This window comes from Hemitrygon akajei, chromosome 24, assembly GCF_048418815.1.
Source record: "Hemitrygon akajei chromosome 24, sHemAka1.3, whole genome shotgun sequence".
Lineage (NCBI taxonomy): Eukaryota > Metazoa > Chordata > Chondrichthyes > Myliobatiformes > Dasyatidae > Hemitrygon > Hemitrygon akajei.
The window spans coordinates 4,274,530-4,418,708 of NC_133147.1; the positions used below are offsets into that span (position 1 = coordinate 4,274,530).

Here is a 144,179-nt window from a genome sequence, read left to right on the forward strand (position 1 = left end):
CTTCATTAGGCGTTTCATTGAGTACAAGAGCTGTGACATCGTGTTGCAGCTGCAAGGAGCATCCGGAGTAGTGGGTGATGATATGATCACCGCCCTGCAGGAAGAACGGGATTAAGCTTGGAAGGGTGTATTGAAGATTCACGTACACGTTACTGTGACTGGAGGAAACTGGATAGGTTGGGATTTCCTCTCTGGAGCGAAGGAGGCTGTGGGACGATCTTGTAGATATTTCTAAAATCATGAGTATCATAAATATCTAAGATGGCTCGGCAGCGTCAATTCTCACTGGAGCGAAGGAGGCTGAGGCTTATAGAATCATGAAGGGCTTGGAAAAGGTGTATTGTCACAATCATTTACCCATAGTAAGGGAGACTCGGTTACGTAGAGGGGTGAAAGATTTAACGAACATAAGGGGAATTTTTTTTTCCACACAGAGGGAGTTGCGTATCGGCAGATGGCCGCCAGAGTAAGTGGTAGAAGCGGACAAAGAAGGTGGAAGACGTGGCGGGGGACGCTGTCTACCGGGTAGGTTTACTTCGTTTAAAGGACATTTATAATAGCGCATGTTTAGAGAAGGATATGAATAAAATGGGAATAGGCCACCATGCTGGGAAGGGAACTGGTTTGCTTGGACATGTGACATGCTGCCGCCTGTTTCCAAGCTGTATGTGGTTTAGTACGTTTTCTGTTTGACTGCGTAGACTTCACATGGGTGCGGTGGTTTTACCCCTAATCCCAAAGTGTTGTGTGAGGGCAAGGTGCAGAATCCAGGGACGCGCGCGGTTGATTGAAATCCAGTGGAATAAAATTGTGTAGCGTATTTGCGTGACTCGACTTGAATCCAGTCGACTGGTAATCAGAACAGATGCTTTTGGATGAAGGATCTGTTTCTGTACTGTATGAATCCATGAAATGCATTGCTACAGGGACTTAGTTGGTATATATAAGGCGAACGTTGACCGGCTTTTAGTTAGTTGGGGCAGCAACGGTTATAAGGAGAATGCAGTGGAATGAGGTTGAAAGAGAAAATAAAGCACACATTCTGGAATGATTCAGTAAACTCGATTGGCCGATTTCTGCTCCTATGTTTTATGGTCTTATGAAGTTCTGCAGAAAGAATATTGAAAAAATTACTGCTGCACGAAGTGTCGACCAGAACAGTGGAATAGAACATTGACTAGAACGTTGGCATTTTACATAAATGGGCACACATGACCTGACCTTGCCTTGTACAATTCATGAAGGCACATGGAGTTATTCGCATGTATTTTGACTTCTCCGTCAGCGACTCCCTCTTATCGTCAATCCATAAGACATAGGAACAGAATTAGGGCATTCAGCCTGTCGAGTCAGGTCCGATGTTCATTACTGGTTTATTTATGATCCTTCTCAATCTTATTCCCCTGCCGGCTCTCCCTGCTGTCAAGTTTCTCCAATTGCTTGGGCTTTTGCCAACAGTTCTGCTGTGTAGGACTGACCGTATCAAAATATTGAAGTAGTTTCCGGCTTTCTGCTGAGTAGCACTGGAAGTCCCCTAAGTATTACTGCCTTTTCCGTGGTGTATTTCAATAAGTAAATAATAAGTAAGTAAATAAATGCATAAGCAAGCAAGCAAATAAATGAATGAATAAATAAATAACACCAATTACTACATACAGATTGGATAATATATTGACATTTTAAACGTGACTTTGGTCTTTCCACCTGTCTCTTACTATGCTTCTTATCTCTCACCATTCTGTCTGCGCTCCTTTTGATCTCGCCCCCATTCACTCTGTTCCTTTTGCTACTTTTCCCGCCTTTCCTCCTCATCTTTTCACACGGCTCTCCACCATCTCCAGGCTCTCCTTCCTGTCTCCCCTTCTCCCTGCCCCGTTTCCGGCCTTTCTGACCACTCTCACTCATCCATTCTACTCACTTACGCTTCCCGTCCTCCCTTTCTCGCTTCTTTTCGCACTCTTTCCTGCTCATACTCGTAAGTGCTCCATGGGGGATTCGCACACCCCAATCCAATAAGCGCTGTCCCAATTTAACCTCTTACCTACACGAACAATAATTGGCACCGAACAGTTAAATCATCAACCCGCACACATCTGAGATGTGGCAGAAAACTGGAATACTCACATGGACCATTGGACACAGGAGATGAAATAAGCCATTCAGCACATCGAGTCTGCCGGAAATGCGATATTTTATATTCCTCTCAACCCTGTTGTCCTGTTTTATCCTTACAACCTTTACCGCCTTGACTAGATAACAAGATAAACTGCTATGGCATTACAGGAAAGATGCTGGCATGGGTGACAGGCAGGAAAGGTGCAGGCATGGGTGACAGGTTTTTCAAGTGGTGTTCCTCAGGGGTCAGTATTGGGTCCGCTGCTATTCACATTATTTGTCAATGATTTAGATAATGGAATAGATGGCTTGGCGACGAAGTCTGCGGATGATACGAAGACAGGTAAGTATTGCTAAGACAAATTGGAAGAAAGGGAAAAAGTGGCAGACGGAATACAGTGTTGGAAAATATATGAAAATGCATTTTGGTAAAATGAACAGTAGTGCGGACTATTACTGAATGGGGGAAAAGGTTCATGCATTAGAGGTGCGGCAGGACTTAAGAATCCTTGTGTAAGGCTCCGAGAAGGTTAATTTTCAGTTTAAATCTGTGGTAAAGAAGACAAATTCAATGCTGGCATTCATTTCAATGGGAATAGAATATAAAAGCAAAGAGATAACGCTGAGCGTTTATTAGACACTAGTCAGACCGCACTTGATGTATTGTCAACATTTTTGGGCCCCGTATCTTTGGCAGCTTTGGGCCTCTATTACTGGAATTTAAAAGAATGCGTGGGTATCCTATTGAAACCCCAGAATGTTGAAAGAACTAGATAGGGTGGATGTGGAGAGGATGTTTCCAGAGCATCAAAATTGATGTGTGTCCCTTTAGAAAAGAGGTAAGAAGGAATTTCTTTAGCTAGAGAATACTTAATCTGCGGAATGATCTGCCATAGACTACTGTGGAGGCCAAGTCCGTGCGTATATTTAAGGCGGAAGTTTATTGTTTCCTGATCGGTCAGGGTATCAAAGGATATGGCCAGATGACAGGTGTATGAGGTTAACTGGGATCTGGGATGAGCCATGATGGAATGGCGGAGCAGACTGGAAGGTCTGAATTGTCTAATTCTGCTACTATGACTTAGGATCTTATGGAACAATGAAAAACCTATAACTTGGCCTCCACTGCCGTCTGTGACAATGAATTTCACAGATTCACCACCCTCTGGCTAAAGAAACCCTCCATGTTCATCATCTTAAAGTGACGTCCAACAAGAGCTTTGCTGCAAAAGATTTACCGTATGTGCTATTGTGCCACCGTAAGTCGGTGTTCTTTTTGAATAGAGGTTTATATTTACACAGCTCGGCCAGAGCCGATTATTCCAAAGCTCAATGTTCAAAGCATATTTATTATCAACGTATGCATACTATATACATCCCATGAGATTCCTCTTACAGGCAGCCACAATGCAAGGAATCCCAATGGAAGCCATTAAAAAGACCGTCAGACACCCAATGTGCAGAAAACAATAAAAGTAAGCAAATAACACTCAGAAATGAAATTCACGGAAGTGAGTCCACAGCCACGAAGCCAGTCATCACGATAGCGGATCCAGGAGCCCGTTAGTCGCAGGCCATAACCACAGTTCAGCGGAGAGCCGAGTAAACCTCCCGAAGCAGCGGACTGAACAGCGGTCAGTCCTATAAATCCGGTCCCGGAACAGTGATCTTTTCACTGTGGCCCGGAGTTTAAATTTACCATACCTCGGGCCGTTTCGCGCTCTCGGACTTGGACACTGCCGGCTCGGTAAATGCTCAGGCTCGGGCCTCGCCTCTTCGAATCCGCACGTATTCGATCTTTGCAGTCTGTTCCGGCGTTTAAACCAGATAAATTACGTTTGGTTCTTCGATCTCAACCTACGCCTCTTTGTATCATACGCAAATTTTGCCACAAAGCCATCAATTCATTGACAAGCAATGTGAAAAACAGCTAACCTAATAGTGACCCCTGGAACACCAGTAGTCACTAGCCAACCAGAAAAGGCGCCTTTTATACCCACTCACTGTCTGCTACTTGACAGACATTCTTCTATCCATACCAGTATCTTTCCTGTAACGCCACAGGATTTTATCTTGTTAAGCAGCCTCATGTGTGGCACCTTATCAACTGCCTTCTGAAAATCCAAGTAAATGACATCCATTGCTTCTCCTTTGTCCACCCTGTTTGTAACTTCCTCGAAGAATACTAATAGATTTGTCAGGCAAGATTTCTCTTCACAGAAACCATGATTTGGCATATTTTTATCTCTTAGTACCGCAAACCTCATCCTTAATAATAAACTCCCACACTTTCCCAAACACTGAACAGAGACGAACTGGCCTATAATTTCTATTCTTTTGCCTTCTTCCCTTCGTAAAGCGTGGCGCGACGTTTGCAATCTTCCAGTCCTCAGGGACGATGCCAGAATCAAGTGATCCTTGAAATATGCTAATTAACACTTGCGTTATCTCTTCAGCAATCTCACCAAAGACTCTGGGATGTAGTCCTTCTGCTCTAGGTGACCTATCCACCTTAAGACCTTTGAATTTGACTGGTACGTTTTGATTTTTAATAGCAATGGCACTCACCCCTTTCCCCTGACACTCATGGACCTCTGGCACACTGCTAGTGTCTTCCACGGTGAAGACAGATGCTAAGTATTCATTAGGCTCCTCTGCCATTTCTTGTCCAAATAAGTAGATTAAATAGGCAAATATAATGTCAGGGACATGTATACAATATACATTCTGAAATTCTTTTTCTTATCAAAACATCCACGAAAACAGAGGAGTGTCCCAAAGAATTGGTCCAAAATCAACCCTCAACCCCTTTTGCTCTTTATATAACGGAAAACACTTTCGGTATCCAGCTTTATATTATTAGATGGATTACCCTCACATTTCATCTTTTCCTTTCTTATAGGTTTTTCAGTTGCCCTTGGTTGGACTTTAATAGCTTCCCAATTATCCACCTTCCCACTCACGTTTTCCCTTTCGTTGGCTTTCATGCAGTTCTGAACTTTGCTTGTCAGCTACGGTTACCTCCCCCGCCATATGAGAACAATTGCTTCTGTGCGACACATCTATCCTCCTGTCTCGTCATCTATTCCAAGAAACGTCAACCATTTGAGTTCTGTCGTCATCCCCGTCAGTATACTTCTCGAATCCACCACATGCCTCTGTATCTCCCTTTATTCTGTTGGCCAGAAGAAACTACAGTATGCAATTGATGGGTATGATGGATCAAAGACTGGGGAAACAGTCAAACCAGTTGCGATTGACTCTGAACTGATTCTTGTTCTTGGATAATCCAATCAGAGCAGTTGAATGTGAACACAAGAAGTTTCAGGTAATGACCTGCTAAACTTGAGACCATTCTCCGAGGAGTAGCTACTTGTAAAATGTCAGACGTACCAAGGAAACGATTTGTGTTCTCGTTACACTCTGTCTGGGTTGCCTAATTTAACTGGTTTAGAATACTCAGTGTTGAAAAACACAAATACACAAGGCTGGGGTGTTCAGAACCATGAAACAATGTTGGTTGTGGTCCTGTTCAATGACGAGTAAGAAGGTGACCCAGGTAGGTCAGGTAACCTTGAACCAATGCGATGGAGATCCACCAGTTCAATTGATGAGGAACACTATAAGAGTCAAGAGCTCTAAATACGCTGGGGCGATAGTTCTCTAGCAGCCAGAGATAAGGTGGACCCCACGGACACATGGAGACTGGAACTACGAGAAATGCCTGGCCAGGGTAATACCTTTTTTCTTCATTGACTGTTCACGGAGGATCAGTAGGGTGCACACAGGTAATTTGCTTGTGAACCCACGTGCTTTTTAGTTGAAACGATAAAAGTTATTTGTCGGTAAATACAGTTTTTCTGTGCCTCACTGATCATTATTACGAAGGGGGATTCTTATAAGAATTCGATTGCGGTAGTGATACATGTGACTCATGCTTCTCCCTCTCAAGTTGCAGTATGAATTCAATCTTATTATAATCGCTGTTTCCTAAGGCTTGCTCTACACTAATCTCCCCCAATAAGATCTGGGTTATTAAACAACACCAAATCGAAGATGACCTTTCCCCAGTAGGCTCAAGCACAAGCTGTTCTGCTCGAAAAAGCCATCTCGTAGCCATTCAGCAAATTCCCTCTCATGCAAGCTGACATCAAACTGATTTTCTCAATCCCCTTGCATAATTAAGTCCCCCATTACAATTGTATCATAATGGTCTTTTTGCCCTTGCAGCTTCTTAACTCCACTCACATAGTCAACTTTTTTTGACTCCATGTCAGCTCTTTTTAAAGATGTAATTTCATGCCTTACCAATAAAACCACTCCACTGCCCATACCTTCCTGCCTGTCCCTTCGGTACAAAGTATATCCTTTGATATTAAGCTCCCAACTTCTCGGGAGTGGCAGTTATCTGGCAGCTGGGATGCGGATTTGCTTCTTTTTCCATCCGCTATACAAGTTATGGTCGGCGCACTGGGATATTTAAAATGCACAAGACCGCATGCACTGGTTACGGAAGCTCACTATATAAATCCTGATCCGACCCAGGCATCAGGCTGCACAAACAGTGCAGCATTTCTGCGGAATGATCAGGTAAGAACGGAGAAGGGCAACTTGCAGAGACCTCTTTATTAAGTACACCTGTTCACCTACTCGTCAATGCGACTATCTAACCAAGTGGCAGCAACTCAGTGCATAAGAGAATACAAATGTGGTGAAGATGCTGAGTTGTTGTTCAGATCTAACACCAGAAGAGGGAAGTATTGTGACCTAACTGACTTTTATCGTGCAATGATTGTTCGTGCCAGACCTGTTGGCATGAATATCATAGAATCTGCTGATCCCCTAGGTCCCTTGAGTTTACAGAGAATGGTGCGAAAGAGACAAAGGATGAAAAGAACTCCAGAGAACGACAGTTCTGTGAGCGAATACGCCATGTTCATGAGAGAGACAATAAAACCATAAGACATATGAACAGTGTTAGGCCATTCAGCCCAATCAAGTCTGCTCTGCCATACATTATTGCTGATCCCGGATCTCATAAAACTACCTTCTCGCAATATCCTTTGATGGCTTGATCGATCAGTAAACGATCAGCTTCCTCCTTAAATATATACGCACGGATCTGGCCTCCATTGCAATCTGTGGTAGAGCATTCCACAGATTAACTACTTATAGTCCATCTGGTCCAGGTGACTTAACCACCTTAAGATCTTTGAGATTCCGTAACACTTTTTCCTTTGTAATAGCAATAACACTCAACCGTGCTCCCTGACACTCAAGGACATCTGGCACACTGCTAGTGTCTTCCACAGTGAAGGCAGATGTAAAATACCTATTAAGTTTATCTGCCATGCCTTTGCCCCCATTACTACCTGACCAGCATCGTTTTTCAATTGTCCAAAATTATCTCTCACCTCCCTTTAGACTTTATATAACTGAAAAAACGTCTGGTATCTCGCTTTATATCATTGGCTAGTTTGCCACATATTTCATCTTTACCCTTTTTACAGCTTTTTTATTTGTCTGTTGTTGGAATTTAAAAACTTCCCAATGATCCAACTTCGCACTCACTTTTGCTACCTTCTATGCCCTTTCCTTGGTCTTTATGCAGTCCTTAACTCTCCTTGTCAGCCACTGTTGCCTATATCTGTCATTTGAGAACAACTTCTTCTGTGGGATATATCTATACTGCGCCTTGTGAACAATTTTCAGAAACTTCAGCCATGTCCTCTGCCGTCATCCCCGTCACTATCCTCCTCCAATCCACCTGGGCAAACTCCTCTCATGCCTCTGTAATTTCCTTTATTCATTGCGATACAGAGACAAGTGACTCAAAGCCCCCCTCTCAAATTGCAGTATGAATTCAATCCTCCTAAGAATTTCTTTACAATAAGCTCCTTAATAGCTAAGTGGGTTATTACACAACACCGAATCTGAGATAGCCTTTCCTTCAGTAGTCTTAAACACAAGCTGCTCTAAGAAGCCATTTCGTAAGCATTCAACTAATTCCATCTCTTGCGATCCAACACCAATCTGATTTTCCTAATGCCCTTGCATAATGAAATCGCGAATTACAATTGTGTCTTTACCCTTATTACATGCCTCTTTCATCTCCCTTTGCAACATCCACCCCACATCTAGGCTACTAATTAGAGGCCTATATATGACGAAGGGTCACGGCCCGAAACGTCGACAGTACTTCTTCCTATAGATGCTGCATAGCCTACTGCGTTCCACCTGCATTTTGTGCGTGTTGCTTGAATTTCCAGTATCTGCAGATTTCATCGTGTTTATGATACTCATCATGGTTTATACCCTCGCTGTTTCTTAAATCCAGCCGCAAAGATTCAATATTCTCTGACGATATGTCACCTCTTTTTGAAGATGTCGTTTCATCTCTTATCAACAGAGCCACACCACCGCCTGTGACTTCCTGCCTGTCCTTTCGATACAAAGTATATCCTTTGATGTTAAGCTCTCAACGATGACCTTCTTTTAGCCACGACAATGTGATGCTCACAACGTCATACTTACCAATGATTAATCACGCCATGGGTTCGTCCATCTTAGTCGGAATGCTATGCCCATTTAAATACAACGCATTCAGTCTTGCATTCTTTGCCTTTCCGAATTTTGCCTCTGTTGTACAATTTAAATCTTTGTTTTATCTACATCTGTACAGAGTCTTTGCCTTTCCTTCTTTTCCCTCATATTACGTCCATTATCTACGTGTAAATCTGTTGGCTCATCCTTGCTCTATTATATATCTTTCGACCCCATTGCCATATTAGTTTAAACCACACCAACAGATCTTGTAAACGTGCCCGCAAGAATATTGATGCCCCTCGTATTCAGGTGCAACTTATCCCTTTTCTACAGGTACCGTCTATTCTAGATGAGGTTCCAATTATCCAGAAATCTGAATCCCTGCCCGCTGCTTCGTTTCTTCAGCCGTACGTTTATCTGCCACCTCATTATATTCCCATCCTCACTGTGGCGTGGCACAGGCAACAATCCTGAGATTACTACCCTTGAGGTCCTGCTTCTCAGCTTCCTTCCTCATTTCCTATATTCTTTTTTCAGGACCTCCCCCTTTTTCTACCTAGGTACCAATATGCACCACGTCTTCTGGCTGATCACCATCCCCTTTCAGGGTATTTGTGGACCGGTTCAGAAACATCGCGGACCCCGGCACCTGGGAGTAAAACTACCATCTGTGTTGCCTTTCCGCGTTCACAGAATCGCTTCTTTGCCCTCCGACTATAAAGCCTCCTACAATTGCTGCCATCCTCCTTAGTTCCCTACTCATTGAGCTATAGGGCCAGAGAGTGCCAGAAGCACAGTTGCTGTTGCTACCCCCAGGTAGCACCCTCAACGCACCCAATATGTTGTACTTATTTTTGAGGGGATGGCCACAGGGGTGCTCTCCACTATTTGTCGTTCTCCCTTGTGTAACCCCCTGGTAAGTCTCAGGCTCGCTCAGCTCGCTTCCGTCCAGGGGGAGCAGCCTTTGACCCCGCCAAACTGGGAAACAGCTTGCGTGGATGTTGTGTGATGTCCCCAACACACCAAATAACAGACAGTACACCATATGCGATTAAATGAGTTCACTTTATAGATCTTACTGGAACTATGTGCTTAATAGAGATACAATATAAAAGGAAAAGTAAAATGAGCCAAACTTATCAAAGTCCAAACCACTTCGTGCACAACCGTTGGAGCTCCATTAACGAAGTCTTCTGGCCACCATTCGATCCCCTCAGACCTCCTCGACTCGTAGCTCAGGACCACCAAAAGTGATCAACCAAGCACCCCCAGCACGCCTGTCTTCGTCTCCTTTCCTCGCCGAAAACCCTGGCCTCAGACCCCCGCTCGGGGTCCGTTCCGTCGCCCAGCTTACAGTATCGCGTCCTCTCTCTCTCACCCCCTCGCGCCGACTCCCCAAAAGTGGGCCAAAAATAGCATACAGACCCAGAAGAGAGAATAACATCTATCCCAATTGGTTAACAAATGAATACAGTTCTCGTTATCAGTAATTTAACCCAAACAAGCTGCAAGAGAAAGCACTGTCTCTCCAGTTATCATAACAAAGAAGCATTCCTACTTTTAACAAAACAAAGAAGCCATTTTGATTAACATACGCAGTAACATAAAGAAGAAACCCCTTACACTTGCATCGCTTGGCAGTCACCCATTTATCTGTCTCTTCTACCCCTGGGGTGACTACCTCCTTGTAGCTGCTGTCTTTCACTGCCCCACTTTCCCTTAAAGTTCAAAGGTCATCGGGCTGTACTTTCCGAACACGGTCTCTAAGATGTCGCAGCTCGATGCACCTGGTGCAGATGTGGCCATAGGGGAAAGTGGCAGTCTCCTGGAAATTCTGCACTTGACACCCAGAACAGAACACTGGCTCTGTAGATATACCTGCCTATACTCTCAAGATTTAAGTAGGAAATAAGGAATGAACTTAGCTTTCATTCGCCTTTTATCTCCGAGGCCCGGTTGAGCAAAAACCTTACTACTCTGCCTCAGACTACTCCGACGAGGTCAGATGAGAATGGCCAACCAGGTTCAAGTGATAAGAAGGGAAATAACCACGCGTTACGAGTGTGGAGTGCAGAAGAGCATCTCCGAAACACGACACTTCGAACCTTGAAGAGGATGAGCTGCAACAGCAGATGGTCAGAAACATGCACTCGGCCACTTTAGTAGGTACAGATGCTACCTAATTAAGGGGCCACTGAATATCTGTTTGTGGTGAGAGGGATGCCCGAAGTCTTCTTTTTGACGCAGATGGCCATGAGCATACGCACTGAGCGGAGATAGGAAAAGGATAAGGCCTGTACAATAATGGTTTTTATGAAGCTCTCCCGCAGCTTCACAAAGGGACGGTGCGTGAGGGTGATATGGGCCAATGAGGGGAAATTGGAGGCAGTGGAATTAGTTAGTGTTGAAGTATTTGACGTGTATTTCACCTCATCCGTACATCGATGTAGTACAAAGAAATAAAAACAATAACAGGATGCCGAATATCATGTCACACTTACGGTGCAGACAGAGAGACAAAGTACAAAGCCACGGTGAGATCAGGTTCTGAAGTCAGTTCATGTAATTGTACAAACGTGACTGAACATGAGAATGGGGAAGAAATATGATCTCAATGACTTTGACCGTGGAATATTTGTTGGTGTCAGACGGGGTGCTCAGTGTATCTCAGAAATTGATAATCTGTGATGTTTACGCACAACTGTGATGCAATACTAATAATGCTGTCGTGATGGGAGATTTTAATTTCCCCGATATTGATTGGCATCTCCCTAAAGCAAGGGGTTTAGATCGGGTGGAATTTGTTAGGTGTGTTCAGAAAGGTTTCCTGATGCAAAATGTCGATAAACCTACAAGAGCAGAAAGTCTCTCAGTGGGAGATCATTTTGGAGATAGTGATCACAATTTTATCTCCTGTACTATAACATTGGAGAGGGACAGGAACAGACCAGTTAGGAAAGCGTTTAATTGGAGTAAGGGAAAATATGAAACTGTCAGGAAGGAACTTGGAAGTATAAATTGGGAACAGATGTTCTCAGGGAAATGTACGGCAGAAATGTGCCAAATGTTCAGGGGATATTTGCGTGGCATTCTGCATAAGACAGGGAAAGGATAGTAGGGTACAGAAACCATAGTGTACAAAGGCTGTTGAAAATATAGTCAAGACGAAACAAAAAGCTTCCGAAAGTTTCAGAAAACTAGGTAATGATAGAGACTTAGAAAATTATAAGGCTGGAAGTAAGGAGATTAAGAATAAAATTAGGAGAGCCAGAAGGGGTCAAAAGAAGACCTTGGCGAGTAAGATTAAGGAAAACACCGAGGCATTCTTCAAGTATGTGAAGAGCAAGAAGATAAGACGTGAGAGAATAGGACCAGTCAAGTGTGACAGTGGAAGAGTGTGAATGGCCCAAGGGGAGATTGCGGAAGTACTTTGTTACGTACCCTTGTCCCGTGACTGGGGTTGAAGCAAAACTGGACTTGAGGTAATGGTCTTGTGATGGTGGAGTGACGTCATTTTCCCGCCCGTAGAGATCATGTGACAGGTTTTTTTTAACAGGGTATAAGAGGAGGACCCCTCCCTGTGAGGAGGGGCAGTTCGTGGCTGGATTTGCCATGTTGACTTCATGCCACTGCGTGATTTAATGTTATGAGGCAGTTTAGTTGAAAGATGAAGTTTTATCTAATGCCTAAAGTTTAAAAGGTCATTGCCAGCAGTTTCTTTACAATACTGCTAGTTGAGAATCAGTGGAGAGTGAAGATCGGAGTTCGGGAGTTAAAGATCGAGGAGAATCGATTTTCGATGGTGAAACGGGTTCGACCTTGTTTGATCCTTATTCGGAAGGATTTCGTTGACTATTCTCGTGTTAATCCCTGAGATTCCAGAAAGGATTGAGAATAGTGCGGTAAAGGAAAGGTCAGTGCCTTTAAGCCGTTTTGTTTCGTAAAATTCTTCGTGGGAAAAGTTCGACTTCGGGGACCGAAACAAAACGACGTGAAAGAGAATTTAAATCGTCTAAAAAAGTCTCTCCTTTTAAATGGACTGTGAGCATTTCGAACTTTTGGCAATACTACTTTAAAGAACTGTTCTTGCAATATCGCTTTAAGGACTGTAAGCTTCATTGCCTTAAGAAGCTGCCGCACAGCAGCTGATTTCCGGTTACGTTAGTGTTTTGTTTACTTTCGGGGGGGTTTGTTTCCTGTGTTTAATAAACATGTTATTTGTTATAAAAACCCCTGCCTAACTCATATATTTATTGTTGCCTGAATACGTAACAACTTAATGAACTCTTTGCTTAATATTCATTACGGAAAAGGACCTTGGCTATTGTAGGGATGACGTACAGCGGAATGAAAAGGCAAAGCATATAGACATTAAGAAAGAGGATGTGCAGGAGCTATTGGAAAGCATCAAGTTGGATAAATCAACGGGACCGGACGAGATATTCTCCAGGCTATTGTGGGAGGCGAACGAGGAGATTGCTGTGCCTCTGGCAATGATCTTCGCATCATCAATGGCGACGGGAGAGGTTACGAAGGATTGGAGGCTTGCAGATATTATTCACTTGTTCAAGAAAGGGAGTAGACATAGCCCAGGAAATTATAGACCAAGGAGTCTTACTTCAGTGGCTGGTAAGTGGATGGGGAAGATCCTGAGAGGCAGGATATATGAACATTTGAAGAGGCATAATATGATTATGAATAATCAACATGGGTCAGTCAAAGGCAGGTCGTGCCTGCTAAGCCTGATTGAATTTTATAAGGATGTGACTAAACACATTGCTGAAGGCAGAGCAGTAGATGTAGTGTATATAGATTTCAGCAAGGCATTTGACAAGGTACCTCATGCTAGTCTTCTTTAGGAAGTAAGGAGGCATGGGATACAAGGGGACTTTGCTTTTTGGATGCAGAATTGGCTTGCCCACAGAAGGGAAAGAGTGGTTGTAGACAGGTCATATTCTGCATGGAAGTTGGTGACCAGTGGTGTGCCTCAAGGATCTGTTCTGGGATCCCTTCGTGATTTTTATAAATGACCTGGATGAGGAAGTGCAGGCGTGGGTTAGTAAATTCGTTGATAAATCAAGGGTTGGGAGTTTTGCGGGTAGTGTGAAGGGCTGTCAGAGTTTACAGTGGGACATCGATAGGATACTCAACTGGGCTGAGTAGTGACAAATGGATAATAGTATTAATGTCTCTTGGCAGTGTGGAGGATCAGAGGGAGCTTGGGACAGTGAAAGCTGCTGCTCAGGTTGACTGTGTCGTTAAGAAGCCATAGGGTGCATTGGCCTTCATCAACCGTGGAATTGAGTTTAAGAGTCGAGAGGTAATGTTACAGCTAGATAGAACCCTGGTCATACCCGATGTGTTGTACTGTGCTCAGCTCTGGTCACCTCACTACAAGAAGGATGTGGAAACTATAGAAAAGGTGCAGAGGAAATGTACAAGAATGTTGACTGGATTGGGGAGCATGCCATGAGAATAGCTTGAGTGAACTTGGCCTTTTTTCTTTGGAGCGACGGAGGTTGAAAAGTGACTTGATGGAGGTGTATAAGATGAAATAAGATGAAAAACCAGAGGTTTGAAATGGCCAACAGTAGAGGGCACAGTTTTAAGGTGCTTGGAGGTACGTACAGAGGAGATGTAAGGGATTTTTTTTTTAACGCAGAGAGTCGTGAGTGCGCGGAATGGGCTGTCGGCGACGGTGGTGGAGGCGGATACAATAGGGTGTTTTAACAGACACCTGGATAGGTACATGGAACTTAGAAAAAATAGAGGACTATGGGTAACCCAAGGTAATTTCCAGAGTAAGCACATATTCGGCACGGTATTGTGGTCCGAAGGGCCTGTATTGTGCTGTAGGTTTTCTATGTTTCCATGTTTCTTACGCCATCTTGCAATTGGAGGGTATCGCAAAAATCGAGAGTGCGGTTCTATGGGTGAAATTATCTTATTAATTAGAGAGGTTAGAGGAGAATGGTCACACTGTTCCAAACTGACAAGAAGGCAAGTCAAAGAACCCTGCTATACAACAGAGGTGTGCAGAAGAGTATCCCTGAACCCATAACACATCGAACCTTGAACTGGATGGATCCCAGCAGCAGATTATGAAAAGGGGGTTTGTAATAAAGTGACCACTGAGTGTATTTTCAAGTCAAGATGGTGTGCGGCTAGGAGAGCAATTTCCAGCTGGTGCCGCTCCGATTGTTTTGCTGTCCTCATTCTTTTAGCTGGAAGGGGTGATGTGTCTGGAAGTTTCTACCTAAAGACTGTTGATGTAATGTGTCTTCCCGCTGGGAGTCGGTGGTGGAACGATAGAAGGGTGTGGCGTGTCTATAAATCCGGGTTATTTGGTCCTAGGTCCAATCTAGCCATCCCATTGTTTCATGAAATGCACAACATCAAGGTGTCTCCTGTTGCCTTAACACTGTCTATTCAGTGAAACCGTAATTGTCGCTGCTACGACGGAGTAAAATACTCCCACATGGGAAGAATGTCACATTCACATGCAAGGCCCCATTGAATATCCCAGGATGATAATATACCTGTACAACGATCCCGGGAGTTTGGACTATGACAGGAAGATGATTCCCGCCAGAAATGACACTAAAAGTTCAAAATCACCGTAAAGACACAGGGAACTAAATTTACTAATTGCAAGTATCCTGTGAATTCGTCACGTAAGCTCACAGCAACTCACAAGCCATAACAATGAGACGAGATTTCGATCTTTAGCCTTGGTTGTTATATCGTGAAAGATACACGGGACACTCCGGCAAATATAAATACATGGACTAGATATGCTTTGAAGTGCTCAGGTGAGGCAGATACTTTACATTGTCAAAGAGCCAGATTAATTTCTGATCTTGGGCGTTTTTCTTTTGATTACTTTCTGATCTTGGGCGTTGTTTTTGTGGCGTTCTCACGTTTTCTTTGTGATCGCTTGGAGTTTCCCCTTGTGCCCCAGTTTGCTCCCAATCACAAGAATTCACGGATGGTAGGTTAAGTGCAACTGTGCATTGCTTTAATTGACAGGGTGATTGGCAGCATCTTCGATAAAGTTAAGAATATGTGAAGAATTTGGATTAATTTAGGATGACTGCACAATAAATAGACGGTTAAATGTTAGTGCGGATAGGACCTGTTTCGGTGCTAATTGATTCCAATAAATAATGATTTGAAAATAAACTACCTTGCTGACCATCTTCCTTATGGTTTTGCAATTTGTTGCAATTGCGGTAGAATCCAATGACAATCGTGATTTCTGATCTTGGGCGTTGTTTTTGTGGCGTTCTCACGTTTTCTTTGTGATCGCTTGGAGTTTCCCCTTGTGCCCCAGTTTGCTCCCAATCACAAGAATGCACGGATGGTAGGTTAAGTTCATCCCAGTCATTTTTAAATATCAGTAAGATATCGTGCTATCGTTTTCTGCTTTTTCTCCATAATTGCCATATACAATTATGAACATCGTTTTCTGACCAAAACCATTTTACTAAGAAGGCAGGCGCAGCGTAACGTAAAGCACTATCGCATGAACAGTGTTACGATAATTAACTGGGTAAGTTTTCACTGATGTTCTCGGACATCAGTAATACACTGGGATGTCAAAGTTCAGCTTATTGTCATTGCACAGGTATAATGAAAGCTTACTTGCAGCAGGATCAGTTACGCAGTACAATCGATTTTGCAGGAATGAAACATATTGCTACAGAAAGAACACCACGAACATAAAAAAGAGAGGGAAGTAATTAAAATGATAATAAAGTTACTGGAATCTAGTGATTTGCATCGTGCCGGTTGGTTCAAGACGGAATGTTAGAAGGAAAGTAACTGCTTTCAACCTAGTAGTGTGGAGAGTTCAGGCTTTTGTACCTGTTGCTCGATGGTCGCAGTGAAAAGATGGCACTGACTGACGGTGGGGATTCTTGGTGATGCATACTGCCTTCTTGAGGCAGCGCCTCCTGTTATTACTATGCTCTATTCGCTTCAGGGAGCATGAGAAAGTAAAAAGTTCTACATGAACAATTGATATATAACTCCGGTATACACGAATATAGATTCTGCACTGAAGTGGATAGCCGATCTTCACAGCATCCGGCCGGGAGTCCGCTCAAATAAGCAACGTCCGAAGCCTTTCACTCTGCGGTTCATGCTCCACGTGTTTGAATGATTTGGGTGAGTGTTTCTCGCGGAAACGGCTCTGTGGTATGGGTCTACAGTCATTGACACATCGCTAGACTGAACTGACACGGGGACTGTGCGATTTTATGTTTAATATTCCGTGTGTTACTTGCTCAGTTAATGTTGTTCGCGCGATTTGTTCTTTTTTTGCGCTTTGGTGATTGATGCTTTTTTAAAATTATAAATGTGTTCCATGGTGTATACTTTGGGTGGTGGAGCGGAGATGCGGAGATGTGAGGTGCCCCTTTACCCCGCTATCCTACAAGTCACTCTGGGCAGGGTGTAATACATGTTACGCCTCCCCCGCGCAGAGTCAAGTGAAGCCGTGGGAGTATGTGGACGTGGGTCCGCATATCATACTACTGTATATCATAATTCCTGGTTATGCAACCACTGACGCCAAAAAGATACTCTCCGGAGAGTATTGAGAATATCTGAGATCACTGCCCCGAAGCAGGCAATAACACACTACTTCTTTAGAAAAGATTGCCAAGAACATTTATGGTCAAGAATAGACCATCATCGCCCAAGTCATAAGACAGGTGTACCTGTCTTTGTTTCACGGCCATCTGCGGGACGCCGAATCTCAGGGTTGTATTCTTGGATAATGTGTGGTGTTAAAACCACAAAAAATGTTGTTCCTCATTCTGTATTCCCTCTCATCGGTCACACAGACCAGTCTTTCTGAGAGACATTGTATATAATTGACCCCCAGTCCTTATTCTCTTTCCCTGGCTAAACAGACATATTCCACTAAATGATATTATATAGAATTACCCCTCTTCCCAGTTACACCGACCAGTCCCACTTACAGATATTATTCATGCTACAGTCTGTATCCTCTGTCCCTGTTTACACGGAACTGGCGCACTAATAGATAAAATGTAAGTTACTCCTGTTCAGTTTGCAATTACCTCTCCCTGGTTAAACAAACTTGACCCCCTTACAGATGTTATATATAATAGTCAATAAGTAATTTTCCATAGATAGACCGTTGAGCATATTCTGAATGTCTGAATCACGACATAGTATAGAATCTTCAATTTACAAGCTCGACAACTGCAGAAAGCTGGAGACTCAGCCAACGTCGTCACGGGCACAGCCCTCTTCCCAGAGGCGATCGTCTAAAGGGCATATCTCAACAAGGCAGCATTCATCATTAAATCCCCTCACAACCCGGGACATGCTTCCTTCTCATTACGATCGGCAGGGAGCAAATACAGGACCCTGAAGAACCACACTAAACTTTTCAGAAACAGTTTCCTTCCCTCCACCATCAGATTACTGAATGGTCCATGAACCCATGAAACTAACCTGACTATTCGTCTTTCGCGCTATCTACCTGTCTGTCTATCTATCTATTTATTTATCTGTAACTTATAGCTACCCTTACGTCCTCCACTTTACTACTGCCACATAGCAATGCATTTCATCACAGATCAGCGAGAACAAATATGATTCTGATTCAGTCTCTACCCTATCTCGCTGGTTGAATAGACCTGACCTAGTAACATATATTATATATATAATTGTTCCTCAATACACATTCCCTCTCTCTGGTTAAGCAGACCAATGGCACTGGTATATATTAGATATAAACCTCCGTACTTCCCACTTTGACTGCCTCTTTTGCGGTACTTTTTACTTTCGAGATCATTATCAGACTGGCTTCATCAATAGCCCACCACGTTCTCGCATCCGACGCTTCGTTATTCCATCACAAATTGACTGTGATAGGTCTGTCGACTTCTGGGGCTTTCCACTCTCGGAGCATTGTGTCTCTTATTATTAACAGACTTTTTCTTATTTGCAAAGATCGGCTGCCTTTCTTTTATCTCTTTCTTTGAATCAGTGAGACTCACGAGTCATAGAGTTATAATATAGAACAGGCCCTTCGGTCCAACTGCTCCTCTACAGCCAAATTGCTCTTCCCGCTTGGTTTATTTGTTTATGTTTGACCTATGACTAGCGGCCACTCCGGCCATCGGACGTTTGGAGAGGAGTGGACTTCAATCAATCCCGCTGTCCGAGGATAAACGGCAGGAGAGGTTCGCAGTAGGGAATAGAGCTTTGACAAGATAAACGCTCAATCAGCGTTTGGGATTGATTAGTAAGGGCCAGTTAAAGGAAGACAGAAGGAAACGCACAGGCCATCGTCGCAGCAGCCGTCGTTTGATTGGACCTAGTCAGAATGGTGATCGAAGCTTTAAATTTTTGAGGCTTCAGCGAGGTGAGGTTTGAGTGAGAGAAAGTAAAGGAAAGAAAACCTCAAAGATTTACCTTCTCTTCCTTATATCTGGTCAGCTAGGATATCAGAGATGTCAGACAGGATAGTGCAATGCTTTTCTTGCGGGATTTGGGAAGGCAGGGAGACCGCCAGTATCCCTGACAATTACAACTGAGAAAAATGTATACAGCAGCAGCTTCTGAGAAACAATTAGGGAGTTGGAGCTAAAACTAGATGAACTCTGAATCATTCGGGAGGCCGAAGGGTGACAGGACTTATAGAGAGGAAATCACACCCAAGGTGCAGGACGCAGGAATCTGGGTGACAGTCAGCAAGGGAAAAGGGGTTAAGGAGCCAGTGCAGAGTACCCCTATGGTCATGCTCCTCAACAATAGGTAAGTTACTTTGAATACTGTCGGGCGGAGGGGGAGGGTGGTACGGGGCGGGAGGTGGCAGGTGGGGAATAAACTAACACAGGAAAGTCACAATGGTTCTGTCTCTGGCACCGAGTCCGCCTCTGCGATCCACGAGGGAAGGGGAAGAACGCTGTGGTGTTATGGGATTCGTTTGTTAGGGAAACGAACAGGGGGTTCTGTGGGTGAGGGCGAGATTCGTAGATGGTCTATTGCCTCCCGGGTGCCAGGGTCCGGGCCATGGCAGATCGAGTCCTCAGCATTCTTAAATGGGACGGTGAACAACCAGAAGTCCTGGTTCATATTCGTATCAATGGCATGCGTAGGAACAGTGTCGAGTCCTGTATAGGAAGCTAGGTAACCTCCAGGATTGTGATCTCAGTATTGCTACTGATGTCACGTGGTAGTGAAGATTAAACTGGGAAAATTACGCAGTTTAATACCAGACTAAGGATTTAGTGTAGGAGGTTGGGCATAACATTTCTAGATCATTGGGCTATGTTCCAGGGAATGTGGGACCTTTACAGGAGGGACGGAGGTTAGCAAATCTTAACCGGAAGATTTGTTAACAGCACGGTGGGTTTTAAACAAATGTTGCAGGGAAATGGCACAATTGAGTCAGAACAGCGGAAAGGATTGAGCAGGCAGATGTTGTTAAAATCTCAGACCACGTTCAAAATCATAAGGTTGAGCATGGAGCGACTAAATCGAAAAAGGGTTAGCATGGGACCGAAGGTGTTGTATCTGAATGCGCACAGTATATGGAATTTGCAGCACAGATTGGCAGGTATGACGTTGTAGGCATCGCATCACAGCTGAAGAGCTTAATGTCCAAGGATTAAGCTTAAGTCCTGAAAGAGGTTGCGGAAGAGATAAAAGATGCACTGGTTATGATCTTTCAAGAATTACCTGATTCTCGCATGGTCCCGAAGGACTGGAATATTGCTAATGTCACTCTATTCTTTAAAAAGGGAGGGAGGCAAAAGAAAGAAAATTACGTGCCAGTTAGCCTAACCTCAGTGGTTGGGAAATTGTTGCAGTCAACCTAAGGATGAGGTTCCGAGGTACTTGGAGACTAATGATAGAATAAGTGAAAGTTAGCAAGGTTTCTGTCAAGGGAAATTTTGCCTGAAAAATCTATTAGAGTTCTTTGAGAAAGTAACAAACAGGTTGTACAAAGGAGAGGCAGTGGATGCCATTTACTTGGATTTTCAGAAGGCATTTGATGAAGTGTTGCACACTAGGCTGCTTAACAAGATAAAACGCTATGGCAATAGGCAGGAGACAGCAACCGGAAATATAAGGGGACTTGTCTGGTTGGCTGCCAGTGACTTGAGATATTCCGAAGGGCTCAGTATTGGGACAACAACACACACAAAATGCTGGTGCACCAGCATTGTTGTTTGAATTTCCAGCATCTGCAGATTTCCTCGTGTTTGCTCAGTATTGGGACCGCTGCTTTTCACGTTGTTTATCAATGACTCAGATACTGGAACTGATGACTTTGTGGCAAAGGTTGCGTATATACGAAGACAGTTGAAGGAATAGGTAGTGCTGAGGAAGCAATGCGATTGCAACAAGACTTAGAGAAATTGAAATAATGGACAATAAACGTGGCAGATGGAATACAATGCTGGAAAATGTATGGTAATGCATTTTGATAAAAGGAACAACAATGTGGACTATTATCTAAGTGGAGACGGCACAAAACTGAGAGGTGCATTTGGACTTAGGAAACCTCGGGCAGGACTTCAGAATGTTAGTTTACGGATTCAGTCTGTGGTAAAGAAGGAAAAATGCAACGTTGGCATTAATTTCAAGAGGAATAGAGTGGATATGGAGTCGATAGTTCCTATGGTGCGAGACTCTGACCAGAGGACACAGTCTCAGAATAGAGGGGCATCCTTTTAGAACGAAGATGAGGAGGAGAGCCTAAGAGTGGAAGATTAGTGGAAGTCTTTGCCACAGGCAGCTGTGTGTGCGAAATATTTATGTATATTAAAGGCAGATGTTGATAGACTGTTGATCAGTCAGGACATGAGTGGATGCGGGAAGAAGGCAAGAGATTGGGGCAGAGTGGAAAATTGGATTAAGCATCACCGCTTATTCTCCAGGGAATACTAATCCGTGGTGGCCTACCTCCAACGTAATTCTCGTCCAGGCAGACTCGTAAATCTCTTCTCCTGCCCCACCAGTTTGTTGATGCGTTTAATACTAGTTTAGTTAGTTCGGCCAAAATTTCCTGTACTATACCTTTGTTTGCTTTATGATAAACCAAACGTGGTCTCACCAAAAGTTGCAAGGCGACAATTTTTGCTGCCCCATCCTTGACCATCCCGTCTATGCTGTGTCGCCAGGTATGGGTGGTCCAAAGGGTCTATTCTTGTGCCGTACTGCTCTATTTCATGCATGGAGAGCTTTCTGTGAAAATTGGTTTTACACACACTATTACCGTGAGAGAAAGAAGCTCCCCTGCGACCCCCATTTGCTCGACTTGGGAACCATATTCAATTGTAATGTGAGAACTCACTTACAATAACGACCGCAAGGTGGCGCAGTCGTCAAAGTGGCTGTCACGTGGCTTCGGTGACACAGGGTTCAATCCGGACCTGTATATTCAATCCGAAACAAGTATACATGGAACCAGAAAGTAGTGAGTTTGTGTACATGGTTTAATTGTCCAGTCAGAAATCCGGTGGGGGAAAGGAAGAAGGCGTTCTTAAAACGATGAGCTCGTGTCTTCAGGCGTCTGTATCTCTTCCTGGGTAGTAGCAATGGGAAGAGGGCATGTCTTAGGTCATGATGCGGGTGCTTAGTGATAGATGCACCCTTTTTGAGGCATCACCTTTTGGCGTCAGTGTTGAGGAGGCTACTGCTCATAATGAAGCTGCCTGAATTTACAATTTTTCTGCAGCTTTTTCTAACCCCGTGCAGTGGTACCTTCACCAGACAGAGATACAATCAGTTAGATTGCGCTCCCTCTCCACAAAACATCTGTAGAAAAATTGCTGGAGTCATTACTGACAGGTCAAGTCTCTTCAAACTCTTCTTGAAGCGTAGCCGCTGTCCTGCCTTCTTCGCAATTGCATCACTAACTTGCGCTAAGGATAGAACCCTTAAACACGTGGGGCTATCCTCCAAAGATCAGCGGATAATCGTGGGTTGATCAGAATCTGCCTATCGCATAAGTGTGGGGGGAAATATTATGGTAACACAGGGAGAGTAAAAAGAGGTTAAGTGAAAGATGTATCAGCACGGACAGGGATGCAGCCGATATCCCTGCAGCGTTTGACGATCCTCTGTGGGACTGTACTTGGGAGCATTATGTAGAGCGCTTGTCACCCAGGAGGGATTCAAATAAACTTGGGAAGATGCAGGAAAGATTCAGTCCCGAAGAAGGTTCTCGGCAGGAAATGTGATCTGTTTCTTTATTTACAAAGACGTAGCCCGAGCAGCTGAGTTCCTTCAGCATTGTGTGTGTGTGTGTGTGTGTGTGTGTGTGTGTGTGTGTGTGTGTGTGTGTGTGTGTGTGTGTGTGTGTGTGTGTGTGTGTGTGTGTGTGTGTGTGTGTGTGTGTGTGTGTGTGTGTTGCTTCGAATTTCTGGAATCTGCAGGTATTCTCGTGTATATGATTCAGGAAAAAGTTTAGAGAAGCCCTTCAGCAAACCACCGTTGTAATTCTTAATGATTTGAGTTACTGTTTTTTCCTGTCAGCTTGACCTGTCTGATCATTCTGCTCTAACCGCTGTCATTAACAAATCATTTAAATTCACAAAACTGTGGCACACTGGAAATTTATTTTATATTTCTCCACACAGCAAAAACTGAATTCTGTTATCGGTATAGACCAACCCAGAACAATATAGGTCCTTTGGTCCACGATGCAGTTTCGACCTTTAAACCTACTCCAAGGTCTGTCTAATCCGTTCCTCACTCATAATCCTCTATTTACCTAAACCCTATATAATAGTCTTTATATATCCCCAACGTATCAGATTCTATCAGAACACTTGGCAGGCCTTTCCACGTATTTATCACTCTGCATAAAAAGGTGACCTCTGACATTCCGCTACAATTATATCCATTCAGATTAAATGTTGCTGCCCTGGGAGAAAGTCTTTGGCGATCCACTTGATCCAAGTCTCTTATCATCGTGTAGATCGCTAGGTCAACTCTTCATTCTTCTTCGTTCCAAAGAGAAAAGCCTGGTTTGCCCAACATCTCCACATAAGACATCTCCTCTCTAATCCAGGCAGTATCTCCGATGAATCTCCTCTGCACCCTCACTGAAGCATACCTATCCTTCCTAACATACGGCAACCAGCACCAAATTACTTTCCCCTTTTTACTCCCTTGAGGTATAAACTGTTCGTTATGAACTATTAAGAAGACAAGTAAAACGAAAGCTTTTCACGGCAATTTAGTACATAGAGTCATACGACCCAGAAGCAGGCTGTTCGGCCCAACTTGTCCATCCTGCCTGTGTTGCCCAGCGAGCTAGTTCGGCCTGCCTGCGTTTGGCCCATTGCCTTCTAAAACACTCCAATCAATGAACAACTACAAGATGAGCACAAGTTATCATGCAGATGTTGGAAATCCAGAACAACGTGCACAAAATGCCAGAGGGACCCAGCAGGACTGACAGCACCAATGGAAAAGAATGAACAGTCGGACCTTCGGCCGAGCCGCCTCTAACGACTCAGTAACTTAAAAAAAAGAACTAATATCTGAAGGGAGACGGGGGTATCAGTATTGCCATTATCTTTGTTTTCGGAAACATTATGTGCATTAAAATATATTTGATAAAGAGCACAAAACCGCTTACAATACTCAGAGTGACGCTCATCCCCTATAAGACCTCAGCATTACATCCTACGGAAGACGGAGGTGGAGTTAAGATGGCACTAATGGGCGACTCCCTCGCTTACATCTCCGGAGATAGCTCGAGTTCGATCATTAGTATCTTTACTTTCCCCTTTCAGGGTTCTTTTGAAGACCCTGACATGGAGTTACACCCTGACTTCGGCTCTTAGCGGGAATCAGACCCGTTCTCGGGGTTTCAGGACCAGTCGATGTTCGGCACGCCAAGGGTTAAGCCTGAGAGGCGGCCTAGTGTTCGGAAGCCTAAGATCTCTGGAAACGGGCGGACCGAGGGTCGGTGTCACGCAGGAGACTCGTGTGTCGTCGGTGAGGCCGGTAAATCTTTCGGCGTGGGCCCAAGATCTTCACGATCTTCGGGCACAGAGCTCGTAAAAAAGCGATGAAACGGGCCTTTTAACATTGTAAACCAGCGAGTTGTTGTTATGTTTCCCGCTGGCTGTATAAATGGAAGACACCTCCCTCTCCCTTATTAGGGAGAGAGAGAACCAGTGGGTTGCCGAATGCCGGATGAATTGCGAAAGTCTTTGGGGTAACTGGAAGTGTTTTTTTTTTCTGTCGCTTATTTCACGCTTGTGCTTGGTAGCGGATGTGCTTTTAGTTTTGCCGGTAGGGGGAGGGGAGATGATTGCTTCCCGCCGCTTACGCGCGGGGTGGGGCGGCTGGGGTGACTTTGGGGTTCTCACGTTTAACTGTCGTTCATTCTTTGGGGTACTTCTCTGTTTTTCATGGATGTTTTGGTAAAAAGCATTTCAGGATGTATATTGTATACATTTCTCTGACGTTAAATTGAACCTTTGAACCTTTGTTTTTATAGTCCAGCCTCTCGAAATGAGTTGTCACATTGCATTTGTCTTCCTCACCACCGACTCAACCTGCAAGTTAACTTTTAGAGAATCTTGTGCAATTCACAATTCCGTCATCAAATCATTGACATTACACGTGAAAAGAAGCTGTTCCTATACTGAACTCTGCAGAGCAATACTAGTCATCGGCAGCCAACCAGAAAAAGTCCACTTTATTCCCAATTTCTGCCTTCTGCCAATTAGCCAATGGTCTACGAATGCTAATATCTTTCTATAATACTATGGGCTCGGAACCTGCTGAGCTTGGCCCAAATATGGCACTTGTCAAAGGCCTTTTGAATATCCAAGTACACAAAATCCACCGATTCCCGTCTGTCGAGCCTGCTTGTTATTTCCTCAGAGAATTGAACAGTTTTGTCAGCCAAGATTTTCCCACAGAAAACTATGTTGAGTTTGACCTATTTTATTATGTGCCTTTAAGTACCCCGAAACCTCATCCTTCATAATAGAGTCCAACATCTTCCCAACTACTGAGGTGTGGATAACTGACCTATAATTGCTTTTCTTCTGTCACCTTCCCTTCATGAAGAGATGAGTGATATTTGCAACTTCCCAGTCCTTCGGAACCATGCCAGAATCTACTCATTCTTGAATGAGGATAACTAATATGCCCACAATCTCTTCAGCTACATCTTCCAGAACCCTCGAACGTAGTCCTTCTGGTCCAGGTGCCGTATCTACCTTTAGACCTTACAGCCTCCCAAGAACGTTCAACCTTGTAATAGTAACTGCACTCACTCCTGTCTCCGTACACTATCTAGCATCCGGCCTACTGCTAGTGTCTTCCACAGTGATGACCGATATAAAATATTTATTCTGTTCGTAAGCCATTTCCTTGCCATATTTTGTTACCTGTCCGAGGTAATCTCCAGCATTGCAAAATCTACTCTCACCTCTCTGTTACTCTTTATATATCAACAAAATTACATAGAAACATAGAAAGATGGAAAACATACAGCACAATACAGGCCCTTCGGCCCACAAAGATGTGCCGAACATGTCCCTACCTTGAGTTCCATGTAGACATCAAGGAGTATCTTAAAAGACCCCATCGTTTCCGCCTCCAAGCTCTCACCTCTCTCCGCTTACAAAAAAATCTTACCCCTGACATCTTCTCTGTACCTACTTCCAAGCACCTTAAAACTATGCCCTCTTCTGCTAACCATTTCAGTCCTGGGGAAAAGCCTCTTATTATCTTGTACGCCTCTATCAAGTCACTTCTCACCCTCCGTCGCTCCAAGGAGAGAAATCCGGGTTCACTCAACATATTCTCATAAGGCATGCTCCCCAATCCAGGCAACATCCTTGTAAATCTCCTCTGCACCCTTTCTATGGTTTCCACGTCTTTCCTGTAGTGAGGCGACCAAAACTGAGCACGGTACTCCACGTGGGATCTGACCAGGGTCCTATATAGCTGTAACAATACTTATCGGCTCTTAAATTCTGTCCCACGATTGATGAAGGCCAATGCACCGTATACCTTCTTAACCACAGAGTCAACCTGCATAGCAGCTTTGAGTGTGAAATTTTGTTGTACTTATTGATATTATTGACCAGCATTATATTTTATCTTTTTGCTCCTTAAGACTTTTTAAACTGTGTCTCTTGGTTTTAAAAACTTCCAAATCCCCCAAAATCCCACTAATATTTGCTCTATTGTATGTCCTGTCTTACTTTTATGCTGGCTTTGACTTTCTGTGTCAGTTACGGTTGTGGCATACTACCTTTAGAAAATTTCATCTCCTTTGGGATGTATCTATCGTGTTCAAGTAACCATTGAAAAAATCTGTTTGAAGTAAAGATTGAATCTGTTTCGCCGCTAACTGAATGCATTTCGAATAGAAGTTGCCTCAAGGTACCCCTTTCAATTTTCTTTCCACTCAACTTATGCCTTCTTGATTTTCTGAACTATTCATCAATCTCTACCCAAGATAGGCACATATACGTGGCGCGCATCAGTTAGCAAGGACACCTCCATCCAGACGGTGCTCTTCTCTCGCCGCTGCCGTCGAGAAAGAGGTGCAAAAGCCTTAGGGCCCACGCCACCAGGTTGAGGAACGGTTATCACCTTCCAACCATCACACTGATGAACAGGCCTGGATAACTTCACTCACCACCACTCTAAACTGTTTCCACACCAGTGGACTCACTCTCAAGGACTATACACTCATGCCTGTAAGAAAATGAATCTCAGGGTAGTTTATGGTGACATATACGTATTTTGATAATCAATTTACTTTGAAATTTTGAATCACTTGAGCACCTTTGAATAGCAGCTGGCAGAGAGATGCCCGAAGTCGGAAGAAACCACGTAGTCACAGTAAGAACATGCAATATCTACATAGACAGCATGTGGTGCCAGGATATATATGCTGGATAGTTATTCCCATGGTAGAAATCTCAAATACTCGAGGGCATACCTTTCTGGCGAGAAAGGAAAAATATCAAGGAGATTTAAAAAGAATTTGTTTATATATATATATATATATATATATATATATATATATATATATATATATATATATACGTACCCCTTAACTGGGTGTCTGACTAGCAGAGAAAGAAGAATCCGTTGGAGTCTGGTGGTACTATATTTAAAAGGTGTTTATTAATAAAAATAAGCAAAACCATATCAATAATGCAAATATACATATATCACAAGGTAGCAGTAATAAACCTAAAAGTGTAGGAATCATTATAATAAGCAATAATAAACAAGCTCTATCGATGTCTAGGGGTAAATGAATTGTCATAGAATATAAAGTTCAGTTCAGTTCATGAGTGCTAAGGTAGTTATGCTTGTTGAGTTGTAATCGTTGGAGAGAGAGAGAGAGAGAGAGAGAGAGAGAGGAGAGAGAGAGAGAGAGAGAGAGAGGAGAGAGGAGAGAGAGAGAGAGAGAGAGAGAGAGAGAGAGAGAGAGAGAGAGAGAGAGAGAGAGAGAGAGAGAGAGAGAGAAAGAGTGGGGGAGAGAGGGGGGAGAGAGAGAGAGGGGGGAGAGAGAGAGAGAGAGAGAGGGGGAGAAGGGAGAGAGAGAGGAGAGAGAGAGATGAGAGAGAGAGAGAGAGAGAGAGAGAGAGAGCGAGCGAGCGAGATGTAACAGCTACAGCAGCCAAAACCTTCCTTTGCTTTCTTAATCTGTCGTATCGTTGTGGTCATTCAGTTATGACCCCTCTGGTCTTCAGCCAGACCTTTCTTCTGTGGCGGACTGGTCACTCTGGCATGAGTGATCACACACACAAGTCCCCCACCGGCCCTGCTGTAACACTGTGAGCTTTACTGACCGAACTCCTGTTTCGGTCTCCGATGCCCCCACCTTTCTTGTGGGTTCCAGCACTCAATCAGTGTCCACTGGCGTGTCTGAAGCGTGTCTCTCCAGACCTGTCTTTTTATCCCTACTCAGCTATCCATCAATTCTGAATGACTGTGTCCATCAAATCATGGCACTCCTTCAGTCCACTGAGGAATGTTAATGAGAAACTATTGTCCTTGCAGCGAAACAGTAAATAATTCAAAAAGGAGTCACAATACAGTTATTCAGCAACCTCCCTCTCTCTCTTATCTATCGCAGATGTTCTTGCCTGTTTTTCGTCTCTCTTTCTCATGGTCAGCATAGCAACAGTAATAATTCGTGGTTCTCGGTGGGGGGGATGGTTAACTCTTCACCCCATTGTCCATCAGGTCTATTCATCACTCATAACACCCCCATCCTTCTGGGAATTTTCACCAGGGGGAAAATTAACTAATAAAGCACATGACTGAATTACAGAGTTTAACAAAATGCAGAAGTTGTCTTAACTACAAGAATAATACAGATACACGTTCAAATTAACATCTAGATAAACAATCAGCAATAACATTATCACTCCCCTTTACATGCTGTATTTTAATATCGAATTCCTGTAACAACAGACTCCAATTTAATACCCGCCTATTTTTTTTAATGTTAGCAAAAAAAAAAAAATACTAAAGGTGTTGTGTTCTTAGCTTAGGTGTATATTACAAAGTGTGAACCAAATCATGTGTGATTATAATATAGTACATTACAAAAGTTTGTGCCAATACTAATCTCTATTTTACTTTTAAACTTAATATTCAAACAGTCAATCTTTCATGGTGTTTTTTTTAACTTTCACATGCTTTGTCAAATTCCCTCAAAACCAGATCCTGTTATTCAAAGTGGCATTTGGTTAATCTTTGTCCCTTTTCGACTTAACTCTCACGTGGTTAGCTTGCTCACCAGTGTGGAATAGGCCTTCACAAACTCCTTTAATCTCCTTTCAATAGTTCGTGGTTCTCGCGGGGGGGGGGGGGGCGATAGTTAACTCTTTACCCCATTGTCCATCAGGTCTGTTCATCACTCATAACTATATATCACTCATATATATATATGAGAGCAAAGCGGTTAGGGAGCGATTTTAAAATTGCACATTGCCGCAGGAATGAAGGGGAACATATTTAGAAGTAAGGTTGGTATATGTATACAGTGTAATTTCTATGTGGCGGTGTTTCCCACATATTTATGGCTGATTTATTTTATTTTTATTTAGAAATGCAGCATTGTAACAAGCTCTTCCGGCCCAATTACACCCATGTGACATTTAGTCTACAGTTACGCACCTCTCTGGAATGAGGGTGAAAACCACAGCAGCCGGAAGCAAACCACGCAGTCACAGGGCAGACTCCTTACAGACAACTGTAGTAATGGAACTTGCGCTGCTGGTGCTGTAATGGCATTATGCTAATCGCTACGCTGCCGCTTCTTCTTCTCGCTGATAGAAATTGCAGATTTTGATGGTGTTATTTATCGATTCGTGAAGTCCGTTTTGAAGACAGCACAATCTATTGCTTCAGTATGGTGAGGGTATTGTTATGGTTCGTGTGCCTACGCAGCGGGCCGCATTACAAAGCTTCACATCACTCCCTTCTGGGCCCAATCTTTCTTCCTAATTGCAACATCTTGGTCAATTACTTTATTTGGCTCCGATGTTTTATTCTTGGTAAATTGCTTCCATCTCGTCTCCAGTCCATTATTTCCTTTGAAACATAGCATCCAAGGTTGTTCGACGGACTCAAGTTGTTCGTGCAAGCACATGGCATGAAAGCAAGAATTTTTCTTATTCCCTGTTTAATCAACAGAGGTTAAGGCTCTAAACATACGAGGAGTGAAAAGCGACGCCATTTGCTGCAATTCATGTCTATGGATGGGATGATATGGCATTGCTATTGGCTGCAGCTACGTCTACATGGCATGCTGATTTCACAGTCTGTAGCTGCTTTAAGGTATCAGCGAAATAATCCGTGGTCTTGAATTTTATTCGCCGTTTTCATGTATTTGAATCTTACCGTGGCGAGCAGTTCGAGCTGCTAACTCACGAGCCAGTGGCCCTGCCTTCTAAATTTTTGCATGCCAACTTTACGCATTCACCTTGTGATTACGTGGGAGTCCTTGGATTTCAGCTTTGTCCCTCATCTGAAAGAACAAGAACAAGAATGTACAAAAAATGCACCCAGAACTATTTACTCAGCCCTACCCCGTATTCAACATTGCCACAGCTGATCCTTTGCTCATCTTTTGTGGCCGTTTACGAACGCGCCCAATTCTCGATTTTATTGTTCTTTGCCTAAAATATCACGAATTATCTAACCTGCGCTCCCCTCGATTTACGGAGATGTTAATAAATAAGAGATCCGCGTCTCAGAAAACGGACAATAATTGCCAGGGCACAGAACGAGATACCTAAAATCGGCCTAACCCAATATTTCGAAGATACAGCAGTATTTTATGGAACAGATTATTCAGCCCACTATGCCTGTGCCGAATATGATACAAATGTAATCTGCACATCTATCTAAATGGCGTTTATATCCCTGAGTTCATGTGCCGCTCTAATTGTCTTCTACATGCTGCTATAGTATGTTCGTCTATAAGCTTTCCTGGCATTCCATTCCAGGCAACGTTATACACGCTGCGGAAAAACTGTGCCCAGTATGCCTCCTTTGAACTCCCGCTCCCTTCCCTAACACAAACTAATCTCTCCAAAATTTATCATTAGCACCTAGGGGGAACAGAATGATTAGGTGCAATGTTGATGCCTTTTATAATTTTATGGACAGGAATTGGTTGAACTTTCAGCCTCAAACATTCCAGTGAAAACGAACCAAGATTGTTGGGTACCGCTCAACGTAGACAGAATCGACAGCCGTTCCTTATCCTCACCTAATCTGCACTGTCCAGAGCTGGCAGAGCAGTGAAGACACGAAAACATGAAAATAATTGGATATCTGAACAAGAACGAGGAAGACAGGAGGTTACACAATCCCCATTAGACGGGTAGTCGCGACAAATATTGACTCAACATTCCAAATGATAGAGCGTTGCTTCATAACAAGCAGGAAAATTCACCCACTATAAGAGATGTTGAAATGAATATGGAGAAAAGTTTGACAGGGACGAGAACAGTGCAGAAACAGGCCCATTGACCCATCTAATCAGTGTCGAACCATTTAAACTGCATACTCCTAACGGCCCGCACTGGGACCATAGCCGACCATACTTTTACCATCCATTTACCTATCTAAACTTTTCCTAAAACTTGAAATCGAGCTCGCATGCACCACTTAATGCTGGCAGCTTGTTGCACATTCTCACAACCCTCTATGTCAAGAAGTTTCCCCTCAGGTTCACTTAAACTTTTCATCCTTCACCATTAACCTATGGCCTCTCGTTGTATTCCCTCCCATCCTCAGCGGAAAAAGCCTGCATGTATTTATCATACCTATACCCCTCATACTTCTGGATACCTGTATAATATCTCCTCTCAGTCTTCTACGTTCTGAGGAATACAGTTCTAAGCTATTCAATCCTTCCTTACACAACAGTTCCTCCACATCCGGCAATATGCTTGTAAAATTTCTCAGTAATCTCTCAACCTTTTTTATATCTTTCCTGTTCTTACGGGGCTAAAACTGTACATCATACTCCACATTAGACCTTACCAATGCCTTAGAAACTCAAACAAACATTCCACCTTTTTTACCCAGTACTTTGACTTATGAAGGCCAATGCCCCAAAAAGTTTCTTTACGACCCTATATTCCTCTCACGCCAGTTTCAACGAATTATGGACCTGGTTCTCATATTCATATTGTTCTACCGCACTGCTCTGTGCGCTGCAGTTCACTGTGTAAGGTCTATCCTGATTGGTCCTACCGACGTGCAACACGCAGTACTTGCCTGCATTAAATTCCATTTGGCATTTTTCAGCCCATATTTGCATCTGGTCCAGGTCTCGCGGCCTTCGACGCTGTCAACTACACCCCAAATTTTGGTGTCGTCCCCCGATTCGGTGATCCGGGCAACTACATTAAAATCCAGAGTGTTAATATAATGGCACAACCGACCCAGCACCCATCTCTGCGCCACTCCACTATTCAGAGACTTTCAGTCAGTGAGTCAACCATCTACTACCACTCTCTAGCTTCTTCCACAAAGCCTGTGTTCAATCCAATGTATTGCCTCATCTTGAATACCAAGCGACTGAACCTCTCCACCAACCTCCAATGCAGTACCATGTCAAATGCCTTGATGAGGTCCTTGTAGATAGATAGATAGTGCAGATAGATTAATCCCAAAGGAAATTGCCACAGATGTACCAATACTAGAAGAGAAGTAATAAAAAATAAAAAAATAAGTTACTACAAACAATCTAACTGGAAGGGGGTCTCCACTCCCCCGGCTACAGGTTGACTCATTATAGAGCCTAATGAAGGTAAGCACGATCCCATTTTGCGCTCTCTGGAGCAGCGCAGTTTTCTTAGTCCTTTACTAAAAGTGCTCCCCTGTACAGCTGAGGTGGCAGCAGAGGGTGAGAAACATTGCCCAGAACTGTCAAGATTTTTCGTAGGCTCCTTTGTTCTAACACAGTCTCCGGTCTGACTTCAATAACAGACCCAGCTTTTCGAATTAGTTTATTCAGCCTGTTGGCATCATCCGTCTTGATGCCATTTCCCCTGTGCACCACCGCATGGAAGATTGGACTGGCGACAACAGACTGGTAGAATATGTGAAGGGGAGGTCTGAATGCTCCAAAGGACCTTAGTCTCCTCAGCAAGTAGAAGCGACTCTGGCCCTCCTTGTACACAGTCTCTGTGTTAGCACACTCCTTCAGGGCCTTGGGGTTTACACCATCCGGTCCCAATGCTTTGTAGTGTCTGAGCTTTCCCAGAGCCCTTCTCACCTGCTGAGTAGTAAAACTGAGATGATGACTTGGGAGTTTTTGGAAGATGGAGCCTGGGGTAGGTGAAATTCAGGACGTTAATAGTTGGTATGTGGAAATGTGGACGGTAGCTGCAGGGCAAGGAGTAGATGTAGTCAGTGGTAGCCCTGTGTTGTTCATCCACGTATTGAACCGAGTGGGGAGGAGGGAGGAGGGGAAATGTTGGTGCAGAGGGCGCATTGGGGGCTTCGGCATCTGGACCGGTGTGCTGAGGGGTTGAGAACAGGACGGCAAAGGTCAAACCCATTGAACAGTTGATTTAGTTCATTTGCCCATTCAAGTCTGCATTCCGAGGCTGTACGCTAGACTGACCGAACCCAGTGATGTTTTTCATTCCTTTCCACACCTCCCGCGTGCTCTTCTGCCCAGCCATGTTGTCCATCTCTCTCTTGCATTCCTCTTTAGCCACTTTGATCTTCTCCTTTAGCTCCCCCTGCACGTTTCAAATCCTCCCTGTCTGTTGATCCAAAGACTCGCTTTTTGTGGTTGAGAAGAGCCTTTAGATCACTGGCGACCTATGGTTTGTTGTTAGGGAAGCAGTGAACATTTCTTAATGGTACTGGAGTGTCCACAGAGAAGCTGATGGAGCCAGTGATGGAAGCAAACACCTGCGCTGCCAGCTCGTTCCATACATTCACACCTTCACTTTCACCGTCTGAGTGATGAAGATTCCCCTCATGTTTCTCTTAAGCATTTCACATTTCATTCATAATTCATGACCTCTATTTGTATTCTCACCCAACCTCTTTGAAAAAAGACTGCTTGCATTTTCCCTATCTATATCCTCCATAATTTTGTAACATCATTATCATTATTGCGGTGTCGTACAATATAGGCGATCATGGATGACCATGATTTTCTGTGGTAATTCTTTCGACAGAACTGGTTTGCTTTTGCCTTCTTCTGGGAATTGTCTTGGCAAGACGGTTGACTCCATCCATTATTAATAAGCTTCAGAAATTGTTCGCCTGTTTGCAGGGGTTGCACAACCAGAAATTGTGAAATGCACCAGCTGCTCGTGCCACCGTGCACCCATTGCTTCAAGTGACCATCATCGAGTAGATAAGCAGGTGCTGCATCTTGCCCAATGGCGGCCTGCAATCTTGTGGAGGGAAGGAGCGTCTTCCATCTCCTTTGGTGGAAACGTATCTCCAATTTTGTATACCTCAATCAAATGTCGCCAGAGATTGAAATAGTTTTCGGTACTCTTGAAATCTTACTTATATCTTTCCTGTGGGTAGGTGACCAAAATTGCACACAGTACTGCAACTTAGGCATGTGTGAGAATGAGGTAGAGAGACATAAAAGGGTACCGAGTGAAGAGAATAAAGCAGGAAAGGGGAGAAAGCGTGTGAAAGACACTTAGACTTCGGATGTCAATATATCAACATTTCAAGAAGACAGATGCTGTTTGATTCGATGACCAAAAAGGGACGTGTGGTGTACGCTGCCTTCACGTTTGGAGGTCGAGAGGAAAAGCAGTGGCCGGGTTTAAGAATTACAATTCAATTCGTGAATCAGTCAAACCATTACTTCCAACTACACTCTGTTTCCCTTCTTAACTGGATCTGTTGACGTTCAATTTGAACATTGCTCAAGTTACCTCTTGAACATTACTCTGCTATGCAAATCATCGTCATGAAGGTCGAAATGGGGCCACGCATGAGTTCAACCTCTTCAGAGCGCACCGCTGTTTACTTTTTCAGGCCTCGTTTTGTGGTCAATAAACAGCACTATCACACAGGATTGATTAAAGTCCTTCACTTCCAGCACCGACGGTACAGTTATGTGTACTTTGGAAGCTGCATACGAACTTGGAAACTGTTCCCCCACTTACAATGAGAACTGTGCAACCACAATAGCTCATGCTTGATAATCACCAAGCGAATTTCCTCCTTTGCTCATCAACTTTCTCTGCCTTAAAAAATTCAAATATCCTTTTCTTCTCCCTTTGGGGAAACGAGGCCCATTGAAAGGAATCAGTGGAACAGGCAAGGGAATCCCAAGTGCAGACTATCTTGTGGGAAATTATGGTGGAAGGTGGGGTGAGTGGTAAACCTCTGCTTGGAGGCAGAACGTAGAATATATATATATGAGTTATGGATAGCTTAGAGGACTGTGAAAGCAAACAGCGTGGTATAGAATAGTTGCAAATATGGGCAGAGGGGGATACGGCAGTTGATATATTTATATATAGATACAGAGATAAACAGAGATATACAGATGCATCTATGTATACATGTATGTCTGTATGTATCTATCTATACACACACACACACACACACATTCACACACACACATACACATTCACACATGCGCGCGCACACACACACACACACATACACACACACATTCACACACACACACACACACATTCACACACACGCGCGCACACACACACACACACACACACACACACACACACACACACACACACACACACATATGCATAAGCGGCTTTTATTTCGGTTCCTATTGATATCAGTTCCTGCTTATCAGCATCCGGGCTCCTCCTGGAATTCACAAAGCACAGAAACGCCCACATGGAACAGCGCAGCTCTGTTTACATAGCGTCATTTTGAAACGGCCTCTGAAATCTGTTACTTAAGGGTTAGTAATTTTCAGCATTTCTTTTCTGTTATTATTTTGAAAGTAATTCAATCGTAGTTCTTTAATTGATACTGATACTAATTTATACAATTGTATGCGATCATTTCCGGATGACGAACTCTTTGTCAAAGTCGCTCGTTGCCCAAGGAAGGTGACAGTGCAGGTGAGTTCCTTATAGGCAGTATCCACTTGCAGTTAAATGCGTGAAGTGACCGACCTACAGAGTAAAGATAGATTTTGCCCAGAAAAATACCAAAAAAGTGTTGGGTTAATCCCACTGACAACCAGGTCGCGGCTGAATTCAATCATTTGAATATAACACGCCTTTCTGAGAAATTCAGCGCGAATAATCCATAAAACGAGTTACTAACAACAGAAACAGTATTTTGCAGTATTTTAAGATGACGTAGCCTTCATGAAAAAGTGTATTGCATAAATAGGGCTACTGCTGAAACATCGAAACGCTTTCTGCAATTGAATGAACACCTCCTTGCGTTGTTTATTAAAACATCTGTATTACCCTTGTAAAATGTACAAATTTAATATGCATTTTGCAGTGTCGAATATATCCGCATATGTGGGCATAACACATACTTTCCGCCGAATTCACTTTCAGTTATGCAAAGTATTGAATATGGTCACAAACTTAAGAGAATCTTCAGATGCTGAAAATCCAGAAGAACGCAAACACAAATTGATGGAGTAAGATCAAGCGGCAGCTATGGAAATGAATAGAGTCAACGTTTAGCTGAGAACTTTCTTCAGCACTGAAAATGAAGGAGGAAGATTCCAGAATAATAAAGGTGGGGGGAAGAGAATGAAGACTATCTAGAAGGTGACTGGCGAGGCTAGATAAAAAAGGTAAAGGGATAGAGAAGAAGGAATATGATAAGAGAGCAGAGTGGGCCATGGGAGAAATTGAAGAAGGAGGGATTCCAGGATGAGATGATAGGCTGGTGAGAGAAGAGGTAAGAGGACAGAGTCGGGAATAATGGAAGGTGGATGGGGGAGGAAAGAGTTACTGCAATGAGTAATCGATGTTCATGCAATCAGATCGGAGGCTACCTGGACAGTATATGAAGTGTTGATCCTCCACCCTAAGAGTGGCTTCATCTTGGCAAAAAGGCCATATGGACTGACATGTCAGAACAGGATTGGGGATAGGAATTAAAAAGTTAGTCATTGGGAAATTCCGCTTTTGGTGGATGGAGCGGAGGTGCTCGCCAAAGCAGTCCCACCATTAACGTCGGGTCTCACCAATATGCAGGAGACCGCATCGGGGACACCGGATGCAATAGACGACCCCAACCGATTAGCAGAAGAAGCGTTGTCTCACCTGGATAGACTGTTTGGGTCTCTGAATGTAAGTAAGAGAGAAACTGAATGGCAAGTGTAGCAGTTTTGTGGCTTGCAGGGATATCTGCCAGGGAGGTTCGTGGGAGGGACGAATTGACAAGGCTATCACGGTGGAATGGAGGATGCAAAGATGTATTTGGTGCTAGAATCCGGCTGAACATGGATAAAGTTGCGGAGAATGATGTGTTGGAATCCGAGCTCATGGAGTGGTAGGTAAGGACGAAAGGGTTTCTATCATTTTTAAGGCTGTTGGAAGATAGTGTGAGCGTTGATTTCTGGGAAATGGAAGCAATGATATGGTGGATCTAGCGGCTCATATTGACATTCATGTTCATATTGAACGATGACTTTTTTTTATTAATGTTCCTGTAGATTATGTCTCTGTGCTGTTTACGCGAAATAGCGGTTTATCATTTGGTTTTCTCGGGAGACCCAAAAGACGAACTGCCGAGTTAAAGCACAGCAGCTGGATTATCTACTGTGTGGGTGGTGTCGAAGGAATCGGAGGAGAATAAATGAGCAATTGCTTGGAAGACAATTTTTTCAGGTGTGTGTGTGTGTGTGTGTGTGTGTGTGTGTGTGTGTGTGTGTGTGTGTGTGTGTGTGTGTGTGTGTGTGTGTGTGTGTGTGTGTGTGTGTGTGTGTGTGTGTGTGTGTGTGTGTGTGTGTGTGTGTGTATTCTTAAGATGAAGGGAATTTTATGAGGCTCAGCCGAGAGATGTCCAAGCTGACTGTTATGTCATTATAGCATATCATATAGTAACAGTGGCAAGTCCTTTACTCCATAATGCATGCGACGAAAATGACGCGAGTTAAATCAGTTTCCCGTCTGTACATAATACATATTCCTCAGGTCTTTCTTTATTTGTGAGTCTATACTACAGACTCTACAACGTCTTCATGGTACCCGTATCCTTCACTCGCTCTTATATCCCATTTCAAGAATCTATCTCTATCTGTGTAAAATACTTGCTCCTCTTAACTCCTTTGCTCAATGGCACATCGCCTTTAAAATATCTCCTTCAGAACCTGATACTTGTACCTTGGGGAAAATATCTGTCCTTCTACCCTCTTATGTCTCTGATATTCTCATAAACTTCTATCAATTCTTCCTCCAGACATCACCATTCCAGAGTAAACAACCCACGCTTTTTCCAACCACTCCTCGTAGATCACACCTTCGAAGCAGGGCAGCATCCTGGTGAACCGCTTCTCACACCCGCCAACGTTTCGACATTCTTCTTGTAACAGGGCGACCAGAACTGAATGCAACATTGCAGTAGCACCTGCACTGAATTTGGCGGCAAGTTGCTATCCAGCTTGCCTTTATATAGATGCAGGGCCATACCTCAATTAACGCATGCTAGGAAGGTAAAGAAGGCGTACGGTAAGCTCGCCTTCATTAGACAATGCATTAAGCTGAACAGTCAGGAAGTTTGTAAAAATCTACCCAGGTCGTGGTTGCAAAATTGCATTTAGATCTGGTCACCTCATTAGAGGAAGTGTGGGCACGCTTTGGAGAGTGTGCAGAAGACATTCATCAGGATAGTGCCTGGATTAGAGGGCATGAACCATAAAGGTAAGTTAGACAATCTTGTGTTGTTTCTCCGGTGCGCCCGTGGCTGAGTTGAATCGTGGCAGAGATTTTTAAAATGGTAAGAGACATAGAGAAGATAGCCGGTATCTTTTTCCTAGATAGAAATATCTAATACCAGAGGGCATACATTGAAGCTTCAAGGTGTAAGTTCGAATTACAACTTGCGGAACAAGTTTTTATTGCAGAACGAGAGTAGTGGGTGTCTAGAATGTGCTGCCTATGATGGTCCTGGAGGCAGATACGACAGAAGCTCTCAAGGAGCTCTTAGATTGGCATATGGCTGTGATGTAAATGGTAGTATTTTCCGCCATTTACTGCACAGTCATGTGTCGATCAAAGCCGAAGGGATTAGATTAGTTGGGAATTAGTTTACTACTTCAATTATTTCGACAGAACATTGTGGACTGAAAGGCCTGTACCTGTGCCGCAAAATTTCATGTTCTGTGTTCCAAGAGTAGAATAAAACAATTCTGCCCATCGAGTTTGTTTTGCCATTCCACCATGGTTGATTTATTATCTCTCTTCAGCACATTCTCCTGCCTTTCCCCATATCCTTTAACGGATTAACTAATCAAATCCTATTTATCTCTCGTTTAAGGATACCCAGTGATTTGGCCTCTACAGATATCTATGGCAATAAAGGTCACATAAATTTCATCCCCTGTGAAATAAATTCCTCCTCATCTCTGTTCTAAAGAGACGTCGTTCTTTTCTAAGGCGGTGCCCTCTGATCCTAGACGCCTTCACTATAGGAAACAACTTCGCCACGGCCGCTCTGTCTATCCCTTTCAATGTCCGGTAGTTTTTAAAGAGATTGCCACTCATATTTATGAATTCCAGCGAGTGCAGTCCCTGAAACATCAAACGCTCCTCAAATGATCCCCTTTCATTACGGGGATCATTTTGTGAACCCCCTTTTAGGGCCTCTGTAATGTCAGCATATCAAGTGATTTATTATTCTTTCAAACTTTCGCAGCATTAACGTCACCCTGCGGTGCCGTTAGTAAACAGAATAAGAGTAGATGTGAAAACACTGACCTTTCTCAGAAATAATGTGCTGGCGGTACTAGTTGTGGGTGGCTCCTCACCGTTCCAGTTACTGTTAGCCCACAGTCCTTGATGTTTACTCAGATCGATAGTGGCATTTTCAAAGCAAACAGGGCAAAGTGGATTTCGCCATTAGCTTTTCGGATAATCGATGACTCAGCTCACGTTTCAGTTTATATAATGATACATGGTGGGATGATAAAACACAGCGGAACACACTCCAAATTTTAGTTCCAGACTTTGGTCTCCTTTTTACTTTCTCCTTTAAATATTTGTAATATCTCTTAATGCCCTGTTGAACCTACGCCCGCTTTTCTTTAAAACAGCGAATTCCAAACCTAAGCACCCTCCCAGTTTGCACTTCTTCCTAGGTTACATGTACACCTCCATCATTACTTATCGGAGAATTTTGTTGTATTGTATACACCTTTAAAATTCTTGCCAAGCTTTTTCTGTCGCATTGTCATTCGATGGCTGAAGTGCAATTAATCAATGGACCTATGAGCTTACTGTGTAATTACCGGCCAAAATGTTTTGCTTGGCATTGCTTTTGTAGTGTATTAAGGATAGTGTTTTACTTTACTTTTCTTATGTGCGCCACGTATTCAAGCAAGAAAATTACATTGTGAAACGTAAATACGAAGCAATTTATAGTCCTTCGTAAGGGAAGCACAGGAACACAACAGTTTATACCACCTCAGTTCTCCAGCGATTCCAGAGTGGTGTCCAGATAAACTTACCAACTTCTTCCTATATTTCTCCGGCTTTCTATGCCAGTGCATGAGATGGCTGTTAGTTTTCCAGTAAGACGAGAGCAAACAAAAAAGCATAGAGTTATCGAGAGCAAAGTTCGACATTGCTTCACTACAAAGGGAAATTTTGAAGTGTACCCGATGGCACAGTTTTTCAAATCCAACTGTATGGTCAAGTTCATTGTTATTCCATTTTACATATGTATACCGCCAAACGAAACAACGTTCCTCCAGACCATGGTGAAGAACAGAGTACATATATCTCATACATAATACATAAGGGAACATAACGACAAATAAAGTAACAAATAATACATGTACGATACAAGTTAATAAATAAAAAGTATAACGCTCCTGGTTCTTCATAAGTGATGAGATGTGGGTGATGGCAGGGTGGTCAGTAGTCTAATGGCCTGGGAAAGAAACTGTTTTCCATCCTAATAGTTCTTGTCCTAATGCCACGTTATTTCCTGCCCGACGGTAGGAGATGGTTGCAATGACGGGAGGGATCACTGACAATGCTCAGGGCTCTGCAAATGTAGCGTTCCAGACAATTACTCTAAAGGGTGGAAGAGGGACCCCGATGATCCTCTCAGCAGTCCTCGCAATCCTGTGTAGGACTTGCATTCAGATGCGTTAGAGTTACCGTACCGGATAACAATGCAGCTGTTCAGGACACCCTGTATAGTGCTCCTGTGAAGATTTCTTAAAATGGGAGGAGTTGGGGTCGGGCGTGTTGTTCTCACGCCTCACTCTCTCCAGGTGAGATCGTCTGTTATGTGCTCTCACAGAAACTTGGTGCTATTAGCTCACTCCACAGAAGTGCCGTGTATGTGCAGCGAGGAGTGACGAGCCTGTATCTTCCTTAGGTCCACAATCAACTCTTTAGTCTTGTCCATGTTGAAATTTAAGTTTTTGTGCATGCGCTACTCTGCCAGCCGCTCTACCTCCTCTCTGTACACCAAACCATCATAGCTGTTGATGAGACCAACCAATGTTGTGTAATTAAAGAAGCTGATGATTTGAGTTCAACTGGATCTAGCAGTGCAGCGATTCGTCACCAGAGTAAATATCAGCGGGCTAAGCACTCAGGTCTGGGGAGAGCTGGTGCTCAGCGTGTTGGAGCTAGAGATATTTCTGCCAAAATGGACTGCCTGCGTTCTTTCTGTAAACCTCAATTGCAAGAAGTGTATTTAGAAAGGCAGATGCTGACCAGGAAAAGTTACCATGGCAATTTAGCTCTTGCTAAATTGATGCATATCCATCTATCCCAATATATGCATATAACGTCTTTGTTCTGAATGTAGAAAGTGTTGATTGAAGTTTGAAGATTGTGCGAACAGTCGTGTATTGTAGATAGCGAAGATGCTTGCGTAGGACCAGAGGAGAATATGCACTTAAGTTCGAAAATGTCCGATGCATTGGTCGATATAATTTAATTCCGACAAGTACATTGTAAACACAAGCACGGTATGATTTAATTTATTAGTTTAAACATTAAGTTCAAAGGTCAGCAATTTTGCGTTTATAAAACCCCAAAGAAGTCGCATCTGTAGCATTGCATTGAATTCTGGTTTCTTTGTTACAGGAAGGATGTTGAGGCTTGGGGTGGTGGTTGGGGGGGAGGGAGGAGCGGGATGGGGTGCTGATGAGGAATACCAGAATGCTGTCTGGTTTGGAGGTCATGTAATATAAGGAGAGGCTAGACAAACTTGAGTTGTTTTATTATGTTCCTTCTCAGTTCTCAATGTTCTCTGCGAGAGCCCTAGCGTGCCAATGTCCGGTCCTTCTAGTTCCTTCCGGAGTATTCTCCGGCATTCTCTAACTGCCAGTATCTAACCTAGAGCTTTCTTTGTCTTGACAAGAGTTCTGTTATCCCTTGATATTCATGTTTTCCAGCTCCCAACGGCTTTATCTTTTACTTTAACAAGAACGTTTAGAAAATTTCCACTTGCCAGAGGTCCCTCTGCCCACAAGCAACCTTAGGTTTTGAGCCTGGATATCTTTGTTCACAGATACCTTTGACTGGATTCGTGCGATGGAATTACTTGGTGAATCCGAATCATGTAATGATGATCTCTTTATTCAAAAATACTTGGCAGAACCACAGGACTTCAATATTACACTCTGCTCTCCTTTTCAGATTGCCGACCGCCACCGGAAAGGAACGGCCACTTTTCATCGCTCTGCACAAGGCGAAGTCATCCGAAGATGATATGGATGGTTTTGCTGACGTTTGGTGTGTATAAATATAATTAAAAAATCGTTGATATAATTGCGAGGACATACCTGTGGTAAATATGCCGTTTTTGTGGGAGTCATACAGAGGTGTCTTTATATAGAGATACAGCATGGTAATTTACACTTTTCGGCCCACGACGTCCTATTACATCCATGTGCCCAATTACCCTACTAACCCGTATGTTTTTTGGGATGTGGGAGGAAACCGTAGCACCCAGATTAATTTACTACTAGTACATCTTTGGAATGAGGGCAAAAAGCGGAAGCCCCCTGAAGCATGCGGTCCTCGGAGAACGAGCAAACTCCTTATAGAGAGCGTTATAAGTTGAACCCAGTTACTCAAACTGCAAGGTTACCGTACCGTTCAATTCTGAGTGTTTCCGGGCAAATAGTTCATCATGGGAAAGGCAGTCTACCGCCAGAGATAGGACGATATTACCGATGATGTCCCATTTATTGCATGTTCTCTGTGTTAATGCGAGACTGCTTCTAAAAGTTGTATAGTATGCGAGTTACCGTGCAAAACTGACAAACTGAAATGGGTTTCCATCCATACCTAGAGGCCGCGAAAGGAATTAGATAAATGCAGTTCTGTGGAATTCCTTGCTACAAACGGCTGCGACGATAAGTTACTGGGTATATTTAAAGCGGAAGTTTCCTTGGAGGACACTTAATTGCTTTCGACCCGATGAGGCAGTCCAGCATTTTGCAGTATTGAATTTCGGGCTGCAATTGCGGAATATTCGAATGAACACAACCGATTCTACAGAGGCTGGATATCCAGAGTAACATACTCAGAATACTGGAGCAACTCAGCATTCGGACAACATCTATGTACTGTAGTGTTTACGAAGGGACTGTGCTCGAACTGTTGGATGTTTATTCCGCTCCATAGATGGTGCTTGACCTGCCGAGTTCCTTTAACGCGTAACTTGGTATATTTGAATGGATGATTTCAAATGCCTTTGCCCTGCATTCAGCCTCCACAACAAAAAAAAAGCACTTTCAAAACATCTTACCTGTACGAGAGTGAGGGTAGTAACTACGTAACATACGCCATTGATTTAGGCTGCAGCTCTGGAGGCATCAGAATAGTTGATGTTTAGGTCATGAAGCTGCATAGAAAGTGAGGGTTAGAAAGGTCAGCCAGTATAAAGAGCTGAGGGCGAGGAAGGGTTGGCGGAGAAAGTCAAGTGATGGACAATGGACACAGGGATGGTGTTGAGATAGGACGGGATCATGACACCCTCTGTGCATGTATGTTCTTTTATCTTTGTAATTGGCAGTATAGGTTCAGAAAATTATTAATCGTTTTCTCTGCATTTAATTTTATTTATTTATTATGAATACACAGACGTTTATATCTTTGCAGGGTACTGCTGCTGCACTAGAATGAACTGCATGCCGCCAAACGATGAACAAGAAATCGGATTTCGATTCTGGTTTTCTGTAATCAGTTCATCATATATGAGCATTATCTCTGTCTTCCCTATCCAGAGTTTGTTGCTTATCCTCTAATGGCAGATATTAATTTATGTATAAAAGTAACCTCCAATACATTGACAATTGTTCAATTTTATTTCCTGCAGCTGCTTTCAGCGCGGACAAAGGATTGACATCTGCAGGTTTGTCTTCAGCGACATTACGAAATATTTTAAAATATATTATTCTTGCACATAAGATCAAATGCACATTTTTAAAGCAAAGCATATCCAGCATTGGTACTAGGAAGGGAACATTTTGCAGGAAACTATAAAACAGTGGTGCACTACTACTTGTAAAAATGAGTACTTCCCCAATAATTTAGCTCACAGTTTTCACTCATACTGTTTCCGTCAACAAATGAAACTAAATCTTCTTCCTGAATGTACGTATGTTATGTCGTCGGTTGTTCATAACGTCGTCCACACCATTACCTATATTTCTTCTTTCCTTCCTTCTTTCTTTATTTCCGACCATTCATCATACCTCCCTTCCTTCCTTCGTTCTTTATTTCTCTCTGTCTTTTTTCTTTCCTCTATCTGCCATCTCTGTCTGCATATCTATCTATTAATTTATGTATCCTTCCTTCATTTCCTCGTCTGCACTTTCCCATTTCACATCCCTGCATTTAAAGACCTCTCTTGATTCGTTGCGTCATTCCCGCTCCTCATTCATGCCTTCTTCCCTCACTCACTCCCATCCGCCATCACTAATTCTTTTACTACACCCTCTTTAATTTCCTTCCCTTTATTCCTTCCTCCCATATTCAATTCATTCTTCCAGTCCCCATACCTACCCTTCCTTGCTTCCTTATTTCCTTCGTCTTTCATTCTCATTCGCTTGCCTCCCTGCTTTGTTTGCCTGTTTCCATATGTCTGCCCCCAGTCCCTCTTATTTACCTTTTCTTTACCTTTCTTGCTGGTGTTGCTTCATCTCTGTTATTTCTTTATTAGTTCTCCAAAGCCTGCCCTTCCATAATTTCTACCTCAGTGCTTCTATTGACACCTCGGATCGTTGAAATAAAGGCAGTTTGTTAAGTTATATTTCAGTCAGTACCGAAAAATATTTTCTAGTTTACCATAACTGTTTCTGAGCGGCTATCACCTTGTTTTTAGACTACTTAGACCACTTTAACCTTTGATGATACAAAACCCATAAATTCGTCATATCTCACAAAAAGAAAAAATAATCTTTTGCTGAAAGAGAAACTCAGCTTACGAAAACACTAAATATACCAGTTTTAGGTAACCTGTTCTCTGAGTGCGCATTTGCAACCAGCTTCATTTCCTCATGTTTCGCCTTTCTCATCCCCAAAGCCCCCCGTTGTCCAGACTGGTGACTTTATTGCATCTGGTCCCTTTGCACACCACACACTAACGTCACGTTCACCGTTGAAGCTGAGGTTCATATTTATTCATATTTGGTTTACCTTTAATACTCATTCTTCACCTGGTTTTAAACGTGCCCTCATGTGCTTCAATACCTCACCATATTCAAACTCTACTGTTCAGCATCTAATCATCTAGTTCGGTCTACCGGCCAGTTTATTTCCTGTTATCGTTATACACATCGTCGACCTGTCTCTTTCTCGAGCTTCAATTTATTTGCCAGTCCATGGTTCCTCTGCTCCAGTGTTTCAACCTCAAAGGACGACCAGTCTTTTGTCTCTAGATACGATTTCCCATCAGCAAAGTTCTTCAAGGAGTTTCTTTATCACAGGATAATGTAAATCTCATTGAAGCTTATCGAATGTGTAAAGGCCCAGTCGAGTAGGATTGGAAAGGATGTTTCCTTTGGGGTGTGAGTCTAAGATCAGAGGACATAGCTTCAGGGCAGAGTGGTGTCCTTTTTGAAATGTGATGAGGAGGAATTTGAGGAATCTGTGGAATTCGTTGCTACAGGCGGCTGTGGAGACTGTCATTGACTATATTTATGGCAGAAGTTGATAGATTCTTGACAGATCATGGCTAGAAATTGGGGCTGAGAGGGGAACAGATCAGAAATGATAAAACAGCGTAGCATTTTTCCCCTATGTCTTACCGGTTTATGGTCTTATGTAAATATTGATTCTCTTGTTTAGGCCAAACACATCCGGCAAAAGTATTTAACATTGTTCACATTTCTCATTAGATGTTCTGATGATCAGACTGGTGAATGGAAGCACTCCCTGCTCCGGTAGAGTGGAAATACTCCACAACAACACATGGGGAACCGTTTGCGATGACTACTGGGATATTGCGGATGTTGCCGTCGTTTGCCGGCAACTAAATTGCGGCTTTGCTGCAGAAGCCCATGGAACTGCAAAGTTTGGACAAGGTTCCGAGAACATCTGGCTAGATGATGTGAAATGCATTGGGTCCGAAGATTCTTTAGGAGCATGCACGACGCACCCGCTGGGGAAACATAACTGTAATCACAGAGAGGATGCTGGAGCAGTCTGCATCCGAGGTCAGTGATGCATATATCCATAGAGACCATGTTAGCAATCTATCAGTCTGTAACCTAGTCTCTTCTATATCTTTATCCTACTCTATTAACCCATCCAACTAGGCATACGTTTAATGAAATGCCCGAACATGCATTCATAGATCCGCGGATTATTCCTTCCTTCATCCATTTATGCATCAATTCGTCAAACCAAACATCAATTCATCCGCGATCTGTTTATATTCCCACCCACTCATCAGGCCATCCAGCCGACCACCCATCCATAATTTATCTATTATTCCACATATCTATTTCTGGGTTCATCGAAATATTAATCAATGTCAACTTCTCTGTCGCTCTATCTAATCTGTGTATCTATGTTTTTATCCATCTGTGTATGTGTGTTCATCTATCTATACATCCATCTAGCTTGTACATCTATGAAATGGACTGTAATTTGTCAATTCCATGCATATATTTTGTTTTCGTGGAACCAGCAATAATAGACGTAGAGCGGAGTCAGGGGATTATTGCAAAACAACTAAGTTTATTAACACGCAAGCAGAAGCATAGAAAATTAAACACGCGACTAACTTAAAACGAAGTTAACAGCGTTATGCGTCTATAGCTCCCAAACTGATAGTCTATCGTAACAGAGTCTTACTGGAGCATAGTCTCAGAACGTCAGTTCAGAAAGTTTCAGGGATTCACGGGGGTTTGATAGGAGAGACTATAGTTTCGAAGTGTAGCGAAGTGACGATCTTGAAGACGGAGATTCAAAATACAATGAAGAACCGAGTTTCGCAGAGATACGCCAAAACGGCCACCGGCTTTCCGAAGGCGATTCGGCAGACACGCTGTACCACTCGAACGCTGATCGCACAAAGCAGCCACCGTACCTTAACAGTAGAAGCGAGTTCACGATGCGGTCTGTTTCGAAGAGTCTACGAAGAGTCCACAAAAAGTGAGATTTTGCACTCTTCACTCTCCCCAATGACTCTGTTGTCCAAACACAACGACTCTCCACCAAAGTGTGTGTCTCTGGAGCAATCTCGCTATTCCGTTTATACTCTTGGGGTAGGTTCTCGCGTGACACACACAGAAACAGAGTCACAGATTACCAGTTCATCACGTACTGTCCCAGGTTCACAACACACAGATTCCCAGTGCATCACGCGTACCGTTCCAGGAATTGAAACGGGGGTTCATAACAATTTCAACTACATTTTCAGAAACACACAGGTTTATTTACCTAATTATCGGAATTTGATTTCTTTGGGACCTGTGAATCCCATCGGCCCTTTCTCATCCCAAACGATCTGCGTGAAACATTTCGCAGTGAGCTGACCTCCGGAACCGATGCTGTCCCTCTGGCAAAAGTGCTCTCGCAATGTTGATGAATGTGAATTTCCTTGACGTAGACAGAAAGTTGATGATGCAGGCGCAGTGATAAATTTCCAGGTGGCAACGCCATGCAACACAGAGGGAAAGTATAATTCTTTGACTATGAAATATACAGTAATGCATTCGCAGTTTCGAAATGCAAAAACAATGTTAAGCAGATTCTCGGTGAATGGATGTAGTAGGAATTTACTGAATGGTCTACCGTGGATAGTGTTGAGGAGCGTCATGGGAGCCCCACATTACGGAGACAAGTCTGCATCCCACCAAGACTACGCCAACCATTAATCGCTCATTTCGAATAATCGGACGTTCAATGGCTTTATATTTCTCAAATTGTCTCCCACTCCTCTTACATTTCACCGCATGCCTTCACCTTCGAGGCAAGTTACGTAAAGCATTCAACCTACAAAACCGTAAGTTTTGTGGATACACCAAGAATCAGGAGAAGAGAAACCCCACGATCTTATAGACAAAATCTGTGCCATTTCGAAGCCCATTGCATGTCGAAGGAGCCTCACGCATTCATACAACTGTTGAGATTTCCATCACATTTCAGTTTTTTATGCGTTTAGAAAGTACACAATTTTGTGCGATTCCGTAACTTGACTCACTTGCTTCTACATCCCTGTTGTTTACACGGCTATTGCAGGAACAGGTTGTAGTCAACTTCAACTCCCCTTGACAGAGTCATAGAGTCAGTGAAAAACAGTGCCTTGGCGCATCTAGTCCGCACCGAAGCATTTAAACCTCCTACTTCCATCGACCTGCAACAGGACCACCGGCCTCAATATCCGTAACATTTACGTAACTATCCAAAGTCCTGTTCAATGTTGATATCGAGCTCGCATGCAGCACTTGCTCCGGTAGCTCGTTCCATACTCTCGCAGCACTCCACGTGCAGAAGGTGCCCTCATGCTCTCGTTAAACGTTTCTCCACTAACCCTTAAACCAGTGAAAAACGCGCTTGCACTTACCCTGTTTCTACCTCTCATAATTCAGTACTTTGATTTATGAAGGCCAATGCGCTGATACCTTTAGTTACGACGATATCTGCTTGTGAAGTCACTTTCAGTAAGTTTTAAACCAGTGTGCTCGAATCCCTTTATTCCACAGCTCTCTTCAGTGCCCTACCTGTGTAAGACCTACCGAGGTGCTACCGAAAAAGAATACCTCGCACTTGTCTGCATTAAATTCGATCTTCTCCCTTTCAGCTTATGTTTCTAGATAGTTTTCCTCGCTCTCCACTAAACCCACAATTTTAGCCCCAGCCGCAAATTTGCGGATCCAATGCATTATCATCCAGATTATTGACACACAAGGACGGACCCAGTCCCGATCCCAGTGCATTTCACTAACGACAGGACGCAAGTCAGTGAGGCAATCATCTACCACCCAGTCTCTGGGTTCTTCCACCAATGTCTAATCTCATTTACCTAACTACTCTTGAATGCCGAGCGACTGAAACTTCTTGTCCAATCTTCCATGCACAACCTTGTCAAAGTCCTTGCTAAAGTCCATTTAGACACCATACACCAGCTTGTCTTCATCAATCATCCTAGCAACGTCCTCGAAAATCTCTATAAGATTGGTTAGAAGCAGCCTACCACTCACAAAGCCATGCTGACTATCCCTAATCAATTGACGTCTATCCAAATGCGCATATATCCGCCTCTTAGAATACATTCTAATAAACCTTCCACTGCTAATATCAGGTTCACTTTCTATAACATTTTCGCTTACCTTTAGAGACTTTGGTAAACAGCGGAAAAACATTGCCTATCCGCCAATCCTCCCTTCTTCATTTGTCGCTAAAGATGATTTCAACATCTCTGGTAGTGCCCGAGTAATTTCCGCACTTACTTCCAACAGGGTCCAAAGAACACCTTGTAAGGCCAAGGAGATTTATCCACCCTAATTTGCCTCAAGGCGGCAAGAGCCTCCTTCCCTATTATCGGAATAGGTTTCATAAAATTGATGCAGCTTTGCCTCATTTCTTTGGATTCTATGTAAGTCTTGTGAATGAAGACAGATGAAAAAATGTTTTTTAAGATCTACCCTAACTAATTTTGGCTCCATGCATGGATTACCATTCTGATCTTCCAGAGAAGCAATTTTGTTCCTTACAATCCCTTTGCTTTTAACATATCTATAGAATCCCTTAGGATTATCCTTCACGTTGTCTGCTATTGACCGTTATCCAATTTAGAATCTCACACCGAGCACTAGACCTACAATTTTCCATATTTACTTTAAAACTAACAGCATTATGATCACTAGATGCAAAATATTTTCTTACACAAATTTCTATCACTTACTGTACCTCATATGGTATTAGCAGATTAAATATCACACACACTCTCGTGGGACTTCTGTGTACTGATTCAGGAAAAGTTCCTGAACAAGTTCTATGCAGTCTTCTCCATCTGGTTCTTTTACAGTATTAGAGTCAATATGTAGAAAGTTGAAATCATCTCCTATATCAACCTTATATTTCTTGCGACAGTCTGCGATCTCTCTACAAATGTGTTACTCTAATTCCCTTGGACTGTCGGTTGCTCTGTAATATATCCCATTAATGTGGTCATTCCTTTCATTTTCCGCAGTTCCATCTAAAACACGAGATGAATTCTCCAGTGTGTTCTGACTGAGCAATGCTGTGACATTTTCTCTTACTAGTATCGCCAACCCTCCTCCTTTCGCGACTTAGAAAACTACCCCGGAATACTGAACTGTCAGTGCTTCACCTCCTGCAACCAAGACTCTCTAATGGCTAGTTGATGTTGATTTAAGGGCACTAAAAGAGCTGCAGCTGATGATGAAGAGCCACATGACCGCTACTCTACATGCACATCGCCATTATTTTCGACAATTACTTTTTTTGTAATTTATTTTTTATTGAAATTTATCATCAAACATTTCCATGAGATGTATTTCAGATACTCTAGATATATATCATATAATCATATTTGTCACAAATCTCCACATAATAATTATCTGAGGTTCTTTTTTTCCTCTCCTTTCTATTCGACAAGTATTCGACAATTACTTTTATTGAATTTCCTGTCCAAAGTATTGTCGGCACTTCCCTCTTCTTGTACCACAGTTAAGCATCGAAAAGTTTCCCTGCTCCCCACAGAAGAACTGTAAAGAACTTCAAAATGAAGGCTGTATTTCGAATTGCTCAAATACAGGATAAATGAAGAACAATTGTTTGTCCACAAATGGTACCAACGGATTGTTAAGATGAGCAGGATTGCAGGTGGTACTTCGAGATCTATAGAAAAGGAAAATATCCAGTATAGTGTCAGAAGTGATTGTTGAGCTGAGGGTAGTTGGTGAAGCATGCCGACAAGGAGTTCCATGATGCAAAGGCGAGAAATTCAGTTTATGGTAGAATTAAATAAAGAAGGGCTGTGTTTTATTGGGAACTGTTTTTGTTGTTCAGGTCCTTATGCATTGGGAAGCACCTGCTTCCCAACGAGAATGAGTCTGCAGGCTATTAAGCAGAATGGAGCCTTTCAGTCATTAAAAATCCGGTTAGACTTGATCCGTTTTTTATGTAACTGGCTACCCATAAGAAGGAACCCGTTCCAGTCAAAACCTAGTTATCAGTAGCACGAGATTATCTGCAGATGGTGAATATCCAGAGCAACTCGCATAAAATCCTGGAGGAGGAACACATCAGACCTCATCTGCACAAGAAGATAGATGTAGAGGAGCAAGAAGCGCGTATTTACTGCGGCATCACAAATATAGATAGATAGATAGATAGATAGATAGATAGATAGATAGATAGATAGATAGATAGATAGATAGATAGATAGATAGATAGATAGATAGATAGATAGATAGATAGATACTTTATTCATCCCCATGGGGAAATTCAACTTTTTTTCCAATGTCCCATACACTTGTTGTAGCAAAACTAATTACATACAATACTTATTCAGTAAAAAAATATGATATGCATCTAAATCATATGCGTCAATTTAGCAGCGTTCGCAAGGAACCTTATATTATGGCATATATTATACACAGTTTCACTGGGGGGAAAAGCAAAGCGTTTTAATAAAAATTGGTTAAAATGTTCACCGTGTTTCTTAACTGCTGCGATAGCTACATTTTACGGTACATCTATCGGACCTTTTAGATATTTCGAGTACTCGACGTGTTAATTCTATTTTGAGGGTAATAAATACTGTCGATCAGACGCTGGGAAATGTGACCCCTTGCAGAAGTTTAATCGTAGTACTCCGTTGTCGTTCCTGACCCGCGCATACATAACACGGTCTTAATTTCTCTTTCAGATAAACCACCGAAACCCAGGATATCGGTCAGCAGATCTGCCGATGTCTTTGCCAGAGGAGAGAGTGTAATTATTCACTGCACCTCTCATGGCTTTTACAAGGATTCAGTGTTTTATTTGTTCAAGAACGATGAGAACATGCACATCGCATCGAAATCTCCTTCCCCGCACGGAAATTCAGCTATATTTATGTTCTCGAAGGTCAACGCAGAACACGAAGGGAACTATACCTGCAGCTATGACGTTGAACTATCTGGGAGGGCCTACAAGTCGGAGAAAAGTGATAAGGTCGCTATCGTTATCAAAGGTGAGCCCAGCCATATCTTTACTAGTTCATCTGTTGAAAGGCGTCAATGAAGGTTTATTGCATACCTACTTTTACTTTCAAGGGATGTAGGTACCCTGCACGTACATAATGAATCCACTCATTTCGCCAGGGAAATAGAACGTATATTTACAAGGCATAGATTTAAGTTTCGAGGGGAAGATTGAAAAGGGCGAGACTTAAAACAGTTTTGAGGAGCAATTTCTACACACAGCTTGACGAGCTACCAGAGGAAGTAGCTCATGCGGATAAAAGAATGGAATTTAAAAATCATTTGGATAAGTGCAAGTATATGGAAATTAGAAATCTATATGGATCAAATCCGGGCACCGGGTCTAGCTTATGTGAGAAAATTATTCAGCATGGGTTAAAGAACATGCCTTCGTGCTACTTACTGTACGATTCTGTACTTAGTGGACACGTTAATTTGTACACTGAGTGCATGGATACGGTTTTCTGCTGCTCTCGAACGATGTATTTTGCGTCAGGAGACGCTCTTTTGCCTACCACTGTTGTAAATGCGTGCCTATTTGAGTTACCGTCGCCTTTCTGTCAGCGTGACCCAGCCTGGCCATTCTTCTCTACAACAACAAAAAAAAAAATCGCCCATAGAACTGCTGCTGATTGGCTGCTTTAGATTTTTTTTGTTATTGCACCATTCTCTGTAAAGTCCAGAGAACGTAGCAAATGAAAATCACAAGAGACCAGCATTTTTTGAGATACTGAAAACTCGCTGTTTAGTGCAGGTCAAAGTCACATTTCATTCCTAATTTGATGGTTGGGCTGAACAACAACTGAATGTCGTAACCATGTCTGCATGCTTTTATGTATTGAGTTGATGCCACAGGATTGGCCGATTGGATATCTTCATCAATGAGTAAATGTACAGGTGTCTGTAATAAAGTGGCCACTGAATGTACATTCAATGTACATTCAATCGGAAGTGTAGAATGCGTAACCTCTGAAAATTTGAACTCATTTCCCTTCGCTTTGTCTATGAGCACAACCGCCGAAATTTCCACCTTGATTCCAATTACCTCGGCTACATTTTCTAACCTGTCTAGTTTCTAACTAAGTAATGCAGTTTGATGTTCTTTAATCCTTCTTTAGACCATCTGGTGAGCCCACAGATAAGACTGAACGTGCAGTCCAACGTGCTGATGAAAGGACAACTTCTTGATATTACGTGTGAAGGGCCCCATTACTTCACAGGAAACCGGTTCTACCTGTACAAACGCGGAGAAGACAATTTCATCAGGTCTCAAATTGCCTCCTATCGCATGCCCAGAGCTAGCTTCCAAATTCCGGATATCACTAAAGCAGAGGAAGGGAACTACTCCTGCACATACCAGGCAGAGATAGCAGGACAACTCTTCAACTCGACCAGCAGTACGGAAGTAGCAATTGAAGTAATTGGTGAGATTTTAAGACTTTAATTGACATCAATATCCTAAACATTGTACCCAATCAGCATCGATTGCTCAGGAAAATTGTTATAACATAATAAATAATACAATTTTATTTTCAAAGCACTTATATCATATACTACACGGAAATTTATTTTCTTGAAGAGAGTCACAATAGAATAAAGAACTACAATGTAATCAATGAAAGACTAGTCAGAGGAACAGAGACGAGCTTCTGAGAATACGATGGTACGACCTGTACAAATGGCAGGCGTTACACCTGAACTAGCTTTGCTAGAGTTGTTCGGTAGGCTTCAAACGAATTTGGCAGGGAGATGGGAACCGGAGTGAGAGGGCTGACGATGGGGTAGTTGGTTTACAGACAGCGGCAGTGTGAAGTGAGACTGCTAGCAAGGAACGACTGATGGTTGGGTAAAAATTGCAGTAAACGGGATACATTTTGTATCAAAAGTACAGGCGGGTGTTCAGAGTGGGCGGGGCAGCTCAATTAAGGAAAATCAAAATCAGGTAATCAGGAAGAGGATCAGAAGGTATGAAATCGCTGTGGGTAGAGCTGAGAAAGGGTAAAAGGAGCCTGATGGGAGCGATAAACAGATCTCCGAAACAGTAGCAAAGATGTGGTCTACAAATTATACTGAGAGATAGAAAAAATATGTCAAAAGTGCAATGTTACGATAGTCAAGAGAGATTTCAATGCGCAGATAGATGGTGAAAGTCAAGTTAGTGCTGAATCCCAAGAATGGCAGTTTATGGAATGCTTGCGATGTGGCTTTTTGCAGTGGCTTGTGTAAGAGCACACCAGAGGATTAGGTATTCTGGATTGGGTGTTGTGGAACGAGCAGTGATTATAATATGATATAATTCATCCTGAAATTTGAGAAGAAGAATCTAAAGTCAGATGGACCGGTGTTACAGTGGAGTTACGGGAATTAGAGGGACATGCGAGAGGAGCTGGCAAAAATTGATTGGAAGGAAAAACGAGCAGGGATGACAATGGCTGGAGTTGCTGGGAGCAACTCGGAAAGCGCAGCATAGATAAAACCGAAGGAAAATTCAATGTTTAAAGGTATGATGACGTAGCCATGGCTGATAAGAGCAGTTAAGGCCAATATAAAATCCAAAGAAATAATACATCAAAAGTAGCGGGATTTTTAGAGGATTGGGAAGCTTTTAAAAACCAACTGATAGGAACTGAAAAGGCGCAAAAAAGGAAAAGCTGGAAAATGAAGTTAAGCTAGCCAATGATATCAAAGAGAGAACCAGAAGTTTATTTTCAGATAAATAAAGATTAAAAGACAAGAAAATGGCAGATGAACTGACTAACTTATTTACATCAGTTTTAACTGTGCTGGACACGAGTGGTGCGCCAGAAGGTCGAGGGTGTCGGGGGGCAGAAGTGAGTGAAGTTGCCATTAATAAGGATAGGGTGTTTTGGAAATTGCAAGATCTGAAGTAACTTGATCACCTGGACCAGTGGTGTACACCCCAGGAGTTTGAAAGAGATAGATAAGATATCGTGGATGCATTAGTAATGAAGAATCAATAAATTCTGGTATGGTCGCGGAGAAGTGGAATATTGCAAATGTCACTGAATACTGAAAATCGGTTTGAGAGGGATATGGATCAGCTATGATAAAATAGCGGAGAAGAATCAGTGGGCCAAATAGCCTAATTCTGCTGCTATATATCATAGTCTTATGGTCAAAAATCTACACACAAACACGAAAAACAATTTACAAAATAAAGACTATTTGTGCAATATTGACAGCAATAGTAATAATAATAAGTAAGAAAAGAAATGACAAATATCAGAAAACATGATGTACATTCAAATGCGCTTAGATTAACACTACCCAGGGCAGAACAGGAAAGAGAATTACCACATATTGAAAATCTACACAGCAGTCAGATAAAAGTTCTAAGGATATACCTTCATGAAGGAAAACAGGATCAGCACTCCACGCAAGCATATGCAATTCAGATAAGAAGAATACTAAACTTAATTGACATCACAAAGTAGACAAAAATTTAAAAAAAAAACTGTTTCTATTGAAGTAAACGCTAACGGAAGAGCTTTACTTTCCATGGAAGAAATTCACGCGATCTGAGTAGACTAGATATCGACATATCGAACGTCTGGATCATAGCTGGGGACCTCTTCAAAGAAACAAATGAGTTTCTTGTGGCAATACAGGACTAGATTGTTAACACACAAAATAGTGAAAGTTACATAATAAAAGAACAGCAAATTCAATATGATAAATATAGGAAATGCTGTGAACAACCAGATACAATCCAGCACATTACAGGATCCTGTAGCAGTTTAACACAAGCTGGTTAATACACAGGTTCAATCAAGTAACAAATATCATTCATCAAAAGCTTGGTCTAAAATATAAACACGTAAATGAAATCATACCTCCCTATAAATACGTCTGATCCAGTTTTAGAGTCAGAATACCACAAATCATATTATGACCGATCAATTATTACAATCCATAATAACCGTCCAGAAAAAAAATACAGGATGAGAGAGCATGGACCAGTACTTCGAGCTATGATGTGGTGGCCGGTACAGAGACTTGGGTGGCTCAAGGACAGGAATGGTTACTTCAAGTACCGGGTTTTAGATGTTTCAGAAAGGACAGGGAAGGAGGCAAAAGAGGTGGTGGCGTGTCAATGTTGATCAGAGATAGTGTTACGGCCGCAGGATTGATGGGCATCATGGAGGGATTGTCTACGGAGTCTCTGTGGGTGGAGGTTAGGAACAGGAAGGGGTCAATAACTTTACTGGGTGTTTTTATTGGCCGCTGAGTAGTAACAGGGGTATCGATGAGCAGATAGGGAAACAGATCCTGGAAAGGTGTAATAATAAAAGAGATTTCATGATGCAAGATTTTAATTTCCCAAATATCGATTGGCATCTCCCTAGAGCAAGTGGTTTAGATAGGGTGGAGTTTGTTAGGTGTGTTCAAGAAGGTTTTTTGACACAATATGTAGATAAGCCTACAAGAGGAGAGATGGTACTTGATTTGGTATTGGGAAATGAACCGAGTCGGGTGTCAGATCTCTCAGTGGCAGAAGATTTTTGAAATGGTGATTATAATTCTATCTCTTTTACAATAGTATTAGAGAGAGATAGGAACAGACACGTTAGGAAAGTGTTTAATTGGAGTAATGGGAATTATGAGACAATCAGGCAGGAACTTAGAAGCTTAAATTGGGAACAGATGTTCTCAGGGAAAGGGGAAGAAATGTGGCAAATGTTCAGGGGATATTTGTGTGGGGTTCTGCATAGGTAAGTTCCAGTGAGACAGGAAAATTATGGTAGCGTACAGGAATCGTGGTGTACAAAGGGTGTAATCAATCTAGTGAAGAAGAAAAGAAAAGCTTACAAAAGGTTCATCGAGCCAGGTAATGTTAGAGATCGTGAAGATTATAACGCATACAGGAAGGGGCTTAAGAAGGAAATCTGAAGAGTCGGAAGGGACAATAAGAAGGCCTTGGCGGGCAGGATTAAAGAAAACCTCAAGGCATTCTACAAGTATGTGAAGCGCAAAAGGATAAGACGTGAAAGAATAGGACCTATCAATTGTGACAGTGGGAAAGTGTGTATAGAATCAAAAGAAATAGCAGAGGCACTTCAGTATTCAGGCAATACTGCTTTACTTCAGTATTCACTACGGAGAGGGATCTTAGTGATTGTAGTAATGACTTGCAGTAGACTGAAAAGCTTGAGCATGTGAATATTAAGACAGAGGATATGCTGGAGTTTTTTGAAAGTATCAAGTTTAATACTCGCCGGGACCGGATGAGATACACCCCAAGCTACTGTGGGAGGCGAGGGAGGATACTGCTGAGCCCCTGGCGATGATCTTTGCATCATCAATAGGGACGGGAGAGGTTCCGAAGGATTGGATGGTTGTGGATGTTGTTCCCTTATTCAAGAAAGGGAGTAGAGATAACCCAGGAAATTATAGACCAGTGAGTATTACTTCAGTGGTTGGTATATTGATGGAGAACATCCTGAGAGGCAGGATTTATGAACATTTGGAGAGGTATAATATGATTAGGAATAGTCAACATGGCTTTGTCAAGGGCAGATCGTGCTGTACGAGCCGGATTGAATCTTTTGTGGTTGTGACGAAACACATTGATGAAAGAAGAACCGTAGCTATAGTGTATATGGATTTCAGCAAGGCATTTGATAAGGTACACCATGAAAGGCTATTGTGAAAGTAAGGATGCATGGATTCCAAGGCGGCATTGCTTTATGGATCCAGAAATAGCTTGCCAAAGAGTTGCTGTAGACGGGTCATATTCTGCATGGATGTTGTTGACCAGCGGTGCGCCTCAGGGATCTGTTCTGGGACCCTTACTCTTCGTGATTTTTATAAATGACCTGGATGAGGAAGTGGAGGGATGGGTCAGTAAGTTCGCTGATGACACAAAGGTCGGGGTGGTGTGGATAATGCTGTCAGAAGGTAGAGCGGGACATTGCCGGGATGCAAAACTGGGCTGAGAAGTGGCAGATGGAGTTCAACCCAGATAAGTGTGAAGGGGTTCATTTTGGTTGGTCAAATATGATGGCAGAATATATTAATGGTAAGGCTTTTGGCTGTGTGGAAGATCAGAAGGATCTTGGGGTCCGAGTCCATAGGGCGCTCAAAGCAGCTGCAAAGGTTGACTCTGCGGTTAAGAAGACATACGGTGTATTGGCCTTCATCAATTGTGGAATTGAATTTAGGAGCCGAGAGGAAATGTTTCAGCTACAGAGGACCCTGGTCATACCTGACGTGGAGTACTGTGCTCAGTTCTGGTCGCCTCACTACAGGAAGGATGTGGAAACATAGAAAGGGTGCAGAGGATGTTTCCTGGACTGGGGAGCATGCCTTATGAAAACAGGTTGAGTGAACTTGGCCTTTACTCCTTGGAGCGACAGAGGATGAGAAGTCACCTGATAGAGGTGTATAAAATGATGAGAGGTATTGATTATGTGGATAGTCAGAGCCTTTTACCCAGGGCTGAACTGGCTGCCACAAATGGGCACAGGTTTAAGGTGCTTGGGAGTAGGTACAGAGGAGATGACTGGGGCACGTTTTTTACGCAGAGAGTGGTGAGTGTGTGGAATGGGCTGCCGGCAACGGATGTGGAGGCGGATACGATAGGGTATTTTAAGAGGCTTTTAGATGGAGCTTAGGGAAATAGAGGGCATGGGTAACACTAGTACTTTCGAAATTTGGGACATGCTTGGCGCAAGTTTCTGGAGCGAAGGGCCTGTATTGTGCTGCAGGTTTTCTATGTTTCTATGTTTCTAGGATGAACAAACAAGACCACTTGTTTAATAGATAGAGCCATTCAAAACACACAAATCTTTCTGATTAAGTGAAAAACGCCAGAAATAATGCTGAATTAAAAGAGGAAATTGAAGTTGTTGGAACATGAACAAAGTATACATTGCTCCAATAGTAATAGTTACAATTGGTGTCATCCCGAAGGCATTACGCAATGGCATTAAACAACTAATATCGATCTAAATCTTCAGAAAGCCAGAACACTAAACACCACTAGATTAACCCGAAAGTTCCTAGCAATTGACAAATGAGCATGCTTGGCCAGGTCCATATCTTAGGTTTTAACAGCTTGAGCTGAGAAAAATAATAGAAGTAATAAAATACCAACAGAACAGCAAGATACAGTACAACCGGTGTATGAAAATGAAGCAAATATGTATCGCGGACATCAATAAGCAAAGAAAGTAGATCGTAGTGTGATAAAGGGCAAACATGTGACAGAATTTAGATAAGCCTTAAGAAAATCTGCCAAGCATAGTTCAATGGTAAAAATATAACAAGCGCAATAAACACTTCCCCTCTACCCATATTAATGTACACTTTTAGCATGATGGCTTGATCAGAAAGTGATCTGGAAAATTTGTTAAGGAAAATAGAACTGCAATGACAAATTTTAGAAGACGCTACGTACAGTAAACACGAACATACCTGGATAAACACTACGTAGAACAGAAAGAAAAGAAGTATCATAGATATAAAGATAACACTACAGTCTGAAAACTTCTAAGAATATATTTTCATCAAAGAAAAAATAGGATTCTGCACTAGATACGAGCAGATTCAATTCGGATAAGACATGTACAGCACTGAACTTAAATTAATGCACAACCTAGAAAAATGAAGAAATTATCACGATTGAAGAAAAAAGCTAACTAACGGGACAGCATTTTCCACCATGGAAGGCATCAGGATGTCCAAGCAGACTAGATATCGACAAGGAACAGTCGAACTCCTGGCTCAAAGTTATAGAACTCTTTCCAGAAACAGAAGTTTCCCTTATGTGAATACAGGACCGTGTGGATAACACACAAAAATACCAAAAATATATAATAAAAGACAAAGAAATTCAAAACGATAATGCAGAAATGCCAAGAGAAACTAGAAACTATCCAATGCATTACAAAATCCTGCAGCACCTTAACTCAATCTGATTACTTATAAAGGCAGAATTAAGTGGCAAGCATCATTTAACAAAATCTTGATTTAAAGTACAAATTCATAAGAAGTCAACATATCTTACCATAAATACAAGCCTGATCCAGTTTTAAAGTAACAGTCCTATAAGTGATATTACGACCAATGCATTATTCCGAGTGGGACAACCGATAATAAGCGGTCAGATATGATATTATGGGATAAACAAGCAAAAAAAGGCAGTTAGAAGATATCGCCATTTCAAACACACATAATCAACGGAAATCAATAAATTGAAACACCAGAAACATGTTGAATTAAAAGAGGAATTTGAAAGACTGAGGTACATGAACAGGATATATTTTGTCCAAATAGTACTATCTACAACTGGTAACATCCCAAAGTCTCTGAACAATAGCATTTAAAGTTTGGACCTATACATTATTATTTATATAAATCTCCAGAAAACAACAAAATACTAAACACTATTAGAATAGTCCGAAAGTTCCTAGCAATTGACAAATTAGCGTGCTTGGCTATGTCTGTACCTCAGGTTTTACCAGTTTGAGCTGAGAAAATTATTGTTATTATTATTATTATTATTATTATTATTGTTGTTGTTGTTGTTGTTGTTGTTGTTGTTGTTGTTGTTGTTGTTGTTGTTGTTATATCAGTCCTTCATGGTTGTTGTTGCTGGGGTGATTGTGGGGATAAGCTACTAATACCTACCAAATGCTATCAGTATTTTGCTTCTAAAATAGTTTCTGACAACTAATTTCAACTCCTGGCCTTCACGTATGGCTTAACTACTAAGCCCTATGGAGCTACTTCTACTGACAGGAGAAGTGGTAAATGACGGGCTACTGGTACCTTATAATAATCGCTCAGGGCTGTTAGGGCTCGTTATCCGTGGTTGACAGCTCATTTAGGAGAAGGAAAACTGAGCTTAAACGTCCGCCGCCTTGTGAATATATCCGAGGAAATCTTCGAGAATGAACCCCGAGGAACAATCCTCGGATAGAGTTAGTAAGGCAGTCCCAAATGGAGTTCAGCACTGACTGGCAATTCCTGCGAATGCATTGGTGCCAAACTGTATTGGTCTCTGGCGTTCCTTTGGGTTCAGCAGTTGCGTAGGCAGTGGGAACCTGCTACATGTGCAGCATCTTGTTCTCGATACCGTACTGCCCTGACTTACATTATCATTAAGTCAGCTGGGACGCAACATACATAATCGACCCCGACTAACGGAGGAAATAGGTAAAGAAGTCAATGTAGGGTCCCCGAATTGTCGACGTTCCGCGTGGAACACGTGCGTCAGGTTTGAGAATGGTAAGGAGAGACCGACAGTATTAAATGGACAGATGGAATAGTGTGGCAGGAGTCCGATGTGATAGGTGGAATGAGGAGGGGTGACCTCCGATTCATGCCTTACTACTTCCCCTCTCTTTTTTATAGTGGCCACCCAGTCTCAAATACGATGCAGGGCTTCGACCTGTTACCTTGGCCGGACCTTTACCCATTAGGTTTGTGTGTAGCTTTTCATACTATTTGTATTTCTTTATTCTGCTCTGAAGTCCTGCAAGGAAATTAATCTCAGGGTAGATGAGATCATCCAGCAGATTGTTTGTGGGTTTAAATGCCAGCATCTTCATTCCCTTGTGACTCTCTAAATTCAAAACTTCAGCCAAAAGCGTTAATTTTTCCCCAGTAAACCGTTTGTTCTGTTAATGCAGTTGTAGTGTCTTCGACAGCGAGAATAACGAAGTGTCCTTGTATGTCGAGATGAGGAACATCAACGACAGATATAAGGACAGATATATATTCATTTCGTGACTGAATGATGTACTTTCAAAAATAGATTGAATTCGAGAAAATAAAGGCATGTGTAGTTATGAGGAATCAAGACGTAGACTAGTATTAAAACAGCTGAAGTTGCAAATGAGTCGAGTGCTCTTGCAGTATATGCCCTTGTGAAATGACCCCTAAGGAATCGCCAAGGGGATAAACCTTCCGGAAGTAAGCAGTGGGGTAAATAATAGTTACACATCTCTTGAAAAAGGGTTTCAGTTAGACCCCAGGACGCATTGTAACAGCGTAAGTGGTGTTATCCAGGCTACGCTTCGAGCGTCATGAACGATTTTAGTCCACGTTTTTAAGAGCACAAGATCATAAGATACATGAGAAGAACTAGGCTTTTCGCCACTTTGAATCTCCTCCGCCATTTCATCGTGGCTGATTTATTATCCCTCTCAAACTCACGGTCCACCCTTCTGCCCATACCCCTTGACATCCTTATTAATTAAGAACATATCAACCTCCGTTTTAAATATACATAGTCACTTGTCCTCCACAGCCCTCTGTGGCAATCACTTCCACAGATTCACCTTCAGGTGGCTGAAGAAATTCCTCCTCATCTCTGTTCTAAAGTGACGTCCTTCCATTCTGAGGCTGTGCCCTCTGGTTCTAGCTTCCCCCGCGATAAGGAATATTCGCTCCAACTCCACTCCATATAGGCCCTTCGATACTGAATAGATTTCAATACTCTCAATACTCCAAATCTAGTCCGGCAAATATCTTATAATGCCCCAGCTTTATACCTTTGCTCTTATATTCTAGCGTTTTTAAAATGAAAGCTAAAATTACCTTTTCCTTCCTTAAGGAAACTTACTGGAAACAAATCCAGAGGACAGCCATCAGTTAACTCCTAGGACGATAGATGTGACTAGCAAGAGCAAGTGAAAAAGATGAGTTGAGTTATTTGAAGTTTAGAAGGTGGAGGATAATCTTAATGAAATATCTGTTACCTTAATGGGACATGACTAGACACAGGTTACGGCGTTTCACTTGGCGGAGAGCATTGAACGAGAGAATATTGTCACAAGATAATGTGGCGTTCATTTGGAATTGAGAGGCGTGGGAATCTCTCCCAGTAGGTGGCGAATCTCTAAAATTCTATAACTCCATGTCAACATGGAGGCTGCATTATTTGGATATTTAATATAGGAATATATGTTCTTTGAATGGTCAGGAATTTGAGCAACACAAGAAAATAGCGCTTTAAAGGAGTTGAGGCCAGGGCAGGTTAGCCTTAATCAGATTGCATGGCGAGTCAGACATCAAAGGCCAACTAATCTACTTCTTCTCTCATTTTCCTGTTGCATTGCTAATATAATTATTTACCTACGGCTCTATGACATTCATTGTCAGTTCTCGATGCGACAATTAATTAAATGGAGCTATTTTCACTGGGAAGAAGATAGAACGAGGTGTGGGGTGGGTATGGAGAACGGTTGTTTTCAGGAACAGCCTTATCCCGTCGGTTTGACAAACATCATGACATATTCTTGAACGCTACAGATTACTAACCATTGAAATGGGCAAATATTGGATATTGCATACAAAATTAAACTAAGAACTGGAAGTTAGAGTATACTCATGATTATCCAACCTTTTGACCGCAGGCCAATCATTATGCTGACAGCACAATATTATTTTTTGATTCGCCCGTGTGACTTGTGTTTGTGATTTTCTTTACAGACGACATACAGATACGATTGATTGATGGTGAAAACGACTGTTCGGGCAAAGTCCAGGTCTATTATAACAACACATGGGGTTCAGTTTGTGCCAGCAATTGGGACCTTATAGATGCGCTGGTGGTCTGCCGGCAACTGGGCTGCGGATTTCCCAACGGAATAACGAATCTGAATGATGGTGAAGTCACTGAACCTATATTCATGAATGTTGTAAGGTGCGGTGGCGCCGAAAAACATCTATGGGTTTGTCCGGCAAGAGCATGGGTTAAAGGCCTTACTTGCTCAGGCACGACAAGTGCCAGTGTCGCCTGTGTAGGTAAGAACCCATATATATTGTCTCAGTTGGCACGGTATCTTGCGGATGATCGACGCACAACAACGGTGTTTTAAAGAGTATATCCACTTCACGACTTCAGACCTGCAGGCCAATCCTGACCTTGCATGCTGCTTATGACTTTTGATTTTCGCTCCATTCTCTGCAAGCACTAGACTGTTACACCTGGACATCCCAGGAGATCACCAGTTTCTCAGATACTCAAACAATCCCATTTGACACTAACTATCATTATACTGTCCAAGTCCCTAAGATCACATTCCTTCCCCATTTTGAAGCTTGGTCTGAAAAACAAGAGAACGTGGTGAATATGACTCCATGTTTTTTATGCATTGCGTTGCTGCCATTGATTGGCTAATTAGGCGTTTGCATTTATGAGCAGGTGTATTGTTGTATCAAATAAACTGGTCTCTGTATGTATATAATGGGTTGAATGATTTCACTTCGGAGGGTAATATGTAAATCGTACGTAAAACTAGAAAAAGCAATTCGGTCATGCATTCAATTAGCACAAAGAATAAACAGGTACTTCCCCCCCCCCACCACCCCCCGATTTCACTCTGTCATTAACTGTGGAATTATGCTATATTATCTTGCTTTATTTTCACACTATCACAGCAACTCCGTTCAGATTCTATCACTCACCTGCACACTAAGGGCTACTTAGCGCATAAAACTACATGAGGTTGCCATATGGGAGGAAAGTGGAATGTCAGAGGATTCGTGCGCGTCTGCAAAGGGTACCCACAAACTCTTCCAGGGCTGCAGCACTGTTCTCGAATGACAAAGGGTAACTGAAACTGACCTCCCAACGTGCAACACGTCACGGCAGCCCAGATTAAACGCTATTGGCCACAGTGCCTCGTACATTTCTTAGAGATACCCTTATGCTTATATAGTTGAACGATTATATATAAGGATATACATGGACCTTGCTTGATAGTATTAAATTGCAGAGGTGCAAATTACTGGAGTATCAACAAGGAATGAGCAAACGTTAATTAGGAATAGCCTTTTTGTAGGGCAAGTACACATGTGGAGGGGCTTTAAAGACCAATTGCACAGAATAGTTCACAAATATTTTCCAGTAAGGAAGGACAATGGTGGCAAGGCAGCAGAACCGGGGATGACGAGATGCAGCGAGAATTTTGTCCAGGAAAAGGGAAACGCATGGGAGGTTTAGGAAGGTACCAGGTAACGAAGCCCTTGAGGGCTATTACGAAGCTATTAAGAAGCTAAAATGAAACTCAAGAGCAGAGGAACCATAAGAATTCTTAAAAGTGATCATGATGGCATTCAAGAGCAAACCAATAATTAGGGAGAGGGTTTGACCACAACAGCTAATTAAAGAACCGTGCTTGTAGGTGGAAAATATGCGTGAATTCCGAAATAATATTGATGCTTAACCAAGGAGAAAAATGCAGAGAATAGGGAGATCCATTTGGAACGCTCCATTTGGCAATATACTAGGGCATTTTGAGATTGAGAAAGAGGTAGAAGTGTTTTTCATAAATGATATCAAGTTGGATAAGTTCCTAGGGCCAGATGGGATATATCACAAGATTTTTGAAACAGGCAAATGTTGAGATACGTGGGGATTTGACAAAGATGTTCGTGTCTCTTTAGCTACATGTCAGAGCTCGGAGAGCAGGCGATCAGTTACCATAATATTGTTCAATTGTTCTAGACGGGAAATAGAGATAAACCTGGAAACTATACACCAGTGAGTCTGACAACACTGCTAGGGATGCTACCGGACAGGATTCCATAGGTTAAAATATATGAGAATTTAGTATATCTTGGGAAAATAAAATAGCTTTGCGTAGGCAAATCCCATCTTACTGTCTTGCCTATTTTGTTGGACATGGTGGGGGAGGCAACTGATGAAGGTGGAGCTGTAACTGTAGTCCATATGGATTTTAGTTAGTCATTTCGTAAGGTCCCTCATGGGAAACTGATTCAGAAGAGTGAGATGGAAAGAATCCACGCTAATATGTCACTATGATCTGAATGATAATGTAGATGCACAAGTGTGTGAGTTATGAGACGATACAATGAATGATTTTGTTGGGAATATTGTAGAGTATTGACGATGCTAGAGCGGTATGTATATCTGTTGCAGATATAGGATGGAAAATGGGAAATGAAATTCAATCCAGCAAAATATGAAGTGCTGCACTTCGGAGAATGAATGCGTAGGGATAGGACATTGTTCATTACAAGATGCTAACGGTTGATCTGCAGGGGTATCTTGGGGTGCAAGTCTACAGCTGAGCGAAAGAATCTTCCCAGGGCGATTGCGTTGTAAGGAAACAGCATGAGGTGCCTGTATTTAAATCATTGAATTTAAGAGTCTGAAAGTTATATTGCAGCTTTGCTGAGTCATGGTCCCCCCAATATATGAATGACGCCCATAGATCACCTAGGTAACACACTCAACATGCCGGCCGAACACAGCAGGTCAGGCAACATCTATGAAAATGAATAAAGAGTCGATATTTCGGGCCTCATCGGCTGAGTGTCTTCAGCATTACCTGTGATTTTTTCTCTTGACTGCATTGCTTAATATGCCATTAGGAGAATTGCACACATCTTTTAATTTGAAATGGAATATATCTGCAGCACCCACCGTTTCACGGCATTTGAGGCCTTAAATCATGTCAAGATCTTGTAATAACCATGTTTGATTCCTAGAATCAAGAATGGCTAAACAGGGTAGAACGAGCACTTCGTGTCAAAATCCGCGATGGCAGCTCTGGAGTTGCCATAGAGAGGAACAGGCCAATATGTTGTTTTATGTTTTATTACCGGCACTGCTGTTGATTATGTTTTTTTCTGGTAAACTAGTTTTTAATTCCTCAATTCACAGCGGAACCGCCAAAACCGATCTCTAACGTAAGGAAAAACGGTATTTTCTTCCAAGGCGACACTATTGAGATTGTATGCAGCGTTCACTTTCTATATAAAGCTTCCAAAGTATTTCTCTACAAGAAAGGAGAAGAAGATCCAATCATGTCCCGGCAGATTACCGAGAGATTTCGCGAGGTGACTTTTAATATCTCCAATGCTAACAAGACCCATGAAGGTACCTATTGGTGTAACTATCAAGTAGAAGTGTCAGAGATCGTCTTCCAGTCCGCAAACAGCATACCAAGGGATATTACTATTATGGGTAAGGAATACTGATAACGCAGCTCATTTCCCCTCCCTATCCTGTTTTAGAATTACATTATGAACAATGTACATTGTGTCTAAGTGTCTTTTTACAAGTTTTCTTCCCTTCATTTTGCTCACGGCTGCAATGTGGGTGATGTGGAAGAGGCTGAGTATTTTAGTCGAGCGATACAAGTTGTCTTCAGATGCATCTGGGGAGCAGGTGGGTAGTAACTATAGGGCCAACGAGTCATTAGTCTTGCAATCTGAAGCCAACGTTTTGGTCTACACACTTCATGGCTACTATCAGGTCCTTGCCAATGTTAAGCCGTAAAACAATTTCGACTCATCAATCATATCTTAGAATAGGAAATATGAAAATCAAACACTATAATTAAAGGACGATAAGATGTGCATTCTGCAGATTACATCTGGCCTAGAACAGCACATCACAGAAAGAGAACCCGTGACCCTCAATGTTGTCCCGAACTAATAGCCTTCATGCTGCGAGTGTTAAATGTTTTCATCCCGGAAAAGAAATGTTCTCATATGCCACTTGATAGATTAATCTATAAACATAAATATTTTTCAAAGATCTTTCTGCTTGATTTTCTCCGAGGAATTTGAAATATTTATTAACGATACAACCAACATTGACTTATATGTTTTTAGATGACATAACACGAAGCAGAAGGGCACAAAAACAGATCCTTTGGTTAACGACATCTGTGCAGATATACGAGGGGTGATTTATAAGTTTGTGGCCTAAGGTAGAAGGAGTCAATTTTAGGAAATCTAGCACATTTATTTTTCAACATAGTCCCCTGCTACATTTACACCCTTATTCCAGCGGTCGTGGAGCAAACAGATCCCTTCTTTGCAGAAGTCGGCTCTCGTTACACGCACGTGCAGTTCAGCTCTTTGAGTGATTATGCAGAAAGTTTGAAGTTAATAACTCATCTCCTTTTACCTTAGGCCACGAATTTATAAATCACCCCTGCCGTGGACCTCCTCTGGAGGTCCAAGGCGCCGACTTCTACAAAAAAGCGATCCGTATGCTCCAAGACTTCTGGACTAAGTGTGTAAATGTTGAGCGGACTATGTTGAAAAATAATGTGCTAGTTTTTCTAAAATTGACGCCTTCTATCTTAGGCCACGAACTTATCAATCACCCCGGTAATGTGAATCGAACGCAATGTCAAAATATTGCCTGCCTGTTCATGCTCCTCTTTGACAGAACAACAGAACACGAATACTGGATCTTTAGCTCATCGAGTCTATGCAGATCATGGCATCCGCCCATCTAATCCCAAGGTCACACATCGGTCCTTACCATCCGCCCCTCTGTGTACCTATCCAAGTGCTTCTTAAATGATGTTCCCGGTGTTCAATAAAATCGTAGCTGATACATACGATAACTAAATGCATTTTCTGTTCCAATTCCCGCACAACAAACCGCAAGAGAACATCCACGGCACGGCAGTTTGGAGCTTGCACGTTCGCGTTGTGTCTACATGCATTTCTCCCACACGCTCCGCAGTCCTCACGTTTTTCACTGACGTGCTCAATCATTGATCGTTCTAACTGAACCCTCCGGGAATGTATGCGAGAATAGATTACAACATAGCAGATAGAACATTATTTTTATAAATGAGCTGGATGAGGAAGTGGAGGGATGGGTTAGTAAATTTTCTGATGACACAAAGGCTGGGGGTGTTGTAGTTAGTGTGGAGTGCTGTCAGAGGTTACTGCCGGACATCGATAGGATGCAAACTGGGCTGAGAAGTGGCAGATGAGTTCAACCCACGTAAGTGTGAGGTGGTTCGTTTTGGTAGGTGAGATATGATGGCAGAATATAATATTAATGGTAAGACTCTTGGCAGAGCGGAAGATCAGAGGGATCTTGGGTTCCAAATCCATAGGACACTCAAAGCTGCTGCACATGTTGACTCTGTGATTAAGAAGGCAAACGGTGCATTGGCCTTCAAAACCGTGGGTTGAGGTAAGGAGCAGGGAGGTAATGTTACAGCTACATAAAACCCTGGTCAGACCCCACTTAGAGTACTGTGCTCATTCTTGGTCACAAGAGGGATGTGGAAACTATAGAAACGGTGCAGACGAGATTTACAAGGATGTTACCTGGATTGGGAAACATAGCATAATAAAGCAGGTTGAGTGAACTTGTCCTTTTCTCCTTGGAGAGACGGAGGATGAGAGGCGACTTGATAGAGGTGTACAAGATGATGAGAGGCATTAATCGTGTGGATAGTCAGAGGCTTCTTCCCAGGGCAATAATTGCTATCACGGGAGGGCACAGTTTTAAAGTGCTTGGAAGCAGGTACAGAGGAGATGTCAGGGGTATGTTTTTTACGCCGAGAGTTTTGAGTGTGTGGAATGTGCTGCCGGCGATGGTAGTAGAGGTGGATACGATAGGGTTTTTTTTTAAAACAGAGTCCTGTATAGGTACATGGAACTTAGAAAAGTAGAGGGCTATGGGTAACCCTAGATAATTTCTAAAATAAGTACATGTTCGGCATAGCATGGTGGGCCGAAGGGCCGGTACTATGCTGTAGTTTTTCTATGTTTCTATGCAACAGTATATCCCTTGAAAAAGCCATTTGAACGTCGACACTATCTGGAACCAATTAAGCTAAGAATTAAACGCTTAAATCTATTACTCCCTTCTGGCCACACAATGCCCATCTCCCCCCCCCACCATTCTAAACATGTTCATGCATCTGCCGAGGCTGTTGAAAGCCTCCAATATATTTGCCTCCAGTGCGAAACCTAGTATTTCTTTCTTCGACTCACAGTCTGTATAAAAGGAAAGTAATCTTTACCTGCAACTCTCCACTGAACTTAAAATGCATGCAGTTTCGTAATAGACATTTCAACTGTTGGCAGATATAACGAAAGTTTCCTCTGTCTATCTCATAATCTTAAAAAACTTCCATTTGATTACAATGGCAATCGTCATCGGGGAACTGTATAGTTCTGAGGTCCGGCCAACAGCAACTTCCAAAGTTTATTCAGAAATTTTGCATTTGAACTCTTTTTCACAGTAAATTCGAATCTTCGATTGGTTGGTGGACCCGATTCATGTTCTGGGAGAGTGGAAGGTTACTACAACGGCTCGTGGGGAACGATCTGTTCTTCGGGTTGGGACATCCTCGACGCAAATGTTGTTTGCGAACAGCTTGGATGTGGATTCAGCCGGTCAGTCGCCACCGCTGGCTATTTTGGAGAAGGGAGCGGGCCAATTATATTCGATCAAGTGCAATGCACCGGATCGGAGTCATATCTGTGGTCGTGTCCAGTGCAATCGATCAATCCTAGAATTTGTCGTGAGCAAAGCGATGCTGGTGTTTTTTGTTCAGGTAATCATGGTGGATATGTGTCAGTCCAAAACTTACAAAGGTTTGAAGATAACTGAAAATATTAACATTTTTTTTGACATTTGGATTGAAATCGTGGTGACTGGAAAATCTTGGAACGGTATTGGTGAGAATTGCAATGCTAATTTCAATGAACTTTTCAGGAATTCAATGGCCAGCTTTAGATATCATTGGCGTGAACTGGTTTGCTAAATATCTGGGTGGCAGGAGACGCCTCTCTGTTCGGAATTATGGATAGGATTCCATGCTAGTAAGTTATAGACTAAGGTATCCTACGATGATCTAATTTGGCATTCAGTCATTCAAAATAACCATAAGAGACTTTCCGAATTACTTACTTATTCCTGTACTTATAGGGCACCTTCGCTCCAAGTTAGGAATTCTCTGCTTATGTCCAGAGAGGACTTAAGGACGAGAAACCGGCAGGTGGGATGGGGTGGATTTACTGGCTGCCACTGGGCTGCAGCAGTTTTCTGCTGGGCGGGAAAGTGGAATTTCCGCATGTCTTGTCTCCTTCCAACCTCAAATGCAACAGCCGAGAGTTGACCCAGCCATGAGTTGCTTCGAAAGATGTGCTCATACTCCAGAAAGTGATTGGAGTGAATGGATAACGGCCACTCACCCCGATTCTGCTTGGTGCAGGCTAGAACTTATTTAGTGAGAGCGTAGAAAGCTGAGGGGAGACCATTTTGAGGTGTATAAAACCTTGAGGGTGAATGCACTAATATTTTTAAATATCAGGTGTGTGGAATCAAGGTGTGGGTGGTATTGCCCTAAGGGGAGAGCGGAAAGATTTGTAGGAGAGCACGCTCACGCAGAACGTGGTGCCTACGTAGAAGAAACCCAAAAAATGCGGAAGTGGCTTGAACAACCAGAACATTTGAGTGACACTTGGACGGGGAGGAGTAAGCAATTTTATATGAATACATGTCTTACACTTTGATAAACACTGTCTAGCGGCAGGGCTTCAATCGTCATCTGAACATGTTCAAGTCTGAATATAAAGTAACTGGCCGCTTTATTAGGTACCTGCTGTTGCAAATAAAGTAGCCACTGAGTGCATGTTCACGGTCTTCTGCTGCTGTAGCCCATCCACTTCAAGATTGGACAGATGAGAGATGCTCTACTGCACGCACTGTTGCAATGGTTGCTTATTTGAGTCATATTGGCCTTCCTGAAAGCTTGACTAGCCTAGCCACTCTCTTCTAAGTTCTATCATTAGCCAGGCGCTTTTGCTCACAGAATCGCCGAGCACTACTTTTTTTCCTTTGCACCGTTCTCTGTAAACTGTAAAACCTTCGTGCGTGAAAATTGTAGGAGATCTAGCAGTGAATATTTCGCAGTAAAGTATCGCCCTTTTTACCTACTACGGGAGTTCTCTGGGGTCATTTCGGTAACAGTTTACATTCCACCTCAGGCCAATGTCATGCAGGCTTTAGACGTGAGAAATGGAATCAACATGCACGAAACAGCGCACCCTAACTCCTTCACCATCGTTTTGGGAGACATTAATAAGGCCGGTCTGAAAAAAAAATTACTAAGCAACTGCCATCAAGAGATCACTTGCAATACCTTTGGAAACAACACACTGGACCATTGCTACACCATCATCAAGAATGCCTATCGTGCTATTCCAGGCCCTCACTTCGGGAAGTCTGATCACCTAGCTGTACTTCTACTCCCGAGTATAGGCAGAGACTGAAGACTGCAGCACAGCAGTGAGGGCCAAGAAGATTTGGACAAGGAAAGCACAGGAGTGCCTACAGGAATGCTTTGAATCGGTGGGCAGGATTGTATTCACGGATTCATCTCTTTAAAACCTGTGTGGATGAGTGTGTGCCTACAAAGACTTATTGTACATTCCCAAACCAAAAGCCGTGGATGAACCAGGAGATACGTGGTCTTGCTGAAGACTAAATCTGTGGTATTCATGTCTGGCAACCCAAGGCTGTACCAGAAAACCAGGTATGATTTGCGGCGGGTAATGACAAGGGCGAAGAGAAACTTTCGAACGAGGTTGGAGGCAATAACAGATGCACGACAACTCTGGCGTTGCCTCCTACAGAGCGAAACCCAATAGTATGAATGACAGCGATGCCTCACTACCAGATGAGCTCAACACTTTCTATGCACGCTTTGAAAGGGAGAACACAACGACATTTGGGAAGATCCTTGCTGCACCAGAGGAACCTGTGATTTCCGTCTCAGAGGCCGATGCGAGACTGTCTTTAAAGAGAGTGAACCCTGGCAAGGCAGAAGGTTTCGATGGTGTACCTGGTAAGACTCTGAAAACCTGTGCCATCCAATTAGCGGGAGTATTCAAGGACATTTCAACCTCTCACTGCTACGGGTAGAAGTTCCCACTTGCTTCAAAAAAGGCAACAATTATACGAGTGCCAAAGAAGAATAACGTGGGCTGTCTTAATGACTTTCGCCAGGTAGTACTCACATCGACCGTGACGAAATGCTTTGAGAGATTGATTATGACTAGACTGAACTCCTGCCTCAGCAAGGACCTGGACCCATTGCAATTTTCTTATCGGCACAACAGGTCAATAGCAGATCAATGTCAATGGCTCACCACACGGCTTCAGAGCATTATGGACAACGCAAACTCCTACGTCAGAATGCTGTTCATCGACTATACCTCAGCATTTAATACCATCATTCCCACAATCCTGATTGAGAAATTGCAGAACCTGGGCCTCTGTACCTCCCTCTCCAATTGGATCCTCGACTCCCTAACCGGAAGACTGCAGTCTGTGTGGACTGGTGATAACATATCCTCCTCGCTGAAGATCAACACTGGGGGGTGTGCGTAGTCCACTGTTCTCCCTGTATCCACATTACTCTGTGGCTAGGCATAGCTCAAATACCATCCTTAAATTTGCTGACGATACAGCCATTGTTTCGAGAATCTCAGGTGGTGACGAGAGGGCGTACAGGAGTGAGATATGCCAACTAGTGGAATGGTGCTGCAGCAACAAACTGGCACTCAACGTCAGTAAGACGAAAGAGCTGATTGTGGACTTCAGGAAGGGTAAGACGAAGGAGCACATACCGGAGGGATCAGAAGTAGAGAGAGTGAGCAGCTTCATGGTCCTCGGTGTCAAGGTCTCTGAGGATCTAACCTGGTCCCAACATATCGATGTAGCTTAAAGAAGACAAGTGAACGGCTACACTTAATTAGGAGTTTGAAGAGATTTGGTATGTCAACAAATACACTCAAAAACTTTTATAGTTGCACCGTGGAGAGCGTTCTGACAGGCTGCATCACTGTCTGGTATGGATGGGCTACTGCACAGGACCGAAAGTAGCTGCAGAAGGTTATAAATCTAGTCAGCTCCATTTTGGGCACTAGCCTACGAAGTATCCAGGACATCTTTCTGGAGTGTGTCTCAGAAAGGCAGCGTCCATTATTAAGGACGTCCAGCACCCAGGACATGCCCTTTTCTTAGTGTTACCATCGGATAGGAGGTACAGAAGTCTGAAGGCACACACTCAGCGATTCAGGAGCAGTTTCTTCCCCTCTGCCATCCGATTCCCAGATGGACATTGAAGCTTTGGACACTACCCCAGTTTTTTAATATGCAGTATTTCTGTATATTTCTGTTTTTACACATTTTAAAACCTATTCAATATACGTAATTGATTTACTTGTTTATTTATTGTTATGTTTTATGTTATCGATTTATTTTCTCTCTCTGCTAGATTATGAATTGCTGCTGCTAAATTCACAAATTTCACGTCATATGCCGGTGATAATAAACCTGATTCTGATCAGCAGCTTCTGAGATAACAGAACCACCCCGACTGGCACCTACAATCACTCCATGTTCAAAGATAATTAGGACACATTTCTTCCCCGTTCTGATGTTTGGTCTGAACAACAACTGAAACTCTAGACCATGCCTGTATTGCTTTATGGATTGAGTTGCTGCTACTTGATTGGCTGATTATATATCTGCATTAACAAGCAGTATACCTAATAAAGTGGCCACTGCGTTCTGTCGCCCTGCTGCAATTTGATGTTTTGCCCCAGGGTTTGGACAGTGGTAGGTGCCTGACCCATGGAGGCTGAAGTACAGGACGATTCATACTTTGAAATAAATGTGAAAATCTGCAAATAAAACAGAAAGTACTGGAAAATAATAATAAAAAATAATTCTGCAGCCTAGGTAGGATCTATGAAAAAGGAAACTAGGTTTCCTTCTCAGAGACCCTTCATGAGGACAATGAATGAAAGAAGCCATGCTAGTGTTAGCAGGGGAGTAATTGGGAAGAGGTATTTAGTTGAAGAAAGGAAATAACGTTTTCATGAACTGGCCATTTAAGCACCAATGTACAATAGCTTATGGCACTCTAAGAGGCATAGGTAGGCCAGATAGTCTGGTTTTTTTTTGAAGAGCCGATCAGGGCAGACCAAGGCTGCACATGTTTAAGGAAAGAATCGAGGGACTTAAGTACGATCTGAGGGACACATTTTTCAAAGCGAGGCTGGAACCTGAGCGGTTGTTCTTTTGTCGAAGAGTGGTTAATATCTGAAATGAGTTGCACAGGTGGTGTTCGAAACAGATACAGCTTCAGTTCTAAATTGAACTTAAATATGTACTTAATTAGGAAATTTGCAGCAGGATGTGGCCTTCAACCTGAGTCCTGATGAAGGGTCTCATTCTGAAACGTTGACTATCCTCTTTTCCCGTATTTTGTGTCAAGTCAAGTCAAGCCACTTTTATTGTCATTTCGACCATAACTGCGGGTACTGTACATAGTAAAAATGAGACAACGATTTTTTCAGGAGCATGGTGACACAGTACAAAAACTAGACCGAACGACGTAAAAAAAAACACAGAAAAAAACTACACTAGACTATGGACCTACCCAGGGCTGCATAAAGTGCACAAAACAGTGCAGAGATTATAATAAATAATAAATAAGACAATAGGGCAGTAAAGTGTCAGTCCAGGCTCTGGGTATTGAGGAGTCTGATAGCTTGGGGGAAGAAACTGTTACGTAGTCTGGTCGTGACAGCCCGAAGGCCTCGGTGCCTTTTCCCAGACGGCAGGAGGGAGAAGTGTTTGTATGAGGGGTGCGTGGGGTGCTTCATAATGCTGTTTGCTTTGCCGATACTGCGTGTAGTGTAAATATCCGTAATGGCAGGTAGAGAGACCCCGATGATCTACTCAGCTGACCTCATTATCCGCTGTAGGGTCTTGCGATCAGAGATGGTGCAATTTCCGATATGTGTGATATTTGATCTGAATTCGGTCCCAGTCTCAATAGAACATTGAGTAGCTCAGCATAGGAATACACTCTTAGGCCATGACGTCAGATTAAACTAAACCTGATTACCTGCATTGATCCACATCCATGCATGTTAGCACATCCACCTAAGCATTTTTTAAATGCGGCTGCTTCCAGATCCGCCAATGCCACCACAATCCAGACATCTACCAATTCCTGTGTAAGACAAACGCATACCCGTCTAATTCCTTTTCATTCTGCTCCCATCTGGTCTTAAAACTATGCCCGCCAGTACTTTATGTTTCTACCCCGAGAAATCGACTCTGACTACCTACCCTGTCCGTGAATCTCATAATATTTTACCAGGTCTCACCTCAGTTCCCTGTGAGGAAGAGAAGAGAATCATAATTTGTTTAACCTCCCCTTTTAGATATTACTCCATAACTCAGACAGCATGTTTGTGAATGTCCTGGTGCACCAGCTCCAAAAGCGTAACATCTTTCCTGTAAAAGGAATCAACGAGAACCGCACACAATATCTCAAATCAGTTTTATGCTTCATTTTCCCTTTGTACCAGATAATCCACAGCGTCCGGAAATTGATCTTTTACGACCATCCAACATTTTTGCTCAAGGAGAGACGATAGAAATTCAATGCGCTTCGCCAAGATATCTTAAAGGGGGAACGTTTCACCTGCAAAAAGTTGGCGGACCTGAAAGGTTGCTTTCCATGGTTGCTGACGCAGAGTACGCGAATGTCACCTTCTCTGTGGAAGATATAAATATGACTCACTCCGGATACTATATTTGCATGTACCAATTGCAGAGACATGGGAAGTGGTACAATTCTACAGTGAGCGACAGAATCAAGGTTACCGTGATAGGTAAGTCACAACCCAAGTTCTCATCAGTAAGGGCCAATCCTTCTGTTCATTCATTGCAAGTTAGTGCACATCTGTGCTTCTTTCAATGAACCTCCTTCAATTTTGACCGCTGGTGTTATTATTGCAGACAAAGACGAGCAGCCAGGCATTGTGAGAGAGTGCAACCGTGCGTTGTTAGGTAGAACGATCAATTCGACACAAATGGTACAGCTGGTCGGGATTGACCGGCATCCAAACTGCTAGTTGCAATATTGTGACTACTGTTGTTTATATTACTATGTTGCATTCGTAGAAAGGGAGTTCAGTTCTCCAATACTAAACACCCTGCACTCGAGCATGCTTTAAGTGCCTTGCAATAAAACAAAGACATCTTCATTTACATGGAATTTTGAACGAAGGCGCTCATTACAAACGAGAAGCAATTCCTTCATTTAGTGCCTAAGTAAAGGTAAAATTTCTGTTCGATGCCTGAACTAAACATACGGCGTGCTTCACACACATCCCAATCTTAAATATTTCCCTTAAATAAATCTTAAGCACAACGTTTTTAAATTGGAAAGTAAATCGAGTCATATAGAGGTCAAAATATTTGAAAAATAGACAAGGAAAGTAAATTTGATGATGGAACCCGAAAAAAATGTTTAGCTTGCTCAGGAAGTTCTGCTCGAACCACACGAGGGAAAATTGTACGCATGCCGCTGTATCCTAAAGTTGTATTGATTTGACATAGTTTCTTTATTACTTATATCTCGTTCCTTTCATTTTTGAAATGCTACTAATACGGCAGAAAAGCCAAGAAAACCGACTATTCAGATGTTCCGAGAGCCCACCCAGTATTCACTCGGGGAATACGTTAGCATTCGATGTACGGCCTCTCCCACTTTCATGGGGGCAATATTCCTGCTGTGGAAGGTCGGTAGAAATCAACCGGTGATGTACAAGCCCTCCCCGGGATTCGCTGTGACGTTTTCCATCGCTAACGTCACTCGCGCGGACAACGGAAACTATACCTGCTCATACCAGCTGAAAAGATCGGGAGAACTATACAACTCAACGGAGAGTGACATTGTGCCTGTGACAGTGACAGGTATGTAAATTAACTTCCTTTCGCATTTATCGGATAGACCTTTGCATCCCGTGGATGTGTTGATCGTTGCAGGATGGGCGGAGTTTCAATTAATTAACGCTTCCCAGCTCCAGTGACCTGGGATCGATTTATTAGCTCTGCTACCTTCTAGTGGAAATTGAAACCATTCTCCTTGTTTCCCTGGAGTGCGCTGGTTTTCTGCCGGGGTGGAGATTTATGAGAAAATACACAAGGAAAAGGCGATAGGATTGCTGGACAGGCGGCATATACTCGATCAACCAAATGCACTCCTGTGAGCGGTGTCACGGAGACACACGGCAGTGAAAACTGTGTTTAGCACACTGGTCTTCTTCTCTCAAGATATGAGTGTAGGACTTGAGATTTGACACTGGCGACGCCACACCTGCATTACTGTGCACAGTTTTGCTCACTGTGTTATAGAAAACACGCGGTTAAACAGGAGTGCCGAAAATATTTAATTGGATGTTAATAGGTCTAGCATAGTTGGAGGGGGAGGTTGGCTAGATTGTATAATTTTTTTTCTTTGGAAAGTCGGAGAATTAGCGGCGACGTTAAAGAGGTGCTCAAAATTATGTAGTACACAGATAAACGCGATGTTAAAAGTATTTACTCCAGGGTGGGGGAGGTTCAATCGAGGGAGCATAGATTTGTGTTGAGACTGGAAAGATTTGAAAGGAAACTGACGTGATACTTTTCACGTAAAGGTGGTGAATGCATGGAAGTAGCTACCGCAGAAAGTGGTTGAAACAGGTACAATAGTATCAATGAAGAAGCAGTTGTGTAGGTGGATATGGGGCCAGAGTTCAGAGGTTAGAGGTTAGGTTCAGAGCTACGGTTTATTTGAAGGTACCGTTTAAGACGAGTGCAAGTGTGAATCAGAACTGAAAGGATGTTTGATGAGCGGGTGTTAATGGCGGGGATGTTAAGGCACAGCGAAATTGTATGCGTGGTAACGTTGTCCGAAGAAATAACATGCACAAGGGAACTTACAACAGGGCCATGCCAATAGTGCAATATTCATTCGTGTCAATATAATTGATTAAACGGGTAAGTGAGGACTCGCTGCGACTGCTTAACCTACTGCTGTTACTGATGTGAACAGCGGGCAGCTCTAGGCCGAATGAAGATTGGCGACTTATTTGATGCGATAAATCACTGATTTCTCTTCAATGCAGAGGAACTGCAGCGACCGTCTATTTCTGTGCTGAGAGCGTCCACCGAATTCGTGCCAGGTGAAGACGTGAAATTCCGTTGTTCTGCCTCCAGCATGTTCGGAGAGATAACGTTTTACCTCTACAAAGTCGGCGAATCTGGGCCCATCGTCTCAGTAGGGCCGTCTGCAGCTTCCAACGGGATACTAAACGTTGAAAAAATAGACAGTTTTCAAGAGTCCTTCTTTACCTGCATGTTCAAAGTTTCAATTGGTAGTCGGCTCTACTCGTCAACGCACAGCGACCGGGTGAAGATATCTGTATCAAGTAAGTATCTGGTTGCATTCTTCTTACTACTGCTTTCACATGTTAACAAATCTTTTGGGGTTCTCTGAGGAAATAACAGGCAGGACAGACAAAGGAGAATCGCTGGATATTGTGTGCTTAGATTTTTATAAGTCCTTTGACAAGGTACTGCATATGCGACTGCTTTGCTGCTTCTTTATTGTTAGGTAAGTGGAAATATCTCGTTCTTTTAATGGCCTTCTATATTCATTCGACCTGTTAAATGTTGTTGCCAATCCTGGAAGGCCTGAATTACTCCCAGTGCCAACATTAGTAGGAACCTCCTGTACCTAATAGATTTTCAAACGTGTGCATGACCACCCTCAATTACGCAACTGCCACTCACTGTTTCTTTTTTATTTGATTTTCACATTTGTTTTGTAAACATTTGAGACCGCTGTGAGGGAAAATCCCAGGAGATCACCAGCTTCTGAAATGTTGAAACCAACAATCATCTCACGGTCAAAGTCAACTAGATCACATCTCTCCCCGGGGTTTGCTGGGACTTTTAATCCGACATATTGAAAGCTGGACTGAAATTAAAAAAAAGAGCTATCGATCCGTCTTTCATAGTTCATCTTTATGCGTTGCAAACGAAGACAAATGATTTAACTCATCAGGTTCACGTCCTCCACCCCTATTGTCAAATTCCGCGTCACCTCTTTAACATATTCTCTCTCACTGTCACGACCCAGACATCCCTCTACTTTTAGTTGTATCACAACTTACTGTACATACATGCAGCTTAATTTGTAATGGTTAAAACAATAACAGTTATTTGGGATACAGTAAGTTACAGGAGGGCTAGAACATCCACACAGACAGATCGGTATGTCGTCATGGAACACAGGATGCAACTGGTAATAGAAAAAAGAAATTGACAAATATGTTACCGGGACTTGAGTTGTAAAAGAGATTGGACAGACTGGATTGATCTTCCTGCAACATCGGAGACATAGTCGTGTTCCTGTAGATCTTTATAAAATCAAGAGGGACATGGAAACGATGGGTATTCTCAAGTTACGAAAAACTAACACTAGGGGGTATAGGTTCCTGGTAAGAGGGAGAAATGCTCAGAGGGACACATTTTCACGTGGAGTGTGCCGTGTATTCGGAAAGGGCTTCTAGAATTGAGAGAGATAGGAACAACTGCAACGTTTAAAGGACACTTAGACTGGTACACGGGTAAGCAAAGTTAGACTGATATGGGCATAGCTCAGTAGGCAACTGGCCGGCTTGGACGTGCTGAGGAGCAAGGTCAGGTTCGGTGTTCTATACCTCTATGAAAATGCAACTATTACGCCAGGGTATTCATTTCAAATGCTATGTTGGTAATGATATTCATCGCCTCTATGTTACCTTTCAGATGTGACCACGAAACCCACCATATCGGTGAAGAATCCGTTTTCAGTTTATCCTCAAGGTCAACTGCTTACCATCGTGTGCACTGCACCAAAGCAATACACTCCGAGAGATTTTCAATTATATAAAGGACAAACAGTGGCCGTTACCAGAGTGACACTGCGTGGTGGCTATGCCGAGTTTGCCATCTTGAACACAAGCATGGCGGACCAAGGCGAATATTTCTGTTCGTACGAGGCCCTTGTGGGAAATCGACGTTACAACTCGAAGCTCAGCGACGCGCTTACGCTATCCATTGCAGGTATATAAGGCAGTATAGATTTTGCTCGGCATTATCAAAACACCATTATGATATCCGATGTAAATTGCGTGATCTATCGGCTGTTACGTTACATCAAAGCAGTGTTATTTGATTTGAAGAAAAAAATTGTTAGCTTTGCAGAGAACAGAGTAGAGCAAATGCTCTTTTAGGGAATCGAAACAACACACACAAAATGCTGATGGAACACAGCAGGCCAAGCAGCATCTGTAAGGAGAAGCACTGTCGACGATTCGGGCCGAGACCCTTCGTCAGGACTAACTGGAAGGAAAGATACTAAGAGTTTAGGGAATTGATCTTTTTCCAATTGTAGAGACCTCAATGATGAAAACAGGGCGCAGTCCATTTTCCAAGCCACAACCACTCACGATAAGCCCCGAAATCACGAGTAAGCGGTACAATTCTTTTGACCTCCGAAAAGTGAAAGTAACTCTTATTGGCTTCACAGTAATATTTCAAGATATTTTACATATTTCTTAACGGCCCGTTAAATCATAAACACTACCGCCTTTTTCTGCACTATTTATTTTTTTGACCTGTAGTAGTGACTTGTGGAGGTGTTAGGTACTGCTGCCGAATAAGAAAACATTTCACGCTATAAGATTTCCTGTTAGCTTTAATTTTCAAAATTAATTGCTCTTCAACAATATACATTAATGCAACCAAACGAAACAACGTTTCACAGGGGCCAAAGATTAAAATACAGTACCAACAGACAGCACATTCAGAACAAGTCACATATAGCACGTATAATTACGATAGCAGTAAAATATACGGTCACAAAAATATGCAGCCTAAGTCCCATAGTGACATGACCTCTAGTTGAATGGTGTAAGCGTCTATCTATCTACCTATCTATTCATCTATTTAGAAATATAGAAACATAGAAAACCTACAGCACCATACAGGTCCTTCGTCCCACAAAGCTGTGCCGAACATGTCCATACCTTAGAAATTACTAGGCTAACTTACAGCCCTCCATTTTACTAAGCTCCATGTACCTATCTAAAAGACTCTTAAAAGACCCTATCGTATCCGCCTCCACCACCGTTGCCGGCAGCCTCTTGCACACACTCACCACTCTCTGAGTCAAAAAATTACTCCTGACATCTCCTCTGTACCTACTCCCCAGCACCTTAAATCTGTGTCTTCTTGTGGCAACCATTTCAGCCCTGGGAAAAGCCTCTGACTATCCACACGATCAATGCCTCTCATCGCCTTGTACACCTTTATCAGGTCACCTCTTATCCTCCTTTGCTCCATGGAGAAAAGGCCGAGATCACTCAACCTGTTCTCATCATTCTCGTCATGAGGCACATCAAGACCCTGCTGCCCCCCTTAAGCCATTACTTCTAAACGTCAAATCGTATTGGTCTGCCCCTGTAAATGAAGAGTAAATCCTACCGGAGGTAGGATAAAGTGGGCTTAGGGAGGAATTTTCCTTTAGAAGAGTAAAGGATTCTCGACACAATCTCAGAGAAAAGGGACGTCCTATTTTAACTGAGGAGGGATATCATTAAATTCAGGAATGAGTAATGTGTGAAACGTTTTGCTACAGAGGCTGCGCAGGCGAAACTATTAGGTATATTAAACGCAGATTGATAAGATCTTGATTGAACGGGAGAGTATGGTTAATAGGGAGAACGCGAGAGAATAGCGTTGAAAACATGCAATAAAAAGTACACCAGCCGCTATGAAATGGCGGTAGGACGAATGACCAAACGCTTCTACTATATCTCCTGGTCTCATGCCGCCTGGATTACGTGTTCTGTTCTTGGAAGCAGGCGCCGCGTATTTGCAGAGCATTTCGCTTTGATGCTGTAATCACGTGGTGTGTAACTTGTTGTTCTAATCAGAAAATATGCAGCAACGTCTGGTGAATGGAAGCAATCGCTGTACCGGAAGGGTGGAGATTTATTTCGGTGATGAGTGGGGGACTATCTGTGACGACCATTGGGGATTATCCGACGCCCAGGTCATCTGCAGAGCCATGGGATGTGGGTATGCAATTTCAGCTCCGACGCATGCTCGTTATGGAAGGGGTACAGGACCCATATGGTTAGATGACGTTGCCTGTCGCGGGAATGAATCTGCCCTATGGCATTGCGGCAGCAGGTTCTGGGGCCAGCACAACTGTCACCATGGAGAAGATGCAAGTGCCGTCTGTTCTGGTAAGTCCAACTCAAAGGTGCTTCTCATCAAGTTATGCAGCACATAAATACGATTTACGACCAAGTTTGTCCATATCGACAAATTGGTTCTGTGAGCTAACCTCATTTCTGCTACTTTATCGCGAATCACTCCAATCTTTTCGTATCCATATAGCAGTCTAAATATATTTAGGGTTTGTAAGAGTTCAGCTTCTACAAATTTAACATTGTTTATGGGGGATTTAGGTTCCACACCACCAGATTGCGGGACAGTTTTTACCCTTCAGTCATCAAGTTCCTGAACCAGCATGGATAACTTAATTCCCCATAACTCTGAACTGATACAACATGTGGACTTACTTTCAAGGCCTGTGCACGTCATGTTCTTAGTGTTTTATATATATATTAAAATAGGATAATATTATATATAATATTATAATATAATATTATATATTATCCTATTTTATCTAAGTCCCTCTGTAGCTTCCGTGCTCCCGAATACTACCTGCTCCTCTACCCATGTTCGTCTGATCCGCAAACCTGAGCAAAAAGCCATCAATCGACTCCAACGTCTTCCCAACCAATGAGGTCAAACGAACTGCTCTGTAGTTTCCTTTCTTTTGCCTGTCTCTCTTCTTGAAGACTGGAGCGACATCTGCAATTTTCCGGTCTTCTAGATACATGCCTGAATTCATTGACTCTTGAAAAATTATTACTATTGCCTCTATAGTCTCTTTAGCCACCTCTTAGGGAACCCTGTTGAGTAGATCATATGATCCAGGTGACTTATTTAACCTTTCGGTTTCCCATGCACGTTCTCCCCAGTATTGGCAAGTTCACACTCCTCTCTCCTGATATTGCATCTTGGTTATGCTGACATTGTGGATCAAATTAAATTCTGAAAGAACATTCCGTTCGCCTGTAGAAGTCAGGACGTAATGGGATTACCCAACCGAAGTTAGCCTGTAAACAATACAACTTTCTTCACATTTCCATTGAATTTTCAGCCTTGATTATGTGGAAGGTTAGGTGTGTACGGACAGAACATTGCTCATTATGATAAACATTGTTTTGTGAGCTAGGCTGCAGGCGTCCTCTGGGGAAACAAGAAGACATTTTGACAATAATTTTCGTTTAACGTTTTCGGCATGCTTTTATTTCTATTCAGGGCTAAAGCCAACAATCATATTGGAACCAGATTACAGCATATTTGTGAAAGGAGAGTCGGTTACGGTTAAATGCATAATAGGGAACCGCAACTCAAGCCGAGGAATTGATTTTTACAAAAACGATTTTTATCTGGCACATCGAGAGCTCAATGAGGGAAATAAATCTGCCGTTATTCGAGTGGCCAATCTAACCACACAGGACGTGGGGAATTACAGCTGTATGTTTCGAAATGAAGTTGCGGGGTCCTCAGTCAATTCTTCGCTGAGTACTCCAGTGTACATAGCCGTTACAGGTGAGGAGACGATACATGTTTTCTACGGGTGCCTCTAAATAAAGTAGTCCAAACATGCAGGTAAAAAAAAACCCCAGCGAAAATAAAGGGCAGCAAAGGTAAAGAAGAAGGAAGGAATGAGGAAGGAGAAAATAAAGTATGGAGATAAGAAAATGACAAAGTAAAGAAAGAAAGGATATAAGAAAGGGAGAAAGTATATGACAAAGGGAGTAACGATATGAGAAAGGGAGAAAGGATATGAAAATATAGAGAGAAAAGATGAAGAGAAAATAAATTGCAAAGAATAAGGTCAGAGAGAAAACAAGAATACAAAAGTGATAAAGAAAGAGCTGTGGAAATACGAAAAGAATGAAAGAGGGAACGAAAAAGGAGAAGAAAAGGAGGAAAGTAAGAACGAAAGAAAGGAGAAAGAAAGGAAGAAAGACAGAGAAGACAGATCAGACTGCCTGTTGCCTTACAATTTCACCAATACTAGTTCTGACTTAACATTCGTTGTTGTTTCTGTGGATTTTGCACGCTCCCCCGTGATCATATGGATTTCTGCAAGTATCATGGCTTCTTCCCACACTCCAACGACTCAGGCTGGTCGGTTAATTGGCCGCTGATAGATATAACTGTTAGAACAAATAAGATGTCAGCCGAAGAAATTAACTCCCATTTTCTGAAAATGATTGAAGATTTCCAACCGAAAGAGATTATTGATTAAAATTGAACTACATGGATTGAAAATTCAAGCAGAAAGTTGGATTATCGTTGCCTTCTTCCGCCCTTGTGATATGTCCATGATTTTTTCTTGTTCCCCCTTCATTCCATGTTCTACAGATTTCTACGATCACACTCTTCTTCTTCAGACCATCACGTCTTCCACCTATCCCTTTCCAGATTTTCACATCATTCCTTTTTCTACTCCGCCTACCTACGTTCCTTCCATCTGATATGGACTCACATATAACCTGCTTTTACTTCTTTCTGCTCGAATATTCATTTCAGTTCTGGCTTCCGTTCACTGCTTTCAGTACTTATGGACGCACTCGACCTTTTCCTCTCATAAATGTTACCTGACCCCCAGAGTTCGTCCAGCATTTCGGCACATGCAGCCGAAAACTGAACGAGTTCCGATTATTCTAAACACACATATTCAATGCACGCCATGAAATACCACGTAACCTATTGTACGTCTTTACAGATGCTCTGCAAAAACCGAAAATTGACATCGTGACAGTCGGAGGACGCAAGCTTATAAACTGCACAGTTACAAACATCTTGACAAACAGTACGATGTATTTACTAGAATTAAGGGAAAACGGTGCCAGGCAAGTACAACACATGCAAATGTTGAATTCCACGTCGACCTTTCCCTTGAACGAGACCGAAGACAATGTTGAAGTTCGCTATGTTTGTTTGTACCAAGTTGTTGTAAATGGAAGACCGCTCAACTCAACGTATACTGAATCTGTTCAATTATCTGCTCCAGGTGAGTCAAACGCTTGACGCTCTCTGATACTGACAAGAAGTAGATCACCCGTATATTGTATCCGTAAGCAGATGCAGTGAGATGTACCTAATATGGGATGATATAGAATTAACTTGAATCTCCAAATAGAATAGGACAGTTTAGATTAAATTGCCCATACTAGCTATGCGACTATCATTAAAGAAACAACACTCAAATTATCCACTCTGAACTGCCTACTTCAATCGGCATACTTTTACTTCCTTGAGTATTATATTTGATATGCTGGTATTTTGTCATCTAAACTGCACGTCAGCTTCGTCGCTGCATAGCTTCTACGACTAGTGTTCGATTTTCACCCCGGTCGACATCTGCGTGGATTTTTTGAGTTCTCTTTTTTACCCGCATTGGCTTGCTGAGTTCTCCGAATTCAGTCGACATTCTACTGTCAGACTAGCTGTTCACTGGAAAGGTAGCAATTCCACAGACTTGATTTGTATGAGCACGCCCTGACACTATTTAAAATGATAGAGAAAATGGACGAGTAGCTGACAGACATATTAGAAAGGATATGTTACGTGTAACAGAAGTAGATGTTTAATATTAATGGAGCTACCCTTTTTATCCTCGGTTCACTGTCCTGCAGCCTGTTGTTCAACGAAAAGGTCCATTGAGAATTTTCATGCCTCCCACCTAGACCGGAGAAGTTAATACAAAATAGCATCTTGCACATCATTGAGGCTGAGACGAAATAGGAACATAGGGGTTGTCGAGGATGAGAAAGGACATGACAGAAGTTCATAAAATTATGAAAAGCATAGCTAGAGTAGGAACTGTAGCCTGTATTTTTTTCCGCAGGTTTGAAATGAATAATACTAGATGATACGAAATGTCTAATGCCAGTGGACATTCATTGAAGGCGAGAGGAAGAAAATGTGTGGGTCAAATTATTTTACACAATGTGTGATGGCTGTCTGGAATCCTTTGTCAGGGCTTGTGCTGGACAGATTCGACAAAGACATTCTGAAGGCAGTTAGAAAACCATGTGAATATTTGGAAAATGGGGTAGAATGCCCATGAACAGGCGGAAGTGAATAGTTCAACTAGGCATCGTTTGCTGAATTTGCCTTCTAAAATATCGAGGGATGAAGGGCCTGTTCTATATTTCAATTCTAATCATTCATATGCAAAGACACCTAAGCAATATATATGCAGCCATCTTCAATGAATAAAATTGGTCGAATGTCAAGCCAAACAAATAGAAAAGTATATTTTAAAAGCCTTGCATGAAATAAGGGAGGGATTATGTACGGGTGTGCTCTCTAGGCTACCCGTGTTAGGATTGTACACACTATTCACTAACAAAACACTATTGAGCTCAGATCCCCACAGTATAGGAAGGATGTTTTTGTTTCGGAGAAAATGCAGAGGATATTCACTACGGTGTCACCTGGAATACAGCACTTTATATATAGCAAGAGATTGTTTAGAGTAGTTTTGTTTGCATCGTTCGTCTGCAAACGAGTGTTGCAGGGGGATTGGAACTGGACTGCACAACAGTTAGCAGAGATGTTGTGGAGACAGATTTTGGTAAGACCTCAGACAAAGTTAGGACTCAAAAGGTGCAACTCGTGCCCTGAGCCGCGTAACTTATAATGCAAGAAGTATCGTAAGTAAGGTGGATGAGCTCAGTGCATGGATAAAATTTTAATATTGTAGTCATTACTGAGTCTTGGTTGCAGGAGGGGAATGACTGGCAGCTGAATATTCTGGGGTTCTGATGTTTTACGTGATGGAGTGGGACGGATTAAAGGAGGAGCGGTGGCATTACTATTCAGGGAAAGTGTCACGGCAATGCTCCGTCAGGACAGACAGAATAATTCGTCTATTGAAGTAATATCGTGGAACTGAAAAATAAATAAGGCATGACCACGTTAATAGGGCGATAACACGGACTACACATCTCTCGGGGTATTTGGTGAACAACAGCAAGGTGTTGCACTTCGGTAGGACCACCCACTATAAGTCTTACACAGTGAACGGTAGAGCACTGAGGAGTGTGGTAGAACAAGGGGATCTGGGAATAGAAGGCCATAATTCGTTGAATGTGACGTCTGCAGTAGATATGACTGCAAAGAAAACTTTTGGCACGTGGTCCTCCATAAATCAATGTATTGAGAACAAGAGATTGGATGTTATGTTGAGGTTGTAGAGAACGTGAGGCCTAATTTGGAGTATTTCGTGCTGTTTTCGTCACTACCTATAGGACAGATATAAGTAAGATTGTAAGTGGACAGAGAAAATATGCAAAAATGTTGCCAGCTCTGGGGATTTGAGTAATAAGGAAAGATTGAATTCTTAGAATGTAGAAGATTGAGAGGAGATCTGATAGATATATACAAAATTATTACGGTATAGATAACGTAAATTCAAACAGGCTTTTTCCAATGAGGCCGGGTGTGACTACAACCAGATCTCATGGGAAAATGCTTCCCTTGAGAGGGCAGTGGGAGAGTGAAATCAGCAGACAGTAAAACTGGTGCATGCGAGCCCGGTTTCAATGTTAAATCGAAGTTTGAAGAACGAAGTAGATTGCAGAGGTATTGAGGGCTATGGTACCAGTGAAGTTCGATGTGAGTAATCAGTTTAAATTTTTCGGTACGGACTAGATGATTCGAATGGTCTGTTTCTGTCCTGTACTTCTCTATGCCTCTAGGGAAGGAAGCTGAGACAATACCCGATCGAGGCATACACGATTAAGAGATGAATAGAGGATTAAAACGAGAGGACAACATTTAAAGTGATAGCTATTAGATTGAAAGCAGACAGAAGAAGAAAGCTTTTATATACGGAGTGTGATGGATAGCTGAGCTTGCAACGAGAAAAGACAGTGAACTGAGATACGATTATCACGTTTAAGAACGTATTTAGGCATAGAACGTACCGGTCAGAATAGGGGGAAATGGGATTATTGTGGATTTGCAGGCATGTCGGCATTACATTAGGGAGCCGAAATGCCACACTACGTGGTAGATGTGGCTTTATGACTCTGCGTTACTTAACAGCAGGCATATTCTGCTTCGAGTCCACCAGCATAGCGTACACTTGATATCGGAATCAATAATATTCCACAATACAGTACGGTATAGGAACAAAATTAGTCTATTTGACCCATCGAGTCTGCTCTGCTATTTCATTATGGCTAATCTGTTTCCCACTCAGATCCAATCTTCTGCCTTTCATGTCTTGACAAATGAAGAATCTCTCAACCTCTGCCTTAAATGTACATGCAGACTTGGATTCCACAGTTGCCTGTTGCAATAAATTCCGCAGATTCACCACTATCTAGTTAAGTGCATTTCTCCTCACTTTGGCGATAAAAGACGCCCCTCTATTCTGAGGCTGTATCCGCAGGTCTTAGGTTCTCCACCATAGGAACAGTCCTGTCCACATGACCTTTATCACGGCCTTTCACGATTCGATAGATTTCAATGAGGACACCCCTCATCCTTCTGAATATTAGTGAATACAGGCCCAGAGCCATTAGTCTAGCCTCATATGAAAACCGTTCAAATCTGGAATAATTTTCGTGAGCCTCCTTTGAACATTGTGCAGTTTCAACGCACCCTTTCTAAGATAAGGGGTCTAAAATCGTTCACAATACTACAACAGAGGCTTCATCATTGCCTTATAAATTCTCAACATTACATCCTGATTCTCTTCTGATTCCTTGTTTTTATATTCCATTCTTTTTGAAATGAGTGTTAACATTGCGTTTGACTTCCTTATCACAGACTCCACCAGAAAATTAACCTTTAGGAAATACTCCACAAGGACTCCCAAATCCTTCTGTGTCTCAGTTTGTTTGTATTTTCTCTCTACCTAGGAAATAGTCAACCGTTTCATTTCTTCTTCCAAAGCGCATGGCAATACCCTTTTTGACATTGTATTCCATCTACCACTTCTTTGCCCATTCAGCAAATCTGTTTTTGTTCTTCTTAAACTACTCTATTTCTCCAAAATTACCTGCCCTTCAATCTATCTTCGTATCTTCTTCAAACCTTGCAACAAAACCATCAATTGCATTTTCCGAATTATTAATATATAAAGTGAAAAGAATCGGTCCCAACACAGATCTCTGTGGAATACCATTAGTCACCAGCAGCCAACCAGAAAAAAATCCTTTTATTCCCACTCTTTGACTCCTGCCACTCAGCTACTGCTTTATCTATTCTAGAATCCTTCCTGTCATTCCATGGGCTCTTACATTGTTACGCTGCCTCATGTATGGCACCTTGTCAAAGGGCTTCTGAAAATCTAAATAAACAACATCAAGCGATACTCTTGTGTCTATCATGCTTGTTATTTTTTTCAAAGAGTTCCAACAGATCTGTCAGGCAAGATTTTCCCTTGAGGAAAGTATGCCGGCGACTACCTATTTTAGCAAATGCCCCCAGGTACTCCCGAAACCATGTCTTTAACAATCGACTCCAGCATCGTTCTAACCACTGAGGTCAAACACACTGCCCTATATCTTGGTTTTTTTTTTGCCCCCTCTCCCTTCTTGAAGAATGCAGATAAACCTACTATTTTCCAGTCTACTGGAACCATTCCATAATCTGGTGATTCTTGAAAGAATATTACCAATGCTTCCACAATCTAGACAACCACCTAATTCAGAATGCTGCAATGTGCACCATCTGGTGTTACCTGCCTTCAGACCTCTCATTGTTCCTAGCAATGGTAAGGCCTTCTCGCTAGCAATGGTAACGCCATATGCTTCATGACCGCGGACATCCAGAACATCCATCACACTACTAGTGTCTTCCAGTGAGGAGTGATGCAAAATACCTATTCAGTTCGTCCGCAATTTGATTGTCCCCGTTACTCCTTCGCCAAAATTGCTTTCCATGGGTCTGATATCCACTCCCGCTTCTCTTTTACACTTTATCTATCTTAAGAAGATTTGGTATCCTATTTAATATTATTGGCTAGGTTGAAGAAGGTGGCTGGTACACAGAGTACACTGTCGCAGAGTGATGGAAAAAATTGTCAACAACATACGGTAATTATCATGATGAGTTCCTGAATGAATTAGGGGTAGAGGCTATGGACTGGTACCGGACGATAGAAATATATGTTCCACTGTCAGCGTAGACACAATAGACAATATGGTGTGTTCCCATGCTGTATGAATAGGTAGAAAAAGGGAGGAGTTTCTGAAAACAGACTATAGGGAGTTAGGAAGGAAGTTGAGAAGCAGGACCTCAAAGGCAGTAATCACGGGATTACTACTGTGCCACGCGACAGTGAGCATAGGAATAGAGTGAGGAGGAGGATAAATGCGTGGTGAGTGATTGGAGCAGGGGGCAACGATTCCGAATTTTTGGATCACTGGGGCCTCTTTTGGGGCAGGCGTGACTTCTACAAAAATGAACGGTTGCACTTGAATCCGAGGAGGACCAATATCCTGGCAGGGAGTTTTGCTGTTGGGAAGAGTTTAAACTGGAATTGCTGTGGGGTGGGAACCGAACTGAAGGGACGGAGGAAGGCACTGTTGGTTAACAAACGGAGAAAGCTTGGAGGCTGTAAGAAGGGTGATATGCAGGTGATAGAGAATGGATGTGTTTCGACCGATGGTTTGAGTTGTGTCTATTTTAATGGAAGAAGCATCATTTTCAAAACAGACAATCTTAAAGCGTCGATCAGTACTTGGAGCTATGATGTTGTGGCCGTTACAGAGACTTGAATGGCTCAGGGAACCATGCATTTGGAACAGAGGTTCTGAGGGAAATGTACGGCAGAAATATGGCAAACGTCCAGCGGATATTTGCGTGGCGTTCTGCACAGTTACGTTCCAACGAGATAGGAAAACGGTGGTAGGGTACAGGAACCCTGGTGTACAAAGGCTGCTGAAAATGTAGTGAAGAAGAAAAGAAAAACACGCGAAAAGTTCGAAAAACTAGGTATTGTTAGAGATCTGGAATATTATAAGGCTATCAGGAAGGATTCTAAGGGAATTTGTGTTTTCGATCCAGAATTGGCTTGCTTATAGAAGACAAAGAGTGGTTGCATATGCGTCATATTCTGCATGGAGGTTGGTGATCAGGGGTGTGCCTCAGGGATCTGTTCTGGGATCTCTTCTGTTCGTGATTTTTATAAATGACCTGGACGAGGTAGTGGAGGGATGGGTTTTCCCAGGGCTGAAATGGCTAACACGAAAGGGCACAGGCTTAAGGTGTTTGAAAGTAGGTACAGAGAAGATGCCGGGGTACACCTTTTACTTAGAGAGTGGTGAGTGTGTGGTAAGGGCTGCCGGCAACGGTGGTGGAGGCTGATACGATAGGGTCTTTGAAGAATCTACTGGATAGGTACATGGAGCTTAGAAATGCAGACGATTATTTAGGTAATTTCTAAAGTAAGTACGTGTTCGGCACAGCATTGTGAGACGAAAGTTCTGTATTGCGCTGTAGATTTTCTATGTTTCTATGAATCTTGCTTTTTATCCCCACCAATATAAGCTTGAAGGTACGTCAATGAACTTATAAAAATAGGATATCAGAACAAACAAATGATCCTTTATAATTATAAAGTGAGGTCTGTTAAGATGCCACAGAGAGTCACAGAAAGAAGAAAGCCAGTTGGCTTTACCCAGTTGCTCCAAGAACAACCAGCTGGTCTCTCTCCTTCAACGCTCTCCCATAGACTTACAAATTCTTATACAGCCGCTTCCTGATTACCATAGTTGAAGTTGCATGCACTGTTCCGTCTAAATTATAGCCAAAACATTCTGGAAGTATTAGCCTCACTTTGGTTTCATTGCTCATTACCTACATTCTATGACAATCCCCTGCCTCTGCAAAAAAAGAAGAAAGGTCTTGACTTCTTGTTTAATAGGAGCAATTTCACAGTACCTACTGCATATCATGCAGGACTTTAAAGGTCCCCATCAACTAATTGAGCAATTGCCATTTTCTCTAGAAGAGCTGCAACTTTACTAAGTCTATCCAGATAACAAAACAAGACCTTATCCTGCTATCATTTTGATGTGTCTTCTATTACTTCTCCTAATGCAGACACAATAATTGATTACAATTCTTCGAATGAGGCTTCATGAAGTTCCCTGCCATGATAGTCTTAGCCTTTGTTTATGAAGTCTAGGATGCTACATGATTTTGAACTAAAAACGAATCTTATTCATTGATATAGTGAGATACAGTGGGAAATAGGCCCTTCCGGGCCTTTGAGCCACCATGTCCAGCAATCCACCGATTTATCCACAAATTAATCACGGAACAATTTACTATGACTAATTAAACTACCAGCCGGTACGTCTTCGCTGTCTTTGGACAGTGAGCGGGAAACCCACGGGGCCACGGGAAATTGAACCTGCCTATCTGTATTGGAAAAAATTTTGTTAGTTACAATTCAGAAATATTGAAATGTCTGTCAGGGTCTTTGATACGACCTCGGCCTGTATTCACTGGAGTCTGTATCTTGTGGTCTTCGACTCCCCCACTATATCGAACATACCGTCCACATCCATTCTATTCAGGCTTTGCAATATTCGTTAGAGTGCAATGAGAAACCCCTCATTCTCCTAAATTCCGGTGAGTACAGGAGCATAGCTGTCAAACACACCTTGTATATTAACTCTCTCTTCCCAGAATCATTCCCACTTACCTTATCTCGGCCATCTCCGATACTATCACATTTTCTGTGCGAGAACGGGTCCAAAACTGCTCAAAGTATTCCAAGTGCGGACCGACCAATGCATTACAAAGCCTCTGCATTATATTCTTCATTTCATATTCTGTTCACAGGCAGCTGTGGGGATTGATTCCGAGTTGGTGGTACTGTTTAGTGTTGTGCAAACGACTAGGCTACCGTAAAGTGCTTTTTGTAATACACTAATTTGTTGTCTCAGAACTTACCTCAACAAGACCTGGGCTTTTCATAAGGTTTGGAACAAGTCTCATTCTGACTGAAGTTTATTGAGGATATTCGCATCAACTTCTAACATAGATTTATACTCCAAATGCAAATGTTATTACCTAATAAGACAAATCACTGTTTCAATGAATTCCGTGAAACAGACTCAGACAAGAAGCGGATGCGAACTCACAGAGGTCAATAGTTCAGCCCAACCACAAGGCAGTCTACAGCTGTAATTATTTATAAAACAAGACATCTCGTCGTAAAATTATAATTATATCAATATCTGAGCAATATTACCTTTGAAATATTTGTACAAAGAGCTAGGTCTTTACTGAAAATACAGGAGCTGCCACAAATAGTGAAATCCGGTTTATTGGGACACATCAGAAGCAATATATTTAGGCTTATTCAGCTGGCCCATTCAGCTGAGGTTTCATGTGAAGAGTTACAGAAGTATGAAGAGAGACAAAATTACGGTTGTAGCCGTGTGGGAAGATAGAAACATAGAAAAACTATAGGATAATACAGACCCTTCGTCCCACCCTGCTGTGCCGAACATGTACTTACTTTAGAAATTACCTAGGGTTACCCATAGCCCTCTATTTTTCTAAGCTCCATATACCACGCACTCACCATTCTCTGCGTAAAAAAACTTACCCTGACATCTCCCCTGCTCCTGCTTTCAAGCACATTAAAGCTGTGCCCTCTTATGACAGCCATTTCAGTCCTGGGTAAAAGTCTCTGACTATCCACACGATCAATGTCTCTCATCATCTTTTACAACTCTATCAGGTCACCTCTCACCCTCCGTCGCTCCAAGGAGAAAAGGCCAAGATCACTCAACTTATTCTCGTAAGGCATGCTCCCCAATGCAGGTAACATCCTTGTAAATATCCTCCGCACCCTTTCTAGAGTTTTCACATCCTTCCTGTAGTGAGATGACCAAAAATGAGCGCGGTACTCCAAGTGGGGTCTGACCAGGATCCTATATAGCTGTAGCATTACCTCTCGGCTCTTAAACTCAATCTTACGATTGGTGAAACCAATGCACAGTATGCCTTCTTAACCACGGAGACAAACCGCGCAGCACCTTTGAGTGTCCTATAGACTCGGACCCCAAGATATCTCTGATCCTCCACACTGCTAACAGTCTTACCATTAATACTATATTCTGCCATCACAGTTGACCGACCAAACCGAACCCCCCACGCTTATCTGGGTTGAACTCCACCTGCCACTTCTCAGCCCAATTTTGCATCCTATCAAAGTCCCGCTGTAAGCTCTGACAGTCCTACACACTATACAGAACAGCCCCAACCTTTGTGACTTCATCAAATTTACAAACCCATCCCTGCACTTCCTCATCCAGGCTATTTATAAAATCACGGAGAGAAGGGGCCCAGAACAGATCCCTTGAGGCGCACTACTGGCCACCGACCTCCTTGCAGAATATGACCCGTCTACAACCAAACTTTACCTTCTGTGGGCAAGACAATTCTGAATACACAAAGCAATATCCCCTTGGATCTGATGCCTCCTAAACACTAATTGATTTGTATCCCGTGTTGTGTCTTTATTATACTTATTATGGTAAATATTATTTGGGGTTTAGTTAAAGCAAAAGGAATAAATTATGTATTCATGTTTATTCTGTGGCTGTTTGTAGCTTGAGGTCGGCGGAAGTCGTACCTTTGCTGACCCCTGAAACTTAATATCGCTTCAAGATTGCATGTTTGCTAATTGCTAATAAAAGGTTCGAAATAAGCAATTCGACTCTTCGGAACAATGAATAATTGGAGCTAAGGGTGCGCCATTCAAGAATAACTAATTTGTGTCGGTCGCAGGCTGGTGGCAATTGCTTTGATTTTGGATTAGCTTTTGCCATTACAACTACCGTTTAACTGAGTAACAAATTATGTATTTTTGAAGGAAATATAGAGCAAATTAACAGTTCTATAAAACTGTATTAGCTCCCAATAGTTAACGACGAAGGGGAGTAGCACCAGAGGGAGGTGGTGGGTTGATAAGGAGGTAGGAGAAGCAAATGGGGATGGGGTAATAGTGAAGGTGCCCCCTTTCCTTTCTTCCGTGGTGATCTACTCTCTCCTTACAGATGCCCACTTTTCCAGCCTTTTATCTCTTTCATCAATTTCCCAACTCCTAACTTCACCTCCCCCCCTCTCCCAGTTACACTCGTCACCTACCACCTTGTAATTCTCACACCCCTCCCCCACTTTCAAGTTCTAACTTCGCATCTTTTTTCCATTCCCGATGATGGGTTTCAGCTTAAAACGTCGAATGTTTAATCTTTTCTAAAGATGCCGCTTGGTTTGCTGAGTTTCTCCACCATTTTATCCGTGTTGCTCGGAATTCCAGCACCTGCGAATTTTCTTGTATTAATGGAAAAAAAAGACCCTGCTGTCTGAACACAAGCACACGCAAATGCTGTTATTTTGAAACTGTTCGCCCTAAGTACGGTATAATCACTAACAGCCAAAACAAGTGCAATAGTATGACGATGGTTGGAAACTGCTCGACAGCATTAACCATTATTAAAAGTGATGGCGCAGTGTCCCAAATAAATGAAGGGCATCCCACCTATATTCTCGATAAGTCTTTTTCCTTTCAAGGTTGTCCCAAGTAAGCGGCTGCACCAATTAACCGATGAAGCAAAACTGTAGATAAAATGTTCTGCTATTTTTACAAACGTTTGAAATTATCAGTATGCATGAAATATGTAGTAGTAAACTCGATACGGGGAAACAAATATATGCTTTAATGTTTATTTGTGTTGTACATGTTTGTATGTTGTTTGGATCTTTGGTCTCTTCAAAGCAAGCCGAAAACCGTTAGAGAATTTTACACGTTAGTTATACATGCATTTCCAATTCACATCATAAGCATATTTTAAAAATAGAACACTTTGGAATTAGTCATTTAAAATATTAGCATTGCATAGGGTTCCTTGCCGTTTTATCTTCTTATGATCACGTCCCCTAAATCCACCTCTTATTTTCTCCTATCTGGCTCGATCTGCCTGCCCTTCATCCTTATTGACACCCCGATACCTTCCCCGTCCACAGTCTATCAATTACCTCAGGACTTCTCAGTCCCTCTTCATACTTGTTAATTTCTCTCAGCTTTGATGCAGGTCGTTGACCTGACATATGACAATTCCTCCACTCTCTCCCGACAGAAGGTGATCAACCCAATTGTTTTAATGCAGATTTCTTAATATTCCTCGACCAACAATAGAATATCGATTCAGTTGAAATATTGTCCACGACCTGCACAGCTAATTAAATAAAATAAAGTTTTCTTGCGATTTTTTCAGGACATATTCAGTAAATTGATTGAAAAATATCGAAACCATTGATAAACATAGAAAATGCAGCAGTTCAAAACGCTACTATACGTACCTGTTTGTTAAAAGCAAGCTATCACATATAATTTACGTTTTAGTTTTATAAATGAGTGTTGGTCTTAAAGTTTTAGGTCTCGTCTCTAGTGTAGTAGGTAGCGCAATGCTCTAACAGCTTGCGGCATCGGATGTCGGAGTTCAGCTTCCTCACCGTTTGCAAGAAATGTGTACATTCTCCCCCTGACCCTGTGGGTTTCCACAACACGCTCTGATATTCTCTCAAAAACCAAAGACACGCCAGTTAGTAGGTTAATTTGCCATTGTAAACTGCGCTGTGAATCATCTCGGGTTAAATAGATGGGTTGCTGGACGGCACAGCCCATTGCTCTATCCGTGCTGTATCTCTGAAAAGAATATATTGCTAGAACAAGAAAAACATTTCTGTTGTCTCGTTTCAGGCTCATCCAACGCCAAGTCAGTTATTGGTTGGTTACTAGCCGTTCTGATCGCGTTGCTGGCTCTCTTGGTTTCTGTATATTACTTCCGGAAGACGAACACATCCAGTAACAAACGCGGTAGGAATAACACTTCACATTATTGTGGTTTTGTTTTCTAACCTTGAATCATTATGGGTGGGGCGTTCCATAATGCATAGAATACAGTTTCTGAATCGTGTTCTGTGTTTTATGGAAGTCTGCATTTTGTTAAATTCTGTTGCATGGATCCACGGTGATGTTCTGTCCCACGACAGAGAATTCATTCGTCGTTCTGAAAATACCCTGCTTGAAGATGGACGCTTTCCTTTGCATAGAAATTACGTGCTTGTTTGTTTTCTAAGACCTGTGGGGCGAGATCAGGAAACAACGTTTGGTATTAAGAAAACACAGTGGGGAAGCAGGTGCGGCTACTGCGTCATACCTCTGCCGAACAAAGTTCAATTCGCACTTCGTGGGGCCTGCATGCAGTTCGCATGTTCTTACTGTAACATCTTGGTTGTCCTCCTAAGCTCCGCGGTTCTAATTAAAGGGGTAACACTTTATCTTTAGTGCTAAAGGGTGATAAAGCATACATTAGAAAATGATGAGCATGGGATAAGGACTATGGTAAGCGAAAAAAAGGTTGGATTAGTATCAATGATTTCCCCTATTAACTGACAGATGGCCACAAGCTATGTCAGACGGTAACATCGGAAAGGTAACTGGATTACGATTACAAAACCTTTAATCTATGACGTTATGGTCTAGGACTATTGCTCATCATCGTAACAAATACCAATGCACAATATCTACATAGCGTAACTACTGAAAGACATGTTTCTCGAAGTATGTGCAATGACAATGGGGCAAATGGCAGACCATCTTTCTTATATACACTCTGTTCATAAAACAGAAAGTTTTGGAGAACAATTGAGGCATTTGACCCATCTTCTCAGCTTCACTATTCAACTATGGCTTATTATTAAAGTCCATTTTTCCCGCTTTCTCCCTCTAACCCTTAACTCCTTTACCAATCATGAACCTATCAATCCCAGCCTTTAAATCATCCCATGACCAGCACTCCGCAAACCTCTTTGACAAATAACACCGATGAGGCTGAAGGAGTTCCTCCTCACTTCAAAGTGACTTTCCTGGATTTTGTAGCGGTTCCCTCAGTTCCTGCAATTTAAAATTATCTCCACATCTGCACTATCCACTCCCTTCAGTTGTCAATACGATTCAATAAAATCCACCCCCCCCCCCATCCTTCTGATCATCGGGTTACCCTCATATTTAATCGTTTCTCTTCTTAAAGCTTTTTTGGCTTCGGAATTATCTTACATCTCACTCATCTTTGCTACCTTATATGCCCGTTTCTTGGCGCGTAGGCAGTACTTATCTTTCCTCGTCAGCTACAGTTGCTTACCCCTGCTATTTGAGAACTTCGTCTTGTCTGGGCATATCTATTCTACGCGTTCTGTTTTGCCACCATCCTCCAATCTACGTGGGCAAGCTCCTATCTCATGCCTCTGTAATTTCCTTTATTCCATTTCGATATTGATGCATGTGCCTTACGCTTCTCCTTCTCAAATTACAGTATGAATTCAATCATATTATCATCACTGCCTCTTAAGGGTTCCTTTACATTAAGCACCCGAATAAGATCTGAATTACTACAAAAATACCAGCGTAAAATAGCCTTTCCCCAAGCAGGTTCTAGCATCATCTGCCATCTCGTAGGCATTCAAATCTTTCCCTCTCTTGTGAACCTACACCAACCCTATTTTCTAAATCCCCCTGCATATTGAAGTCTTCTACTATAATTGTATCATTACCCATATGACGTACCTTTTCCAGCTCCCTTTTCAATCTGAACCCTGCACCTATTTTCTCCTGAAGATAACCTCCTGCCTTCTCACTATATCCTTTCATGCCCAGACTAATCTATAATCTATCAACCCCTGTCTTAAATATACATAATAACCTGTACCCCCACAGCCGCCTGTGGCAAGGAATTATACAGATTCACCAATCTAGCTGAATAATTCTTCCTCGCCACCGCTCAAAGAGGACATCCCCCCATTCTAAGGTTGTGTCCTCTATTTTTAGACTCCCCACTACAGAAGCATCCCTCCACACCCACTTTATCGTGACCTTTCAACATTCGATATGTTTCAATGAGATCACCCCTCAATCTTCTGAATGCCAGCGCGTAGAGGTTTAGACTTATCAAACACTTCTCATATGACAAGCCTTTCATTCCCGGAATCATTTTCGTGAACCACGTTTAAACCCTCTCCAAAGGTAGCACACCTTTTCTTAGGTAACGGGTCGAAAACTGCTCACAATACTCACCCGTTACTCAACATTACTTTTTTGCCTTTATTTTCTAGTCTTCTGGTAATGAATGCTAACCTCTCATTCGTCTTCCTCAGCAAAGATTCAACCTACAAACTAACATTTAGGGAGTTCTCTACGAGGAATCCTTGTAACGTTTTGAATTTTTCTCCATTTAATGAACAGTCTACGTTTGTATTTCTCTACCAAAGCCCATGACCATACCCTTCCCGACATTGTATTCCATCTGCCCATTCTCTCCTTTGCCCATTCTCCTAAACTATCTAAGTTTCTACTTCCTGAAAACTACCTTCAGCTCCATCCAGGTCTGCAGACCTGGCCACAAAACCTTTAATTCTGTTCTCCAAGTCATTGATGTATAAAGAAAAAAGAAGGGGTCCCAACAGAGACCTGTAGGAAACATCACTAGTTACCGGAGGCCAACTTCAATAGCACTACTTTATCCAAAACTTTGCCTCCTACCAATCAACCAATGCTTTATCCATGCTAGTATCTCAGGACCCTCTTCTGGACGAGTAATCCAGTTTTACGTATCGGGCCTAAAGTTGCACACGATATTCCAAATGCGATCTGACAATATTTATCAAATCGCAGCAGCCAAGTCTTGCTTTTATATATCAGATGTCTTGTGTAATATTCCGGAACCGATGTATTACTGTTACACTTTCCCCCCAAACCACAATGCTTGTGACACAATGCACACCCACAGATATCAGGAGGAATACCTTTAGTCAGTGTATGTACAGACAGCGGTGGAGGTCAATCCATTGGGTATACGTAAAGTGGAGGCTGATTGAATTTTGATTAGCAAAGGCCATCAAAGATTATGGGCAGAAAGCAGGAGAAATGGCTTAGAGGCCGAATAATACAGCCTCTGAGGGAATGGCGGGAGATTTGATGGGCAGAGTGGCCTAATTCCGCTCCTACAGTGTGTGTTATCGACGTATGGTTTAATAAAAACACAGTGGCAACTCGCTTGTCAGTACACAATCTATAGAGTAATTAAGTAGATTTGCCTTCATGAAGAACTGCTCTTGCTGCAGATTTAAAGCGTGACACGATTTAAATGATATGAAAGGATTCAATTGATATTTTTGCTTTTTGTGCTGATTCGCAGAATACAGAATTTACGTCCGAGAACGCTTGCTTGACGATGTTACCCATATAGAGGCCATAGATGAGGACCCTCCATTTTAGTCACCAAATGTATTATTTTATTGCAGCGACGTTACCCAGTGTGTTTTCTGGCACCAGCTACATGTTTTATCATTAGCATACAAGGAATGGTATTGCTATTTAAATTCACAGAAGTGAACCGCAGTTGTACAAAGGCGGTGTAAACAACCATTTTTTTTTTACTTAATAACATCAAGGCTTAATTTCTACTGAAATGCTTCCACACAACTGCTTTGATCAGTTTTATTTTATGATTCTATTAACAATTGTGATAAACTAGTTCTTCACGCAAGCAAACGTAGTTGGGGAAAGCAATGGTCTTTTGCAGAAACTGATAGTAGAAGAACACGCTGGAATTACCTGAAAATGATTTGTTATCATTTGGCTTCACTGAAAATAATTATGAAGCGCTTTCCATTAGCATGATTTATTTCCATTTTTCGGACTGTTCATGTACCTTTGCTGAGTTTTTGAAATGATAAACCGATCAATGGTTCACTGGTTAAATGGTTCAATGTTTCAATTGTTCAATTTAATATCATAGAATGTATATAATATACAGCCTGAAATCCATACTCTTCGCAAACATCCACGAAACAGAAAATACACGAAGAATGATTGAGCGAAAACGTTGGAATCCCAAAGTCACCTCTTTTCCATCACACTCACAAGAAAACAGTAAAAGTATCCAACCTCCCACATCGGCACTTGCTCCTGCAAAACATGAACTCCCACCCCTCGCCATGCATGCAACACTAAAGCTCTGGAGACCTTGATCTGGAGTCCATCAAGTTCATTTAGATTGCAATAACCTGGATTCAGGTCCAGCCTTCAGATATTATCGGTCTAGAGATTATCCTTTTCCTTTGTGACCGCGTGACTTTCTCGCGGGTGATCCAGTTTCCACTCGCAGACCGGAGACGTATGTATTACAGATAAGACATAGAAGCCTAATTTTGCCTTTCGGCCTATAAAATTTACTTGGCCATTTTATTATGGCCAATGCATTATCCAACTCAATATCCGCTTTAATCCCTCCTTATCTCTCATTCTTATGCTTTCCTCCCGGAATCATCAACGTTCTTACGAATCAGGGACCCAGCAACATAAGTTTTAAGTATACCCAAGCATTTGGTCTCCACAACCGTCTAGGCAATGAATTCCATAGATTTTTAGATCCAGTGGCATCTGTAACGTGCCGCCTTTCGATGTGAAGGAGGGAGAAATTTACGGTGTCACTTGTAGAAAACGAAATTTATTCGGGAGTGCCGAGTTAAATGGAAACAATTGCGAGTTAAATTACCAACCATCTATATTCCATTAAATATTTGATCAACCACTTCGGGAATAACATTGTTTGCCACCATAAAAAACAGGAATTCCACACACACCATTATTATTAGTAAGCATTCTATCATCCTTCCAGAGAAGAAATTCAAAAATCCCTCTTTTCCACAGAACAATTTTCAATTGTATTTATTTACCGGTTTTACCCTTATGTGTAGAAAGCGACTGGGTAATCCCAGAAAGATTGGAGAAAGAAGCTGACCCGCTGCCCTGACATCATGTAGGAGAGGGCAATGAGGTTATTCGAGATGACTCGGGTGCTAATTCAGGAAACATTGTTAAGCATTATGAATGACCAATTCCGCTGTATATCCCTCTCGGTAAAAAAGTTGTTGAATACAGGGATCCTTTTGAATTTCCTTTTAAATTTATCATGATGCATAATTTCCGTGTCTCAAAAGTTTCTGACTGAAGACGAGCAACAGCCTTCTTTTAAAGAAAACAGTTTGAATTACCTCAGCAAGTCGAATAGCAGGTGTGGACATGATAGTTGCACATTGAAGTATCCGATCGACATGTGGAATGAAAAGGAAGAGTAAAGGTTCCCAGTGTATAACAATAACGGGTGGAAGTGCGATTCCAGATGTTCAGTGATATATAATAAGACTATAAGACCATACGATATAGAGGCAGAAGAAGGCCATTCTGCTCATCGTGTCTGGTCCGCCATTCCATCATGGGCTTATCCAATTCTTCCAGTCATCCCCACTCTCCTACATTCACCCACACCCTTTGATGCCCTGGGTAATCAAGAACCTATCTATCTCTGCCTGAAATACACCCAATGACTTGGCCTCCACAGCCGCTCGTGGCAACAAATTACAAAGATTTACCGTCCTCTGACTAAAATATTTTTCTCTGCATCTAAGTTCTAAAAGGGCGTTCTTGCAATACTGAAGTCGTGCTCAGTTGTCCTAGAATCCCCCAGCATGGGAAATAACTTTACCATATCTAATCTGTTCAGGAACTTTAACATTCGGAATGTTTCTCTGAGATCCCCCCCTCATTCTCCTGAACTCCAGGGAATACAGCCCAAGAGCTACCAGACGTTCCTTATACGGTAACCCTTTCATTCCTGGAATCAGTCTCGTGAAATTTCATAGAACATAGAATAGTGCAGCACAGTACAGGCCCTTAGGCTCACAATGATGTGCCGACCCTTAAACGCTGCCTCCCATATAACCCACACATCGTATTCTTCCATATACCTGTCAAGTAGTCTCTTAAATTTCACTAGTGTATCTTTCTCCACCACTGACTCAGGAAATGCCTTGCACGCGGCAAGCATTCTCTGAGTAAAAAACCTTCCTGTAATATCCTACTTGAACTTCCCACCCCTTACCTTAAAGCCAAGTCCTCTTGTGTTGAGCAGCGGTGCCCTGGGAAAGAAGCGCTGGTTGTCCACTCCATCTATCCCTCTTAATATCTTGAATATCTCTATCATGTCTCCTATCATTCTCTTTCTCTCTAAAGAATAAAGCCCTAGCTCCCTTAATCTCTGATCATAATGCATGCTCTCTAAACGGCAGCAACCTGTTAAATCTCCTCAGTATCCTTTCCAATGCTTCCACATCCTTCCCATAGTGAGCCGACCAGAAATGGACACAGTACTCCAAATGTGGCCTAACCAAAGTTTTCTGGAGCTGCATCATTACCTCGCGGCTCTTAAACTCCATCTCTCGACTTATGAAAGCTAACACCCCATAAGGTTTCTTAACTACCCTATCCACCTGTGAGGCCACTTTCAGCGATCTGTGCACATGTACCCCCAGTTCCCGCAGCTCCTCCACACTACCAGGTATCCTGCCATTTACTTTGTTCTCTGTCTTGGAGTGTATCCTTCCAAAGTGTACCACCTCACACTTCTCCGGGTTGAACTCCATCTGCCACTTCTCAGCCCACTTCTGCATTCTATCAATGTCTCTCTGCAATCTTCGACAATCCGCTACACTATCCACAACGTCACCAACCTTTGTATCGTCTGCAAACTTGCCAACCCACCCTTCTACCCACACATTCAGGTCGTTAATAAAAATCACGAAAAGTAGAGGTCCCAGCACCGGTTCCTGTGGGACACCACTAGTCAAACCCTCAAATCCGAATGTACTCCCTCCACCACGACTCTCTGCTTTCTTCAAGCAAGCCAATTCTGAATCCACCTGGGCAAACCTCCCTGGATCCTATGCCTTCTGACTTTCTGAATAAGCCTACGGAGTGGAGCCTTATCAAATGCCTTACTAAAATCCATCTAGATCACATACACTGCACTACCCTTATCTATATGCCTGGTCGCCTCCTCAAATAACTCTATCAGGCTTGGTAGACACGATCTGCCCTTCACGTAGCCATACTGATCGTCCCTGATCAGACCATGATTCTCTAAATGCCCATAGATCCTATCTCTAACAATCCTTTCCAACAGCTTTCCCACCACTGGCGTAAGTCTCACTGGTCCTTAATTACCCGGAGAATCCTTACTACATTTCAGAACAAGGGGACAATAGTGGCCTTCCTCCAATCCTCCGGTGCCATTCCCGTGGACAACGAGGACATAAGGATCCTAGCCAGAGGCTCAGCAATCTCTTCCATGACCTCGTGGAGCAGCCTGGGGAATATTCCGTCAGGCCCCGGGGGCTTATCTTTCCTAATGTATTTTAACAACTCCAACACCTCCTCTCCCTTAATATCAACATGCTCCAAAACATCAACCTCACTGATATTGTCATCATCGTCATCACATTCCCTCTCATTGGTGAATACCGAAAAAAAGTATTCACTGAGCACCTCACTCATTTCCACAGCCTCCAGGTACATCTTCCCATCTTTATCTCTAATCGGTCCTACCTTCTGTCATGGTTTTGTTCTTCACATAATTGAAGAATGCCTTTGGGTATTCCGTTACCTTACTCGCCAAGGCCTTCTCATACCTCCTTCTTGATCTCCTCAGCCCCTTCGTAAGCTCCTTTCTTGCTACCCTATATTCCTCAGTAGACTCATCTGATCCTTGCTTCCTAAACTACATGTACACTGCCTTCTTCCACCTGACTAGATTTTCCATCTCACTTGTCACCCATGGTTCCTTTACTCAATCATTCTTTATCTTCCTTGCCGCTAGAAATCTAACCTTAACGTACTGCAAGAGGGCCCTAAACATTGACCACATGTCCATAGTACATTTCCCTGAAGAAACACCATCCTAATTCACACCCGCAATTTCTAGCCTTCTAGACTCATAATTTGCCCTTCCCCAATTAAACATTTTTCTGTCTTCTCTATTTCTATCCTTCTCCATGACAATGCAAAAGGCCAAGGAGAGGTTGTGACTGTCTTCCAGATACTCACCCACTGAGAGATCTGTCACCTGTCCCGGTTCGTTACCTAATACTAGATCTAGCATGACATTCCCCCCCCCCCCCCAGTCGGTCTGTCAGCATATTGTGTCCTTGACACACTTAACAAACTTTGTCCCGTCTAAACCATTGGAACTAACTAGGTGCCAATCTTTTGCCCTTTCTTTTGCTTTTACTTTGGTTCTGACTTTACTTGTGAGCCACAGAAGTGTCCTTTTTCCTTTGAAATTTTCTTCATATTTGGAACATATCCGTCTTGCACTTCCCTCATTTTTTTGCTGAGGTTCCAGCCATTGTTGCTCTGCTGTCCTTCCTACAAATGTTCCTTAACAGTCAATTTTGGCCAGTTCCACTCTCCTGGCATTGTAATTTCCTTTATTCCACGGAAATACAGACACATTGGAATTTATTTTTTCCTTCTCACATTTCAATGTGAACTCAATCATTGTTTCATAAGGATTCCTTGACCTTAAGGTCTCATATCACCTCCGGATCATTGCACTACACCCATTCCAGCACAACAGATCCCCAACTGGGCTCAGCAACAAGTTGTTCCAAAAAGCTATCCGTTAGGCATTCTATAAATTCTCTCTCTTGATATCCAGTACTGACCTCGTTTTCTCAATCCATTTCATGTTAAGATCCCAATCGATTATCATGGCATTGCCTTTCTGACTTTCCTTTTCTATCTCTTGAAGTACTTTATAATTCATATCCCGATCCGGAGGAGATATGGCCTTATCTCCTGGAGAGATGAGCTGGATCGGGGAGAGAACAACAAAAAAAAAAAGCAACAGTAACACTATTTGGACGAGTGGCTGTAATTGGGTGTAGAATGTTGTTACCTGATATCACCTGATATTGGAAAAAACAATCTTCGCACCAATACTAATTCAAGGTAACTCACACAACCAATAACTCCCTTCGACACACGCACACACATGCACATCCGTCTTCCACGTTCTATGCCCTCTTTGTTCAGCTTGGCCACCCTGACACTTCCATCACTTCCTTCCCATGCGATTCCACATCTCAGCTAGGTACAAAGCTACAAGCCTCTCTACCACCACCATCTGGTTTCATCTGCCTTTCATCCCTAACCAATTTGGTCTCATGTACAACTTAGAATCTATATTTCCCTCGCACTGCTATAGGATCTCTGGTCACTTTATTAGGTATTTACTGTTGTAGCCCTCACATTTCAAGGCTCTGTGTTCATGACTGCTCTTCTCCACACCTCTGTTGCAACGTGCGGTTATTTTAGTTACTGTCGCCTTCCTATCAGCCTGATCCATTTTTTTGCATTTATTTCTAAACTGTCTGATTAACAAAGCGATTTCGCCCGCAGCGTTGCAGCTCACTGGATGTGTTTCTAGTACCCCCGTTACGCATCAACAAACAGTCCAGAGTTCGTTATTTAGGTCACATTTCTTCCCCATTCTGCTGATCTGTCTGTGCAACAGATGGGCCTCTTGACCATGTCTGCATGCTTTTACGCATTGATTTATTGCCACATGGTTGGCTGAGTAGTATTTGCATTAATGACCAGACCTACAGGTGTACCTAATAACGTGACTACTGAGTGTGTTGGGGTAATCGGGTCTCCTGTCTCCTGTCTTCCATTACCATGTATTATCTAGTCCCAGTGATCAAGTGAATATCCTTCAGCCTTTAGACCTTGCTTCAGAAAGGCATTTCGTTGAGTGATTTGACCAGTGATATGTTCATGATGTTCATATGTAGCTGTTCCACGAAACCAAACATATTGTAAATGTAAACACAAAGTACACTGCAGATGCTGTGGTCAAATCAACACGTACAACATGCTGGAGGAACTCAGCAGGTCGGGCAACATCCGTGGAAACGAGCAGTCAACGTTTCGAGCCGAGATCCTTCGTCAGTTGGAATATTGTGAATAGTTTTGGGCCACATTTCTAAGAAAGCATGGGCTGACATTGATAGCCTGGGGTACATCGTATCCAGTCACGGAGACTTATCCAACTTGATCTTTCCAAAAGACCTAGCACATCCTCTTTCTTTTTATCTATATGCTCAGTCTTTTCTCTCCATTGCAAATCCCAGGATCCTTTTCCGAAGTGAATACTGACACAAAATATTCATCATATATCTCCTCCGGTTCCATACTCACTTTCCCACTTGATTGATCCTATTCTGTCACATCTTATCCTCTTGCTCTTCACATAGTTGTAGAATATCTTGGGGCTTTCATTAATCCTGTTTTCCAGGGCCTTCTCATGGCCCCTTCTGGTTCTCTTAATTTAATTCTTAAGCTCCTTCCTGCTAGCCTTACAATAGCCTAGATCTATATCACCTACTTTTTGAACCTTTCGAAAGCTTTTCTTTTCTTCTTGACTTGATTTTTAACAACCATTCAAAATTAGGGTTCCTGTACCCTACCATCATTTCCTTGTCTCATTGGAACGTATATATGCTGAACGCCACGCAAATATCCCCTGAACATTTGCCACCTTTCTGCCGTACATTTCCATGAGAACATCTATTTCCAAGATCCTGCCTGACAGCTTCAGATTTCCCCTTACTCTAATTTAACTTTTTCCTAGCTTGTTTGTTCCTATCCCTCTCCATTGTTATTGTCATGGTCCGGTCCGTGAACTCTGAATTCCGGTTCACGGTCCGGTCCGTGGATACCGGACACCGTGTCTTCAAGCTGTCCCTTGCTTCATTTGGGCTTAATCACAGGCACCTGATTCTCGATTTCGAGCTGGGAATAAAGTGGCCCTGGGGTTGAGTGTGGTTGCTGGTTTGTCTCATCAGTATCCCCTTGGAGCAACCCTCTGGTGGAAGGCTAGAGCAGCCCTTCGTGATCTCCCGGCCTGGCTGGAGGACCACCGCTTCATGGAGGTTTGTTGTCTCTAGTCGGAGTAGTCATCGGGGGTGGATTCGGCCATTTATGGGGCCAACTGAGTGTCCGCCTGTCACTCCGAGCTAGATATGGATACGGCTGTTTCCGTAGCCAGACAAGGTTGCTGGCCGCCCGGAGACTGGGAACTACCCCGGATTGAGCTCCCTTCCTGTCCTTGCCTCCGTGGGGTAAGTCAGGCCGTCTTTGCCGTTACCCTGAGGCTGGTCTGTTTCCTCCCCCCCCCCCCCCCCCCAAATCTGAATCCCTGACAGTTTCCTCGGCGGTTTACCTCGGCAACCATCCCGGTCCCACATACTAGTAAGCATCCTGGCCTGGCGTCCTAGGAACGACCCCGGTCCTGCGTCTCAAGAAGGAGTACCTCGCCCTGCCCTGGAGTACCTCGTACTGCCCTGGAAAGCCTCGCAGAATCCAAGCCTCGTCCAATCCTGTACCCACGTCATGTCTTCGCCTAGTTCTGGAGTCCGATCCCGAGTCAAGTCCCAGGTTGTGTGTCCTTGCCGAGTCTCTGGCACGGAGTCCATACCCTAGCCTCAAAGAACCCAAGCCTCGGAAAACCCAAGCCTCGAAGAACCCTGTCCTCGCTAAGTTCCGGGGTCCGAGCCCGAGTCAAGACCCAGGTTCTGGGTCCTTGTCCAGTTTCTGGCTCGAAGTTTAAGCCCAGGTTCCTAGTTCCCAGTTCCCTGTCCTGGTCTCGCTTTCCTAGCAAAGTTCTAGCTCCTGTTCCTGTCCCAGCTCCTAGTCTGCGCCCAGTCCCGTCCGTATCTCTAGTCCAGTCCAGTTCCCAGTATATCAGTGTCTATGTTTTGCATTTCAGTCCGTTCCCAACACCGTCCTTATGACAGCTATGGTAAAGGAGATAGAATCGTGATCGCTTCTCCAAAATGCTCCCCCACTGAGAATCCTGAAACCTCACGAGGTTCATTTTTCAATACCAGATCAAGTACAGCCTCTCCTCTTGTAGGCTTATCTACATACTGTGTCAAGAAACCTTCCTGAATACACCTAACAAGCTCCACCCCATCTAAACCCCTCGCTGTAGGGATATTCCAATCAATATTTCGGAAATTAAAACCTCCCACAACAACAACCCTGCTATAGTGACACGTTTTCAGAATCTGTCTCAATATCTACTCCTCGATGTCCCTGTTACTATCGGGTGGTCTATAAAAAACACTCAGCAGAAGTATTGACCTCTTCCAATTTCTAACTTCCAACCACAGAGACTCAGTAGCCAATCTCTCCATGACTTCCTCCTTTTCTGCAGAAAAACATTTGCGCGTGGGGCACCTTTACATTCCAAATCAAACTGTAAGTGATTCGCAGGCACCTTGGTAACAAGCCATTGTTTCTTCAGCCTGGTTACTGCTTCTGACACCAACCCAGACATTAAATTTTCTTCATTCAACTTAAGAACTACACTTTTCCCTTCTCCTTCAATAATAACATCCACATCACCACCTTTTATCTCCTCACTAACTTTTAACACACCTTCGAACACAAACAACTGGGAATTCTCGCTTCCCACTATTACCAAGGTTAACCTTTTCTTCACTGAACCAAGTCCACCTGACCCACGAGGACTGCATTCCTTTTTAACTGAATCAGATACCTCAGACTTTTCCTGAGTTTCATTACTAGGTTCAGTACCACGTGCATCCACATCTTGAACACACTCAAACCGGACATCTGCCTCTTCCAGGCTTTCAATACCCGTCCCCTTTTCAAATTCTAAGTTCCCCTGATCCTCCCAGTTACTCTCCGGGCAACTCCCTTCCGGAGTAAACTCAACCCTGCGGGCTGAAACAACCTCATCTGCCAACCTAGCAGACTCCTTCAAGGTAATGGCATCCTTTTCATTTAGGACTGCCCTCATTTCAATATCGGGAACACCTTTAAATTTTTCAACTTCTTCAAACAGTTCTGTCAAGCCAGACAGATCATCCATGTCAACCCTGGACCTTCTAACAGCCTTATCTGTTTCTCATTTTTACTCCGTGCCTCTGCAAATTTCCTCCTGGCTAAGGTAGGGTCTACCTCCTCTCCTTTACTCTCTTTCACCTCCCTATTCTCCGTTTTACCACCCTCTAACCCCTCTTGGTACAGGGTCGGTAAAAACGTCTCAGCCAAATCGATACTGGCCTGAATTAAACTGGTCTCTTTCTCAGCTGCCTTTTTCGACATGCTGCGAGTGGTCGCGCATGCGGGATAGATCTTGGAACCTAGGGGCGGGTCCTCAACACTTACAGGTTGGCTCGTCAGTTTCATTGCTGACCAGACCTCACCACCAGTTAAATCGTTACCCGGAAGGACGTCCACGTCAGTTCTCGGAAATTCTGATCGCACCCCTATCTCAACTGGTCCGGATATCAGCTCACAATTTATAATGATCCTATGCAAAGACACAGCTTCTGTCCCTTTTCCTATGCCTCTCAAAGCAACCTCTCCCGTCTCAGGACCAAAATCTAGTACCTTACTGAGAATCAATGACTGCTCAGCTCCAGTGTTTCTCCAGATCCGCACTGGAACTGGTGTTTCTCCCTCTTTCACAGACACGGTCCCTTCTGAAATAACTTTCTCACGCCCCGCTCGTAGTCTATCTACCTGGGGCTTTCTCGTCGATTTACCGATCAACACAATACACCCTGTAGGGACTGCTGCTTTCCCTTTTCCTGTCTCCTTCCTCGGAGCAAAGCACTTCGATGCAATATGACCCACCTTTCCACAATTAAAACAGGTCCAGCCAGGACCCCTCCTGCCGTCTTGCCATTCTTCCTCCTTATTTTTACCACTAGCTCCCGGCTGAATCTCTGCCTCAGCCGGCGGGCTTTCTCTGCCGTTCCCACGGTCTTTCTGGTAACTCTTATTTGAGGAAAACTTTGTCTTGTGGGTTAGGGCATATTCATCTGCGAACCTGGCAAATTCGGATATAGACTTATTCGGCTTCTCGTTCAAATACATCCAGATCTCATCCGAAACACAACCTTTAAATTCCTCAATCAGAATCAACTCCCTTAAACGCCGAAAATCTTCTTCCACCATTTCTGCTGCACACCAACGATCCAAGAGCACACCCTTCTCATAGGCAAACTCTGCATACGTCTGATTACACACTTTCTTTAAATTTCTGAACTTTTGTCTATAGGCCTCAGGTACCAATTCGTAGGCCCGAAGAATGGCCTCCTTTACTTCCTCGTAATTCTCATACTCCTCCTCGTCCACAGACAACGCCGCATATGCCCGTTGTGCCTTCCCTTTTAGCACACTTTGTAACAACGCCACCCACTGATCTCTGGGCCACTTCTGACTCACTGCCATCTTTTCAAAATGCAAGAAATAACTATCAACATCCGTCTCCTCGAACGGAGGTACTAACCTAAACTCCCTACTAACATTAAACCTCTCCTCTCGGTCTGGCCCTTGAGCTCTTCGCTCTTCCCTTAACGTCTCCATGTCCAGCTCATGCTGCCTCTGTTCCTCCTTCTCCTCATACTCCCTCTGCTTTTCAGCTCTTTCCTTTTCCTTTTCGGCTCTTTCCTTCTTCTTTTCAGCTGTTTCCAGTTGTTTTAACTTAATTGCATGTTCCAACCTTAATTTATCCAACTCTAACTGAACCTTCCCACTAGCTGGTACATTTTCAGGGATCTGTTCCACTACCTCAGCCGAAAACACATTCTTCTCAATATAATGCTGAGTTACGACCCTCCGCATCTCCCGCTTTTTCATTGACAACCTCACCTCTGCGAGAATTAGTCCTTTCGCAATATTTATCAAGTACGAATTTGTGACAGCCTCTAGCGCCTCCGGAGTCTGGTTTTTTATAAATTCGTCTACGTCCATCTTTGCTGGTTTCCCGTCTGGTTACCCGCACAACCAGATCCAAGTTTGGACTTAAAAGCCCGATTTACTGGCCCTCCAATTTGGTATCAAATCTCGAGACGAGGCCCCAAGTTGTTACGAACCCCGTAACTGGGTTACTTACCAGCAAAGATAGAGGCGTCCGTTGGAGTCTGGTGATACTATTTTTAACAGTATTTATTAGCAAAAATACACAAAAATAATATCAATGCACACATACAGATAATATACGTCGTCAAAACTAAACCTAAAAGTGCGGGTATAATAATAATCAATAAGAAATAAGCTCTATTGTTGTCTAGGGGATAATGAATTGTCCGATGGAAATATAAAGTTCGCTTCAGTTCACACAGGCTGCCGTCGTTTGTTTGTCGCTATGTTGCAATTGTTGGAGAGAGAGAGAGATAGAAGAATGGGAACAGTTACCGCTAAGTATTTTGCCAACCTTCCTTTATGATTTCGATCCATCGGTGTCTCGTTGTTGTGGCCGTTCAAGTGTGACCTCTCCTTTAGCTAAACCGTTCTTCCGTGATGAGCCCGCCACCCAGGCAAGGGAGGACGCACACGAGCTCTCACCGGCTTCGCTTTATAACGCTGTCACAGGATTTCTAGCGTTTCTCCTGGTGTGTCTGAGGGGTGTTCCCCAGACCCCTCTTTTATCCTCACTCACGGGGTCTCAGATGTCAATCAGGTTGGGATGATGCAATCCCTCAACCAGACCACTCTGGTTGTCCCCTGAGGGGTTTCAAGGAATAGTACAGTACTCAATACACAATTCCTTCTCCAAGAGACAATAGCAGTAATCAGTGGTTCCGTTCCGCTTTGTTAGGAGACATCCCACCTTGTTATGTATTCTGCGTCTCTCTCTGTCTCATTTCCTGACATGCTGTGTATCTCTCTCATTTCCTGGGTCTCAGACCCGAAATAATTGCGATCTTGCGATTCTCAAAAAGGAGTGGGCGACTTTGCACCCTTCGGCCCATCAGAGTTGCTCCACACTCGTAACACTACCTATCTAATAGTTTTATTTAATTTGTTTTTATTTTTGTATTTGCACAACTTGCAGTTATTTGCACGTTTGTTGTTTGTCTTCGTTAGTGCGCAGCTTTCTTTGACTGTATTGCGTTTCTTTGTACGTATAATGACTGCCCCGATGAAACTCAACCTTAGGGTAATAAATAGTGACATATACGTACTTTGCTAATAAATCTATTGTGAACTTTGAGCTCTGAGTGGCACTTAAATTAATTTAAGATATCACAGCTTTGGATGATGAGCTCGAATTGAAAATTTTCACTCTGAAAGAGCGATTCTGAAGGAGGTGTCTAATTTTAAAATGGAAAGGCGTACACACTGGGGTGTCTCAGAACAATTGATCTTCATTTATCTGCAATCTATATGATTAATGTCCTGTCCATACTGGACAACAGCTGCCACTGGGCTATAAAAGTGCAGGAGCAGTAAGTGGTTAAGTGCCTTGCTCAAGGACACACACGCTGCCTCGCTGGAGGCTCGAACTAACGACCTTCAGATCGCTTGCCCAAAGCCTTAACCACTTGGCCTGCTGAAAATGAAAACGTTGGCTTGAAACTTTTTATAGTCGCCTGACATCGATCAGGACAAGCAGGAAGGTACAGGGGGGCCGCGTTCCTCTTTTGGTAAAAATGTAATCAAGTTATTAGAAAGACGGGAGGGGGGGGAGGGGGGATGTCACGTGATGACGTAGAATTGAGACGCTGGAACCCAGCTCTCCCGTAAAAAGTTAATAAATTAATGTTTAAATGATGAAAAGTTAGTCAATACTTTCTAAAAGTTACTTATAAACTACTCCGGATTGTGTTAAGCTATGCCTCAAAGAAAGAAGATGAAGAAAACTAATACCGGGAAGACTACGCAAGTTGGAACAGGAACAAGGCCCACGTCTACCAAAGAACCGCGGTCTCAGGTACACTATACCACCGGCGATACGGAACAGGAAACTGCGGCAACAACGGCCATTTCTAAATGAAAAGACCAACGTGAACTGCGCAAACGCGAAGGATGGAGCATGTGCAAACGGGAGCAACAAGAACTACAAAGCCCAGCTACCACTGCAACTGAAAGTGATAGCGAATCGGAAGGAGAGTCAGATTTTCCGTAAAGATCAGACGAAGAGGGAAATAAAAGTTCTTCTGGAGATATAGAAAAGACTTTGAGGCAAATAATGCGTAAATTAGACACATTAAAAGTAAGTAAAAGTAATCAAAAAGTACTCAAAAAATGACAAATATGGAGATTATGCTTGATAAAATGACAAAGAGACAGGAAAAAATGGAAAAGAGAATTATGGACTTGGAAACTAAAACGGACGATATGGTTGAAAGAATGGACAAAATGGAAAATGAAAATACTGCTTGGATATCAAAGAAAACAATTTATGGAAAAAAATGATAAGCTTGAAAATTTTAGTAGACGAAATAATATAAAATTTGTTGGACTTAAAGAGGATATAGAAGGAGAAGATCCAATAATTTTTTTTCAAAAATGGATCCCTGAAAAATTGGAAATGGAAAGAGAAATTCCAATCGAGCTTGAAAGGGTTCATAGATCCATAAGGTCAAGACCTCAAGCTGATCAAAACCCACGATCAATTTTGATAAAATGCTTAAGATACCAAGACAAAGAAAAGATCCTGAAGGCGGCTGCCCAAAGTGCCAAAAATAGAAAAGGGCCATTGATGATAGAAGGGAAACCAGTTCTTTTCTATCCTGATATAAGTTACAACCTTTTGAAGAGAAAGAAGGAATTTAACCCAGCGAAAAAAGCCTTATGGGAAAAGGGTTATAAATTTACAATGCGTCATCCAGCAACATTGATAATTTTTTTGGAGGAGGGAAATTTTTTTTTTCTGATTATCGAAAAGCGGAAGAGTTCGTACAAAAACTTTGATCTATTGGCTAATTACACATAGAGGCTTCCAAACGTAATGGATTAAAGATGAAGATAGAGTCAACGAACAGAAGTGATGGACATATATGGATATTATAGAAGAGAAAAGCAAAATTTTAGAAATACTAAATGAGAATAGTATTTTTTTTCTCTTCTTATACATATACTTTTTTATGTTGCGGGGGGGCTGGGGAGCTTTGGATCGGTTACTACGGGATTCACGTGTGTAATCATGGCGATTGCCATGACCCGTACAACAGAGGGGGGTAATGTGTTTTTTTTCCCACAACATTAGTAGGGGGTTATTTTGTTTTTTTCTTTATATTCTGTTTTTCTTCTATCTTTTTGCCTGGATGATTGGTGGGGACACATATAGCAACATGGAGATTTTTATAAAGATTTCCCAGGATACCACGAAAGTTGAAAGATTAGGTATTATTATAGATTGGAGTAAAATAATTAAAAAAATAATGACTAATCTACTGAATTTTTAAAGTTTTAATGTTAATGGGCTTAATGGGCCAGTAAAAAGAAAAAGAATTTTAACATATATTAAAAAAATGAAAACAGATATAGCTTTTCTTTTACAAGAAACTCATTTAACAGACATAGAACATCAGAAATTAAAAAGAGACAGGGTTGGAAATGTTATTGCAGCTTCATTTAATTCAAAGGCGAGAGGAGTTGCAATTTTGGTTAACAAAAATTTACCGATTAAAATACAAAACGTATTAATTGATTCGGCGGGGAGATATCTAATTATACACTGTCAAATTTTTTCAGAACTATGGAACCTTATGAACATTTATGCACCAAATGAAAATGATGTAAAATTCATACAGGAGGTCTTTTTGCATTTGGCTAACGCACATGATAAAATATTAATAGGTGGAGATTTTAATTTTTGTCTAGATCCAGTTTTAGATAGATCAACAAAGGTTGTTACAAAATCAAAAGCAGTAAAATTAACTCTATCATTGATGAAAGACTTAAATTTGATTGATATATGGAGAAGAATTAATCCAAAAGAAAGAGATTATTCTTTTTATTCAAATAGACATAAAACATATTCAAGGATAGATTTTTCCTATTATCAACGAATATTCAAGATAGAGTGAAAAATGTGGAATATAAAGCAAGAATATTGTCAGATCATTCTCCTTTAATAATGACAATGATAATGATAGATAAAGAGGAATCAATTTATAGGTGGAGATTTAATTCAATGTTATTAAAACGTCAAGATTTTTGTGACTTTATAAAAAAACAGATTCAATTCTTTTTAGATATAAATTCACATTCAGTTGATGATAAATTTATAGTCTGGGAAGCAATGAAGGCATACTTGAGAGGTCAGATAATAAGTTATACTTCTAAAATTAAGAAGGAATATATGATAGAAATAGATCAATTGGAAAAAGAGATTACAAAATTAGAAAAAGAATCCCAAAGAAATATGACAGAAGAAAAACGAAGACAACTTATTAACAAGAAGTTACAATATAATACACTCCAAACATATCGAACAGAAAAAGCAATTATGAGAACTAAACAAAGATATTATGAACTAGGTGAAAGATCATATAAGGTTCTTGCATGGCAGTTAAAAACAGACCAGACTTCTAAAACAATAAATGCAATTCGATCAAGAGTAAATAAAATTACTTATAAACCTTTAGAAATTAATGAAGCTTTTAAGAATTTTTATTCTGAGTTGTATAAATCAGAATCACAATATGACAATGTCAAGATAGAAAGGTTTTTTTTTATCACAAATAACTCTTCCAAAATTAAATACGGAAGAGCAGAAAGGATTAGATATGCCTTTTACATTGAAAGAGGTCGAAGAAGCCCTAGGAGCATTTCAAAGTAATAAATCTCCAGGAGAAGATGGTTTTCCGCCTGAATTCTATAAAAAGTTTAAAGATTTATTAATTCCTCCTTTTATGGAGTTAATACACCAAGCGGAAAGAACGCATAAACTTCCAGAATCTTTTTCGACAGTTATTCTAATAGTATTGCCAAAAAAGATAGAGATCTTTTAAAGCCAACATCATATAGACCTATTTCTTTATTAAACACTGATTATAAAATAATAGCAAAAATCTTATCTAATAGATTATCTAAATGCTTACCAAAATTAGTACATATGGATCAAACAGGATTTATTAAAAATGAACAATCGGCAGATAATGTAACTCGCTTATTTAGTATAATTAATTTAGCGCAGAAGAGGGAGGAAATGAGCGTGGCAGTTGCTTTAAATGCAGAAAAAGCATTTGATAGATTAGAATGGGATTTTTTATTTAAGGTATTGGAAAAATATGGATTAGGAGTATCTTTTATAAAATGGATTAAAACCTTAAATACTAATCCCAAAGCTAAAGTAGTGACAAATGGTCAAATTTCAACACCATTTCAGTTAACAAGGTCAACTAGGCAAGGTTGTCCATTATCACCTGCTTTATTTGTGTTGGCGATAGAGCCATTAGCTGAATTGATTAGAATGGACCCAGATATTAAGGGTTTCAGAGTTAATCAGGAAGAATACAAGATTAACTTATTTGCTGATGATGTTCTGCTTTATCTAACAAACCCATTGCACTCGTTGCGTAAATTATCCTATAGATTAGAAGAACATGGGAAAATATCAGGTTATAAAATAAATTGGGATAAAAGTGAAATTTTACCTCTTACTAAAGGAGATTATAATCAATGTCGATTAATAACCCAATTTAGATGGCCGGCAAATGGTATAAAATATTTAGGTATAAGAGTTGATAATGACATAAAGAACTTATACAAATTAAATTATTTACCACTATTGAAAAAAATTCAAGAAGATCTTGATAAATGGATGGTATTACCAATAGCATTAGTAGGTAGAGTAAACACCATAAAAATGAATATATTCCCTAGATTACAATACTTATTTCAATCACTACCAATACAATTACCCCAGAAGTTTTTTCAAGAGCTGAATAAATATGTGAGGAACTTTCTTTGGAAAGGTAAGATGTCAAGAATATCGTTGGAAAAATTGACATGGAAATTTGAGCTAGGAGGGTTACAACTTCCAAATTTTAAGAATTATTATAAAGCAAATCAACTTAGATTTATTGCATCTTTTTTTGAGAAAGATAAACCGGCATGGATTAGAATAGAACTAGATAAAATAGGAGAAAACACACCAGAAGACTTTATATATAAATGGGAATCTAAATGGATACGGGAAAAGAAAGAATCTCCTATATTAAAACATTTGATTGATTTATGGAATAAGATAAATGTTGACGATGAGACAAAGAAATCCTTATTAGCAAAGAGATCTTTAATTCAAAATAGACTTATTCCTTTTACAATGGATAATCAACTTTTATATGATTGGTTTCAAAAAGGGATTAGATATATAGGAGATTGTTTTGAAGGAGGTATATTAATGTCATTCGATCAATTAAAGAATAAATATAAAGTATCAAACAATACTCTTTTTTGTTACTTTCCACTAAGGGCTTATTTAATTGAAAAGTTAGGTCAAACAATGTTATTACCGAAATCCAATGAAATAGAAACTTTAATTCAAAAAGGAAAGATTTAAAAAATTATCTCTTGTATGTATAATTTGATTCAAAAACAGGCAATTAAACAAGGAGTCCATAAGTCAAGACAAAAATGGGAAAGTGATTTGAATATTAAAATTGAAGAAAAAAATTGGTCAAGACTATGTCTTGAGAGTATGACAAATACAATAAACGTCCGATTAAGATTAGTGCAATACAATTTTTTACATCAACTATATATTACACCACAAAAAATAAATAAATTAAACCCAAATTTATCTGATCAGTGTTTCCGATGTAACCAAGAAATTGGTACTTTTTTACATCTTACTTGGTCTTGTCTAAAATTCAACCTTTTTGGACTGTTACGTATTCAGGCAACAATAAATATATATGAGTTAGGCAAAGGGTTTTTATAACAAATAACACGTTTATTAAACACTGAAAACAAACCCCCCAAAAGTAAACAAACTCAAACGTAACCGGAAAACAGCTGCTGTGCGACAGCTTAAACAGTTCTTAAAGTGATGCAGCAAAAACAGTTCTTACAGCGATGTTGAAAAAAAACAGTTCTTTAAAGCGGTATGCCGAAAGTTCAAAAACTCACAGTCTATTTTAAAAGGAGAGACTTTTTAAGGCGATTCAAATTCTCTTCCACGTCGTTGTCCTTCGATCCCCGGCGTCGAACTCTTCCCACGTAGAATTTTTATGAAACGTAATGGCTTAAAAGCACTGACCTTTTCTTCCACACTATTCTCAAATCCTTTCTGGTCATCCCAGGGATTAACACAAGAATAGTCAACGAAATCCTTCCGAATGAGGACCACACAAGATCGAAACCATTCCGCCGTCGAAAATCGATTCTCCTCGATCTTTAACTTCCGAACTTTTATCTTCACTCACCACAGTAAAGAAACTGCTGGCAATGACCTTTTAAACTTTAGGCATTATATAAAACTTCATTTTTCAACTAAACTGCGTCATCACATTAAATCACGCAGTGGCATGAAGTCAACTTGGCAAATCCAGCCACGAACTGCCCCACCTCACAGGGTGGGTCTTCCTTTTATAACCTGTAAAAAAAACCTGTCACATGACCTCTACTGGCGGGAAAATGACGTCACTCCACCATCACAAGACCATTACCTCAAGTCCAGTATAACTCCAACCCCAGTCACGTGACAAGGGTACCACTGTCACGTGTCACGGGTACGTAACAGGACAAATTTAAGAGTTTTATTGGAACAAATTATTGGAATACAACTTCCACATAATCCAATATTACTTTTACTAGGTGATATTGACGGGATAAAACCGATATCCAAATTGAATAAATATCAGAAAAAATTTATAAAAATTGCATTGGCAGTAGCCAAAAAAGCTATTGCAGTTACTTGGAAATCGGATACATATTTAAGTATCGATCGTTGGAAGAAAGAAATTTATGGCTGTATTCCACTTGAAAAAATTACTTATAATTTAAGAGATAAATATGAAACATTTTTGAAAATTTGGCGCCCCTATTTACAAAAGACAGGATTAAATATATAGGTGCTCGGAAGATGAAATAATTGGTTATTTGGGGAAAGAAATAAATATATATACCAAAGTTATTACGAACTCCATGGAGCATGTGGGGATCTTCCAATATCCACGCATTCCTTTTTTTTTCCTTTTTTTCTTTCTTTCATTCTTTCTTCTTTTTTTCAATAGGGATATTAGGGGGGAGGAGTTAAGGGGAGGGGGGATGGGTAACACATATTTTCTTTTTCACACACTTTTATTCTGTAACTATTTGAAAACACAATAAAAAAAAGTATATTCAAGCTTGTGGATCAGAAATCATCTGGTCTTTCTTTCTGAGGCCCATTCTCCTGTCTTCTCCCCGTATCCCTTCACGAACTGACCTTTCAAGAATTTATCGGCATCCGCCTTAAATATATGTAAAGACGGCCTCTACAGTCTCCTGTTGCAAATAATTTCACAGGTTCACCACTCCAGTGAAAGAAATTCCTGCTCATCTCCATTCAGCATCGTGCGGCATGAGAACATTGTGCCGCAGAAAGTCTGGATTAAGTATTTCTTGGTGACATTTGCTTTCGCAGTTTCGCAATGCTTACTCAAGAATTTATTGTGCTCCTGGCTGAATAGCTGTTGTCCTTTGTTAATCTGACTTTACGGCTATTTTGTTACACAGGTCGCTCGAACTGCTTCGTGTGCTTTACGAAAATTTCGACAGAAATTTCTTTTGCTAGGCAATGATTAATTAAGGGCATATATATTCGATGCAGTTGACATTGAAATATCCTTTCAAAATAGTTCCAATTTACTTCAATTGCGTGCCGTACCGGATCAAAATTCCCTAGAAACTGATACAATCACTCCCAGCACTCTTTACTTCTCTTCTCTGTTTTTCTGTGATTCTATTTTTTCCCATTGCCTCTTTCTACGCACAGACAAAAAGAAGTTCATTTAACTCAAACTCTGCAAATACCTTCACGATGTTAAGCGAGTGAATATCGTGCATATGTTGTTCTTCTCCCATCTTTCTCCTTCAATCTGGACACAACATTAAAAAGCTTTCTGCAGTGTAAACCAGCACTTAAATTCTAAAGTTTTCAATTTTCTGACTCGATAGTGCTCTTTCTTCAGAAATAGTAACTGTGAAACATCAAAATAGAGATGTTTGTAAGCGATAGACTATTAAGTCTAACAAACTTTGCAGTTTAGTTGGAAATTTTGGCTTTGCAACACCCGATAAAAGGAATTCATGCCAAATTTCAATGTCCAGATTCGCTGTACGAATGAACGCAATGTTTCAAATATTGAGTTCCGTTTCGACCACTGAAATTCTTCGTTATTCAGAACTTAATACGATGTTCCAAACGCGATCTGAATGGCTTTTGCACAACTGCAACACCACTTGCTTCCTTCAATGCTCAATGCCCTGAGTGATGGTATGCAGCGTACTAACATCTTTCTTCATCGCTCTGTAACGCTACATTCAGGGATTTAGAACACTTTTTCTTCAAGACCCCTGAGTTTTATATCATGGTATTGGGCTTTAACAGTTCTCATGACATCACTGCAGGAGTTCCTCAGGGATGAACCCTAAGACCAACAGTTTCCAGCTGTTTCATCAATGACCTTCCTTCCGTCATGTGATCAGAAGTAGGGATGTTCGCCAAAGACCGCACAGTGTTCTGCACCATTCCTGACTCCTCAAATAATGAAGCAGATCATACCAAAATGCAGCAGGACCTGGGCAATATCTAGGCTTGGATTAACAAGTGGCAAGCAACATTCGACCCACACAAGAGCTAGACAATGATAATCTCCAACAGGAGAGTCTCTAACCATCGTCCCGTGATATTCAATAGCGTCACCCTCACTGAATTCCCTAGAATCAACATCTTGGGGGATACCATTGACAGGAAACTGAACTGGTCTAACCACCTACACACCGTTGCTATAAGAGTAGGTCAAAGGCTAAGCGTCCTGAGGTGTAAAACAGACCTCCTGACTTCCAAAGCCTGTCCACCATATGCAAGGCTCATGGCAGGAGTGTAATGGAATACTCTCCAGTCGCCTGGATAAGTAATGCTCCATCAAAGCTCAAGAAACTTGAGACCATCCAGCGCAAGGCAGTCCACTTGATGAGTACCCCTTCCACAAGCATCCAATCCCTCCACAATCCCTTCCATACGCATCCAATCGCTCCACATTGGACGAACAGTTGCAGCAGTGTCTACTGTCTTCAAGATGCACTGCAACAACACGCCAACGTTCCTAATGCAGCACCTGCCAGACCTACGACCACTAACCTCAAGAAGGGAATGAACAGCAGATACCTGGGAACATCACCAGTTGGAAAGCCCCTTTAAGTCACTCGCCATAATTACGTGGAAACATATCTTTCTTCCTTCCTGTCAACATCCTGGAATTCCCTCCTTAAGAGCACTATGGGTGCACCTCCACCTCTGGGACCGCTGCGGTTAAAGAAGATAGATCATAACCACCTTTTCAAAGGCAATTAGGGATGGACAATAAATGCTGGCTTAGCTGGACAGCCGCTCATCCCGTAAATAAATGCATAATAATGTAAACAAAAAACATGGAAAGCTCTACGCTAACTTATCTTCCCAAAATTCAACAGCTCGCAATTACCTCAATAGAATCTCTACCCCCATTGTTCCCGTACTTGACTACGCACCTTCCATGATTCGTTTCTCCACGTTCTGGTCCCATCAAATTTCGTCACATGCAGAACTTTCAGAAATCAAAATAGGGTTGTTTGTAAGCAATCGATCATTAAGCCCAACAGCCTTTGGAGTTTAGCTGGAAATTTTTGCATCGCAACACCCTATAAATGAATTCATTCCAAAGCTGTCTGCTCAGATTCGCCGAACAAATGAATGCAATATTTGTAACATTGTTTCCCGTTCGGATCAGTGAGATTTCAGAACTCAACACGCTGTTTCAAACGTAGTCTCACTGACTCTTGCGCATCTCTAACACCACTTCATTCGTTCACTGCTCAATGCCCCGAGTCATGCTAAACAGTGTTACAAAAGCTTTCTTCGTCGCTCTATCAAACTAGAACGTTACATTCCAGGAACTAGAGTATTTTTTTTCTTCAGGATCCCTGAATATTACATCACATTATACGACTTTAGCGGTTTTCATGTCATCACTACAGGAGTTCCTTCGGGAAGTGTCCTTGGACCAACCATCTACAGCTGCTTCATCAATGACCTTTCCATCATGTCGTCAGATGTTGGAATGTTCGCAGATGACTGCACAGTGTTCTACATCATTCCTGACTCCTCAGATAGTGAAACAGTTCATACGAAAATTCAGCAGGACCTGGAAAATTCCCAGCCTTGGGCTGGCATGTGACAAAAACATCCGATCTACCTCAGTGAAGGCAATGATCATCTTCAACAAGGGATGCTTTAACCATCGTCCCGTGACTTCAGTGCATCACCATCACTGAATTTTATTATCAACACCCTGGGTGTTACCATGGTCAGAAATCGGAACTGGTGTAGCCACATAAACACCGTGGTTCCCAGATTAGGTCAAAGGCTGGAAAACCGGCAGCGTGAAACTGACCTCCTAATTCCCAACGAACTAGTGCAAGGCAGTCCAATTTTGGGTACCCCATTCAATCCCTCTACCATCGAGGAACATTTGCAGCAGTATGCACTATCTATAAGATGCATTGCAACAACACACCAAAGTTCCGAAGAGTGCACCCTCCAGACCACTACAATCTAGAAGGACGAGAGCAGTATATACATGGGCACACCACCACTTGGAAATTCCCCTCCGAGTCATTCACCATCCTGAGTCGGAAACATATCGCTGTTTCTTTATTGTCGCTAGGTCAAAATCATGGGCTTGCCTCCTTGACTGCACTGTGGGGGTACTGTCGTGGTTTTTCGTGCCCCACAAATGACCAAGAGACGCAGAAGATTCTTCAAGAAGGGTTAAACTTTAATTTGCAAATCAAAGCTGAGACAGTCATTGAGCTAGTCGCTGATTGCCCCCCGATCCCCGGACACTGCAGCTTTTATAGCAATCTCTAGTTGCATACTGCACGTACATCATGTCCCTTTTGTTCCTATCAATTGGCTTAATCATGTTTTAATCTACATCTCTTAGCTACCTCTCATTAACACACCATTGTCTTACACATTTTTAAGACTTCGGTCTCCTACCAAATTGGATACATGCATAGAAAAATAATAGTCCTAGGATTATGTGACTTAATTATGTTCTAATCTACATCTCTTAGCTACCTTTCTTTAACACACCATTGTCTTCTACATTTTTAAGACTTTGGTCTCCTACCAAATTGGATACATGCATAGAAAATAATAGTCCTAGGATTATATGACTTAATTATGTTCTAATCTACATCTCTTAGCTACCTTTCTTTAACACACCATTGTCTTCTACATTTTTAAGACTTTGGTCTCCTACCAAATTGGATACATGCATAGAAAATAATAAACTCAGAACTGAGCAATGTTCTAATCTACATTTCTTTAGTTCTTTAGCTACCTCTCATTAACACACCATTGTCTTCTACATTCCTAAGATTTCATTCTACTAAATTGAGTACATGCATAGCAAATAGGAAGCTCAGAACTGCAAATAGCAAGCTCAGAACTGACTTCATAGTTTTGGTAAATTTGTACTTTTATACTCCAATAGTACCTACACCTCAGGGACTACAGCGGCTAATGAAGATAGATCATAACCACCTTTTCAAGGGCATCTAGGGATAAGTAATAAATGCTGGCCTAGATGTCGGCACTCACATCCCGCAAATGAATAAATAATAATAAAAATGTCATGAAAGCTATGCGCTAACTTAACTTCCTAAAATGCAACACCTCGCACTTGTTTCAATTGAATTTCCACCCTATTGTTCCCATACTTGAAACACGCTTATTCCATGATTCATTTATCCACTTTCCTTTTCTATCAAATTTCATCATATTCATCCCGTTGTTGCTACCACTAGCAACTTCAGTTTCGTCGCTATTTTCATACTTTTCCTTTCCATCTGCCTATCTACCATCTTCGTCTAGATTGACCTACTGCTTATAGCTCTTCCTCTACCGCTTCCCTTTAACTCCTTTGCTGAGTATTTCTCACCAGCAGATGAGGCATTTCGTCCGAAGCATAGACGCTCCATTTCCCTGCATTAAGGTTACCTAGCTCAACTCATTTCCTGCAGCACCTTGCGTAATGCTATAGATTCCAGCAGGACCGCCTGCTGGTACACATAACTTCTGCGTCTTGAACGTGTGTACAAGAGAGTGTGTGGCCACGAGCTAGCCTAGAAGATAGGAAAAAGCAAAACACCTTCCAGCTGTCCTATCGCTAGTTACGGAATCGTAGAATAAGCACAAACCAGCAAGATACTATTCAGCCCATTATGTCTGCGGCGTTTACCGAAAAGCAAATCCATAGTTACCATCCGTGAGCACAGCATTCTAAGCAGAACAAACACAAACAGAAGAAAGGAACAAAGCCTTCGACCCCATGATGTTCCGCCGAATTGACTCGGACAACGATGCCTAAATTATCCAATTGTCTAATTACTTTTGGCTTCAAAAGGCGCATGCCACACGATACTTTTCAGATTCCCGTGTCTATCTGAGAAATATAGAATAAATATTTATGTACTATATATTGTATATCGAAGAGATATAACATAATATACATTCACCGTATATAACATTTGCAATACAATTGTAATATACTGTACACTTGAATAAATTACAAATATATAAGAACCACTCATAACTTTCCATCGTATCTGGCTTCACCACCAGCCTTAGCAGCGCATTATACATGCGCACCACTCTCAACATAAAAAAAAAATCTTGTTACGCACATCTACTTCATACTTCCCACGCTCTTAACTATTTTGACGATGGGAAAATAATACAGACTGATTTCTCTACATTTGTTTCTGATAATATCATAAAGATCTATCAGATTTTCTAAAACAAATGCATGCTTGTCCAATATCACCTTGTAACGCTTGTAAAATGGCAAAAACCTGCACTCTCTCCGTACCTGCACTCTCTCCATAGCCCCCGCATCGTTCATGTAATATCTAGACAAAACAAATCGACTGCATCGTTCAGATGGGCCTAGGAATAGATTCATAAAGCGGCAAAATGATCTGAAGTCAGTAGCTCGACTGATAAAACATTATCAACACGCTTTCTTTAACATAATTTCAACTGCTTGTTCCATTATGCAATGGAATTGGAACCCGCTATTTTTCTCTTAGTTGCTAAGATACTGCGAACTATCGCCACATCGGCAGGAATTGCATTAAATATTTGGATTGTTAGAAACAGTACCGTTTCTGCAATTAAACGTGAATCCTTCAGAATTTCAGTTATGTGGTGTATTTAGCCTGAGATTCATACAGCAAAGGAATGGATCAAGAGGGCCACAATACAGTAAGACAAAGGAGCAGAGTTAGGCTATTCAGCTCATCGTTACTGCTCTGCCATTCCAACATGGCTATATTTTATTTACGTCAACCCCATTCTCCTGTCCTCTTACTGTAGGTTTAGACTCCTTTACTGATCAAGAATCTACGACCCTCCACTTTATATTTACCGAATGATTTGGCCTCCATGTAAGTGTGAGCAGTGTGAATCCAGAGATTCACCAGCAGATGGCGAAAGAACTCTTTCCTCATCTCTGTTCATTAGGGACTGTTTCCTGGCTGTGCCCTCTGATCCTAGAGATCAATCACTAGAGGAATCATTCACTCCACATCTTTTCTATGTAGGCCATTCAATGTTCGACACATCTCAAGGAGATCACCGCTCATTAGTCCGATCTTCATCAAGTGCAGGCACAGAGACACCCGACGCTTTTCGTATGTTAAATCTTTCATTGCTGGGATCAATCTTGCGAACCTCCCTTGGAGCATCTCCAATATCAGCAAATCTTCCTTTTAGTTAAGGGGTCCAGACCTGATCACAAAACTGCAAGTGCAGTCTAGCCAATAGATTATAAAGTTCAAATATCAAAGTAATTGTTATCAAAGTACACATAAGTCGGCATATATAAACATGAGATTCATTTTCTGGTGAGCAAACTCAATAACTCTAGAATAATTACCATGACAAAATCAATGAACGACTACCCAAAAGGAGAGTTCAACCAGAGTTCAGAAGAGAGCTAACTGTGCCAATACAAAAAAAGAAGAAATTGTAACAATAATGATGAATAAATCAGAAATAAATATCGAGAAGATGTAACGAGAGTCCTTCAAAATGACCTGTTGGTTGTGGGAACATTTCAATGATGGTGCAAATTAAGCTGAGTGAAGCTAGACCCTTTGCTTCAAGAGCCTGATGGTTGAGTAGCTGCTCTTGAACCTGATGGTGTCAGTCCCGACGCACCTGTACTCCCTGCTGGGTGACAGCATTATGTCCTGCGTGATGGGGGTCCTTGATAATGAATGTCGCTTTCCTGTGACAGCGTTTCGTATAGATGTGCTCAGTTTTTGGGAGGGGTTTACGAGTGATGGTTTTTGCCGTTGAACTACTTTTCGGAGGCTTTCCGTTGACGTGTATTACTGCTTCGATGCTAGGCTGTGATCCAACCAATAAACATACCGTTCACATCACATTTATAAAAAGTTTGTCAGTATTTTAGATGTCATGCTGAATCTCTGCAAACTCCTCAGGAAGTATAGGTGCTGCCGTGCTTTCTTCGTACTTGTACTTGCTTGCTAGGCTGAAGATAGCTCCTTCGAAATTAATAAGTACTCCGAACAAAGTTGCTCACCCTCTTTACCTCCGATCCTCCGATGTGGATTGGCTCATGGACCTCTGGAGTCTATAATAAGCTTCCTGGTCTTGATAACAGAAAGCAAGATGTTGTTAATATGACAGCACTAATCCGGATTTTCAATTGCACTCATAGATACAGATTTATACCCTCCTTTGATTCATCCGACGACCGTGGTGGCATGAGAAGAGTTGGATGTGGATTGGGAGCTTTACTAAGCTTATAAGCATAAACTGAGCAGAGCAGGGTACAAAGCACAATGCCTCCTAGTGCACCTGTGCGAAGGGAGATCGGATAGGAGATATTGTTGTCAATGCAAACTGACTTGAGTATACAAATGAGGAAATCCATGATCCAATTGGAAAAGAGATACTGAGGCCACGGCTTTGAGGCTTAATCATTAGTTCTAAGTTTCAGTAGGTACAATTAATTTCAGAGAAATCTATACTATGTACATCCTGATATTGTTTTTCTTCCCAAACATCCACGAAACCAGAGGAGTTCTCCAAAGAAAGAATGACCGTTAAATGTTAGAACCCCAAAGACCCACCCCATCTCCCTCCACTCACACACAAGCAGCAGGAAGGCAACGAACACCCACCCCCACCAGCAAAAAAAAACATCGGAGCCCCCCACCGAGCACTCAAGCGTGCAGCAAAGCACGAATAAAGAAACAAACTTGCAGTACCTTAAAGACTACTCGTTCACACGGTAATTCGACACACCACAGGGTCTCTCTTTCCCTAATAAAGGAAAAGGCGTGTCTTTCTTTAACAGCGAGCGGGGAGACATAACAAGCAAGTCGCCAATTTATGATGTTAAAAGTCTGTTGCGTCGCTTTTTACGAGCTCTGCGCCCAGAGAGCTCAAGTGTCTGGACACGCAGCCCACGGCAGCTAACCCGCTGCTCTTGATGTTCCCTGCTCCCCCGCGACGCCTCAGTCAGGGGCACCGGCCGTGAACCAGTCATCTCCAGAGCCACGAAATGCGGGATCCTGGGGTCGTGCTAGTCTTCCAGGCAGCGTGCTTGGGATATCAAAAACCGGCCGGTTGAGAGGCTCTGAGAACGGTCCCAAAGAACCGAAGTCAGAGTGTAACTCCAGTTTAGGGTCTTTAAAGAACTCTGATAAGGAAAAAAAAAAGAGATATCAAAGTTAGAAATGGAGCTGCTCCGAAGATGCAAGCAAAGGAGTCGCGGTTTAGCACCATCATCACTTCGCTCCTCCTCTCGTTAAGAGGATCATGGTATTGAATGCTCAGCTGTAATCGCGAATGAATATCCTGATATGTGCATCTTTACTGTCCAGATGTTCGAAGGCTCTGGATTTAAGTTCTACCGGGCACTAGTCATTGAGGTCGGTCACCACACTCTTCTCAGACATGGGTATAAGTGAAGCCTGCTTGAGGAAGGGAGATACCACACATGGCCGAAACGAGAAGTTAAATATCTCAGTGAATACACAAGCTTGTTGATCAGCACAAGTCGTTATTATTTGCCCAGGCTCCTCATCGGAGCCGGATGCTTTCTTGGGTTCACCCTCCTGAAGGCCGCTCGCAGGTCGGCTTCAGACGCTGAAACCATAGGATCATCGGGGGCGGTTGCTCGATGTTCCGACGGCCAAAACGAGCATAGCAGGAATTGATCCCATCTGGAAGCGAAACAATGTTATCTGCTATGTCGCTGGATTTATCTTTATATGACGTGAGAGTATTCAAGCTCCGCTGCAACTGTCGAGCATCCTTCGTTGATTCAAGTTTGGTCCGGGACATCCACTTCGTCTGTGAGCTGAGTTTCCGTAGGTCGTACCTGGTCACCAAACATATAGGCATATTGTTTGCCGTACTTGTATGCTGCTGATCTGGATCTCAGCAGATTTCGGATTTCATGGTTCAAGCAGGTCTTGTGATTGTGGAAATCTGACTTTATGGGGACACACACCTTAGAGCTTATTTTTAATAAAATCCGTTACACACATGGCGTATTTATTCAGATTTCCAAAGGAGTCCAAGAACACCGATTGTAAACACTCCCGTAGCCACTCCCTAACTCTTGTTACAAATCTTTGTCGTCCTAATCTCTGGAGCTTTCCTTTTCAGTTTCTCCCTGTTTGCAGGCAGGAGAAGGACAGAGAAGTGATCCAAATGACAGAAATGCTATCTGGGCATAGAGCGGTCGACATTTCGTTTCTTACTATAACTGTGGTGTTGTATGTTGGGACCTCTGATGTTTCAGGTTATATGGTGATGGTAATTGGTAGAGTTCTTCTGAAACGAGCATGTTGAAAGCTTCGACTGTGATTTGAAATGCGTGTTGTGAACTGTATTGTTTGGATACAGCAGCATGTAGTATCCTGAGCGCTTGACTCTAGTTGGCCATAGGTGGCATCCAAATTGTGATCAGAATCACGGATGAAAACTGCGCAAAAATACGAATTTCCCAACATAGATACCGATAGACAACATTTAAGAAAGTGACGCCAAACGTTTAATTCTACTTTCTTTCCGGACAAAGTAAAAGGGAAGTAGATAGAAGGGAGCTGCCCGAAGTAAGCTTTTTTCCCATTCCTTCTGTGTCTTTATATAAATACGTGTATGCTAGTAGAATAGACTTTGACATAATTTTAATGTCAAATTGATGTCGACAGTTCAATGCGAAGTTACACCTTTTAAATGGGGACAGCTCATGGCACAATAAAAAGCAGCAAATGTATTTCATAGTACTCAACAAAAGTATATTCCAGTCAAAAGTAAGGACAGTAAGTGTGGGAGAGCCCGCCTTGGATAACTAAGGAAATAAATGATAGTATCAAATTAAAAACTCGTGTACAAAGTCGCAGAGTAGTGGGAGACTGGAGTATTGGGAAAATTTTAAAAAGCGACGAAGAACAACTAAACAAGAAATAAGGAAAGGGAAGTAAATGAGGTGCTCGTGAAATATAAAGAATGCAAAATATTCTTAAGAAAGAAATTAGAAAGGCTAAAAGAAGACATGAGGCTGTTTTGGCAAGTAAGGTGAAAATAAATCCAAAAGGTTTTTACAGTTAAATTAATAACAAAAGGATAGTGAGGGATAAAATTGGTCCCTTAGAGAATCAGAGTGGACAGCTATGTCTGGAGCCAAAAAGAAATGGGGGAGATTTTGAATAATTTCTTTTCCTCGGTATTCACTAAGGAGAAGGATATTGAATCGTGTAAGGTAATGGAAACAAGTAGGGTAGTGATGTAAAATATGATGATTAAAGAAGAGGATGTACTGGCGCTTTTAAAGAATATAAACGTGGATAAGTCTCCGGAACCTACAGGATATTCTCTCGGACCTTGTGGGAAGTTAGAGTAGAAATAGCAGGGGTTCTGACAGAAATATTTCAAATGTCATTCGAAACGGGGATGGACCCGTAGGATTAGCGTCTTGCTCATGTGGTTCCATTGTTTAAAAAGGGTTCTAAGAGTAAACCTAGCAATTATCGGCTTGTAAGTTTGAAGTCAGTGATGGGTAAATTAATGGAAAGTATTCTTAGAGATGGTATATACAATTATCTGGACAGAGTCTGATTAGGAGCAATCAACATGGATTTGTGCGTGCAAGGTCATGTTTGACAAATCTTATTGAATTTTTTGAAGAGGTTACTAGAGAAGTTGACGAGGGTAAAGCAGTGGATTTTGTCTAAATGGACTTCAGTAAGGCCTTTGACAAGGTTCCACACGGAAGGTTGGTTAGGAAGGTTCAATTGTTATGTGTTAATATTGAAGTAGTAAAATGATGCAACAGAGGCTGGATGGGAGATGTCAGAGAGTAGTGGTGGATAACTGTTTGTCAGGTTGGAGGCCGGTGAATAGTGATGTGCCTCAGGGATCTGTACTGGGTCTAATGGTGTTTGTCATATACATTAATGGTCTGAATGATGGGGTGGTAAATTGGATTAGTAAGTATGCAGATGATACGAAGATAGGTGGCGTTGTGGATAATGAAATAGGTTTTCAAAGCTTGCAGAGAGATTTAGGCCAGTTAGAAGTGTGGGCTGAAAGATGGCAGATGAGGTTTAATGCCGATACGCTTGAGGAGCTACATTTTGGTAGGAATAATCAAAATAGGACATACATCGTAAATGGTAGAGCATTGAGGAATGCAGTAGAACAGAATGATCTAGGTATAATGGTGCATAGTTCCCTGAAGGTGGAATCTCATGTGGATAGGGTGGTGAAGAAAGCTTTTGGTATGCTGGCCTATATAAATTAGAGCATTGAGTATAGGTGTTGGGATGTAATGTACAAGGCATTGGTGAGGCCTAATTTGGAGTATTCTGTACAGTTCTGGTCACCGAATTATAACAAATATATCATCAGAGTAGAGAGAGTACAGAGGAGATTTACTAGAATGTTACCTGGGTTTCAGCACCTAAATTACAGAGTAAGGTTGAACAAGTTAGGTCTTTATTCTTTAGAGCGTAGAAGGTTGAGGGGGACTTGATAGATGTATCTAGAATTATGAGCGGGGTAGATAGAGCTGATGTAGATAGGCTTTTTCTATTGAGATTAGGGGAGATTCAAACAAGAGGACATGAGTTGAGAGTTATGGGTCAAAAGTTTAGGGGTAACAGCAGGGGAAACCTCTTTACTCAGAGAGTGGTAGCTGTGTGGAACGAACTTCCAGTAGAAGTGGTAGAGGCAGGTTCGATATTGTCATTTAAAAATAATGGATAGGTATATGGACAGGAAAAGAATGGAGGGTTATGGGCTGAGTGCAGGTCGGTGGGACAAGGTGAGGGTAAGCGTTCTGCACGGACTAGAAAGGCCGAGATGGCCTGTTTCCGTGCTGTAATTGTTACACGGTCAATATAGAATATGAACGTAAATTAGCACAAAATTTAAAAACAGCATAAGTTTTTATAAATATATAAAGCGGAAGAGGGTGGCTAAAGTCAACGCAGGACCCTCGGAAGACGAGAAGAGCAAATTGATTTCGGGTGATAAGGAAATAGCTGAGGCTATGAACGAGTATTTTGTGTCGGTTTTCACGGTGGAGGACACGTCCAGTACGCGAAAGAATGATGTCATGAACGAAATGGGAGGTGAGGACTTCGTTAAAATCACTGTCACTAAAGAGATAGTGATGAGCGAACTAGAGGGCCTGAAGGCAGATAAGTGCCCTGGTCCTGATGGCATGCATCATAGGGTGCTAAATGAATTGGCGGAGGTATAGTAGACGAGTTGGTAATGATTTGAGAAAATTCTCTAGAGAGATCCTAGCGGATTGGAAGACAGCAAATGTTACGCCAGTTTTTTAAAAAGGATGTAGGCAAACCATGGGGAACTATAAGGCAGTCAACTTAACAGCTGTAGTCGGGAAAATGCTGAAGTTGTCATTAAGGAAGAAATCGCGAAACATTTAGAAAGGAGTGGTTCCATTAAACAGACACAGCATGGATTCAGAAAGGGCAGGTCCTGTTTGATAAAATTACTGGATTTCTTTTAGGACATAATGAGTGCCGTGGATAGAGGGGAACAGGTGGATGTCGTATAATTGGATTTCCAGAAGGCGTTCGAGAGGGCTACACCAGAGAATTATAAATTAGACACGGATGCATGCAGTCAGAGGAAGTGTATTGACATGGATAGTGGATTGGAATACTAACAGATGTCAGAGAGTTGGTATAAATTGGTGTTTATCCGTTTGGCAGTCAGTGGTAAGTGGGATGCCGCAGCTGTTTACCATTAACATTGATGATTGGAAAGAGGGGACTGACTGAGTGTAGCATAGCAAAATTTGCTGATGACACTAAAGTGATTGGAAAGGCAAATTGTAGAGAGGATGTGGAGAGTTTGCAGAGGGATATAGATATGTTAAGTGAGTGGGCCAAGCTCTGGCAGATGGAATACAACGTTGGTGAATGGGAGATCATCCACTTTGGAAGGAATAATAGAAAAGTAGATTATTATTTAAATGGTGAGAGATTGCAGCATGTCTTTGTGCAGAGGGTCTTGGAAGTGCTTGTGTATGAATCGCTAAAAGTTGGCTTGCAGGTACAACAGGTTATTAGGAAGGCAAACGGAATGTTGGCCTTCATTGCTAGAGGGATTGAATTCACAAGATCGAAAGATCACTAGACAAAGGAGCAGAAGTAGGCCATTCGGCCCTTCGAGTCTGCTCTGCTGCTCCACCATGAGCTAAAACTATTCTCCCATCTAGTTCCAATTTCCGGCATTTTCCCCATATCCCTTGATAGCCTGACTAATTAGATAGCTATCAATCTCTTCCTTAAATACCCTCAATGATTGGGCCTCCACAGCTGTATGTTGCAACGAATTCCATAATTCCACGACCCTCTTGCTAAAAAAAAAATTTCCTCATCTCTGTTTGAAATGGGTACCCTCTAACAAGAATTCAAGACCAGAGAGGTCATTCTGCAACTATATAGGGTATTGGTGAGGCCGCACCTGGAGTACTGTGTGCAGTTCTGGTCTCCATACTGGAGGAAGGATGTACTGGCTTTGGAGGCAACGCAGAGGAGGTTCACCAGGTTGATTCCGGAGATGAAGGGGTTAAACTCTGAGGAGCGATTGAGTCGCCTGGGGCTATACTCTCTGGGATTCAGAAGAATGAGAGGGGATCTGATAGAAACATACAAATTTTTGAAAGGGATAGATAAGATAGAAACAGGAAAGTTGTTTCCATTGGTAGGTGAGAATAGAACTAGGGGACATTGCCTCAAGGTTCAGGTAGAAGATTTAGTACAGAAATGAGGAGAAAGTGGTTAATCTGTGGAATTCCCAGAGAGTGGTTAATCTGTGGAATTCTCTGCCCAGGGAAGCAGTTGAGGCTTCTTCACTAAATATATTTAAGATACAGCTAGATGGAGTTTTGCTTAGTAGGGGAATTAAGGGTTATGGGGAAAAGGAAGGCAGATGGAGCTGAGTTGACGGACAGATCAGGCATGATCTTATTGAATGGCGGTGCAGCCTCGATGAGCCGGATGGCCTATTCCTGCTCCTATTTCGTATGTTCTTATGTTCATGCTTGACCGCAAATGGTACTTTTGTGCCGGAAAGATAAAGCAACTTTTGCAGGCGTCAGCAGTACAGAACCTGAAACTGTTGGTTGAAGTGTTTAGTGGTCTCACTTCCCTATTTGTATAAAAATAAAACACTCGTGTTATTATGAGTCACTCACTGAATCACAGGACACTTAAATTTGAAGAATTTACTTAATAATTTAAGGAATACTTGTGCATAATCTAGACTCAGTGCCCTATCCAGCAGACACCTCCAGTATATCTAACATATTCATTTACTTACTTCGAAGCTTTTTTTTCCATGTTTGCGAGGATGGACCTCGAGTGTTGTGTGTAGATTTGGTTATCCCATTATACATAGGAGTTTAAACATATGAATACCCAGAGAGTGGAAGAATATAGGGTTGTAAGACCATGAGGTATTGGTGCAGAATTAGGCCGTTTGGCACATCGAGACTACACGGCCATTTCATTATGGTTGTTGCAGTTTCTCTCTCAGCCCCTAAACCCTGCCTTCTCCCTGTATCCTTCATGTCCTGACTAATCAACGATCCAGCACAGTTTGCCTTCAATGCACCCGATGGCTTAGCTTCCACAGCCGCTTGTGGCAACAAAATCCAATGAATCCACTCTCTGCCTAAAGAAAGTCCTCCACAGCACCGTTCTTAAAGGATTTGATCCCATTCTGAGGATAAATCCTGTGGGCTTATATTACCCCACCCTAAGAAGCATCCTCTCTACATACACTGTACCAAGACCTTTCAACGTTGGATGGATTTGAATGAGGTTACTCTACATTCTTTTGAATTCCAGTGAGTACAAGCCTAGCACCATCAAACACACATCATTGAACAATCCTTTCAATCCGTTTCAATTGAAAAAAAATCAATTTCTATGTATCTGCTTTGAAAGCATATGAGTTTGCAAATTCTTTCTAAGATAAGGGCTAATTCATTAGCTGTCTCATGCAAGGATAGCAACATCGTGTCGGTTGCAGGCTGACGGCAATGGTTTTGATTTTGGATAAACTTTTGCCAATACAGCTACCGTTTAACTGAGTAACAAATGACGTACTTTTAAATGAAATGCAGAACAAGTTAGAACAGCACCAATACTAATAGCAGTATTATAAAATTATATTAGCTCCTAATAGTTATCGACAAAGGAGGAGGAGCACGAGAGGGAGGTGATGGGTAGGTAACGAAATGAGGTAGGAGAGGGAAACTGGACGGGATGAATAGTGAATTTAGCCCTCCCCCTCTCTGGTTTACATGGCCTTCTACACTCTCCTTTCAGATTCTCTATTTTCTAGCCACTTATCTTTATCGCCAATTAATTTCCCAGCTTTATACTTCACCACTTGCCTCTTCCAGCTATGCCTATACCTACCACTTTGTAATTCTTCCACCGCTCCCCCAATTTCTTGCTCTAGCTTCTCATTTTTTACAGTCCTGATGATGGGCCTCAGTTAGAAACTTCGACTGCTTACTCTTTTCTAAAGATGTCGCTTGGTCTGCTGCGTTTCCCCAGCATGTTATCTGTGTTGCTTAGATTTCCAGTATCTGCACATTTTCTCGAATTAGTCAAAAGATCGCTGCTGCTTGAACGTGGTGTCGAGCCTAACGGCCACAACAAGTTCACTATCAGTACCTTCAGCTGAACTCTAACTTTTTGTGTGTTATCCCCTCGCCGTCAGTCTGAGGTTTTGTATTGCCACGTGCTCCTGTCCCCTCTCCTACTCTACTCCAGGCCCTGTATTACTGAGTACCCGGTTTCTCACCGGTTTCTAATTATGACCTGTTTTGCTGCCACTTGTGTCTCTTTGTGTCCCACCTAGAATCTGCCTCTCTGTTTATTGCTCAGTGTATTTCAGTCCTGTGTTTTCACCTGTTTGTTGCCATATTGTGCCGGTGAGATTTCCTGAGCCTTTACAGCATTCGTATCTCAATTCTGCCCATTTGAATATCGATTGTGCCTGTTTCCCGATTCTGATTTTTGGATTTCTCTCGAATGTTTGATCTCCGTCTGAACTCTGACGCTGACTTTGTTGCCGCTTTGTATTTGCTACTGAGTAAATCTCACAGTGCGCACAGTACTTGGTCTGCGATTGGGTCCCTGCTTCAGCATCCTGCATGTACAATCTGGCCAGAATGGATCCAGCAGACCCTGGTGTTTTGAGAGCTCCCCTGGAACAACAGGTAGTGATGCCGGGGAGACTCCTGAACCAGCTGGAGACCGTGTTCAGGGCAGTGGAGTCACTTACTGCCGATGTAACCAATCTTGGGGCCCAGGCGCAGTCACTCCAGCTGTCCCAGAGCGCCCATTAACATTCTGCGACTATATCTTCCACTCGCCCTCCGTGTTCTCGCTTGCTTCTCCCGTCCAAGAGCCCCGTCTGCCTTCTCCAGAAAAGTACCCAGGAGAGCTCAGTACCTGCCGCTCTTTTCTTTCCCAGTGCACCCTCATTTTTGAATTACAGCCAACAACATTTCCAACTGATCGAGCCAAGGTAGCCTACGTCATCACCTAACTGTCTGGTCTGGCAGAACAATGGGGAACAGCTGTCTGGGAGGCAGGCTCATCTTTCTGCATCAGTTGTCAGTTATTTTCTGTGGAGATGAGAAAAGTGTTTGATTGCTCCAAACATTGGAGAGAGGCTGCCCGTGAAATGCTGCACATGCACGAGGGGCGCAGATTTGTGTTACAATACGCCATAGTGTTCCGGACTGTAGCCACCTCCAGCGGCTGGAACTCGGAGGCACGTAACGACACCTTCCTGAACCACCTCCCCGAAGGCAGCAAAGATGAGGTGGTCACCCTGGATTTCTTGCCACGGTTGCAGCCCTGCAGAGGGAGGATTTCCAGAGGGTCCCTGGCGGCGCTGGGTGTGTTCCAAGCTCCTCGCCGGTCTGCTTCACCCTGCTGTTTGCCCTTATCTACTATTCCCGTTCCAGAGCCCGAGGCTATGCATGTTGACCGTACGCACCTGACGCCGACAAAAAGACGAAGGAGAATCAGCAGCCGCTCTGTCAGTACTGTAGCCAACCTGGCCATTTCATCTTCACCTACCCAGTAAAAGCCAAGCGCTCACCAGTAAGATGAGGCGTACTGGTGAGTGGGACCCCTGTCTTGCCCTCCTCGACACCACTCACTCTCATACCCACTTCTCTGGAGTGGGCTGTCCAACCGCGAACAGTCTCTGTTTTGGTCGATTCTGCTGCGGATGGGTGTTTTATCGATTCCGGCTTGGCTACCCAGTGGGGGATGCCCACATCTGCTCTTCACTCACCATTTTTGACCAGCGCCCTGAACGGTCGGAGAATGTCTAATATCACCCATGTCACAGCTCCTGTGAGTTTATCCGGCAACCATCATGAACAGTGAACCCATTATGCTATTGATTCTCCTTAAGCTCCCATTGTCCTGGGCCATCCCTGGTTAGCTAAACACAACCCCCACATTGACTGGCTCAGTCGCAAGATTGTAGGCTGGAGCCCACTCTGTCACTCCCATTGCCTCCGTCATGCTCAGATCCCCTTGTCTCCAAGCACAGATCCCCCGAGGAATTTCCGGACCTTAATGTCTGAAGCACCGCTTCACATCTGCCCGTATCCTGATTCAACCCGATACCGACCTGCAATTCATTGTGGAGATGGATGAGTCTAACAATGGAGTAGGAGCTGTTCTCTCTCGAAGTTGAGCCAAGTATGAGAAGGTACACCCCTGCGCCTCCTTCACTCCCACGGAGCAGAATTACGATGTCGGAAACCGGGAGCTGCTAGCTGTGAAGCTAGCTCTGGAGAAGTGGAAGCATTGGCTGGAAGAGGCCAAGCTGCCATTCTTAGTCTGGACATCACAAGAATCTGGAATATATCCGTACTGCCAAACATCTCAATTCCCGTGAAGCTCGTTGGTCCCTATTTTTCTCAAGATTCAATTTTGTTCTGTCCTTCCGCCCCTGTTCCAGGAATGGAAAATCTGATGCCCTCTCCCAAAGGGTTCCCTCCTCTGAGACCCCCGAGGTACCCAATGCCATCTTCCCCGCTAACTGTCTCGTGGGTGCAGCGCAATGGGACATTGAATCCATTGTGCAAGCTGCTCAACAGAGCGAGAAAGCCCTCAGTCAATGCACCAATAACCGTCAGATTAACTCTCATATTGCCACATCGCCATAAACTCTCAACCGTCCTTATCAACCGGTCTGTTCCACTTCGAGTGCTGCCTTGGGACCAACCTCCATTGTTTCCTGCCCAGGAAGAGGAGGTTGGCGTTCCAACTGTCGAGGCATTCATCCGCCGTTGTCAGCAGACGTGGAGGTGCATTGTGCTCCACCTATCATCAGCCTTTCTGTTTATTCCTCCGTGTATTTTAGTCCTTTGTTTTCACCTGATTGTGGCAAGATTGAGACAGGGAATTTTCTAGAACCTTTCCAGCATTCGTATCTGAACTCCATCTGTCCGAATAATGACTCTACCTGTTTCCTGATGCTGGGTTTTGGATTTCTCTGGAATTTTTGATCTCCGCCTGAACTTTGACTTTGATGTGGAGGCGCACATGCTTTGCCCTTCTCCGTGCCTCTGCTGGGATCAAGCGTCAAGCTGACCGCCATCGTTCCGAGGCCCCATGTTCACCCCAGGAACAGCGTGTGTGGCTTTTAACCCAAGACCTGTTACTTTAGGTGAATTCCCGTCAGCTCGCCCCCAGCCCCTTCGCTTCGTCGGCCCCTTTTCCACTGATAAAGTCATTAGCCCTGCTGTCGTCCGTATGAAGTCCCCCCCCCACTCTCCGCCGCATGCATTCCACCTTCCATGTGTCCCGCATCAAGCCTTCCATGAGACACCCCTGTGTCCTCAAAACTCCCCCTCCCCCACGGCTCATCGATGGGTCAGAGGCTTTCACGGTGCGCCGACTGCTGGACGTTCGTTGCCGGGGTCGTGGCCTCCAGTGTCTTGTGGACTAAGAGAGCTACGGTACTGAGGAGAGGATCTGGGTTCCCGTCGTAACATATCAGCTCCACTTGCCGTGAGGCCAGGAGGCCTCTGTAGACGCCATGGGGTATTGTCAGTACCTCCATCTGAACTCCGTCTTTATTTGCGTGCCGTCAGTCGGTGGTTTTGAATTGCAATGTGCACTTGTTTGTTTTCACGCCCTATGTGCTCCTGTCCCCGTTTCTGCTCTACTCATGCCCCTGTATTACTGGCTACTCCGCCTCTCACATGATTCTCATTATTACCTGTTTTGCTGCCACCTTTGTCACATTGTGCTCCACCTATCATCTGCCCCTCTGTTTATTACTCAGTGTATACTACTCCCGTGTTTTCACCTGTTTGTTGCCAAATTGTGCCAGTGAGTTTTCCTGAGCCTTTGCAGCATTTGTATCTGAACGCCTTCCGTCTGAATATCGACTCTAACTATTTCCCGATTCTGGTTTTTGGATTTCTCTGGAATTCTTGATCTCCGCCTGAACTTTGACGCCGACTGTGTTGCCCCTCTGGAGTTGCTACTCAGTAACAATCACAGTGTGCACTGTACTTGGTACTGCGATTGGGTCTCGGCTTCAGCGTCCTGACATACAGATGGATGACGCTGACTGTAAACCACTCAGCAACAATAACCTGTCCCAATTAAGATGCGTCGTGTAGTGTACAAAATAAATGAAGGGCATCCTATCTATATTCTTTTTGTTCCTTAAGGGTGGTCCCAAATAAGCAGCTCCACCTATTAACTGTTGACCCAAAACGGGAATGAACTGTAGATAAGCTGTCCTGCTATTTTTAAGTGTGAGTATGGATGCAATATGTAGTAGCAAACACGACACAGCAAATATTCATGTTTTCATGAATATTTGTTTTGTAAATCTTTACTTAGGAATGACGTGCTTATTTTGTTTGTTTTCGGAGTACTGTGGGAGGAGGGCGAGAAGCAACGTTTGGCATTCAGAAAACACAGCGGGGAAGCAAGTGCAGCTACTGCCTCATAACTCTGCCGACCTTGGTTCAATTAGGTAGACACCTCGTTTTGTTCTTCTACAGCGTCCTGGTTTTCCCTCTGGGCTCCGCAGATCTAATTATAGTGATTATAGTTTATTCTTAGTATTGAAGTGTGATAAAGCATACAACAGAAAATGATAGGTATTGGATAGGGACAGTGGTAGGTCAAAAAAATATTGGATTAGTACAATTATATAGCCTATGAACTGTCAGAGTGTCGGATGACCACAGCCTATGTCGGACGATAGCATAGGAGATGTGATCGGATGACGATTACAAGACCTTTAAGCTATGCATTCTGGTCTAGGACTGCTGCTTATCGTCGTAACAAATGCCAATGTACAATATCTTCATAGGGATCGCGTAACTACTGAACGATCTGTTTATCGAAGCATGTACAATAACAATGAGGCAACTGGCAGACCATCTTCCTGTTACACCTCTTATAAAACCCTACACTATCAGAGTACACTTAGGATATTCGTCCCATATACTCAGCTTTCCTTTGATAGTGCCACGGTTCCAACCGTTAATTCCGCATTTGCTTCTACTTCTCTTTGATGACGGCACACCTGGTTTCCATCAAGACCTGCAGCATAAGACTCCCGGTGGTACAACCACTAGTCGCCAGATCGTTGGTTTTGCCTCTGTGGTAATTAACCTTTCCCAGCCGCTTAGGACCGTGTGTTCTAAGTTTTGCTCCAGTTTCAAGATTTACCCATGAAACTCCGTCTCTCTGCGTCAAGGCCTCCGTGTCAGGATCCTTCCTATTTGTTGCTCAACGTTCAAGTCCGCGTAAATATCCTAACTCAATCTCCGTGTCTGCGTCCCGCACTTGGGTTCGCTTCATTTGCTCATTGCAACAGAACGATCTGGCCACAATGGACCCAGCGGACACGAAGACCCTGCCACAAGCTCACGCCAGCCAGGGCTCCCTACTGGGTCTGCACGATCAACTTCTCCGGGATGTCTTGGAGAACCTCATGGAGAGGACACCGACAGCCTGTCTGCTAACGTAACGAAGATCGGCGACCAGCTGGACAGTGTATCCACTCATTTTACCCCATCCACTCCTGGAACACTGTCTAACCAGCCCAGACACCCTGTAGTGACAACCCCCTACGTATCAGCAACACCCTCGCCAAGAGAGCCGCAGGTACCTGAACCAGAACACTATGCTGGGGATTTGAGGAAGTACCGGGCCTTCCTTCTGCAAGACTCCTTGGTGTACGAACAGCAGTCATCCACGGACTCCACGGATAAGTCAAAGATAGCTTATATCATAGGGTTATTGCTGGGAAGTGCCTTAGCTTGGGTGACAGCTGTTTGGGATAATCAACCGGATAACTGCTCTTCTTTCCCCACCTTTATCGTGGAAATGAGAAAGAACTTTGACCACCCCGTTCATGGTAAAACGTCTATTTACTCTCCGTCAGGGTTCACGCAGTGTTGCCGAATATTCTGTGGAGTTCTGGACGTTAGCGGCCGACTCGGGATGGAAGGATGAGGCACTCCAAGGGTCATTTCGGAATCGTCTCAGCGACATGGTGAAAGACGTTTTGGCGGCAAGAGATGACACCGGCAGCCTGGATTCCTTGATCTCCCTAGGCAACGGATTGAACAATCGTCTTCGGGAACGCCATAGGGAAATAACTGGTCGTCCACCACCTTTGGCCACTCCACGGCACTCATTACCGTCTGCCCCCAGCACAAACCTCTCATCTCCTCCTG

At 42.5% G+C, this 144,179-nt stretch overlaps 1 protein-coding gene across 7 annotated transcripts; it reads left to right on the plus strand.

Moving 5' to 3' along the window:
* The first annotated feature begins 24,849 nt into the window (after positions 1 to 24,849).
* Positions 24,850 to 102,669, plus strand: LOC140715819 (scavenger receptor cysteine-rich domain-containing protein DMBT1-like). Of its 7 annotated transcripts, none has more exons than XM_073028216.1 (18): positions 24,850 to 24,886; positions 43,002 to 43,097; positions 44,689 to 44,724; positions 46,712 to 47,029; positions 52,720 to 53,025; positions 54,154 to 54,459; positions 64,496 to 64,810; positions 67,698 to 68,000; positions 71,044 to 71,358; positions 77,198 to 77,503; positions 78,291 to 78,590; positions 79,787 to 80,089; positions 81,474 to 81,770; positions 83,645 to 83,959; positions 85,107 to 85,400; positions 86,587 to 86,874; positions 98,611 to 98,727; positions 102,104 to 102,669. In XM_073028216.1, the coding sequence occupies exons 1-18, from the start codon at positions 24,865 to 24,867 to the stop codon at positions 102,181 to 102,183; spliced, it is 4,317 nt and encodes a 1,438-aa protein (XP_072884317.1). In that variant the 5' UTR covers positions 24,850 to 24,864; the 3' UTR covers positions 102,184 to 102,669. The 7 variants fall into 7 exon arrangements, with proteins under 7 accessions (XP_072884317.1, XP_072884320.1, XP_072884321.1 ...); XM_073028219.1 differs by lacking the exon at positions 24,850 to 24,886 and adding an exon at positions 36,001 to 36,106; XM_073028220.1 differs by lacking the exon at positions 24,850 to 24,886 and adding an exon at positions 36,132 to 36,269.
* Positions 102,670 to 144,179: the final 41,510 nt, after the last annotated feature.

Coding starts and splice junctions, on each gene's coding strand:
- LOC140715819 (XM_073028217.1), top strand. CDS start 37,641: ATGATGTGTTGGAATCCGAGCTCATGGAGTG. Junction 71,359..77,197: donor TGCTGGTGTTTTTTGTTCAG/GTAATCATGGTG, acceptor CCTTTGTACCAG/ATAATCCACAGCGTCCGGAA. Junction 81,771..83,644: donor GCTTACGCTATCCATTGCAG/GTATATAAGGCA, acceptor TGTTCTAATCAG/AAAATATGCAGCAACGTCTG.